This window comes from Phodopus roborovskii, unplaced genomic scaffold (genome assembly GCF_943737965.1).
Source record: "Phodopus roborovskii unplaced genomic scaffold, PHOROB, whole genome shotgun sequence".
NCBI classification, from domain to species: Eukaryota; Metazoa; Chordata; class Mammalia; order Rodentia; family Cricetidae; genus Phodopus; species Phodopus roborovskii.
Genome location: NW_026126407.1, coordinates 20,192,487 through 20,335,444, shown reverse-complemented (window position 1 = coordinate 20,335,444; position 142,958 = coordinate 20,192,487). Strand labels below are relative to the sequence as shown.

General features: G+C 45.6%; 5 protein-coding genes across 8 annotated transcripts in view; 3 read left to right on the top strand and 2 right to left on the bottom strand.

Annotated features, from left to right (window-relative positions):
* Positions 1-34,978, bottom strand: part of Tom1l2 (target of myb1 like 2 membrane trafficking protein) — a 119,232-nt gene extending 84,254 nt beyond the window's left edge. For all 4 annotated transcript variants that reach the window (XM_051180507.1, XM_051180509.1, XM_051180510.1 and 1 more), the window contains exon 1: positions 34,810-34,978. In XM_051180507.1, the coding sequence (XP_051036464.1) occupies positions 34,810-34,861 (52 nt within the window). In that variant the 5' untranslated portion in view covers positions 34,862-34,978. The remainder of the gene's footprint in view (positions 1-34,809) is intronic.
* A 5,889-nt stretch (positions 34,979-40,867) lies between these two features.
* Positions 40,868-70,399, top strand: Drc3 (dynein regulatory complex subunit 3). The gene is made up of 12 exons (XM_051180506.1): positions 40,868-41,063; positions 44,707-44,823; positions 46,559-46,725; positions 49,130-49,276; positions 53,174-53,293; positions 53,880-53,992; positions 55,854-56,028; positions 59,519-59,650; positions 62,105-62,193; positions 62,585-62,708; positions 69,767-69,898; positions 70,198-70,399. Exons 1-12 carry the CDS (start codon positions 40,904-40,906, stop codon positions 70,312-70,314), a joined length of 1,593 nt encoding a protein of 530 aa, XP_051036463.1. The 5' UTR covers positions 40,868-40,903; the 3' UTR covers positions 70,315-70,399.
* Positions 70,400-76,577: 6,178 nt separating this feature from the next.
* Atpaf2 (ATP synthase mitochondrial F1 complex assembly factor 2) lies at positions 76,578-92,078 on the bottom strand. Its single transcript, XM_051180505.1, has 8 exons — positions 91,786-92,078; positions 84,833-84,877; positions 84,512-84,657; positions 82,693-82,790; positions 81,143-81,223; positions 79,792-79,904; positions 79,257-79,372; positions 76,578-77,077 (listed from the first exon to the last, which is right to left on the bottom strand). Exons 1-8 carry the CDS (start codon positions 91,943-91,945, stop codon positions 76,940-76,942), a joined length of 897 nt encoding a protein of 298 aa, XP_051036462.1. The 5' UTR covers positions 91,946-92,078; the 3' UTR covers positions 76,578-76,939.
* Positions 92,079-92,322: 244 nt separating this feature from the next.
* On the top strand, positions 92,323-117,243 carry Gid4 (GID complex subunit 4 homolog). The gene is made up of 6 exons (XM_051180504.1): positions 92,323-92,797; positions 99,723-99,782; positions 103,907-104,014; positions 107,310-107,411; positions 109,225-109,355; positions 114,172-117,243. The coding sequence occupies exons 1-6, from the start codon at positions 92,357-92,359 to the stop codon at positions 114,233-114,235; spliced, it is 906 nt and encodes a 301-aa protein (XP_051036461.1). The 5' UTR covers positions 92,323-92,356; the 3' UTR covers positions 114,236-117,243.
* A 4,043-nt stretch (positions 117,244-121,286) lies between these two features.
* On the top strand, positions 121,287-134,666 carry Drg2 (developmentally regulated GTP binding protein 2). Its single transcript, XM_051180503.1, has 13 exons — positions 121,287-121,453; positions 123,146-123,306; positions 125,556-125,645; positions 126,183-126,243; positions 126,895-126,985; positions 127,424-127,496; positions 127,610-127,700; positions 128,258-128,355; positions 128,721-128,797; positions 130,058-130,146; positions 130,759-130,817; positions 133,631-133,684; positions 134,007-134,666. Exons 1-13 carry the CDS (start codon positions 121,390-121,392, stop codon positions 134,091-134,093), a joined length of 1,095 nt encoding a protein of 364 aa, XP_051036460.1. The 5' UTR covers positions 121,287-121,389; the 3' UTR covers positions 134,094-134,666.
* The last annotated feature ends 8,292 nt before the right edge of the window (positions 134,667-142,958 follow it).

Below are 142,958 nucleotides of genomic sequence, written 5' to 3'. Positions count from 1 at the left end.
CCACTCAGCTCCCTGTCCTGTATCCTTTGTAACACAAGTTATTGGATGGAAAGGGAGGTGGAGACTCTCTGCCCCTGGAGCCTTAAAGAATAAAGAAGAGAGCCACCTACAGAGGTACATATTTCCAGAGTAATCTGGCTACCTCAACACAAGCCATTCACATGACCTCTCTTCCAAAGCAAATCCATTTCCCTGTACAAGCACTCTACTATAATCCCACGCAGAGAACGTGGACAGTTTTACTTCTGTCTTTGGTAAGAAATAGAAACAGAAGCCCAGTACGTCAGTGTACACCCTAATGAATATACTGCTGCACTCAGTACTCCATATCTGGTCACCCTGTGCTCAGATTAGGGGAATCCGGTAAGTATGGATGGGTGCAAGTACATCCAGCCAGATGAAACAAAGGCTCTTTCCTGCTTGTCTGTGTCATTACTGGAGGAGAGTCTTTCCTGGTGATTAAGAACTCTATGTCTTAAGACTCTGAACTACCCGCTGACATTACTAGCTCTCAGCTCCCTAACAGCTATCTAAGGCTGACAAACTGCCCAGCAATGACACACAGCCCATATGTTACAGTCTCTTCCTGCAGACTGTAGGAATGAGAACGTGCTAGGATAAATGGCACTAAATAATGCAGTGTTCACATGCAGGGGCCCTAACAAAGAACATTAGCGAGAGCTATGCGGTGAGGGGCACATAGAAAGGTTGCAGAGCTCCTGCAATGGTCTCCTGCATGTCACGCCAGTTCACTTGAATGTGACACTGCTTAACAGATAATTTCTGCCATGTGTAAAACTGTCCCTGCTGCTGTCTTCACACAAAGGCAGTGCCACATGGTTGGCTAGGTTTCACTACACTGCACTTCGGCTCCAGGTACACTGTCAAGAGCACTCTCCTGTTGTCCTTCATGCTCTATGGTACAATGGAAAGAGAGCCAAGGACTGGCAAAGAGCACCAACGACTGGCAGGGTGAAATGAGAAGGAGACAGGTTTCAGATAAAATTAAGAAAGGCCTCTCTCTCTCTCTCTCTCTCTCTCTCTCTCTCTCTCTCTCTCTCTCTCTCTCTCTCTCAAGAAGAGTAGAGGATGTGCTGTGGGCAGTGAGGAGCTTCTCATCCCTGGAATACACAGAGCTGGGCTGGAAGCCACCTGGCAGAGTGCCCTAGAAGGGATGATGCTGCCCTTGGCAACCCATAGCACTTCTACCTCTGAGACACTGGGGTCTTTGATTTCACTGAAGCAGCCCAAAGCTGCATCCCTCATTAGACTGACAACAATCCTCACTCTGACTAGCATGTTCTGTGCAATAAATGACTAACAGGAGAGGCAACAAAGGAAGCTAAGAGTCATTCAACTGTGACAGGGTTCTCCAGAAGACACCATGAGACCCAGGACACTGCAGACCTCTCCAGTCCACTTCAATCCCCACACATAAACACACAGGAAAAACCCCAGAAGTATAAGTCAACATCAATGAATTCCAACTGGGTTCTTTTTTAATAAACTTTTTTTTTTTTTTTTTTTGAGGCAGAATTTCTCTGTGTAATAGCTCTGACTGTTCCGGAACTTGCTCTATAGACCAGGCTGGCCTTGAACTTACAGAGATCCACCTGCCTCTGTCTCCCAAGTGCTGGGATTAAAGTGCACCACCACTGACCAGCAAAGATCTTTATTTTTATTTATGTATATTGTATGTATCTGTGTGTATAGGCCACACATATGTCCACAGAGCTAGACTTATGTAATCTTTACCCTAAAATTAAGGTAGAAACTTTTTAGTGTCATTTTCTCACACTGAAAAAATGAGACCTAGAGAAATGACATGACATACACACACATGCACACACATGCACAAGTACATGTGTACATGCATGCACACATGTATGCATGAGTGTGCACCCTTATCTACCTGACTTCCTGGTCAGAATTCTTGGCTAACAGCTATAACACAGCTACTCAGTACAGGCTGAAAACAGTCACATTAAGGCCTTGGTTTGCAGGCAGCCTCTAAAGCATCTTTCATCTGAGCTTCCAGGACTTGCAGAGTGAGGCAACTTCTCTGATGTGAAGGTCCCTCTTTAGCAATGCTTACTTTGGGTGCTGAGGCTGACTCCAGACAAAAAGTTTGCACTCTGCTTGTACAGCTGAAGAGAATTCTCAAGCTTGAGGTCTCCTCCAACCCCTCCCTGCACAGTACCCAGGCTGCCTGACACCCTTCAGTGCTCTTCATATCAGGCAACAAGCCAAGCGACAAAATCTACAGATAAAGCTTGGACTTCTGAATAACAAAAAGGACACAGAGCTTAAGGCATGACTTCATTCCTCTTCCAGGGAGAACCATTTCACAGTAACCAATCAGTGAACAAGTCTATTGAAGGACAAGCATTCTCTAGTTATTGTTTGAGACTTGTTGTACTTGCCCTTTGTAGCCCTTTGTATTATTATTGTTATTATTACTAATATTATTTTGTGCTGTGTGGGATGGAATCTGGGGCCTGGCATGCTAGACAGTACTCTACCTCTAACCTCTAAGACATACTTCCAGTCCAATTATTCATTATTACCAATACTTACTGAGACTTTCTGGTGCCTAGCCCTGTGATAGGCATCATGAGAAACATGCCCTCAAAATAATTAAGTTCCATTTAGAAACTCTGGTTGTTTGAAAGAGAATGGCCCCCATGGGCTCATATGTTTGAATGTTTGGTTCCCAGCTGATGAACTGTTTGGGAGGGACTGAGAGGTGTGGTTGAAGGAGGTGTATCATTGGAGATGGGCTTTGAGGTTTCAAAAGTCCACTCCAGGCCCAGTGTCTCTTTCTCTCTGCCTGCTGACTGCAGATCAGGATGCAAAAGCTCTAAGCTGCTACTTTAGCACTACACCAGCCTGCCACTATGCTCCCTGCCATGATGATAAAGGACGAACACTATGAAACTGTAAGTAAGCCCTCAATTAAATGCTTTTTCTCATAAGTTACCTTTGGTCATGGTCTCTTCGCAACAACAGAACAGTAGGTAACTAAGACGGAAGCCATTTTACAATCCCTATCAAATGAGAGTAAATAGTCACTGACCACTAATCGCTGGCTGCTGACACTTCAAACAGAAAGACAACTCAATATTAAGAGCCTCTTGAAAGAAAGTTATTCAATCTCTGCAATAGGTTTGTTAAAAACTGAACCCCAAACCAGGTCTGGTAGCTTACACCTGTGATTCTAGTACTTACAAAGCGAAGGCAAGCAGATCAGGAGTTCAAGGCCACCCTTAATTCAGGCCAGTCTAGGTTACATGAGACCCTGTTTCCACCAAACAAAATGTCTGAATCTGAATCTGATCAGTATGTATATTAAACTTCCAAGTTACACAAAATATGGGGGACAGAGGGAAATGTAAACATGTTAAATGATACCATGGAGATACTATCAGCTAAGTCCAGACTATGATTCAGTTTGTTAAAAAAAAAAAAAAAACAAAAACTGAGTTGGCTCAGTTGTAGAGGGGTAAAACACTCGCCCCCCCAGCCTGACAGCTTGAATTTGATCCCTGAGCCCAAGTAAAGGGAAAGAGAGATATATCCACAAACTCATCTCGTGTCCTCCATATATGTGTGCCACCAAGAGGCAGATATAATAAAAATCTAGACTGTGGGAAATGCTATAGGACAAATGTCCTAGTTTCTTAAGCATGAAACTATTTGGATGAAGAGCCCATAAATCAAAAGAGCCATAAGTCTCATCAATAAACTAATATTGTACATCCCAGTCAAACAAACAAAATCTTAAAATATGACATTATATGGCAACTAGAATTCTATCCTAACTGAATATACAATACTAGAAAATGTGCATTGAACTTTTAATTTTTGTTTGTTTGCTTTTCAGACAGGGTGTCTCTCTATATGGCTCTGGCTGTCCTGGAACTTGCTCTGTAAACCAGGGTGATCTCAAACTTAGATCCTCCTGTCCCTGCCTCCTGAGTGCTGGGATTAAAGGTGTGTTCCAAGACTGATATAGCCAAAATTCTTGAAAGAAAGTTTAAGTAAATCTTATGAGACACAGAGCTGGGTATGAGCCAACATTCAGAGGGCTAGGAAGGAGGGCAGTGAATTTGAGACAAGCTGGAGGTAAGGAAAATACAGTATAAGAAACAAAGACTTTGGCTAGAGAGAAGGCTCAGCAGCTAAGAGCACATACTCCTCACAGATGGCTGGGGCCCAATTCCCAGCATCTATCTGCAACTACAGTTCCAGGGGACCCAACACCCTCTTCTGATCTCCAAGGGTACCAAGAATGCATATGGTACATACACATACATTCAGGGAAAACACATATACATAAAAATTTAAAAATTAAAAACAATTTTTTAAACCAAGGAATTTCACTTGGGGCAGCTGTTACTTAGATGAGCTTATACGTGTTAAACAGACAGAGTAGTTGGCATACAGCAAAGTCTCTCAACAAACAGAAGCTTTGACTCCACTCCGTAAATAGTAGATGCATTTTATAAATGAGGAGACAAGATTCAGGACAAAGAGGTAACTTCTCCAAAAATCCACATTCCTAATAAGTGATGGAGCTTGGATTTCAGACCAGTCCCCACATTCAGGGCAGAGGAGAACTCTGATTGCAGAACTAGGAAGAGGGTTCCATGAAGAGAAATGAACCATGACTCTGAACAAGGACCAAGAATAAGGTAAGGCTGCAAGAACTGCAGGAGAAAGGCACCCAAGATGCGGGGGAATGGCATTCTTGTGAAGTTCAAGGCAACTTCTAATTACAGACTGGTCTCCATGGCTGTCATTGGCATAACCTCACTAATTCAAATATATAGCCAGAGGGTTTCAGAGGGAACAATTTTAACTGTTTTCCATAATGATTTTGGATCACAGCCCAACGTGTTCGCTAGTTAAATGTGGGGGTCATCTCAAATTGTTTACTTGGCTGGATCCCAAGAAAACCAGGCTGTCATCTTGCAGTGGGGTACCGGTTTTGTGTTTCTACCCAAAAGGGAGACTCTGCCATGGAACTTTTAAGTCACACTTGTAAGAGCTGCACTCTGGGATTTGCAGTCTTTTGGCTTAAATTTGTTCCCCTGCCTTATTTGTGGAAAGCTATACTACTGGAGGTGGCTGTCCAGGCTGACATCAAAGGCACTCCACATCCACAGAGGAGGCCATCTCTGCAGTAAACAGTCAGATAAAAGCCATTTTAGAAGCAAGGCTTCCTGTGCCTGGGTACCTTGGGGAGAGTCCCAGCCCCATTCCAGCTTGGCAGTTCTGTTCTTCACTTGATGGACAGGATGCCGAGAGCAAAGTTCCAGAAGCTTCTGCAGGACACAGGAAGAGAACTGGCTACGACTCTCTTAACTGCCTAGCATCCTTATTTAGAAAACTAGGAGCCCCACAGCTCTATGAGAATGAAACACACCAAGAAAAGCCAACAAAATAATGCACAGTATTTCAGATCTTTGAGGACTAGTGTTGTAGGGCAGCAGGCCATAGCCATGGCTAGTTCTTGCACACCCCTGTGGGTCTCTAACATGCCCACTGCAGGGGCAGTGCGACAAAACAAAAAGTCCAGCATGGTGGGGAGACCTGGGCTTCAGCTGTATTATCTTCACATTTCCCATCCCTGGCAGCGTTAGTGGAAATGGGTAATCACTGTCGATTCCTCACAACCTAGACTGAACAAAAAACAAATTCCATCAACAACAAGAGTTCTGGCCTCTTTTTCTCAAAAAGAGCAACGAGCTGATGTGAAGCTTTTGCCCTTGGCTTTTCTTCCTCATTCTGCTCTCTTGACTTCTCTCCATTTCCGGTGATAACGGGTTCAACAAGCTCCTAAAATGACAGACAGAACGAAGGCAGGAGATGTGGAGGATGAGTCTTAAGGATCCCAAGCTCATCATAACACATCAGCATTGGCTTAAAACAGCAGATCCAGGCCAGGCAGGGCCAGAACACCCTGTTTGCCTGACCCAAGGTCTGCATGTTCTTTCTCACAAGACCAAGCAACAAGGTTCAATCAATAACAGCAGTACTAAAAGCCTGGGGCTTTCAGGTCAGTCGGATCTAGGCTCAAGTGCCTACTTTGCAATTTACTAGCCAAGACCTTGGGCATGTTCATTCACCTTGGTTTTAAGCCTCAGTCATTCCACATGTAAAATGTAGGTAGCAATGACTGTGCAAGGCTGATATGACACTCAGAAATGACATACAGGTATTCATAGCTCATCATATGCCAACATATATACCATTCATTGAAATCTTACCATAACACTGTGAGGGAGTGATTATGTCCCTGGGTTTAAAGACAGGTGTCCAAAAGACACAGATATTGGTTAAGTGTTGGGGTTGAAAATGGGAGTTGGCTTCATCTGCTTTGAAGGTTGTAGGTTTGGTTTGGTTTGGAGACTGGAAATGAGTCTGGCGCCTTACATACACTAGGCGCATACTCTACAACTGAGGCACCACAGTCCAAAGGATGTGCTGAGAACTGAGGCCAACAAGCTAGCCAAAAGAATCCCAGCAAAGGTGGTGCCAGCTCTGCTCACAGCACTTGGAATGCATGCTGTGCTAGTTACTTGCCTTGAAGGATACCTGACCACAGCAACTTAGAAGAAAGACTTTTGACCCACGGTTTGAGCATATCCCATCACAGCAGCTAAACGGAAGCACAGCTCTCCTGTGGCAGCAGGCACATGAGGTGACCTGTCCTGTTGCATCCACGGTCGGAAAACAGGGAGGCCTGTTGCCCTCCAATTCCTTCCTCCTTCCTCAGTCTGAGATCCCAGCCCCCAGGATGGCGCTGCCCACATTCAGGGTGCACCGTCCTCCTCAATTAACACTCCTTAGAAATGCTCTCAAAGACAAGCACAGCGGTGTCTCCTGGGCAATTCCAAATCCAGCCAAGGTGACAGTTAAGATTCAACATCATAGGTGAGAACCTGGGGCTCTGACAGAGTAAGACCTCAGACAAAAAAAAACCCCATGCTTTTAGACATGTATGTAAGCATTTGTGGGTAAAATTACAAGATGTCTGAAATGGGCCTCAAAATAATGCAGGGTGGGAGAGAGGAAGAGTGATAAGCAAGACTTGGCTGGTGACGTGAGACTGGCTGGAGCAGAGTGCACAGTCATGCCATGACCTGTCTTCCCTGCTCATGATGATGTCTGAAACTTTTCACTATAGGAGTGTAAAAAGCAGAAACAACAACAACAACAAAAAAAAATCATTTCATCTTAAGAATACAAAAAGCAAAAATGGGTCTCAAACTGGGTGTGTTCTGACCGCAACCCTAAGTCCTCTCTAAACCTCTTTGTCACTTAAATGTGCTCTTCCTTCTTTCTCGCCTAATTGTATGATCCGAAGTGTGGCTAATCTGGGCCAGGGAGTTAGGAGCACTAGGCAGTGTCCACTGGGAGCCAAACACTGGCAGAACAGCTTGATAGTAGGGTGCAGGGGGGAGGCTGAGCCCTGCTGGCTAGAGGGCCCAGAGGAGGCCTCAGGAAGGTATAAGACTTGGGAGTGGGAAGGTTGTGGGATCTAGGCAGACTGGGGCTGAGAAGACAGGGAAAAGGAAGGGGAGTATGAATGTGCAGGCAGAAGAGACGGCTCAGCAGTTAAGAGCATGGCTGCTCTTCCAGAGAACCTGGGTTCAGTTATCCAGCACCATGAGCTGTGATTCACAACCACCTGTGACTCCAGTTCCAGGGAAGCTGACACCACCTTTAGGCCTCTGTGGGTACGAGGCACACACGTATTGCACAGACACACATGCAAGCAAAACATCCATGCACATTAAAAGAAAAAAAACTGAAAATCTTCCAGAGCAGCTGGGCATAGTAGCTCCCTCCTTTAAGCCCAGAACTTGGGATGCAGAGGCAAGCAGATCTCTGAGTTCAAGGCCAGCCTGTTCTATATAGTGACTTCCAAGACAGCTAGCACTACATAGTGAAACCCTGTTTCAAAAAGAAAAAAAAAAAAAAAAAAAAAAAAAAAAAAAAACAACCTAACAAAACCTTCTAGAGCTTTCCATTTAACTCCAAATATATTTTACCCTCCTGATCTTCAGGACAATTACCTCTAACCAGCCTCATTTCTACACTGATAATCCACAAGTGAGCCTTTTTAGTATGCTCTCTTACTAACACACGCACACACCAGGCTCCTGGTAGCCTCCTTCCAGGACTGGTTCAGACCACCTTTGCGTAGGCGCCCTCCCTCCATCTACGGCAGAGCATGCCTGCTTTCTGAGCACCTCATGCTGCACTTGTGAGTCTGCCTCCTGATGAGAAAGCAGGTGCTAGGGAGAGGAGAGGCAGCAGACAAGGTGACTAACACCAGGTGGCTCTATCACTATTGAAGACATTAATAATGAGACACCCCCCACCCCACCCCGCCCCCGGGCAGGCAAAAAAAGGGTCTGTGCCTGTCATCATGGTGTCTAGAAGCAGCTGCTGGGAAAGCAGCCAGGAAACTGGACAGGTGAAGCGGCAGGGCTGAGCTGGGGCCTCCTTCTTGACCTTGGCCAAGGCAGCCTTGCTGTGGTGCCCTTCAGGTGTCCATAAAGTCTGTAGCCGCACAACTCTGATTTAGTGCTGGAAAATGCTCTAACAAGTGGGGAATGATACCCACAGCTTGCTGCTCTCCTCGTCTCTATGGCTGCAAACCTAAAGAATATTTATGATCCCTGGGATCAGAGATTCGGTGTCTGAGAAGCAAAGAAAGGTCACAAGATAAATGAATGTGGACCATCTGCTCCTGGGTGGGAAGCGGGTCCCCTGTTATTCAGAGTTATTCTCCCCAGTGCACAAAGCGCCTGCTCTCTGGTTAAAATCACCATGCCAACACAGCAATTTTTATTTAAGTTAGAAAAGACCAACGTCTACAAGGAGGGGTGAGGAGCTAAATACAAGCAAGCCGACTCACAGGGAGCTTAGAAAGACTTAGGGAAGCAGGAAGCTGACAAACAGCCCACAGTCCTCCTAGGGAAGGGGCAACTTGTACTTTCCACATTAAATCCCTAGCAACACAGCTTAATGGAGGAGAACAAACGCTCCTAGTGATGTCTGCATGGCTGCAGAAGAGGAAAACTCATGGGCTAGCGTCAGAGGAGCACTGCCTCCTTATGCTTCATAGGCCTGCTGCTCATCCAATTCCCAACACTGTGCTCTGACATTCCAGCAGATGCTGCCTGCCACCACCACACCAATCCTTCATCCTTAGGGACCAATGAGAATGCAGGATTTCCCATTAATCAGGGCCATGGACACCGAAATAGCTCATCTGACCTTTGCAAATACCAAAGGGTGGACTGAAAGCACAAACTGGCAAAGGTAACATGAAAGTCTCCAGCTTTTCTTTCTGAGATGACTTTATGTGGTCATTAGCCAGGAAACAGATTGCTCTAAGGCTCCACGAGGTTAAAAATGAGGTAGAAACAGGCAAGTTGGAAATGAGCTAAGCACGAGCAACCTTAATGAATTATTTAGCATACATTAAAAATATATATGGCTCAGGAATCTCCTGACTTTGGACTGAAAACAAGTCACGCATGGAACCAGCAATCCTCTAAATGAACACTCACGTGGATTTCAAGGCCTGGACTCCATCAAATAACAAAGAGCTGTATCACTGCACAGCACAGCTCCTCCACTGACAAGTAGACTCTCTCTTAAGAGGAATGTGCTACACTGGGCCAACCTGATTACTAGCAACACATGCATACTCGTTTCCTATTGACAACCTGTACATTTCAGTCATTTCTGTTAGTCAATTTTAAGAGCAAAAGTGATCCCTTCCTTGCTATTTCAAGTACAGTTTCTTTGCATATAAAACCATACCCTACATGATCTTAGTGAAATGTAGGACTCTGGCTTTTTCCCATTAAAATAATTAATGAAAATCTGAGGAACACAAAAAGATCTTGAGCTCGAGGCTAACTTGGACTACATAGAATACTAGGCTTTCCTGGATTATGTAGCAATACATTATATAAAGCTCTTAAAAGTAGAAATAAGCTAAATGAAAACCCAAAGAACAAAGTTCAAAAGAAGTTACTCTCACCATCACAAAGTTCAATTTTTATTGAGATATAATTCATACACTATAAAATTTACTTACTTTTTTTTTCCCCCTTTTTGAGACAGGGTTCTTCTGTTTAGTCCTAGCTGACCTGGAACTCACCCTGTAGACCAGGCTAGCCTCAAATTTATAGCGACTGGCCTGCTTCTGCTTCCCAAGTGCTGGGATTAAAGGCACGCACCACAACCCCTTGGCTAAAATTCACTCTTGTGAAGGACACAACTCTGTGAGACTTAGTGTATTGGTATACTTGTACAGCAGCTCTCCTATTAACTCCAGGATATTTCTGTTTTGTTCTGCAGTGCTAGAGATGGCACCTCAGATTCTAAGCATGTTCCACCAGGACTGTAAGAGCACTGCTAACTGAGAGACATCCCCATCTCAAACTCTGGAATGTTTCTTCATCCCAGAAAGAAGCTTGGATCCCATTAGTAGTCACGTTGCACCCATCTCTTCTCAGGCTCATACAACTCAATCCGCTTTCTCTGTATATAGATTTACCTATTATGAACATTTTATTCAAATACAATCAGACAACACATGGCCCTTTGTGTCTGGTTTCTTTCACTGAACATATTTCACCAGTCTAATTTTTTAGTTTTGTTTCTTGAGACAGACTCTCACTATGTAGCTCTGACTGTCCTGAAACTTCTGCACCTGCCTCTGTCTCTTGAGTGCTGGGATTAAAGGTTTAATTTTTAATCAACCCTTTTTCTGGTTTCTATTCTATCTTGATGAATGTAGCTCTGTGGTAATGTGTGTGCTTAGCATGTACAAGGCCCTGGGTTCGACCTGCAGTACCATAGGAAAAAACAGAAAAGAAGCACAATTCTTTGCTAAGATCAAGTCAAGCCTGGCCTTTGCTGCTGATCAATTATTGACCCTAAGCTAGAATTGTAGGAGCAGAGGCAGCAGGAGACTGGTTTTACTCTCTAAATGTCACCCTTTCATGCTGGTATAATTTTAACAGAAAGTGCTTGAAAATTAGGAAGGTGCTTAATAATAAATACTACTCCCCTCCTATACTACTACATAACTCAAAACACTAAGTACGGTCTTCAGCAGGGAATAGAAAGAACTCAACACAGACCTAGATAGGAAGAACTGCCTTCCATCCACAGAGATCTCTATCTAGCTAAAGTGAAGAGTTAGTTGTGTCCCTCCCATTTGTAAGCATAACTCTTAGCCCCCTTACCATATGGTTATACTTGAAGATAGGTTCTGTGTAGAGGGGTTTAAAAGAGCAGTTCTAATTAAATCCCAAGACTATGTGGAGACAGAGCAAGAAGAGAGGTAGGTGGCCTTCTGCCAAAGCCAGGGGGGGAGGTCCTAGAGGCAGCCTGCCCTATCTGTACGTTGGCTTTGGACTTTGAGCCCCCGCAGTCATGACAATGAATTCTGTCAAAGCCACCTGATGTGTGGTACTTCAGTGTGGCTCTTTAGCAGACATCTCATTTCATGCTACTTTAAAAGATAAACTTTTAAGTGCATGTTTGTGTGCATGCACACATCTGTGTGTGGGTATATACAAGCAAGTGTGGGTTCCCACTGAATCCAGAAGAGGACATCAGATCCCCTGTAGCTACCTGATGGGAGCTAGGAACGGAATTCTGGTCTTGTACACAAGCAGCAAGTGCTCTTAACCACTGACCCATCTCTCTAGCCTTCAACACTACTTTAAATAGTAGAATTTTCTTTTGTGAGACAGAATCTCATGGAGCCTAGTCTAGCCTTGAACTTGTGAACTAGCCAGAAGATGACCTTAAACTTCGGTCCTCCTGCCTCTACCTCCTGAATGACAGAAATACAGGCTGGTATGCTGCAGAGTTTCCACAGTGATGGGGATAGAAGCAAGGGGTTTGTGCAAGGGCAAACCTCTACCAAACTGGGCCACATCCCCCGTCCTGAAGTAGGACTTTTTCATCCCCCATTTTACAGATGAGGAATCTTAGACTCAAACAGATTAGTACAGCTAGGACTCAAAGAGGCTGGGAATAGTAGCTCAATGACAATGTATTGGCCTAGGATCTACAAGGCCATACACTGAAGGAAAAAAAAAAAATACTGTCTAATTTCAAAACTTTTCTTCTTTCTAGAAGACATGACTTATTGTACTTTACATTTCCTTTTAAATTTTTAAATTACTCTATATGCATCAGTATTCTGCCTGCATGTATGTTTGTGTATCAATCACATGCATGCCTAGTGCCCACATAGACTAGAGAAGGGTATCAGACACCCTAAAACTGGAGTTTCAGACGGTTGTGAATCACCATGTGGGTACTGGAAATCAAACCCAAGTCCTCTGTAAGAGTAGCCAGTGTTCTTAATTGCTGAGCTGTCTCTCCAGCCCTGTAATTTATCTTTCATTATTTTTGTAGCAAGAGGGTCATACTATTAGGATAAATGAAGACAACAACAACAACAAAATCTTTCAGCTGGGTGTAGCACTACATGCCTGTAATCCCAAGTCTTAGGAAATAGAGGCAGGAGAATCAGGAGTCCAAGGGCCTGGCCTCCACAGTGAGTTTGAGGCCAGCCCCAGCTGTATGAGACTCTGCCTAAAAATAAAATAAACAAACAAAAATGGGGTTGAAGGGATGGTTCACTTGATAAAGTGCCTGCCAGGCAAACATGAGATCCCCAGTATCCAAGTAAGAAGCCAGGCATGATAGTGCATCCCTGTACTGAAAATGCGGAATCAGAAGGCTCTCTGGAGCTGGCTGGTCAGCCAGTCTGGCTAAGTCAGTGAGCTACAGGTTCAGTGAGAGACCCTGTCTCAAAAAATAAGGTGGGGAGCAACTAAGCAAGACACCTAGTTAGTTTTGTCTGTTGTTTTGTATGAGAAAGCAGGCTGAGCTAGCCCTGGGGAGCGAGCCAGTGAGCAGTGTTCCTGCATAGCCTCTGCTTCAGTTCCTGCCTCCAATGTTCCTGTCCAAGCTGCTTTTGGTCATGGTGTTTTATCACAGCAACAGAAACCCTCAGATAGCACTTCATGTTGACCTCTGGCCTTCTTATGCAAAGTGAACCCATATACACTGTGTGCGCGCACACACCCATACTTCAACTTTGCTTTAAATTTAAAAGACCAATAGCATATTCAAGAATATACCTGATACAGTCTAATTTAGAATTCATTAATTTCAAAAGCACTTTTGATGTAAAAAGAAAAGAAAAACAAGCAATGAGTCAGGTATTTTATACATATTATCCAATTTGAGCTTTAAATGATCCTGAGGTGCGTATTAGTCATAACCGAGGGAAATGAAACTCCAAGACATTAAGTAACACTAATGACACTCTATTCATTTTTCATTATGTATCCCAGTCTAAGCATTTCACTTTCAAAAGATAACTGAACTAAATCCACTCATCAATCTTTTACTGAGACCTGAACTTTTCGGTGTTCTCCATGCCTAAGCGAATGTGCCTTGGTTTCTTACTTGGGATGAGTAGGGCACAGCTGATGGTTCTTCAATGCCTCTATGAGCTTCTGTGGAGCTTCTATGCAAACCAGAAAAAGTGCCCCATCTCAGAGTAGAAGTAATGTCAGGATACAGCCTGCTGTGCTACCCAGTCCTTTGCTCTGTCGTCATTTTACACCTCTGGCACTAAGAGACCACACCCAGAGAAAAGGCATGGCGAATGTACTTTTCCTTACCCACTGCCCTGTTCTCCTGCACACTTTAACTCTCCTGTGGACCAAGCAACCCACGCTCCCACGCTTTGTGGTCAAACTGATTCTGTACAGGGAAGGCATAAGGCAGGGCCATGCCTATTCATAGTGGATGGTGGACAGTGGAAAAAAAAAAAAAAAAAAAAAAAAAAAAACAAAAAGCCAGGGGAGGCCACAGGAGGAATACAGCGTGCAAATGGGAAGCAGGAGCCTAGCAGCCACAGCAAGTCAAAGGGCCAAGGACACTCTGCTTCATGTTCTCACAGACCACTGCTGTTTTATGCACACATCTCCTTCTGTCCCAGACAGATGCTCCTACTCAGGGTGCCCATCTTCCTTCTTCCCACGGCCTCAAGAGTAGGAAGCAGCAGCTTGGAGCCCTTGTCAGGAAACCAGTTTCCCAATGACCCCCTGGGCTCACACTAACCACAGCACTCCTGAGCCTCCAGCAGAACTAAACACTGGGTCAGGAAGTGCATATCCTGAGACTTCACCTGACAAGGGACTGTCCCAGCTCCTAAGCCCTCTTAACTGGGTCAGAAGAATAAACAAGGCAAAGTGGGCCTTCTAGAAGCTCAGTCTCCCCCAAAACACCCTACCCCTTCCTACCCTAATCTGATCTGTGCTAAGATAGGCTATTAAAAAAAAAAAACTGCACAGGTAGTAATTGTAGCAGGGAGGCAGGGGGACCAGAGGCTCTATGATCAAATGGCATTCCCTGTAAGAGCAGCAGCTGAGCCTTGCCTTATGGGAAGAGCAGAATCTCCTCACATGAACATCAGAGAGAAGGAGAGCCACCCTGAGCAGGAAGGAAGCAAAGACCCAGCAGATGGTGGTATGCCCCTAATGATGCATGGTTATCGGAGACTAGAAGAGGGATCCCACACAGCGGCTGCACATCTTTGGCAGGTAAGTAGCGAGGGTCAGGGTGGGAGAGATACAAACACTGGACTTATCTTTTTTCTCCTGTCCCAGCATTGGGCTGGGGCACCAAGCAGGCCACCACTTTCCCATCTCTCAGCAAGTTCTTTCTTCTAGCTGGGAATGAGCCTCAACTGGGACCTCAGGTAGCAACAGGCCCCAGCAAAATTCACACTTACTTGATTCTACTGCTTTTATTTAGAACTGTCTTTCATGAGTGGTGATAAATCAAACTTAGGGCCTTGAACTTAATAGGTAAACACTATAACACTTATCAATACCTACCTCTATGCTTTTAAATTTTTATAAACTAACATTTATTATTTGTGTGGGGGGGTGTATATACATGCCCAGGCACATGCATGCTTGGGCATGTGCTTGGGTGTTTGTCAGCACACATGTGCATGCATGTGAAGATCAGACAGTCTAGGGAATTAGTTCTCCTAACATTGGACCCTGGGGTTGAACTCAGTCACCAGGTTTGTGCAGTGAGCACCTCTGAGCCTTTTCATTATTTTAATGTTACTTTGAATTAATGCCAAATGAAGAAAATAAAAGTCCTTTATAAGTAAAATTTCCCAAGTTTAAAAAAAAAAATTCCAGCAGTGGTAATGCATGCTTTCAATCCCAGCACTTGGGAGGCAACAGCAATACTCTACAAATTCAGGGCCAGCCTGGTCACCCAGAGTTACATAGTAAGAACCTGTCTCAAAAGACAAAACAAAGAATCAGTGTAGGAAAATATGCACAGAAAGTTCATAAACAAGGGAAGCTCTGAAGATGGCCCTAAGGATGAAGGGAAACTTGCAACCAATGCCTTGGAGTACAGGGAAGGGAGAGAAAAGAAACCAGGTGAATATTCTGGGTCCTGTGGGCTGGAAGGGCCCAGTAGGAAGGAGAGGCCATTCACCTTCACTTCTGTGGAGAAAGTCCTAGAGCATGGTATGTGAGTCCAGTTCCTAACGCCAATAACATGGATGTTTCAGATTGGTTCCATTATAAGGAAGTTTATTGTAGCTCATAATCCTGGAGATCAAAGTTCAGTAGGTAGTTACATCTCTGTAACTGTAGCTCTAGCTCAGCCTTTTGTAGGCAGAGGTCCCAGGAAAGCACAAGACAATCACATGGCAAGAACAAGGAAATCGTGTGTATCAATGTACATCTCTTCTGGTCTCCCTCTCATTTCTTATAAATGCCCTAGGGTTCAGTCATGGGAGCTCCATCTTATCTAATCCTAACCACCTTCCAAACAACAACTAGAGTAAGTTTCCATCAGCTTAATAATCCGTATAGAGACTGAACATTACCCCATGAAGCCATGGGGACACATAACAATTGCATTCAAACCATAGCACATGGCGTCTCTAGATGCTGGAGCCCCAGTGAGCCAGGTACTGTCTTTAGCATGGGCCAGATGTGGGTTCAAGTCTGCTCTGCCTGTCACCTACTTTCTGAGAGCCCTCTGGCACATAACTCAAACCCATGTGTAAACCTGAAAAAAAATAATACCTTGAGGTACTGCAAATAAATGACCAGCACTCCTAAACAGCACCTTTTTCTTTTTTAATTGTCACGAAACTAAATCTTAAGTTTCAATCTCTGAGAATATTCCTCAGATTTAGAGAAACAGCATTTGCCTCTTTGTTCTGACCCTAATTAAAGGATACACAAAGCATCTGATGTCTCTTTATGTCACTGCTCAGCAATGAAGAGGAGCAACATTTACTTGGAAAGATGCTATGACTCTGAAAATGAGAGTATATGTGTCACAGTAAAGTGATGAAAACTGGAGTCTGTATATAAAAGGCTGTGACCATGGGGCAGCAACAGAAATTCAGTTTCCTCATAACTGGCACGTAGATGGCACCAAGAATTGATACCCACTTGATAAACTCCATGTGAAATCAGTGAAAACGGCAACTGAAGAGCCCTTTCTTATTGTATGTGTATGAATGTTTTGCCTGCATGTATGTCTGTGCACCGAATGTATGCCTCCAAATGTGTGCTTGTAGGGGTCAGAAAGGGGCACAGAGGTGTTACAGATGGTCTTCCATCTGTATGGCCCCAGAACCACTACCCCTCCTCAGACCAGTGGGTAAGTGCATGGCACCCACCCTGAAGAGGATATGGAATGAACAGGCATTCTGGGGTTCTGTAGGTCAGAAGTTAATTCACAACAGCTGGGTGGAGGGCAATGCAGCCACGTCTGTCATAATATAAAATGCTCCCAGAGTCCCACCCAGAATCTAAACAAGAGAAATGTTAAAAAGTACACTAAAGAACAAAGATAGCCAGACAGTGATGCCACACACCTTTAATCTCAGCACTCAGGAGACAGAGGCAGGCGGATCTCTGAATTTGAGGCCAGCCTGGTCTACAAAGTGAGTTCCACGATGGCCAGAGCTACAGAGAAACCCTGTATCAGGAAAAAAAAAAAAATGTATGAAGAAATGTAAGGTCCCAAAGCCACTGCCCAGCAAGAGAATGTCTAAATGTTTGTATAACTAACTATCTATGGATTGCCATACACAGTAGAACGAAACATGCTGCCATGATAAGATCCTGAAAACATTCAATGCAATGACAATTACAGACTATAAAATTAAGCCTACACAGGATCCTTTATATAAAAGAAACCTCAGGGTACATGACCATTTGATAAGTAGCTGCCAGGCATTCCCGCCTGGAGTTCAGTGAGGGTGGTAACAGGCTTACTCATGACAGAATATGGGCTCCTATATTGTCTAATCTTTAAAGAAACAAGAATGAGTCTACGTTGTCACACAAATTGAGTAAAAGACAAACCAAGTGCTTTGGGATGCCCAGCTGGCATAAGAGGCCACAGGCATAGCCTCTGTGTAGAAAAATGCTATGGGAAGACCTCTCCCAGCCACCCAAGACACATCACACTTCTTCTTGCCAACCCAAGAGAAAGATTGTTACTCGAACTTTCCCCCAAAGAAGCCTATGGCCACTCTGACAGTTGATGGTTTAAAGATTACACCCAACAGACCACTCCCTCCCCATGCAGCAGCCTCTGTCCAATCCCTTGATTGATGAGCCTGGGATCATATCATAACCAGCACTGTGAGTCTATCAAGACTTAAAACTGAAGACTCCTCGGAACATTCTTTCACATAAGAACCTTAATCAGTGATTTCAGTAAAAAGATGAAGGGCATTTTTTCCTCCTCCAAACTCCCTTGTCCCTCTCTGGTCAACTCCTGCTCACCCTTCAAAACCAGGTCCAGGCACTTCTGGAATGTTCTACTCTCCACACCACACTCAGTAGACTAACTGCCTTTCCTGAGCCTCCCGCTGGTCTTGTTTCTCTTCTATCACAGGGCCGCACCCTGGGTTCTGAAATAACAGGCTTCTGTGAATCTCTCAGTGCAGACTCGTAGGCTCAGCCCCAAACAAGACACTCAGGGTCCTGGGTCAAAGGCTTGTCCCTTGGTCTGTTTCCCAGGGTAGTTCCTGCTTATCTAGGTATCCAGGGCAGGGAGCTGCCCTCCCCTCCCCCCAGAATCATTAAATTACTGAAAGACAAGACAATGCTGTCAATCTGAGGAAGTGCTATGATTTCTCCTTTGTTGCATAATCACAAATGATCTCCCATATCTCTGGGTTCTATCTTGACTCTAACCCTACCACACCAGCTGGCTAAAATCTATTTCAATGAGAATTTGAAAGTTTTTTTTTTTTTTTTTTTTTGTGACAACCATATACAGTGTCACCCCAGGAATTATGAAATGCTGCAAAACAGAGTATTTACCCATGGTTCTCATGCTCTGCTCTCTTCTAGATACACATCCTTAATTTTGGTTCTGTGTAGGTGCTTCACAATATACCCCCAAAGGTATGTAAACAGCGTTCACACTCATTAACATGGCTGTTATCAACAAAACCAGAAAAAAAAAAAACGATGTCAGGGAAGGTATGGAGAAATGTGACCCCTTGTGCACTTGCTCACTCTGCACAAAAACAAAACAGAATGGCTGCTTAGGAAAACAGTATATAGGTGCCCCAATAAATTAAAAGTTGGCTGGCAAGCTGAGTATGGTGGCACATGTCTTTAATCCCAGCACTCGGGAGGCAGAGGCAGGTGGATCTCTGTGAGCTCAAGGCCAGCCTGGTCTACAGAGCACAGTGAGTTCAAGGACAGACAGGGTTATGTAGAGAAACCCTGTCTCAAAAAAAAAAAAAAGTGACTGGTTAGGGCTTGATGTATAAAATAGCTTGAGATGTTTAGTATTTGAAAAAAATCAATTCCAATTTCAAATGCACAAATCTTAAAACGTAAAATGTAAATGTGTGGTAGAATCTGGAAGGAAACGGTTAAGATTAAAGGAATAAGAATCTGTGTAAATTTTCAGATGGAAATACTTAAGATTTACTGGAGATGTGCCACTTTCACAGATCTTGACTATTTATGAACAAAGGTAATCACCAGAAACATTCACACAAAGCCTGCAGTGTACTGAGAGGTAGTACAGAAGCTGTTTTTTTTTTTTACATGTTGATCCCAGTTCCCTCTCCCTCCCTCCTTTTCTCCCTCCCTCCCTCTTACCCTCTCTGCCTCACAAGCACCCTGACCACCCTCCCCTCCTATCCCCCCACCCCAATTCCACATGTAGTGCAATGCCATCCGGGTGGGGTCATGTAAATCTGTCAAGTCTTTTGAGGTAGGGACTAGGACTTCTCTCCTGCCTCTAGGTTAAGGCAGTATCCCTCCTTGGGGGATGTGCCCGAAAGGTCCTTTTGTGCACCAGGGATACATCCTGTTTCCACTGTCTGAGGTCCCTTAGACTTCTCAGTCCTTCTAGCTGAGACCCATATTCAGGGGGTCCTGAGTCGGTCCCATGCTGGATTCCCAGCTATCAGTCTGGGGGCCCATTAGCTGTTCTTATCCTGGAACTAAAATACTCTCTGTTCTTACATGCAGACTGGAAACCCAAGTGCTTCAATGCTAAAACATTTAGCTACTTTTTCTAACTAGCAATATCATTAATATTATTCATGATATTTGCTTTTACCCTCATGCACTTAAAAACAAGTTCTATTCAGCTCTTTACTGCTCTTTTAGAAACTGCTGTCTCTTTTGTATGCGTTGTCATAAGCCATTAAGATATTTATCACCTCATGATAATATGAGGGTACCTTATCCTATTTGCCAAATGTGGTCTGTGTCTAAGATGTTCATAATTCCTTGGAAAAATAAAATGCTAATTTCTTTGTTTAAAAATAAATTACTCACACACACACATAAATTTTTTTAAATTAAAAAGAAATTAAAAGTTGGAGAAAAAAACTAAAAATCAATTTACCATATTACCCAGAAATTCTATTTCTGGCTATGTGCCTAAATGCATCAAAAGCAAGAATGGGTAGTTTTATGTCAACATGACACAAGCTAAAGTTATCTGAGAGGAGGGAACATTAATTAAGAAAATGCCTCCCTAAGATCAGGCTGTAGGCAAGCATGTAGGGCATTTTCTTAATTAGTGATTAGTGGGGGAGAGCCCAGCCAATTGTGGGTGGGGCCATCCCTGGACTAGTGGTCCTGGGTTATAGAAGAATAGAAGAAAATAGGCCAAGCAAACTAGAGGAAGCAGTCTGGTAAGCAGCACCGCCCCCTTAGCCCCCCACCCCCTCCACCTCTGGCCTCTGCATCAGCCCCTGCCTCCAGGTTCCTGCCCTGACCTCCTTCAGTGATGAACTACAATGTGGAAGTGTGAGCCAAATAAACTCTTTCCTCCCTAATTTGCTTTTGGTCATGGAGGTTTCATCACACAATAGTAACTAACCCTAACTAGGACAAAATATTTGCGCGTTCCTATTCATAAATGTATAACAGGATGTAGTCTGTCCACAAAATGGAATATTACTCAGCATTTAAAAAGAAGAAAAGCTGGGTATGGTGTGGCACATGCTTTTAATACCAGAACTCAGAGGCAGAGGATCTCTGTGAGTTTGTGGCCGGCCAGTCTGGTCTCCAAAGAGTTCCAGGCTAGCCAAGGCTACATAGTGAGACCCTGTTTCAAAAGAAAAAAGTCTGACTTTTGTCATGTAACATGGAAGAGCCCTGAAGATATAGCAAGTGAGTTAAGTCAGCTTTTAAAAGATAAATGTTGTATAGTTGCATTTCTATGAGGCTCTTAAGTGGTCAGATTCTTAGACAGATTATAGAATGGTAGTTGCTTGGGAATATGAGGGAATGGAGAGTTAGCTTTTCATTTCTGTTAGGAAATATTTTTAAAAGCTTCTGGAAATGAATGGTGGTGATGGCTGTGCACAGACATTAAATGTGAATGTACCACCGAATTCTGTATTTGAAATAGCTATGGTGGCAAATATTACATTATTTGCATATACATTTTGCCAAAATAAAACCACACGTCTGAAGAATTGCTCAAGATGCAGTTGATTTTTAACAATCTTCTCAAAAGGTACTGAAGACATGCAGTGTCCCATGTCACTTTCTCAGTCCTGACAGAACAGAGACTCACAGTCCCCATAAAACAACTGACCGCTTTCTTGGAGGGAGTCCTCAGCTTTACCTGGGTCCTGACCTGTGCTAGGCAGCATTCATATGGATGGGTCCAAACAGTGTACACCTGATCTTACTGACCTGCCCCATGCATAATTCCACAGGAAGCCAGGGGAGATGGGTGACAGCAGCAGGCTGTGCTGTGGACTTCATTGAGCTTCAGTCCTGTTGGGGTATTTGAGTCTAAGAAAGTGACGAGAGGTAAAATTACACAGCCCACATCCTTAGAACTTCCAGAGAGAAAGCTCAAAAACAAGAAACAGACTTGGTTCCAAACACGTAACATGTGACCTGGAGCCTACCACCCACTGAGCACCGCAATGAGGAAAGCCAGCTTCCTCCAACACTTCAATATCCACAGGAATAAACATAATTCTTCTCTTCCTCACACCAGTACGTTCTCAGGGTAAATCCATATTCCTCATCTCAGACATATTTTCCAGATGGAAGACAGGAAGCCTGGAAGTATGCCGACAGCTAATAACCACACTTAAATAATTATTTACCAAATACATATAAAAAGCCATGCCAAAATACATATAAAAGCCATACATACCACTGTAGACTAGGAATTTTTGGCAGCAGAAGGCCTCAAACTAGCCCGGAAAGGAGTTATGGGTCTAAACCACAAGCAAGTGAGATTGCTACACCGGGGCCATAATGAGCTGCTGCACAAGAATAGCAAAGTGCTTTCGGGGGCCAGCAAGGGAAGAGACAGGAAAGAGCCCAGCAGGTGAAGGCCTCCTATTCCAGGCTCAGCTCAAGAGTGGTTCAGGAGATGGGGAGTCCCAGGAGGTTTCTAACAGGTGTGCCCCACATATGGGACATACAATGTAGAGAGTCAAGGAGAACAAAGGAAGGACACCGGCTACTGGTCAGGCAGGTCAGGGCTAGACTAAATTAGGGAAGACAAAAACCAAGGTGAAACAAATGTTAAAGACATTATGAAACAAACAAACAAACACCAACAGCAAAATCTGCAGACAAGAGCGGCAGAGCCTCTCGGTCGGTTCAGAGGGACTCGCCAAGCTCCTCACCCCCCTTCTTTTGACATTGCTCACCCCTGGAACAATCTGTCTTATGTGTATATGAAACTGAAACGAATGCATCCCAAGGACACCTTTTTAGAAATGTGCCATTACAAGTGACATTTTCGGGTGTCAGAGTTAGTCTTGTCTGCTGGTGGATCGAATGTGCCCAGCTGACAAGTGAGAAGACTGTGACATCAACAATTATAGAAACAAACTCAACCTAGAATCTGGAAATCAAACTGTTCTTCCCATCTCTTCCAGCACCTTCAGCAGACAATATGCTGGGCCCCTGGCAGAGGGCCCTCACTTCACAACGGTAGCAGCTCAGGGAGACTGGAAGGACGCCAAACTTCATGACCTTTCAGGGTAGCAGGTGGTGAAAATACCATGCACAGGTATAGGATTTCTCAGGGCCAGAAGACAGCAGAAGACCTGTCAGAGCATCACTAGGAATAAGCACAAAACAGCCCACGCCATGTGATTCCACTTAACTGTACTCCCAGGCAGGCAACGCTTACCTACAGAGACAGACAAGATCAGTGTCTGCCTCAGCAGGTATGCTGACAGGAAGCCTGCCTGGGTAGGGGCATGGGGAAAAAAAAAAAACTTTCTTGAATGAGATTGATAGTTTTTGTCTTGGCAGGGTATAGACTACAAAATGCATGCTCTGTCAGAAATGTAATGACAAAGACTTCAACACTGCATTTCCTATTTAAAAATAAAAAATAAAAAAAAAAAAAAAAAAAAATATACCTAAGACCCTGTCTCAAAACAAAAAAAAAAAAAAAAAAAAAGGAAAACCGTATCTTAGTGGAAAACATCAGAAAACAAATATACAACATTTATTTTAAAATACACAAATAAATGTATCATATACACAGGTATAAATAAATGTATGAACTGGATTCTTAAGAATACTCCTATAGAGGAGTAAAAGTCTTAAGACAAACTAAAAACCACTTTTATCTTATAAAATTTGTTCCTTCAGTTGCAGGAATGAACCAGAAGAACCTGTTGTTCAAATACATAAACAAGTAGGACATGACCTATGCAAAGTCACACAGCTAGGCAGTAGCAGAGCACTAACCTATCCCAGACTTCCCAGGTCCTAGCCTGAGATATTTCCTGTTTGAAATGAGTGCCAGAAAAAGCCAATAAAACAGAAGCTAAAGGTGATTTTAAGGACCAGTTTCATTGAAGTCATCAAACCTGAAGCTACAAATAATAAAAAGTATCTGTCTCCATGAGAGTGAGGTAAGTGCCCCTCCACTAAATGACACCTGCTACTGCCTCACTGAGTCTCTCTACCATAACAAACAACCAAATGACTGGCAAGGAACTGTGGGTGAATAAAAGCCCTGTGGATGTCATAAAACCGACTCAGTATGGGACCTTGGGAGGGTTCCTACCATAGCAGGAGAAACATGTATTGCCTTTGTTCAGATTCCTGGTATGATCTGGAGTAATGTCTTTTGTTTTCTTTTGTTTTCTGAGACAGGGTCTCACTGTGTAGCCCTAGTTGTCTGTAATTCACTAAGTAGACCAGGCTGGTCCCTGAACTCATAGAAATCTGACTACCTGTCTTCCTACCTGGGATTAAAGGCATGTGCCTTCATGCCCAGCATCGATAAGATGACTAGGAGTTGGGGACCCGAGTTTGTTTGTATGTTTTTAAGAGATACAGACTTGATGCTACTCAGGGTTACCTCCAATTCCTGAGCTCAAATGACCCTCTCAACCCAGCCACCTAAATAACAGACTACAGTGTATACCACTGTGCCTGGTATGACTCATATTTTATTGTCTAGGGACCCTAGGCTTAGAACTGAAAAACTGTCCTCAAGGACTTGACCAGAACTCAAAAATCTGTGCCCTTAACTCCTAAACTGCATAGCTCAGGGATTATTTGTACAATCGAGTGAATGAATGTCTGAATGACTTCAATGCCTGGAAATTTAGGAATAGTTTCTTAAATCCAGATCAGTCCTTGCACCATTAATGGTCCACCTTTCCTGGTCGAATTCTGTGAGCAAGCATCCTCCTCCCAACAGGTTTTCTGATGACTGACTTGACAGTGTGCTTCTCCAACCTCCCTGAGGCCTTCCACCCAGAAGGTCTGTGGAGGTCACTCTCTGGGCTTGTCAGGGAGCTGCAGTTGTGGGTGGATGATGAGAAGGAACTTAAGCAGACACTAGATTATAAAATTGTGTCAGCTGCTGTATCAAAGGAGTCAGCTGCTGTTTTAACCATTAGTGAAGTGCAAGCTTGGTAGTCTCATAAGCATATCAAAAATTCTCTTTGGAGTTATATTTTTAAATTAACTCAAGTAGAGAACAACTCACTCTAGCCTAGACTAGTCTTGAACTCACTGTAGCTCAGGCTGACCTCCAACTAAATAATCTCCTTTCCTAAGACTCCTGAGTGCTGAGATTATATGTGTGAGCCACTACATGAAGCTTGAGAGAGAGATTTCATCTCAGAAAATTGGGCTGTGAATCTTTCAGAGCTGGCAACAAGAACAGGGACTCATGATAGGAATGCTTTTTCTTCCCCTTCTCCTCCAGGGAGAAATCATAGTTCTGGCAGATCATTAGTCAGAATAAGGGAATGTGGCTTGGGAAATTGTGTGGCTGGGGAGTTTGAAAGCTGACTTTGCTAGTGCTTCCTGAGGGATTCTTGGTTTCTTAGGTTTGCTTCTGAAATTCTTCTTTCTTAGATTTTTTTTTTATGTGTATGAGTGTTTTGCCTGTATGTATGTATGTGTGTGTATACACCACAGGCATGCCTGGAGCCTGCAGAGGTCAGATGAGGACTTTAATCCCCTGGACCTGGAGTTACAAGTAGTTGAGCCACCATGTGGGTCCTTCAAGAGCCAGTAATCTTAACCACTAGGCCACACCTCCAGCCCCAACCTCTGAAATGCCTAAACAGCAACTCAGAGAATTAGAGGGTTCCAGATAAAGAAGCCCTGGCTTCCTTTGGCCTAACCCTCTCATTTGTATAGGGGAAACAGGCCCAGAGGCAGTAGGCCTGTGCTGTTTTTACCCACACAAATACTTTCCACACCAAAATGTGGACTTTTCCCCACACCACCTGGGAATCCTCTAATTCTGTTCAGTCCTACGTTTCTGACTGCTTGGAATGGATGCAGACCCCACTGGGTTGATTCCTATACAACCATGCCCACTTCATACATCAGTGAACCTTAGCTACTACCTCTTTGCTTCTAAGTAGCCAGCTCTGAGTTAAACTCCAGCACAATTAAAAAACAAAAACATGGCACTTCTTTTGGGACAGAAGGGTACTACTGGGGAGGCTATTGGGGGTAGAAAAGTTCAAGCAGAGAAGCAGAATAGGGAGATGGAGAAAAGGGAGAAGTAGGGGAAGAGTCATCTACTAAATATATATACAAAAGCCACAAGGAAGCCTGCTAACTAAAAAATGAAGTTTGGCCGGGGCAGGCGGTGGTGGCACACACCTTTAATCCCAGCACTCGGGAAGCAGAGACAGGTGGATCTCTGTGAGTTGGAGGCCAGCCTAGACTACAGAGTGAATTCCAGGATGGGTTCCAAAGCTACACAGAGAAACCTTGTCTCAAAAAACTAAAATAAATAAATAAATAAATAAATAAATAAATAAATAAATAAATAAAATTTGAGGCCAGGAGATGGTGGCACACTCCTTTAATCCCTGTGCTCAGGAAGCAGAGGCAGGTGGATCTCTGTGAGTTTGAAACCACTCTGGTCTACAGAGTAAGTTTCAGGACAGCCAGGGCTACGCAGAGAAACCCTGTCTCAAAAAACCAAAGAGAGAAAGAGAGAGAAAAAGAGAGGGGGGAGAGAGAGGGAGGGAGGGGAGAGGGAGGGAGGGAGGGGAGAGAAACACACCAAGTGAAACAGACACAAAAGGAAAAATCCTGAATGGTTCTTCACATGAAACTCCTACAGAGTTAAGTTCATACTGTCCGACACAGAATGGCAGTTACAGGGAGAGGGCCCAGGACATGTTTTTTCAGATTTGCAAAATAAAGTGGTCAGTGATAGATGGTGGTGATGCTCCCCACAAAAATGAGCACTGGTACCACTGTACCAGGGATTTAAATGGTTAAACAGGGGCTAAGGAATACCCCAGTCATGTAAGGACCTATGCTTGACCCCTCAAACCTACATTAAAGTTCACCAGGGCCAGCAGCCAAATCTCTGAACTAGCTCCAAGCCAGCCTAGTCCACAGAGTGAGTTAGTTCTAGGCCAGTCAGAGCTACATAGTGAGACCCTGTCTTAAAAAACAGAAAAGAACACTGGAGAAGCAAAGACAGGAGGATCACTGGGTCACAGGCCAGCCAGTCTAGCATAATTGGTGAGCTTCAAACCAGTGAGAGACCCTGCCACTTCCTAAGGGTGACACCTGAGGTTGTCCTCTGGTCTCCATTCACAAACACAGGCATAAAAATAGTCAAAATGATGAATTGTATCATAGGCATTTTACTGGGGGGGAGAGACTAGGCTGGCCTTGGACTCAAAGATCCACTTGCCTCTCCTCCCAGGTGCTGGTTTAAAACATGTGCCACCCCCACCCCCCCACCAACACCCCATCCCCCCACCCTCCTACCCCCACCACCCACTCCCCACCTCCACCCCCACCCCGGCTTTAACAAAGTGATTTAAAGACAGAAAATGACTGGACACAGGTACCTTCATTGAGCAGTTAGTGCAAACAGTGCATGACAAAAACTGGGCTACACTTACACATTTTGCTTTTCTCCTGGCAAAAACAACACTGAGTTGCAAGGCCAAATCATGCCACAAACAGAAGGAAGCTCTCAGGAGGCTGCTTGAAGAAAGGGGCGTAGCAGGCTTGATACTCAGATGGAGAAAATCAAAGAGAATCTTTTATCAGGAGAAAGGAACACTAAATAGGGGCCAACTCTGAAACTAGCTTGAATAAACCCTCTTTTCTAACCACAAGGGCCAGAGAGATGGCTCAGTGCATAAAGTCACTTGCACACAGGCTTGAGGACCTAAGTTCAATTCCTGAACCCACAAGATGACTGACGAAAACTGACTCCCAATCATTGTCCTCCGACCTCCACCTGAGCACTGTGGCATGCACACAACCACACTCATACACACATACAAAAGATACATGGAAAAATGTAAACCAAGCTGGGGAGCTAGAGAGAAGGCTCAGCAGCTGAGATTGATTGAGTCTTCCTGAGAGCCTGGGTTTGCTCCCCAGCGCCCACATGGCAGCTCAAAAGCATCTGTAACCCAAGTTGCAGGGGATCTGATGACCCCTTCTGATCTCCCTGGACACTGCATGCACATGGTGCATAGACTTATACTCAGGCAAAATACCTCATGATTCACACATAAAATAATAAAAGTTTAAAAGAATAAAAGAAAGCTGGCCTAGTCCCCAAAATGTAAATGTTATTATATCCTTTCAGACTACTGGGTCAGCCAAAAAACGGATTTATCTGCCAGGCCAAGAGTAACTTCCCTCATGCTGTACTCCCCACAGAACTGTGTTTATCCCTGCCCCTCACTGACATCCCAGTTCTAAAGTCAGACAATACTAAGTACGGGAGATAATACAGGAACATGCTGAGAGTTAATTCTACAGTTAATACTGCTTTCCAAGGAATGAAAAAAGACAAGAATAAGAAAAATCTCAAGGAATCAGTAAGGAAGAAGGAAGGTTACGATGGAAATTTTATTCTCCTTTGTATTTTTCTGTATTTCCTATTTTCTCTGGTTGCCAATGTTTTTTTGTTTTGTTTTGGTTGGTTTTTTTTTTTTTTTTTTTTTTTTGAGCACAGTAATATGAGAATGTGAACTATCCCAAATAGTGCCCTGGGTGGTGACACTCCCAGAGGTCCTGCTTACATGTGTTAAACAGCGGAAGAGAAAGAGCAGCTGGCCCCTAATGTCTTTCCAATCTGGTGTTTTATAACCTATCCAGACAATAAAGGATAAATGTTCTCAGAACCCCAGACCTTGTCCCAGTACTCCAGTGACCTTTCATTTCTGAAGGAGGATCATAAGGGGTGTCCCTGTCCCTGACCTTGGAGCAAGTGTTACTGCAGCTAATTTGCTAGTAGGACCCCCCCCCTTTTCACTCTGCACAGGTGGGGCTCTGATGCTAAAAGAGGAGAATGATCTTCTTGCAACTGCAGGGCAGCCCAGTGCAACTCCTAGAGGCAGAGTACTAGGTGTAGATTCCAACTCCCTCACTACTAGCCACGGGACCCTAAGTAGGTTAATACATCTTTGTGTTGCCTTGATGGTTCCCATCTGCAAATCAGAGATAATAACAGGATCTCTTTACACCACTGCTGTGAAGACTGAATGACCGTAAGATGCAAGGAGCATTTTAGCCTCTGGTACATAGGAATTTAATACTGAACTTAAAAATAATATAAAGAAAACATTTAGCTACTCTTATTAATATCCTTCTCCTCTCCCTTATTCTCTTACTTCATCCTTCCTTAACCTGTCCCATCTTACCCAATCACTTTCTGTCTTATATGATCTAGGTACCTGTCCAAGTTCTTTGTTGATTGAATGTCCTGGCATGTACAGGTGGGCAATGTAAAGCCACTGAAGGTCTAAATAGATGAATTTGAAATAATCACCCTAAGTCCATATTTAGTGTTTAAAGAAGAGATGAAAAGAAGTCAAACATCCCATCGATAGCAATGATTCTCACAGTGTACCAGCGAGAGCAGCAGCATGGCTAGGGAGATGATTAGAAACACAAAGCTCTAGACCCTGCCTCAGAAACTTTTAGAGTGGGACACTGCAGGCCTGGGTTCTAGTGCTGATGAATTGTGCATTCTGAGTCCAAAAAGTGCCAAGTGAGCACTGGCCAGGAGTGAATGCCAAGCTTCGCTCTGCCACTGGCCTACACATGTCTCTTAGTTTTACAGAGCACGGGTTTCTTTAAGAGAAACAGAAATGACAAGATTCAAATAATCCAGTGTTCTGAGGATTCAATGATATTCTGTGCAGAGTCTGCATATTGTAAGTTCCTTTCAGTCTCCTGTGTATCATACACAGTTGCAAGGACTAAATGAAATGATAAAGCCAAAGGGTTTTGTGCAACTGTTACAACACTGAGAGGGACAACTAATTATTCTTGGTATAAATAGGCATGCTACAGTTCGTCATCTCCCATTCACAGGACACACTGGGCAGCACTTCATTGTCCAACACCACCCAGTCTCCAAACACAAACTCAGTGACTATCTGCCTCCTGTCTGTGGCTAAAGTACTTTGAAGGAAAGAGATAATTTTTGAATTGAATACCTCAAAACATTTCTAACCAACACAAGAAAAATGGCAGGCTCCTGAAGGATACCATGAACCTGACTTGGAGAACTCCTGATACAATGCATTCAACTTCATCCAACTCTGAGTAGTAGAAGGTTGAGATATCTTGAATTGGTTTAATTTTTCCCCACACTTCTTAGCTCCAAGCTGCACATTCAGCTAGCAACCACCTTCCAGAACAAAAGACAGGATCTGTACATGATATGCACAAATAGTTATGTCAGGCTGTGTTCTTAGCTGCCAGTACCACACAGGCAGACTAAGCATGGAACCAAACAGCACCACATTAGAAGTCTACAAAAATTTCTCCAGGGGCTGGAGAGATGGCTCAGTGGTTAAGAGCACTGGTTGCTCTTCCAGAAGTCCTGATCTCAATTCCCAGCAACCACACGGTGGCTCACAACTATCTGTAATGGAATCTGATTTCCTCTTTTGGTATGCTTGAAGACAAACAAGACAGGTCACCAGCCACTCCAGCCCAGGACATGTCTAGTGAGGATGTTTTCTCTCCTCACTAGATAGCTCCTTGATAGTAGCTTTTAAATATCTGCACACCACACTTGCTAGCACTCATAAGGCCCTGGGTCCAAGCACAACCCCACAAACACCTTATGCATAACCCCACAAACACCTTATTCCCAAGGCCTGGGTCCTTACAGATACTTAGAAATGGCCAAGATACTTAGGTATGAGGTATGTGCAGCTAATGACTTAATGGAAAATGAAGTCTAGAAACTAAAAGTTGAAGCTAATTAATGAAAGTCACACATAGCACTGGCTTCCAATCCTAGCTCTCTCTCTCTCTCTCTCTCTCTCTCTCTCTCTCTCTCTCTCTCTCTCTCTCTCTCTACACACACACACACACACACACACACACACACACACACACACACAAAGTTATCTTTGACATTGCCCACCCTAAGCAGAGCCTCATCTTGTCACTCGACCCTACTTACCACATTCCCCACAGCCACCTCTCTCCATTCAGTCTGGTTGTCAGATAAGCCCATGTCCTTTCCCCTCTCCCTGCTCATTCAGTTGTCCCCCCAAAGCTCACCAGATCCTTCTCTAACTCAGAGGACACACCCACTCCTGTCCTCCACCCTCTTCTGACATCTTCTAAACTCCAATGCTCATCAGCAGTCCAGGCAGCTGTGTTTTCTCCCAAAGCCCCAAACCCCAGGACCAGAATTCCTGGCTCTCTCACCGACCAGCTAAGCAGTCATTTCACTCCTCTGAGCCTCAGTTTCTTCATCTCTAAAGTGGGAAGGGCAACGTATGACAAAACAGCTGGAAGGAAAAAAATGATCCTTGTAGAATGGCCTTTAGCTACTGTCTTAAATGTTTATGTTTATGTGTATGTGCCTCCATGCATGTATGTACACCACAAGCACGCAGGAGCCCATGGAGATGAGAATAGGTTATCAGTTCCCCTGGAATTAAAGTTATAGGCAATTGTGAGCCACCATGTGGGTACTGGTATCCGATCCTGGGTCCTCCACAAGAATAATAGGTGCTCTTAACCTCTGAGCCATCTCGCTAGCCCCATAGTTGCTATTACATAATTTAGAGATTTACCTATTTATTATTTGTATGTATATGGGTAGTCTGCCTACAATATATCTGTGCATCACATACATACTTGGTGGCATCCACAGTGCCAGAAGACTCTCAGAGTTCTTGAGAAAGGAGTTACAGACAGTTGTGAGCTTCCCTGTGGGTGCTGGAAATCAAACCAGGGTCTGTGGGAAGAGCAGCCAGTGCTTTTAATTGCCGAACCACCTCTCCAGTCCCAGATGCTGTTTAAAGCAGTAACCTTGTAGTTGTATACCCTCTCCTCATCCCCAGAACATACTTATTATTGTTGCTGATGGTGTCTCTTTTTTTTTTTCAAGATTTATTTATTATGTATACAGTGTTCTGCCTGAATGTCTGCCTGAAAGCCAGAAGAAGGTACCAGATCTAATCACAGCTGGTTGTGAGCCACCATGTGATTGCTAGGCACTGAACTCAGGGTCTTTGGAAGGGCAGCCAGTGCTTTTAACCACTGAGCCATCTCTCCAGCCAGCTGATGTTGTCTTGAGATAGAGTCTCATGTAGCCACAACAGCCTCAGAATCTCTATGTACCTGAAGCTGACCTTGAACTTCTGATCCTCCTGGTTCTCCTCCTGGGATTACCAGCAAGTACCACCATTCCCAGCATATGTACATAGTTAAAGAAATCACAATGCCAAAAATCAGGTTTACTCTTTGCCACGATACTACAGAATACTACAGAATATGTCAACTTATCATTTTTCCAAGCTAAAATAACTAAGGCCTAGCTGCTGGCTATTGGCTTCCTAGCAACAGAAACCCTTCATCATCTTCATGACCAAATTTATTTTTTTATGATTTACTTATTTATTATGTGCTATGTGTGTGTTTGCCTGTATTTATGTATATATGCCACATGCATGCCACAGAGGCAAAAAAAAAAAAAAAAGGTGTCAGATCCCCTGGAACTGCAGTTGCAGATGGTCATGAACTGCCTGCTATTGGACAGTGAGAACTGAACTTGTTTCTTCTTCAAGAGCAAAATGTGCTCTTAATAAGATCCAGCCCCTCAAGCGTCTTTTATAAGCAATAACAGGGCTAAGGCTGGGGAGAGTATTTTCTTTCCCAGGTCATAAACCAGTCCCATCACATGGCCTCTTCTGATAGAAAACACAACCCTGACTTAATTATTCTGATGTGAACACAGAGATGGCCTAGTCTCTACAATGTTCCAGAAAAGATACCAATTGCTGGTAGGCATAGTCCCCTTCAAACTGCACACTCTGAACACAAGCCTCTCCCCATCCTTCCCTCCTTTCTGCTCAGCAGTCACACTAGGGCTCAGGAGGACCATATAATCTGGGGTTCTACAGCCAAGGCCATTCAACCCAGGTCACATCTAACATATTTATTTTTTTATGGCCACTCAAATACCACTATACTCCTTATTTCTCCTTTTGACATTCTACCCTTTATACCTTCCAGCTTCATTCCCCAACCCTATAAAACCCTCAAGTTCACTGGCTTGAACTCAACACTGGATTGAGATGTGAGTTTGGACAGCAGTAAAATAACACTTGAAGACAGGGGCAAAACAGGATCCTAGCACCCCTCATCAGACAGATCACAAATGCCCATAATTTTGCTCTAAGTGATTCAATGCCTTACTCCACAGGCACCCACATACACATACATGTATGTATACGTTCACACAGACACATGCATATACACATACACACAAATAAAATAGAATATTTTCAAAAAGAGAGGGGAGTCTGGAGAAATGACTGAGTGGTTAAGACCACTTGCTGCTCTTCCAGAGGACTCAGGTTTTATTCCCAGCACTCACATGGAAGCTCACAGCTGTCTTTAACTCCAGTTCCAGGGGATCCTACACCCTCTTCTGGCCTCTGTGAGCACAAGCACACAAGTGGTGTAGAGACATACATGAAGGCAAAACAAACACATAAAATTGAAAACACTAGAGCGATACTGGAGTAGGCAACAGAAAACAAAGTGTCACAGAAGTGGGAAAAGACTTTCGGGCCCCCAGTATCCATGGTCACTTACAAAAGACACTGGACCAAAGAAGAACAGAATGCCCCTAAAATGCCATGCAACCAACAGAAGAGGCCTCGGTAAGTTCACAGGCCACTCTAACGTCTGGAAAGTAGGATAAAAATTCATATGCAAAGCAGAGAATAAGCAAATCCTCACTGCCTGGACTAGTCAGACCCAAAGGACAGTACAGATCCCTGTTCATACAAGATACTGAACCAGCTTAATATTTAATTTTTAAACATTTTGTGTGTGGGTGTTTTGTTTGCCTGTATGTCTGTGCACCATTTACATGCCATGTATATAAAAGGGGCCAGAAGAGGGCAACCAATCCCCTGGAACTGAAAGTACAGCCAGTTGTGAGCCACTATGCAGGTATTGGGAATTGAGCCTGGATTAACGGCCAGTGCTCTTAACCAGTGAGCCAGTACTCTGGCTCTAAAACATAGTCTTAAAAGACACTAATCAGCATTTTTGACAGATCCCTTGGCATAAGTTCCTGCCTTGGGTGAAAAACCAAATTGCTTGTTTTTTATTATTATTATTATTATTATTATTATTATTATTATTATTATTTGCAATGCTGGAGATCAAATCTAGGATTTTCTGTGTGCTTAGTTAGCTCTACCAATGAACTATGCCCCGGTCTGCACGTAGCTTTTTCAGTAAGGAAACTTCACAGTGGCCGCTTTGCCTGTGCTTTTCCATATGTGGCATCTCTGGCTCCTTACAGTATTGACAGGTGACCTGAGTACTGTACTACCAGCAAGATTTCAGTCTTGGGGGAACAAGAGTCAATGTCAGGAACACTGAGTATCAACAAGGAAGGTTAAAAACTTGATAAATTGGAATGTCCCACCACATCTTATCCCTAAACACCTGGTATGACAGACAAGAGAACGAGGTCAAGAGGAGAATCCCGGGCAAAGTCACTACGAGAGTCCAAGTTTCCGGGTTCCAGTGCAGTGCTTATCAACAAGCAGCACGGGCGGCCTCCCTTCTTTCCTAGGAGGCTCTGCAGCCATGCCATCCCCCTGCCAAGACAGTCACCTTCCCGGAGCGCCTCCCCCATCCCAGTCCCTCCTACAGCCTGGCTGAGTTGCAGCTCAAATTAGAAGTCGTGCAGCATGGGACATTTTCTGGGAAGTTGCCCAGCCACAGAGCCACTGGTACCAATGAGTAGGGACGAGGATGGAAGAAAGAAGTGACATTCCACAAAGACTGGGAGAAAGAAGCCGTGGGAGCAGAAGCAGCGAGATGCCTGAAGAAGACAGCTCGCAGTGACATCTCCCAATACGCAAGGGTAGGCAGACCAGCATGGGCATTACTTCTAGGGAGAGACTTGAAAAGGCTGGGCCTTGATGGGTAGGGATGCAAGGGGCCTCTCAGAGTCCAAGTTGTATCTCCAGAGAGCCTCCTGGAAGGGTGAGGTGGCACCAGCGTCAGGCAGAGGCCTCGTGACAAGGATGCCCGGTCCACCTTTGAGATGACACCACTTATTGGCAGAGGCCCAACCCGCACGTGAAGTGGTATCTGTGCCGGGAGGAGGCCCCGGACCTCACCAGCCCGGCCAGCCGCTCTGTGGCTCACTCGACGCCTGCCCCACGCGCGGCCTTACCAAGACACTGCCCTACAGGGGTGCTGAACGGATTCCCCAGCAGGAACTCCATCTCTGCAGGCCTCGTTCCAGCCCGGATGCCTGTATGCCGCGGGTCTCCACTGCCCGCGCCGCGCTCTGCCCTGACTGACACTTGCCCCCGCCCCACCCTCGGGAACGCCGAGCGCCGGCCTGACCTCGCCCTCTGGGTGCATCTCTATTGGGCAGCGTCTACCTAGCCAGCCTCCGATTGGACGGCACGCCACTCTCCGTGAAGTCCCACCCACCCCGCAACGTTTGATTGGGCACGAAGCAAGCTAAGTCATTGGGGTCCCCGTCAGCCTAGCGGCACAGCCCCCCTGGACCCGCCTCCAAACGAGTGGTCCTTCATTTTGATTCATCAGCCTATTAGTCAGTCTAGAGAATCCTTACTATGATTGGATAAAAGGTATGTCAATTATCCAAATAAAGAAAGCGTAACTAGAAGTTACGGAGCATTGACGGTACTGATTGGAGAGACGTTTGTTTTCTTCAAGGCTGGTTGGTGTTAGAAGCATTTCGCCGCCCAGAAATGTGATCACGTGACACATCAACTTTCACCCAGGATATTTATTGCCTGACTTCCCCTTAGCAACAGAGTGGCGGTGCTTGGTTACCTAGCAACCAAGAGACGCGTCCACTTCAAGGCAAGTCCTTAGGAAGGTAAGAAGCAGGAGGCTAGACTACAGAACGACTCCAAGGGCAGAAATTGATTCAAGGCCGTCTCGAAACTCTTCTGTGAGAACTCCCAACCTGACCTTTCTCATTTGTAAAATGAGCGCACACGTCATTTTACACTTGTTCCGAGACTTATTAGGCCTTTGGAGAAGAAAATTACGTATAGATCCTAACGCCCACAAAAGCTAGTAGGAAGAGGATCCATCTGCCAGTTTCCTGGCCTGATCATTTTCATAGAAAGAGAGGTACCCCTTCCTCTTTATCTGCAATAAGTTACTTCATTTGGTGCTGTATGAAGTGTTTGGGAAGAGAATACAGATACTAGGGTTCCTTATCAGTCAGTAATTCACTGTATGACCTTTACGCACAAGGCTCAGTTTTCCTGTCTGGGTTAAGGCACCCTTTTTAATAGCTTCTAGAGCTGTCATGTAACTAAATAAGTTGTGTGCACTGAGAGTAAGACAAGCAGTCATGGCAAATATAGCGTTTCAGACCCAGTTGACCCAGGTTGTTGTTTCTCAGGAAAACCTGGACTTCTCCCCAGTGAAGAGGCTACCTGGTTGATTTGTAAATAAAGATTTCTAGTGCTTTTCCACATCCTACCTCTGGTCTTCAACAAGGACACCATCATCAGGCAAGTCAACCAGCCCCACTTGGATAAATTATTGATATTGTTCACATAGGGGAGGATTCTTTGGGCCTTATCCTAAGAATAACTGTTAGAAACATGAGCTGTGATCATGGTTGTCCCTACTATGCTGATTACAGTAGAATCATGATTAGGAAACTGGGTTCCGCCGTAGACAAGAGGTCATGCCTTTTGATAAATCTACATATTGATCATTCTAGAAAAGCTTTATGTTACAAAGATCCCTACTATGTGTTGTTGTTGTTTTGCTCTTTGGCTCTTTTACTCTTTGTTCTTTTGTGGGGTCGGGGCTGCCACCCAGCTCCCAAATAAATCACACACAGAGGTACTTATAAATACCGGCCTTAGCTTGGCTGGTTTCCTGCCAGCTTTTCTTAAATCATCCCGACTACCTTCTGCCTCTGGGCCCTTTTCTTTTCTTACTCCTGTATATCTTACTGTCACTCTTACTCGATGGCTGGGTGGGTGACTGGGGTGACTGGGTGACTGGCCCCTAACGTCCTCCTCTCCTTGTTCTATCTTGTGACTTCTCCCTTGTCACAGCTTTTTCCTCCTATTTATTCTCTCTGCCTGCCAACCCCTCCTATCCTTTCTTTTGCCTCAAAATTGGCCTTTCAGCTCTTTATTAGACCATTGGGTGTTTTAGACAGGCAAAAATCATGGCTTCACAGTTAAGCAAATGCATCCACTAACTTTTCATTGTTTGTAAGTAAATATTGGGATGACTTTTTAAATTCAAGTCAGAAACAAAAGACCTATCTGAGTTATTCATAGATGTTGCTGTCACCCCCCAGAAATCAGGCCACACCCCTTCAGTATCCTTTCTCAAGGTTGGTTATAGAGGGACTGTGATCTCGTAGCTCTCACAATGTTCTCTGTCTTCCCCCATACAGCTGTAAGCAAGCCCAGCCCCTGATACCTGGGCTGACACAAACTTGAATTGCAACTTTATGCTCTTGTCTAGGCCTTCCACCATGCCATGGGTCTTATAGACTAGGTCAGGCCAGATCACATGGTAGGGAACTTTAAAAAAACAAAAACAAAACACCACCATCCAAAAATGTATGAGTCAGAAACTTCCTTTGTTCTCTGAATCTGAGGGAGCTAATGGAACTGAAAGTTGTCTTTTCCTTCAGGGCTCCTCATGGCTGCCTAGACCATGATGTCATCTCCTCTAGGGCTCTCTCACTTCAGGGCTCCTCACAATGTTTGTGGCCATGAACCTTCAACTCGCCTAGCAAAGTTCTTCTGAAGAGAAGTTTATTACAGCTTCTTTCTCTATTAAACTTCCCACTACCCCACTTTCTAATGCTATTTTGAACCAATCAATCACTTAACTTGGATATAACCTTCCAAACTAGATTGTCTCAAACTAGGGATGATTAATCCTACATATAAACTAAGCTCCTAGAGATGTCCCAGACCCCCATATACTCCTTTCTCCCTTCTTCCCTCCTCCCTTCCTTCTTTGTTTGCTTGCTTGTTTTTTCTTTTTTCTTTTTTTCTTTTTTCTTTTTTTTAATTTGAGACATGGTCTCTCTCTGTGTAGCTCTAGCTGGCCTGAAACACACTATGTAGACTAGGCTGGCTTCAAACTCATAGAGATCTGCCTGCCTCTGCCTCCCAAGGGCTAGGATTAAAGGCGTGCACCACCGCTTCTAGTTAGATTCACTTCTTTTGTAATTCTTGGCACATGAGTTATAATTGTTCCGTTGCAGCCTCTGGCTGGCCCCTGCCTCCTGGAAGCCCCATTTCCTCCATCCCTTCCCTTCTCTTTCTCCCCAAACCCCGCCCACTCAGAGTCTTCGAACAAAGGGAAAATGCCCAAAAGCCCAGTTCCCACATTCTTGGTGGCTACTGCTGCTTCCTTCCCTGAAGTTGCCAGCTGACCAAATCCCTACCTAATAGCTCAGCCTTTGACCATACTTTGGCACAACCCCAGCTTGTGGTGGAAACATCATCACCTCTCACCTACAGTCTATAAAACTTTGCTGCCCTGGCTTGGGTGTGCAATTTCTCTGGGACCAGAGAACCTGCCCAGGAGGAGTTGCTTTGCTCAATATACCTGTTGTTACACTTTTTCAATCCGGCTTAATCTGGATTACTGCATTGGACGAGAAACTTACTTTTGTGGGGGAAAATGCAGAAAATCTATTAATAATAAGCTTTTTAAAATTAAACTCTGATCTATCTCTTCCTTATAAGCCCTGGGAGCTTCCTAGCCATCATAGGATAGACATGCAAGGCAGGCCCTACATCACTTCTGCCTTCTTGCTTGGGGTCTTCGCCTTGCAGTTCCCTCTTCCTATTTTCTTTTCTTTTAGTCCTTCAAGTGTGTTTTCCCTGTCCAGGCCAACTATTCCTACTAAGTGCTTTCATGGTTCCCCCTATCTACTAGCTTGTCATTGTAAGTAATCATTGGTATGATTATTTAATTCATGTATGAAACAGAAGATCTGTCTGACTTATTCAGATACACAATCAGAGCCAAAGTCCTGCCCTGGATGTGAACATTTAGCATCAATAACAGCAATCCTATACTGCATAGGACCTGCTGAGCTTGATTGAAAGCTAGCTTGACCTGTCACAGTTAATGGGCTTTAATGAAATGGAGGTCAAAGTTTTGACACCAGAATTGAGTCACTTCCCAAAGAACAACACCTGTTTTTAAATAGCTCCAAATACTTTTCAGATAACATCTGACAAATGAAACGCAATAAAATTTCCCCAGAAATAAATAAATTTTGAAGTTGGTGTTGAATTATGAGAAACTTTAAGAAAACTTGTTTAGGAAGAATAGGGAGCTTGGTGAATCAGTCAATCACCCTGAGGAGGAAGAGTCAGCCAGAGAGAGTAGGAAGACAAGGTTGAGGTTTTGAAGGATAGGGGGGCACAGATGGAGGAAAAGCAGGGAACCACGGGAGATATCTAGATCAAAGAAACCATCCCATCCAAGTATAGCTCTGTGAGCCAGTGAGCTCATTGCAGTCACTTAGAGGAGTAGTGACTCAAAAGCAGCTGCACCAATAAAAAGCCAATCCCAGCATGGGTGACAAAAATCGTGCCAGTTGTGTCCTGGAGCTCTAAGCTTAACTTACCAGCTGCTCTATCAAAGATTATCTTTTTCTTCTTCAGAAATGGTTTACTCCTTATATAAACTCTGTTGTTTGTTTGTTTGGGGTGCTATTTTGTTTTGTTTTGAGACAGGATCTTTCTTCATAGCTTTGGCTGTCCTGGAACTCACTATGTAGACTAGGCTGGCCTCAAGCTTACAGAGATCCTCCTGCCTAAGGCATGTGCCACCATTCATGGCCTCACATAAACTCTTAAGTAACCCCCTAGTATTGTAACTTTGTGAGCTTCCTGAGTCTTATGAGTCACTCTCCCTCCAGGAAGCAATGTTTTAATTCAGAGGAAATGATTACACACATGGAGTCAGGGAATGGAAGGGCAGGGCACACAAGAATTATTGATGTCAGAATCCTTGATCAGGAATAGTGAAAGAATAGAAAGTGAATATGCTTATATATGCTGCATTCAAATGGATTGGACCACAGCAAAGAGGGAGGCAATCTCAGAAGGAAGACAGATTGCCAGGGTTCCTAGTGGAGCAGTCTCAGGAGTTGCCCTGTGGTCCTGTGGAATAGAAGGCAATGGGAAGGGACACCTGGAATCAAGATGGGGAGAACCAGAGGTTCAGGGAGGGAGACCTGTGATGAAAGGTAGTCAGTAAGAAGGGAGGTGAGAAGCAAGTGGGAGCAGAGGAGAGGACGGACTAACTCTCAGAGTGTCCAGAAGGCAGAATCCCAGTGAACTGACAGGAGCTTATGGCCCTGCCTTTCTGGGGTTGGAAATGATACCAATGAGGTCTGAGCAGCTAGCCCTCCAGGGCTGTGATTCTACCCAGCCGAGCACAGCAGTCAAATACAATTAACCCAATACACAGACTGCCTTCACCAGAGTGCCTCAGCAAATCCCTCTGGGCCATTAGCAACTGAACCTGATTCAGCTGAAGTAGCAGAGAAATTAATGTGAGAAATCAAAAATTACAGAAAGGGACACTAACTTGTACAGGGCCTAGACTTAGGGAAACTAACAAGTAAACACCTGCTCTGTGTGTGTGTGTGTGTGTGTGTGTGTGTGTGTGCACGCACTTACTCTCCTCCTGGTCTCTACCAATCCATGTGCCTGGCAAACACTAGCTACATTCTTCCTCCCTAGATGAGCAACCAGCTCATAGGGTCACTCTAGCTCTGAGACTCTAAGGTCCCCATTTCTCAAGGGAGAACATGAATGGCCACCCTGGGTCAGTGGCTCCTTCTTGCATGATTGTCTGATTGTCTGCCAGGGGATGAGGTACTCCCAAAAGGGCCACTGCAGGCTGGCATTTCCAAGGATCACTGTCAGTGACTTGTACCAAGAGACCTAGGTAAAGACAGAAACAGAAGGTCCGAGACTAGCCACAGGAAACCTGAGAACCATAAGCTAAGGAGACCCATGTGGGCACCAGCCCTGTGGGCCCAGGTAGAGACCCCACTATGGTTGTGAAGTCAAGCAGTGAACCCCTATTGAGGGCTCAGGTGGCTGCTGGGAAGGAGCAGGGCATTTGCCCCAAGGTACACCAGGCAAGGGGTGGGAGTGGACAGCCTGTGGCCTCCCGGCAGGCTGTGACACTACAACTGACAGCCCAATTCTGCTCTCAAACCAAAGGCACAGGCTGTGGAAGAGGAACTCAATTTCTCAAGGAAGATGAGCCGGCCATATGACTCGATGGACCCGAAGGTGATGGATGATGACATGCTCAAGGCAGCTGTTGGGGAGCAAGGCCCCCAGGAGGAGGCTGGGCAGCTAGCCAAGCAGGAGGGCATCCTCTTCAAAGATGTCCTGTCCCTGCAGCTGGACTTCCAAAGTACGTGTCTTGGGTACCAGGAGTGTGGCCTGGGTGCAGCAGAGCCTCCCTGACTTTCTCTGCCCTCTTTCAAATCCCCAAATTTCAGAATCAGGGGTCAGTGCAGAGAGGGTGTTAGAGCCCACCAGGCACAGGAATGGGGGAGGGGTGCTGCATCAATTTTATCCAGTAGCTCCATAATTTGTCCACAATACTCCTGATTCTGAATAAGAACAGGAAAAATAAAGATGGAATTGCCCTGCTCCAAATCTAAGTGAGCCCCCAGAGACCATGCTTTTCTCCATCCTATGACTCACACTGACTTGGAATGGAGTCCTCGGAATGGAGGGATCCATGCTGGACAGAACCAAGGAGACCCCACATTGCTGGAACCAGGGTAGGAGTGCAGGGAGAAAGAGGTGAAGCCAGCCCCTGAAGGAGTGCTTCAGGGGAAGGGTGTGAGTGACAGGGCAGCCCAGTGGAAAGGCTCAAAACAGGCAGACTTACTGTTTGTCTCAGTGTGAAGCAGGAAGTAGCTCCTGTCTCAAGCTCTGGCTGGAAGGATAAGTGAGACAACATGTATGTAGTACCCGGGTCGTGCTGGAAAGCCAGTGTGACCCAGTGAGCCAGGACAGGGGAGGGAGGAGAGAACTTAGCTTGGTACATTTCTCAGTACTAAAGAGGGAGAGGTTTGACCTCCCACTCAAGGCCAGACCAGGCTACATAGCAAGATCCTATCTCAAAAACATAAGGGATAAATACAGGGTGGCTGGCTCAGTGGTTAAGAGTACAGGCTGTTCTTCTGGAGGACCCAGGTTCAATTCCCAGTACCCACATGGGAGCTCCCACCTGTCTGTAACTCCAGTCTCAGGAATCCAATGCTCTCTTCTAGTCTTCACAGGCATTGTATACAGGTAGTACACAGACATATATACAGTCCAAACACCTATGCATATAAAATAAAAACAAAGGAATATATATGTGTATAATATACATACATACATACATACATACATATATATATATATATATATGAATGAACTGAGAAAATAGATCAGTGGTAGAGAGCTTATGGTACATAAAATACCAATACTGCCAAAAAAGAGGAGCAGGAGAAAGAAGGAGATAGGCCAGGATCCTAAGCCCTGTTTTCTGAGTAGGTGAGGTCTCAGAAAGTGACCTGATATCTTGGGCCCCAGCTGTCTAGGCATTTGGTCAACAGCAAAGATGCAGGCTTCCATGCCCAACACTAGAGACAGCCACACGCAAGCAGGCCTGGCCTTGTATAAGTCCACAGGCCTCGTCGGTGTGGCCTCCAAGGATGACCCAGAGCTGCACCTTCCCTGAGAGGAGTGAATGAGAAGCAGCCACTTCCTTCCCACCTCCCCCACCCAATGGGCATTCTGCCAGGCCTGAGCAAGTGCCTAAGAGGTGCCAGATGCTGTTCCAGGTGTTCAGATTCAGCACTGCCCAAAATACAAAGAACCCTACCTTTATGGAGTTGGTGTGAGGGAGACAAATAAGACAAGGATATTGGAGTGTTACAGGCAGCATGTGCCATGGGGAAAATAGAGCAAGAGGGAGAAACAGGAAATCAGAGTTGGGTGCAGTGTTTTCTACAGTGGCCAAAGTCTTGCCAAGGTGAGAGCTGAATAAATACTTAAAGGAAATGAGGACAGGAACCATTTGGAGAGCTACATACGGTGGGGTGGGGTGGGGGGAGGAAGTATGTGAGATACAGTGACCAACCAGTGAAAGGCCCAAGAGGTAGGCCAGAGCCAGCCTGAGAAGGCCAGCTGAGGAAGCTAGACAGGCCAGGGAGGTCATATCGTCAGCGGTGCTTGACTTGGACAGTGAAATGTATTTGGCTTTTATAATGAGTTGGGATTCCTAAGTATCCTGGGTAGAAACAGGATAGGGTGGGACTTGAGTTCTCACAGAACCCTGCTGGCTCCATTCAGGGGCGGCGGCGGCGGCGGTGGTGGTGGAAACAGGAGTCTAGTGAAATGGCTACTGCTGTGACGCAGGGAACAATGGTGATGGCCTTGCCAAGGTGGTGGTCACAGAAGTGGCTTTGGTGGCTGTTTGAAAGATGAAAGCAGCTTTCAGGTGGGAAGTTCATTTGGAGCTAACTGTCAGATATATCCTTGTTCGCTGGGAGATTTTGGCCTTTCCACTCCAAAGCCACCTACCTAAAGTGGCCCATCTGGAAGCCACCATAGCAAAGGTTGAATCAGGGCTGGATTTTGGCCTGTGAGACAGCAGGGCCATAGTAGGCACCAGGAAAATCCAGACCAGAACTAGGAGGTGGCTGGGAGCCTTGGGCTGAACTGTGCACCACCTCCAGAAACACGTAGAGGCAGAAACAAGGTCAGTTTGGAAAATCTGGCAGCAAACACAGACCTAAACAACTGATTCTTATGTCACCTGGCCCTGAAGACATGGCAGAAGTAGAAGGTAGCACTCCAGCCCCCAGGGGAAAGCAATGGATAGGTCAGAGGAGCCTGCATCTCCAAGACCTGTGAAGGGGGTCAAAGCACCCTCACACACTGATCTCAGAACCTCACCAACAGGCCCCATCTCTTGCAAGAATGTGAGCTGTCAGTAGAATTTTGTTTTGTACTGGGGATTGAAGCTAGGGTCTTGAACATGCTACCCAGGTGTTCTACCACTGAGCTATATCTCCAAGTTTGTGCCACATTTGTGTCTGGTGCCTGCAGAGGTCAGAAGGTGGTATTGGATCTCCTAGAAGTGGTATTACAGGTGGTTATAAACCACATGTGGGGACCGGGAACCAAACGTGGGTCATCTGCAAGAGCAAACAGATGCTCTTAACCACTGAGACATCTCTCCCCCCCCCCCGGGCCACATTTACCCCAAGTTCTCTCTCTGTGTCTCTCTCTCCCTGTATCTCTCTCGCTCTCATTTTGAAACAGGCTCCCACTGAGCTGACCGGCACTGAACTTGTTAGCCTCCTGAAAGTTTGGATTATAGCCTATAGCACTAGTCTCAGCTGGCTCTCACTATATGTCCCAGCCTGGACTTGTCCTCCTGATATAGGTGAAGCCAGCCTAGTCTATCTATATAGTGAGTTCCAGGACAGTCGGGATTACATAGTGAGACCCTTACTCACAAAAGAAAAAGAAAGGAAGAAAAGAAGAAAGAAAGAAGAAAGGAAGAAGAAGGGGAAGGAAGGGAATTATAGGTCAAAAGATACAGATAGTAAATATCCTAATAAATGTTACAAAATGACCTTCCAAAAGTAAAACACCAGTTGAGTGACCCTCCTACCATGTGAGCCCCTGCTTGTAACCTGTGTTCCAAGGTAGACCTGTTTCCTTGGGAGCCCCACCCCAGTCCCTGAGGCAGTATGAGTGATTCTCCTGCTCTGAGCAGGCCCAGCTCACCTCCTCACAGACACCTGCCTAACACACACACACACACACACACACACACACACACACACACACCAGTCACATCAGACTCGTTGATCCTTCCCAGTGGCCCTGGGTAACAATTCTGGTCCTACACTCACATCCTCCTCCCTCAGGGAACTCTACAGAAGGCAGAGAGCTGTAGAGCCCTGTATGAGAACATTCATTCTGTCAGGGCCCTGGCTCACAGCCCCAGCCTTAATCAAATCTGGGCACTCTGGTTGTTTCAGACATCCTCCGCATAGATAACCTTTGGCAGTTTGAGAACCTGCAGAAGCTGCAGCTGAACAACAACATCATCGAGAGAATCGAGGGCCTGGAAAACCTCACACACCTGGTCTGGCTGGGTAAGGCTTGGCTCTGCATCTGCCTTTGTTAAAGGTGGCCCACTGCCAAAGACATCCATCGCTGCCATGCAGAATAATCGCCGTGACACTGGGCTGCCTGCCTGTTGTTAGCCCAGGCGCAGCAGAAATACTCTGTCTGTTAGGAGTAAGAAAGTGACAGTCTGTTAAAAGCCTGGGGCTTATGCTGGGCAAAGCATGACAAAGACATGCTGCTGCATACCAGACAGAATATCCCATCCCACCTGCCAGCCTGTGGGTTGGTGGGCACAGGGGCAGCCCTGGACTGGCATTTTACATAGGCACAGGTGGACAGCTGGCTGTTACAATGAGCATAGGGCATAGCCGTGTACTGATTGTGGCCTGCTCATGCTTCATGTGAGTTTTCTTTTTCACACACCATCCCCATCATTACAATAGAATAAACTAAGGTGACAAGTTAAATGAGGGTCACAGGCTCCCTTGTCAATCTCTGTCTGATTCTAGAACTTTTGGCTTCACTACCAAGGTCACTGGGACCTTGGCCTCTTAGATGCTTCCCCTCTAGTGAGGGGCAGGGGAACATCTAAAGGACAAAAGAGGACAAGCTGAAAGCTCCTTAGAAATATCTTACTTAGCCTCCACAATAGTCCTAGGAGATGCCTAATGGCTATTATTATCCAATTCAATGGAAAGGGAGATAAAGCTCAGAGAAGCATGGCCAAGCAGCGGCAGCGCTAGGCTAACTCAACTCCTGCCTCATCTCAAGGCACACGTTCCTCCATCGAGCCAGTCTTCCAGGGATCATGAATGCAGCTCTCAGCCTGCAAAGCATGCTCAGCTGTGTTTGTGCTGGCACTAGGAGCCACAGCAACCCCACTAATGGGCTTAAGGGGTCACGTCACAGATGTAGCCCCTCAGGTTACAAGAGGATGACTAGCCAGAGAGAGTTTTGTGCTCCAGATGGCAGAAGCAGACAGAGCTGATTCTTCTGGCTGTGGGGCCCACGTCTCCTGTTAGACACCTTTGCTGTACCCTAGTACTCATTAGCACTGGTTCCTGGTGTCTGGGGTCCATCTGCATGGCTAGGAGTCATCTGTCTCTACAGGAGGTGAAATCAGTACCTCAACAGTGGGACAGGTGCCCACGCCAACCCCGGTTCTAAGCAATACCTGCTACCCAGAAGCCAGCAGGCCAGCCTGTCTGGGAGTAAAGCCATGGATCCTACAAGGGCACCTGGTTGCCCATTCACCCAGAGGGAGATTTGAATACTAGCCACACTACCCTCCTGACCCAAAGCTTCTACTTCCTGACTGATCAAAGAGAAAGATTCCAAACCACCACCTGGAGGTGTCAGAGAACATGCATATGAACATGTGGTAGATGGAAATGCTAAGCACACGGAAAGCAGTCTTGCTAGTCCTTTATGCAAATGTAAAGGAAAGGCCATCTCCCAACTCTGCCCCTGTCCCCCAAGTGTACCAACTTAGGTCCACTACAGGGTGTTCTCATTCCAGAGCTGACAGGGCTGAGCAGACTTCCCAGTCAGAGGGGAGCTAGCAGAACTGGGTAGATGACAGTCAGAAAGCTGCAGGGAACTGTCCATCTGATACTCCCAGAATCCCCGAACAGTGGGTCAGCTCTTCAGCTCTGAGTCATTCCTGAGCTCTAAGCTGTCTGATAGTTTTGTTTCAGGACCATCCCTTGTCTAATCCAAGCAGTATATCCTTAGATCCCTCAGAGTCCTCCTCCTTTTCAGACTTGTCCTTCAACAACATCGAGGCCATTGAGGGGCTAGATTCCCTGGTCAACCTGGAGGATCTGAGCTTGTCCAATAACCGGATCTCCAAGATAGACTCTCTGGATGCCCTGGTGAAGCTGCAGGTGCTGTCACTAGGCAACAACCAGATCAGCAACATGATGAATGTAAGTACCAGACCTGGGACCCATGCCACAAATACCACAGGGCCTTGGGCTGTGCCAGAACAAAGGTTTGTGGTGATAGACACACAGTATGCCCTTTTCCTAGAAAGATCAAATATCCAAAGTATTGCACAAGTGATTTAAAAACATGGAAAGACCATGCTTAATCTGACAAAAGCTTCTCTGGGTACCAGGATGTACGGTCTCAGCTGTGGTCCTATTCCTGCCAAGTCTCATGCTCATGTGACAAACCTTTGCTGAAGTGAAAGACCTACCGGATGTGGAGCATTTGTTCTATGCTTAGGAAGACAGAGATGGCAATGTTTGGTCCTTTTGGGGGTAAGCAGTCATACCTGCATCCTCTAGACAGAAGTGACAGGAAGTTAGTGTCTCAAATAACAGTGAAGCTAATCCTGATGGTAAGGGGGCAATCTACATACTGAATGTGTCTATATGACATTGTTGGGAGGTAGGCTTCTCCCAGTACACATCACAGTGGGCTCCCAGTAGGGAGATACAGCTGAGACTCTGGTAACACCTGCTGAGTGCTATGTCAGAGGTGACCCCATCGCTTCTCCAGCTTAGCCATCAGCTCAGGACTGTCTAATCCCTTTCAAGACTCAATTGCCACAGTTATCAATCAGTCGGCCTGGCTTCAGTCCCAACCATGCACCCAAATGGCTCACATGAACAGAAAGAGTGAGCCAAGGCACCAAGTTCTTGCCCACACTTAACTTGGTTCCTTGGCTATTCATCAAAGCCAAACCAGAGAGGCAGCATAGTCTTCACTTTGCACGTCAGGCATGAAGATCTAAGCCTGAGTGAGGTGCAAGCTTGCTGTGTCTCAGTTTTCACACCTGTCAAATAGAGGGTGACAGTAACCCACCAGGTGAGGTGATAAGCAAAAGTACATGGTGCTGGAAGAGGTTATACTCTCTCCCTCTCCCTCCCCCTTCTCTCTTGTCTGTGTACTCCAGTGTCAGCCATAAAGTCATATCCTTCCAGCCTCAGCCACCCGAGTGCTGGATTACAGGTGTGCACTCAGCTTTGGAGCAGGTTAACACACAGAGGCCTGTTGTGGCTGACATCTTTGCCGAGAGAAGGTCAGGGATGAGAGTCAATCTGATTCCAGTTCCTTAAAATATATGAGAATCAGGGTGTGGTGGTGCATGCTCTAAATCCTAGCACTCTGGGTCAGAAGCAAGTGGATCTCTGTGTTTGGGAGTCTGGTCTACATAGTATCCATAACAACCAGGACTATGTAATGACACTCTGTCTGAAAAAAAGAAAAGATGAGAGTCTTCCGTCTAGCCAAAAGAGGAAAAGGCAAGTAAGCAGCAGCTAAAAAGGCACCTAGGAAAGTCTGCCTGTGGTCAAGGGTGTGCAGGCAACCTTGGAGCTGAGATCTTATTGCAGACAGCCGCCTCTAGAGAAGTTTCAGCGTAGAAGCATATCCAGCGCAGGGCTATGTACAGGAAGGAAACCCCCCACTGTCAGCATAGACTTGAGAGGGCCATGTGAATAGTTAATTGAACATAGTACCACCTAAAAGGGTAGTGCCCAAAAGAAAGAAAAGCTGGTCTCCAGCAAACTGGAAGCGAAGCTCAGGCAGGGACTTGGGTGTAGGTGGTTTGCCTGGGAGGTGACTTCTGGAAGCCATAGTGGGCTGATGGGGATAGGGAAAGCCAGCATTGGCTGTTGCTGAGATGGCTGCCATGGGTGATGGGGACCTGATTCTACCTCCACATCGCAGTCTATCACCAAAGGAACTCAAGGCAGGAGGAATCTGGAGGCTTGAGCTGATACAGGGGTCATGAGAAGCCTTACCTGTCTGGTGCACAGTGCAGCATCTGTCTGTCTTCTTTCCTTCCTTCTTTCCTTCCTTCCTTCCTTCCTTCTTTCCTTCCTTTTTCTTTCATCTTCTTTTTTTTTAATTTTTACGTATTTATTTTATGTATGGGTGCTCTATCTGCATATACAACTTTATGCCAGAAGAGGGCATCAGATCCCACTATAGATGGTTGTGAGCCACCATGTGGTAGCTGGGAATAGAACTCAGAACCTCTGGAAGAGCATCCAGTGCTCTTAACCGCTGAGCCTGAACCTTCTCTCCAGCGTGTCTGTTTCAGTGTTGCTGTCCTGCAAGCACCAGCCATGCGGTTGATCTCCCTATTTTACTAAAGCCAAAGCTTAGGGAGAGTAAACAGCACCAAGTGGAATGCTCTTCTTGCTGTTGTCTAGTGAATAAAAGGTGAGCCAGAAACCCAGCTCCATTTAGTGTAGGAGACTTGGGACCTTCGTGAGGCTTTACTATCTAAAAGGTCGCCCTGTTATAAGTGGTCACTGTCGGTAGTTTGTTATTCCAGCTCTGTGTCGGGCCTCTGCTCCTCTGCTTCCCCCTTCCCAGGTCATCTACCTGCGCCGGTTCACATGCCTGCGAACACTCACCCTCTCTGGAAACCCCATTGCTGAGGCAGAGGAGTACAAGGTGTTCATCCACGCCTATCTTCCTGACCTCGTGTACCTGGACTTCCGGCGCATTGATGAGCAGGCTGTAAGTGTCTCGACTCTGTCCCCAGTCCTGCTATACAGTCTTTAGGGCCCAAGGTTTCACAAGACAGTGAGGACCTCACCCCATTCATGGTTAAGAGAAGATGGTTCCTGGCTGAGCCCTCTCCCCACCTATGCACAGCCATCCGGCCGTGGCTTCTCAGTGGCTTCCTACAGGCCCAGGCTCCTTCTACCTATCACCCAGGGTTACCAGGCAGCCATTGTCCTGGTAAAGGAAGGGGACAGTAAATTGTCATGATCATGAGCTGGTGGCAAGGTCGGACTTACCCCAAGCTTGAGCCTGACAGCAATCCACAGGGATCCCCTGAGTGTTGTCACTCCAGGCTGTGAGTGTCCTGCTCTCATTCCCATCATTCTAGAAGCACACATAAACTGGCACACAAGGGAAACGACTAACCCACAATCTTCCAGTCACTTAGGGTTAATCTAGAAGTTGGCTCCAGGAAGTTGGTATTTCAGCCGTATGCTGGGCCAGTTATAGTGTGTGTGTGTGTGTGTGTGTGTGTGTGTGTGTGTGTGTGTGATTTCCCCTCTCTCTACTGCCTGCCTCTGTCCCCTCTCCCTTACCATGAGTGAGTGTGTCTCTCCTGCTGCTCCTGTTGTAAGTGTGGTTCAGTGTATGAGGCCTTTAGTAGCAAGACTATGGAGTCTCTCTACATCAGGTGCTGGAAACCCAAAGGCTGCTGCCCTACTTGGTTTTTCCTATAGGAAGTTGTGTGCCTTTGTTGAGAAAGAGGAACCTATATTTGGCACACTGAGGGATTCAGGGGATATGCAAGAAAGGCTTTCAGGACAGAGAGGAGGCCTAGCCTGAGTGTCTACCCTGATTGTCTAGCTCTGAGGTACAAGCTAGCTTCAAAGCCAAGTCTCATGCTGTTCACAGCACTAAGAGGAGTCAATGAGCTCTTCCCCTGCCCCCGCTGACAGTGGGCTTCCCTGTGACAATGTGAACCTGAGTATTTCTCGTGTTCTTTGGTTTTGTTTGTGTTTTTGAGACCACTGTCTCATGAAATCCAGGCTGATCTTGAATTCACTACATAACCAAGAATAACCTAACTCCTGATCCTTCTGCCTCAGTTTCCCGAGTGCTGAGATTACAGGTATGCAATGCCTGGCTCTGAGATTTTTTAATTTGGAGATGTTTTTAAATTTTTAATTTTTTTTATTTTATGTGCATTGGTGTCTTGCCTCCATGTATGTGTGTTTGAGGGTGACAGATACCCTGGTGCTGGATTTACACACAGGTGTGAGCTGCCATGTGGGTGCTGGGAATTGAACACGGATCCTCTAGAGCTAGTGCTTTTAACCACTGAGCCATCTCTCCAGCCCCAATTCTGAGATTTTGTGTGTATGTGTGATACATGTGTGTTTCAAGACAGGGTTTCTCTGTGTAGCTTTGGCTATCCTGGAACATACTCTATGTACTGGGCTGGCCTTGAACTCACAGAGATCCTCTGCCTCCCAAGTGCTAGGTTTATAGGTGTATGCCACCACACCTGGCCAGTTCTAAGATTCTTAAATTCAGTGGATAAGTTGGCACACTCCTCTAACCTTAGCACACAAGCAACTGAGGCAGGAGAGTCAATAGTTTGAGGCAAGCTGGGCTAGATTCAGGCCATCCTCAGCTCTTCCTACTTTGTCTCAAAAATCTAAAAACCAAGTAAGCAAGCACGCACTGCCTTTAAGCTTTGGTCTCATCTCCAGAGCAGGGTTCTTACACTGTTTTCTTCTTGTAGACCCTTCTTGCCTGAGAAAACTTACATGATGTAGATAAATAGGTATGCAAATCAAAGTTAATAATAAATCATAAGGAATTTTATTTTAAAACAGTTTTTTGGGACACATAGAATTTTGCCATTTATTAAAGGTGATAGCTTGGCTAGCAAAGTGCTTGCCACACATTTGATCTCCAGAAACCACATACAAAAGCCAAGTGTGAGGGACCGGAGAGATGGCCCAGTGGTTAAGAGCTCTGCTGCTCTTGCAGAGGACCGACCGACCTGGGTTCAGTTCCCAGCACCACATGGCAGCTCACAGCCATCTACAACTGGATCCTCTCCAGTTCCAGGGGATCAGACATCCCTTCTAACATCCACAGGCACCAGATATACATATGGTGCATATGAGTGCATATAGGCAAAATATTCACGTAACAATAAATGAAATCTTTGAAAAAATGGTGTTCAGGTATGGTGGCACACAGCTTAATCCCAGCACTTAGGAGGCAGAGGCAGGCAGATTTCCGTGAGTTTGAGGCCAGCCTGGTCTGTCTAGTGAGAATCAACTCAGCCATAGATACACAGAGAGACTCTGTCTTAAACAAACATTAAATCTTGACTAGTATACAAACTGCAATATGAAGAGGCTTGATTGGTTTTAAGAGTTGACCAATATTTTGATTTTTTAGTTCTAAATAATAAGAACTGCTTTGCATAAATACATAGAAAATATGTTTAGGGCCATTTCAAAAATTGTAGAGGGGTCATAAAATGGTTTATTGGGCTAAAGGTGATTGCTATATAGGTCTGGAAACTTGAGTTCAAGCCCCAGAACCTATATAAGGCTGGAAAGAGAGAAATAAATGTTGTCCTCTGATGTATACTTGCCCCTTGGACATGCTCCCACACACACATATACAACATATATACACAATATTAATAAAATCTTAAAAGAAAAATTTTGGGAATTCTGTTCTAATCCCAAGTAAAAATTCATTTAATGAAACTTGTCAGCAGCTCAAACAGCATTTTTAAAAACCAAACATCCTAACATAATGCAGTCAAAAAGTATAATAATGATAGTTGCATGCCAAAGAATGATGATAGGAAAAATTTAAAAATCATTATTTTCTACAGTTAAACAATAATGTTTCTATAACAGCAGGAAACTTTGTACAGAAAACAACACTGTCTCAAGTTGGGGGTGCAGGTGGCGGGTTCAGGAAGCATGGCAGAGGACATTCATGTGCACACAGGGTGTGCATGTTTTCTACTCAGAACCAAATGTAGCATGGTCAAACAAGGCCAGAAACATGTGGGGTTCATTATGCACTTATTTTAAATTAAATTTTGGTCATTGTATTTTCAGAAAACTTTTATTGTCGCCCATCTGTGTGTGTGTGTGTGTGTGTGTGTGAGAGAGAGAGAGAGAGAGAAAGAGAGAGAGAGAGAGAGAGAGAGATTGACTTTCACATCCAGTTCTCCATCCAATACATATAGCAACCCTCAGCCTTAAGAAGCCGATTCAGAAAAAAAAAAAAAAAAAAAAGAAGCCCATTCAGGTGTTAATTTGAAACACACCATTGACCCAAAAGCTTTTGGTATTAAGCCCTTTAAAAAGCACAGGACAGGGGCTAGGGGTGTAGTTCCAAAGTCTAGCATTCACCCTAGCATTTATGAGGTCTTGCATTATATTCCCAGCCCTGAATAAAAATCACAGGTTAGCCCTGCATCTGTAGTACCAAGGCCTGTGCTCAAGCATGCTCTCCTGGATACACAGAAGTCCCCATCCAGGGCAGATGCACATGTGGCCTGAATGTCCTTCCATTATTCAAAATGAATAATGAGTAAAAGTTCATAAAAGCAGAACTCCAACCTGGATGCCTGATCTCACACTGGTGCCGTAGAACTCAGAAAGGGGCTGGGGACATGTCAGGTTGTTTCAGGGCAGGTTCTTGGGGACCTCCAGTTCTGCGATTCCCTGAGACTTAAGTGTCCTGGAAAGATAGGCATTCTAATCTCCAAGGCCTCATGTCTTTCCCAGCCTTTACCAAAGAAAGCATCCAACACACTGGCCATGCTCACAAGGCCCGAGGATGTGTGGCTGGGGCAGGGGGACCAGATATCCTTTGGTAACGGTGCCATTTCTGTTCCTGGGTCAGAAAGAGATGGCGAAGATAAAGCATCAGTATAGCATTGACGAGCTGAAGCACCGGGAGGCACAGATGCAGGCCCGGCTGGAGGATGAGAAGGTGCTGCGGGAGAAGCTGGCAGCACACAAGGTACCACACAGACAGATGGCCTGGGTAAAGAAGGACCATGAGAGTGCTGGGCATACTGCAGCCACAGCACCTGACACCTACTCCTTGCCTTGAGCAGCCCCTAATCACCCACCATCTCTGGAGGCAGCTCAGCCCAGTCCCCATCCCCATCCCCACCCCCAAGCCCAAAGAGATTGTCCCAAAAATACTTGGTTCCAGTGATTCCTTTACTGAAGACCCTCAAGCTGTTTCCCATCCCAAGCAGTTATAGTTTGGTCTTCAGCTCTGTGTCTCTGAATTTGTGGCTATGCCCTGCTGGCTTCCCTATGACCACTCCCAGCCCCCTATGAACCTAGGCAGAGCGGTAGGCCACTTCTTGGAAATAGCCTGCCACTATATCTTCTACACCTCTGCACAAACCCTCCCTGTTCCTGGAACACCACACACACACACACACACACACACACACACACACACACACACACACACGTCTTCCTGGGAGGGAGGTTGCAACTCAGGTGTGATGTCCCCCTCAGGAACCCTTGGCTGCCTCAACCTTCCCAGGAGCCTGGCCCTGGGTCACATGTCTGGGCATTTGCATCCACAGCAGGCGTTCATTGAGCACTTGGATGGCTCCTACCTGTTCAACAGCATGTATTCTGAGGATGTGGAGGGCAACAAGCTGTCCTACTTGCCTGGTGTTGGTGAGCTGCTTGAGGCATATCCTTTTGAGGTCACTGCTGCCTTTTTTTTTTTTTTTTTTTTTTTTTTTTTGGGTGCGGGCCTGGCCCAAGTACCACTAGCTTGTCTTGAGCAAGTTCATTTTACTCTGTACCTCAGTTTCCACATCATTTCATGTGAGACCCTGGTAGTTAAATCTCTGCTGGCTACATGTATGCAAAAGGCCATTCCAGTCAGACCAGTGAGCTTTGTGGGGCAGTGGTGTCTAGATTTCTGCAGGCACACTGAGTGACAGCTGCTGGCTGGGTGGGCCATGCCTGGCAAGCTGGGTTTTCTGAGGTAGGAGTAGGGAATGTGTTCTTACATCAAGAATCTCCACTGGCTACTTTACTACTCTTGATCCACATCCCTATAAGTACCCCACTAGGTGGCTGCCATTAGTAACTCCCAGAGGTTAAGTAGCTTGTACAGGATCACTCATCTGTGGGGCCTAAGAGCTTGCATTTGTCACCTAGTTGGTCGGAGTCCAGGATATAATCAGCACTCCCCATGCATAGTGGCAGTGATCATGAGAGCTTCAGTGGTAAGCAAGAGATGGAGGGGACCTCCAGGACATGAGACATTCAGGAGCTGAGGGCTCTGGGTTGAGACAGCCAGTCCCAGATAAGTCTGAGGGGTCACCAACACTGGTGTGAACCTCCAGGAAAAACTACAGAGATGAATCTCTGATAAAGGAGGTGCTATATGGGAATAAGATGTGAAACTAGAATTGCAATTTGGGAAAGGTCGGGATTCCCCAGGAATAAAGCAACTGCACTGTGAGATGTCATGGTGCCAGCAGTGGTCATGGGGTACGGCTGGTCCTTTTCCTGGGTTGAGGATGCCGAAGTATTAAGCTGGCTGACCCTGTCCATGGCCCCTATGTGACAGCCTCCATCCATGGCCCTCTCAGCTTTGGTGAGCTCCTAAAGGCAGAGACTAGACATCAGTGTCTGCACTGAACCTGACAACTTTTTCAGGAGCTATCTACCCAGAACCACAACATTATGAAGAGAGTGAGTGGAAAAGGATGTTTACCTTGCTGGCCATCCTCTTCCTCAGGGGCCCATGCTCTTGGCTTAAGTGCTGGGATTTGTGGAAAGGCATCCATCCATCTGATCTCCTGAGCACATCCCCCACAGCATCCCCAAGACTCTGTGGGTTTGCCTGCCCCAGCCCCAGGACTCTGCCAAGGATGCTGTTTTTAGTTAGTTTGTTTTGTTTTGTGACAATATAGCCCTAGCTGGCTTGGAACTCACTCACAGAAATCCCCTGCCTTTGCCTCCACCCAATTCTGGAATTCAAGGTGTATACCACTATGCCCAGCCTCCAAAGAACTCTTTGTGGTGGCTTCCTCCATGCCGTTAGCTGAGGTAAGGATATTGAGTCCCAGAGAGGTAACTTGCTAGCGTGGGTCCTAGAAAGAGCATTAGAGCCATGACTTGGACCTAAACTACCTAGATCCTCTCTCAGCTCAAATGAGGCACAGGGCAGGCCCTTCCCAGAAGATTTTTTTAAAAAAAAAAAAAATCTTAATTTAACCAGAGATTTTTAAAAAGGGACTCCACCTCATTCTCCTAGCCAGGCTTCTTCTAGCTCTCACCCGGACCCCCAGTCCTCTGGAAGTTTCTTCTAAGGCCTTTAGTCATGTTCCTGAGTTCCTTAGGTACAGATAGAGGTACTACAACCAAATTGCAAGTCCCAACTCCCTGGTTCCTCTGCCTCTCCTTCTGTCAAAAGGAGGAGTACCTGCAGCCTCCATAGTGCTCAGCCTGGCAGGTCCAGTAAAGAATTGTCAACATTTTTGTCATAATCCTAGTGGCCTGCTCTTGAGCCCCAAGCTTCCTTGACAGCCGCTTACCTACAAGGACAAGTTTGTCATCATCTGCCTGAACATTTTCGAGTACGGCCTGAAGCAGCAGGAGAAGCGAAAGATGGAGTTAGACACTTTCAATGAGTGCATACAGGAGGCCATCCTGGAAAACCAGGACCAGGGCAAGCTCAAGGTTGCCAAGTTTGAGGAGAAGCATCTGCTGGTAAGTCTCCTCCTGTGCCAGGCTGCCAGGACTCCCCTCACTACGGAGGGGCTGCAATGTCCATGTCCTTTGGTGGTTCTAAGGCCCCTAGTCTCTGTCCATGTACCAGGGATCAAGGTTTCACTAAACGGCACCACACACAGCTGCACTAGCCAACACAGAGGCTCCCCCTCACATCAGATCCTAGGATTCAAGCTCCCCTCCCCACAAACTCATCGTCATTAGTGCTAGCCGCATTATCTGTACCACTACTCTAATGATGGTGGTGATAATACCCATGCTTTCTTCTGTTTGTTCGTTCGTTCATTCATTCATTCATTCATTCATTCATTCATTCATTCAGCAGGCATTTATTTTCCAAGCCTCACTGTGCCTGGCCCTGTCATGCTAGGATTCTGATGCACATGCTCCCTGTCCTTGGCAGTTCCCACCTTGTAAGGCCCTGGGCCCTGGGCCAAAGCCTTTCTTACCTGAGTGACAGAGTGGTCAGGGTTGTCCTAGAGCTATGGAAAGGCTCAGTTCCAGAGGTCCAGGAACTTGGGAGGTTCCTGGGGCCCCTCTGCCAGCTGTGCCAGCGGAGGATCAGGTCGCCATGCCTTGGGGTTTTAGTGGCGTGTCTGCTGCTTTGCACCAGCTGAGTCCGCTCCGATCTCAGCCTGCCTGCTCCCCACAAGCCTCTCACTTTAGCCTGTCTCTGGTTTTGCTTGTGTAGTTCACAGCCAATCTGTCATTTTCTCTTTCCCTTCCCTATACGTTTTAAGTTATTACTCTATTATGGCTCTTTATAGGTTGAGGTAGCATCCCTGCGTCTTCGAAGTAACTTGAGAGTACTCCAAGTTTGCTATGTATCATGACATTTGTCTATAGTGCTTTTGTTATGTAGTATCAGTTTGTCTAGTCAGGCAGTCTACTGAGCCATTATACCCACTGCGTATATAATTTTTGTTTTGTTTTGTTGTTGTTTGTTTTTCGAGATGGGTTTCTCTGTGTAGCTTTTGCCTGTCCTGGCACTAGCTCTGTAGATCAGGATGACCTTGAACTCACAGAGCTCTGCCTGCCTCTGCCTCCCAAGTGCTGGGATTTAAGGCATGCACCACTGCTGGCATAAATTTTCAATAGAATAAAATTTACCAGTCTTCCGGTTGCCCCTTGGAAAGTATTTCTCCATTCTGAGAGTCTCCGCTAAAGGCCGTTTTTGTTGGACTGAGGGTGTAGTTCAATTGGTACAATGATGGTGCAGCACAAAACTCTGCCTTCTATCTTGAGCCCCACATAAATTCAAGTGTAGGGATACATTCCTGGAAGGTAGAGGCAGGGGAATTAGCTTCAGCTACCTAGCAAGTTTTGAGACCAACCAGAGCTATGTGAGACAACGCCTGAAAGAAAAAAAAAATCTCCTTATTTTCTTCTTGCTTTTTTTACAGTTGTTTTTGCATTGGAACCTTCACTTGTCTTCAAGTAAGGGTTGTGGTAAGCATGAGCAGGGTCCTTCCCAGGCAGGACAGTATCACACATGTCCTTCACCCCCTTAAACAGTGTCATTACTCCTTTCTGCTTCAGGGCTCATACTGTTAGTGACAAAAAAAGGCTGCATTGCACTGGTGCTGCTCACGTTACTGGGACCCTTGCTGATGAACAGGTTGCTCATCATCCCACAAAAAGATCTCGTTCAAATGTTCAGCCTGTTTTCCATGGATGTCCACTTGTTCCCTGGGGATCTAAGGGGGTCTGTCTGGTTCGCTCAAAAATTGGAACTGTTTTTGCTATGGTGTGGATATAGCATACCGGTAAGAAGTGATTGGGGATGTGGGGTGAGGGATGGCTCAGGAGGTAAAGACATTTGCTGTGCGAGACTGGAGACCTCAGTTCAATTCCTGGAAGACATGTAAAGGTAAAAAGAGAGCACCAATCCCACAAAGTAGTCCTCTGATCTCCACATGCATGCATACCCAATAACTTTTCATATTTTAAAAGAAATGAATTGGTTGATAGAAAGGGCTGATGCTTTTCCCTGTGTGGGACTGGGTTGCTGACCTCTTAGAGGTGGGTGCTATAAAGCAAGCTCTGCTTCGCCAGCCCTCTCTTGTACGTCTTCTCCTCCCACGTGACCCTTTGAACACCTGCCACCAGACACTGGAGCATGCTCTCCAATGTAATGCCATCTGCTGTTGTGATGCAGCTAAAAGGCCCTCAAGAGAATCCAAACAGATGAGGCTCACCAGACTTGTACTTTCAACCTCCCAAACTGTCCTAAGTAAACCGATTTCTTTTGGTAGTGTGGAGACCAACCCACAGCCTTGCCACTTAGGCAAGTGCTTCTGCGGAGCCAAATACTCAGCCCACTAATTTTATTTCCTAAGTTGACCTGTATATGGGTACGGTACATAAAGCAGGCATAGTAATGCAAGCCTGTGCTCCTAGCACTTGGGAGGTAGAGGCAAGAGGGCCAGAGTTGAAGGTCATCTTCAACTACAAAGCAAGTTCTAGGCCAGTCTTGAATACTGGAGGCCCCCATCTCAAAAGAAAAACAACAACAAAAAGCAGGGCTAACGGCTTACTGGGTGGTTATTCATTGATTTAATGGTGATAAGTTCTGAGATATGTCATTATGCAACCGGCACTGTGGGAACACCAAGCTGTTACTAGATGGAACTTTTTACCTTCATTGGCTTATGAAGCCACTGTCAGGCATGCAATATTGTGTGGTACATGACCCGATTAGGCTGGACAACACTTATTAAGTTGTGAAAACAAGGCTGATGTTAGTAGAGGAGCTGGTAAGGTTAATTTATTTTGTTTCTTTTGTCTCTGACTGTCCTGGAACTCTTCTGTAGACCAGGCTGGCCTCTTCCTCTGGAGTACTGGGATTAAAGTTGTGCACCACCATGCCTGACTGTTTTGTTTCTTTCTGAGTTTCTTGTTTGTTTTCATTTGTTTTGTTTCTGGGTTTTGATTTTGGATTTTTGACACAAATGAGGGAGGCCAAAAGAGAGCATCAGAGCCTCATGAATGGTGAGCTGCCATGTGGGTGCTGGGAACTGACTCTGGGGAATTGGACCTGGGTCCTCTGGAAGAGCAGCCAGGGCTCTTAACACCTGATCCATCTCTTCAGCCACAGGAGTTAGTTTTAAAAGCTTGATTTGCACAGGTTTTCCTCAGTTGTGGCTCCCATCTCTGATGATAAGAATGTCTTCCCCTTCTCCCTGCACAGGCAAAGAACCTTGCCCATGGGAATTTCATCTTCCATTTTTCAAGGAGGAAAGGGTAGATATAAATGTTCTTTTGCACCTGCCATTTTCAAGTGCATTTATATACAATACTCCAGAGCAGCAGGTGGCTTCCCCCAAAGGTCACAGCTAGCAAATTTCGAGCTAATGCTTGAACTTGGGCACTTCAACCCAAGACTCCAAGTTTTTACTCATGTTACTAAGTAACATGTTTAACTACTGATTCCTGAAACACAGGCTTTTTGTTTTGTTTTTGCTTATAGAATTTAAACGCCATGCGAGAAGAGAGTGAACTGCCCAACATCGAGAAGAAGCTAACAGAGTGCAATGATGACATCGCTGATCTGTTCAACACGCTCATGACACTGGAGATGCAGCTGGTGGAGCAGCTGGAGGTACAGCCAGACTGGCATATATGCAGGGGACCCAGCATGCATCTGCAGAACCTTGCAAGCATGCCCTCCACAGGCTCCCCTGTGTGTCCAGTGTAACCCAGTGGACATGCAGGAGAAGACTGGACAGGTAGAGATAGGTGGGTCTCTAGGGATCATTGGCCAAATAATTTAGCAAACATGATGAGTTCCAGACCAGTGAGAGGAAAAATAGGCAAGTGGTGCCTGAGATTGCCCTTTGCCTCCATCCAATATGCACACAGCCCCCTAACACACATGTGCAAACCACCACATATGAACATGAGCATTTACATGTGTATACATACACAGACACACACACACACACACACACACACTCCCTTCCTTCCAGAATTATTAAAACACATTAAAGGCAGGGGCTGGAAGTGTACCTCAGTGCTTGCTTGCTTGCCACGGAAGCCCTGGGTTCTATCCTCAGCAATGCCAAAAAAGAAAGGAAGGAAGGAAGGAAAGAAAGGCATACACTGCTATCTTTGCTTCCTGGGAAAGCATTCTTCAGGAAACTGAGAGGTGAAATTATTCCTCTAAAAATCTCTCCCCCATCCTAGAAGAGCCCAGAGTATGAACAGAGTGCAGATCTCTTACTAGACCCAAGGGGAAGTTGGGGAGCTTATGAGACAAGGTGGACCTCTACTCAGGAACCAAACGAAGGCTCATCAGTGATGCAGCTTGTGTTTGCTCCCTCCGGGTAGGCCACGTGAGGAGCCTGTCACTTGGCATTGACGATGGGAAATGAAAAGCACGGCTGTCTCAAATGCATTTGTAGCCCGGGTGACTTGTGTGTTTGCAGGCAGCTAGGCTGGGAGTTGGAAGTCGTGTGATGAATTGGACCTCATCAGATGTTGCCATGGCTGGGCCAAGAGACAGTGCCTAATCAATTCCTCACACGTCAAGTGACACTTCCTACGCAGGATAGATTCGCTGTCACACAGCACAGCAGCCACTCATTTCCCACTGGGAATTGCTCTGCTCAAGTACTGCAGAGACAATGCATGCAGGGAGGGCTGCTGCTGGCTCCCAGGCCTTTCAAGCACCGAGATTGTTGTCAGTATCCAAACGTTCCCAGATCCATGCTCTAGTCCTGGCCCACTTGTTTGTGCTTTTCCAATGACCTTACTTTTATTCACCCAAATGGTGCTCACACACATGTGAGAATGAACTCATTTTCACAGCCTGCAGGTAGGCCTTGGGCTCCTGTGGATGCTTTGCATTTGAAGTGCTGGAGGTTTGCAGAAGGTCCTGGAAAGGGTCTTCCAGGGGAGTGGGCTTCATAATCACATTCTTCTACCACTTTTCTCAACAACACTGAGATCTGCTTAATCCTCAAGTGCTCTGCTAAGCACTGGGAACAGCAGCCAGAGACTGGGAGTCTGGGGTAACAGCCACCACTTACCCAAGGTACTGACTCTCCCAGATACTTGGTAAATAATTTGGGTGATTTAGCTAATTTACCCCACTAACTACCATGGTACTACACAGAAAACCTGTCTTACATATGAGGAGGCCCAGAGAGATTAAATAATATCCCTGGAGTAGAACTGGCTCTTGAGATCTCCCTCTACTGCTTTTGTGGACAGATCCTGCTTGAGAGGCCTAAAAGGAAGAAGTCCATTCAGGGAGGATGGGAGTGGGACCAGGCTATGTGCTCCTGGCAGAGGCAGCTACCTAGGCAAAAGACCTGGTGACAGGGCTGCAGGATGCTCTTGCTTAGTGGGTAAAGGCTCTAACCACTAAGCCTGATGACCTGAGTTTGATCCCTGGGATCCACATGATAGAAGGAGAGACCTGATTCCTGCAAATTGTACTCTGACCTCCACATGCTCACACACATAGCCACATACATATAAATGTAATATAAAAAAAATGTACATCCCAGTGGCAGTAGCTGGTAAGATGGCTCATTGGTTAAAAGCACTCTTGTTGCTGTTGCAGAGGACCTAGATTTGGATCACAGACCCCACGTGGCAGCTCTCAACTGTAACTCCAGTTCTAGGGGATCCCATGCTGCCTCCTGACTTCTGCAGGCACCAGTCACGCACACCGTGCACATACATACATGTAGGCAACATACTCATATACATACAATAAGGAAATCTTTTTTAAAAAAAAGTATTGACAGCATAAACATTCAGGGAGAGCAAGTTGACACCGGAGAGCAGCAGAGCTCTGGAAAGCAGCGGTGTGTGTATGTGAGTGTGTGTGAGTATGAGTGTGTGTGAGTGTGTGTATGGGTGTGTGTGAATGTGTGTGTGTGAGTGTGTGTGTGTGTGTGAGAGAGAGAGAGAGAGAAAGAGAAAGAATCCTTAGCCATCTGCCCTACAGAGTCAAGGGGGTGGTCTTTGCCTCTAAGGGTCTGTGACTTGAGCTATTGCCAATGCTGTCAATACACACATTGACTATCTTCTCCATCATTTCCAGGAGACTATAAACATATTTGAAAGAAACATCACTGACTTGGTGGGACTATTTATTGAAAATGTCCAGAGTCTATATCCTTTCTGTGATGAGTCCTACCTCACCCCATGGGAAGGCACCTGGGCTTTGATGCATGTTGGTGACAACGTAATAGCCATGATGCCTCTTAATACCTCAAAGCAGATTTTGAACCCTTACAGCAGTGGTAACATCAGATAATCCTGTACGTTAGATATCCTGCATATCAGATATTTGTATTATGACTCATAACAGTTATGTAGTAGCAACAAAATATTTTTTGGTTGGGGGTCACCATAAAATGAGGAACTGTAGTAAAGGGTCGCAGCACTAGGAAGGTTCAGAACTACTGCCTTAGAAACTGGTCTCTCTAGTGGAGACCTCATGGCCTTGTTTAGCAGAAGCCCAGCCACAGGTGAGAGACACCTGGCTTGCTCTGGCCCTGGCTTTAACTCACAACTGCAGGATGGCTCAGTGCCGGGACTTGGAGAACCACCACCATGAGAAGCTCCTGGAGATTGCCATCAACACCCTGGAGAAGATCCTCAAGGGCGAGATGGATGAGGACTTGCCTGATGATGTGCGGGCAGTGAGTATGGGCAGGAGGAGGATTGGGGCACGTGGTCATTGTTGGGGCCAGAAAGTAGACAGGTGAAGTGCAGCCAACTCACAGCTTTGCCTAAGCACGACAAGCTCCTGGAGCCTCTGTTTCTTCACCTGAAGGAGATAGCAGCCTGCTTTGCAGGAATATCAGCTGATTAAACAGGCTAACAAGGTGCCTACCAGTTCAGGATGGTTGGATGGTTACAAGCTCCTTTCTGTGGGGTCATCTGACACTTTTTAAGGAAGCAGTTGTACACAGAGGATAAGGCTAGAGATCTCCCTCAGGTGTCTTAACCATACAGTGTCTATAAGGAGAACTGCAACATTGTATACCCGCAAGCCTCACCTCTGGTCCAGCACCACTCTATCCCAGTTTCCACCAGGATAGGTAGTGATGAATACTGGGGACCCATCGTTGGGTCTACACCTAACGAGGCATCTCTGAGTCCACCCTGAGCTCCAGCAGCAGCATGTGGATGCCTTCAGGAAAGGGCCCCAGGCAAGGATGAATGAGCACAGGTTCAGACACTTCCCCTCAGGGGCCAGCTTTTGTTCCTGAGCTGCTCTCCATCACTATGCTATCACCAGGCCTTGTTCCAATCACCCTTTGCTTGCCTGTTGGCTCCTTGCTGCCCTCTTATAGACTGTTCTCCATAGGCAGACAGGTGGGTCCACTGGAAACCCAGACCACACAGTCCTCACCCCTCCCAGCTTGCCATGATCTTAAAGAGAGTTCATTCTCATAGGTCTCAGACATTCCAGACTAGGCCTGCCTCCCTTGGCAGCCCCCACCCCAGATTCTGATGCTCAGTAACCAGCCTTCTGATAGGCTTGCTCCTTTCAACTGACATTCTGTCTTAGTTAGGGTTTCTCTTGCTGTGATGAGACAGAATTACCAAGGCAACTTGGAGAGGAAAGGGTTTATTTCATCATATAGCTCTCAGGTTATAACCTAGTTCTGAGGGAAGTCAAGGCAGGGACTCAGGCAGGGCAGGGACCTATAGGCAGGAGCTGATGCAAAGACCATGGGAAAGTGCTGCTTACTGGCTTGCTTGTTCAACTATCAGTCAGGTCACAGTTTTAAACTCTGGTTCATGTTGATTTGTTTCCACAATTATTCATACTTTACATAAACCCCTGAGGGAGGACAGAAATGACCTTCTCATCACCAAGGACCAGCTGTGCCAGCAGGAGCATCCAGCATGGCAGCTGGGAATGGTCTTAGAGCTGAGTGGATGAAAATGTGTATTCACTAAATCTTTACTGCATCGGGAGCTGGGCTGAGCTGTGCAGATAAAAGGCCAGCAGCCTTGACCCCATAGGCTATGTTCTGAGGCTGGGACAGACACCCAACACAGCAGCATGGTGCAGGGCCACAGTCACACTAACCCTATCCACAAGCCACTTACAGAGCTCATTGTTGACCAGACAGGAGAACACTACCCTGCCTTAACCAAGAAGCAAGTCTCCTCTGAGACATTCTGGAAGTCTCCCACAGGACTCATGCGGTGGTTGAGTTCCTAGGCCTGTGACACCCAGTGAACAACATTGCCGAACCATGCTCACTCCCTAGTGGCTATAGCACAGTGAAAGTGAAATATGGACCCCAGAGACCATCAGCGGAGAGGCAGGTCAGCTTGCCCTCTCACCAAGGTGCCACTGCCACAGTAGTGTCTGGCAACACAGTTTCTTCATTAGAGGATTACCACCGTCCAGCCTGTTGGTCGTATGTGACCTCATCTCCTCACCAAAGTAGCACCATTACCACTTGAGGTTATTTATGAATGAGGACATTGGGCAAGACAGGCTCATGAATGTGTGGTGAGAACCATTCAACCAGTGAGGACAAGAGTCTGAACTCTGACTCAAATCTGGTAGACAGTGCTGGATTTGTAACTGTAGTCAGCACTGTGCCCTTCCCTATTCACCACAGCTGAAAGGCATTTTGGGGGGTGCCCATGGTAGCAGGCCATGGGACTCTGCCTCTCTGCTAAGGGATTCTTAGATTCACTAGCAAGACTGGAGTAAATTACTGCCTTCAAAGCCTCATGGGGGGCCGGGCAGTGGTGGGTCATGCCTTTAATCCCAGCATAAGCAAATGGACCTCTGAGTTCCAGGACAGCCTGGGCTACACAGAGAAACTCTGTCTCAAAACAAAACCTCCTGGGAGAGAGCCAGTGAAAGCCCCTCCTTAAGAACATTCACAGTCATAGATAAGAAATCCTTGGAAACCCACAGTTGTCTTTTGCAAAAGCAATGAAATGGCCTGTTTTCTCAAGAGAAAAACATTGGCTATGAGAAAGTATGACCACACCAATAGCTCATGTATGCTGTAGCCTCTAAGAGCCAGCCTGCCAAGAAGGCTGGGCACAAAACAGCCCCTTCAATCTCCAGGTAGACATGGAAAGTAGGCACCCCTGGGTTTCCATACAGATGAGGAAAGTGAAGCACAGAGACTATAGCATGGGAGCTGTGATTTGGACCCAGGCAGCTTGGCTCAACAAAATGTTTCCTGGGCCTATAGCCAGAATGGTCCAGAAGAGGAAGAGGGCTGAGGATGAAAGCAATTCTAGCTTCTGCTGCCCAGAGGTCATTGCACAGATCATGATCACAAAGTCACATGACTTAGGATGTTTCTAAAGCCAAATACTGTTGGCCATGCCACACTCCTGGCCCAGCTTTCCTGCATTTGTGTCCCCCAACCTGGGCAGAAAATTCAAGACTTCAAGCTGAAGAGAGAGAGCTCAGAGCCAACAGAAAGGAGGGATGTCACCTGCAACTCTTAGGAACTCTGGGCATCCACACAGGAGCGCAGTTGCCAGAGCTGGGTCAGTGCTCAGGTCTGGTCCATGGGAGGAGCTACAAATTCCCAAAAGCTGCTAAGAAATACTGGAGTTGATGTTGTGACTGTTCCTATTTCTGAAGTTCAGGGCAGTGAGTGGTCTGCACTCCCATGGGAGAATTCCTCTTCTGTGTCACTTTCAGATGGGAAGGTGCTCCTTTCTTGACAGATAATATTGGAGAACGACCGTGGAGAAAGGGGATGAGTTCTGCAGGACCCTTTCCATATCATCCCAGGTGCCTGCTGATTAACAGTCAAGGATTTAGAAAGAAAGCATTGAGGACGAAGGAAATGTGAATCCAAGTCATTGTTCTCAGTATGAAGCCAAAGAATATAAACATGAGTGCAAATGGGCTCATCAGGGGCCCTTGCAAAGCCAGCAGGCACAGGGACCGTGCTCTGGCAGAACTGGGGATGCACCTACAAGTGCAGGGAGGGAGTCTAATCTAAAACTCTTGGAAGAAATTTAGTGTGGCACCTGCACAATGGGTGGAAAGGCCTGGAATTTTGTTGCGGTTAGAACACTGAGTGGATTCAGGAATTCAGACTCAGTTTCAAATGGACTCTTGTGTGAAGGGCAGAAGAGTAAGTTCTCTGCAGGCAGAACTCCTTCCTGCTTTTTCGTTAAAGAAGCCCATGGATGGGCAACTGATCATGGGCTATCCTCTTGCCCTCCTAACATCATGACCACAGATTCAATTTAGCTGCACTTAAAAGGAACAAGAAGTAGCTGGGCAGTGGTGGCTCACACCTTTAATCCCAGCACTCAGGAGGCAGAGGCAGGTGGATCTCTGTGTTTGAAGCCAGCCTGGTCTACAGATTGAGTTCCAGGGCAGCCAGGGCTACACAGAGAAACTGTCTCAAAAAGCAAAAAAGGAAGGAAGGTAAGAAGGGAGAGAAGGAGGAAAGGAAGGGAGGAAGAGAAAGAAAGGAAAAGAAAGAAAGAAAGGAAGGAAGGAAGGAAGGAAGGAAGGAAGGAAGAAAAGAGAGAATGAATTGGCATTTAGGACACAGTAGTTGCTGTGGTTGTAAATCATGAAGGGAATGTTGCTGCCTTTGTCTCCAGTGGCAGCTTGGCCATGAAACATCCAAGCCAGGTAGAGGTGAACAGGCTGCTCTTTCTGGATGTGGCTGCTGAGTTGAAAATACTGGAGTTCATGACTCCTCCTCCACAACTCTGAGTACCTCAGGAATGGAGAGCATCTTGTGTGCATCCCATTGGCTGAAGAATGTTCCCACACTTGAAAAGCTGAATATGCTCATCGAGCTGTGTTGGAGACTTCAAAACAAGTTTGTCACCATCCATCAACAGTGAAGATTGGCTGCAAGTACACCACAGAGTGATGGTTCTCTAGACACTCCCAGTGGAATTTCTGTGGAGCCACACCATGGAGGATATATGCCAGGACAGGAAAGCTAAAACACACATTTCAAAACTCCTTTCTGGGACTGTGGCAGGACAGTCAGTATTTGAAGATAGGGTTTGCTGCTTGGGGACCCCAGTGAGCGGAACTCCAAGCTGAGTACGAAGTGTCTGAGAGACATTTCAGAACCTGAAACTGGGTGTTTTGCCTTCCTTGTTCTCTAATCCCTATTGCAACTTGGGGCACTAGTTGGGACATAAATGCTGCTCTATCTAATGCTGGGTGGCACTCAAGTCTTGGATGGCGAGCTGGAGCATATATGGGTATGTACAAATGTCCAGTGTCTGTGCTTGCTTCTCCCTGATGGGATATGATCTCAGGTGTAACCTATGACCTGGAAAAATCAAGTCATCTTTATAAAATGTGTTTGTTTTTTTAAAAAATTATTTTCAAGTAAAACCTAAAGTTGCAGGAAACTTTCACTTCATTGAGGGACCAGCTGTGGTTGATACAATGTGTAAAGAGTGAATCTGCTTGTTTAAATGACTTGACCTTGATTGTGGTCCAGTTAGTAACTCTGTTTTATTGTTTAGTCTTAAGTGTATGGGTTCTCATCCTTACACATGGCATTCACCCTTTAACAAAAGAATGGGTTCAGTCATTTGGAGTAGGGACTAGGCCCTACCTCCTGCCTTTAGGTTAAGGGAGTATCGCCCCATGGAGAATGTGCTCCCAAAGTCCTTTCGTGCACCAGGGATACATCCTGGTTCCACTGTCAGAGGTCCCTTAGACTGCCCAGGCCTTCTAACTGAGACCCATGTTCAGGGGGTATGAGTCAGCCCAATGCTGATTTCCCCAATATCAGTTGGAGTAGGGGGGGGAATGGAATGGGAGGGTGGTCAGGGGGCATGGGAGGGAGGGAGGGAGAGGGAACTGGGATCTATATGTAAAATAAAAAAATAATAATAAAATTAAAAAAACCATGTACATATATAACAAAAGGAAAATCAAGCAGGAAAATAAAGTTCATACAAGCAGCAAAAACAAAACAAAACCAAAAGAATGGGTTTAGTGAAACAATCTAGCAGAGACTTAAGGTCAGAACCTTTTTAGTGATAGTCTTTTGTTGTTGTTTTGTTTTTGTTTTTCAAGACAGGGTTTCTTTGTGAAACAGTCCTGGAACTAGCTCTGTAGACCAGGCTGGCCTTGAACTCACAGAAATCTACCTGCCTCTGCTTCCCAAGTGCTGGGACTAAAGGTGTGTGCCACCACTGCCCAGCTTTAAAATGATACTCTTAATTTCCTGAGCTATTTGAAGCTTAAATGATGTTCAATTACTCAAAGTTTTAATTTGTGTATAATGGGATGATATGCACAATGTAACACTGTAATCCCAAAGCAGGGTTTATGGGGAAAATTCATATTATGTTTGTTTCTTGTTTAAATATACGTTTAAGATAAAGTACAAAAACAAAACAAAGGAAGCCTATTACGAGGTTACTTACTCCTGAGCCCTCAGTGTGGATGGGTAGGTGTTCATCTTCTGATCCTGCCCAGAGCCTGGCCTGCTGCCTGAGTAGGGAAGGAACTGAATGACTTCCTGTCATTCTTATGGTGTGACTGTACTGATCCATTGTCCCACATCAGATAATCTGGCTTTTCTTACATGGGATTCTGGAGTGAGCTAGCGTCCCACTGTTCTGAAACAAAGTCTCTGGCCAGTAAGTCCAAGAGAGAAAAGGCAGGAAAGTCAAGCAGGTTGTTGCCTGTACGACTCTGAACAGCATTCAGGACATTTTGCACCTCCCAAATTTACCTTTGAGAGCTTGGAGGTGTTGAATCCCCCAAATATTTGAACAAAAAACACTTCCTTTTGTAGAGACACTAAAATTTCAAGATCAGCAAACTATTTTTGGAGTGTATTAGGCTGATACTCCAGAAAATGAGGCAGAACAAAGTACTACTGAGTATCTCTGACCCAAAAATCCAAACAGATTTTGATGCATGTGGGCTTTTAGATTCCCTGGTTGCAGGGGTGTTACAAAGACTATGCAGATATTCCAAAGTCACACCCTGCAAAACCTGAAGCCCCATGCACTGCAGATAACTAGTGCTCCCTAGTGCTCCCTAGTGCTCCCCTGTGTGTGCTGTAGCTGCAGTTCCTCAACAGAGGACACCCAGGGCCTTTGCTATTCTTGTGTTCCCTGGTACCTTGGGCTCAGAGTGACACACTGCTTCCTCGGAGCTTCAGCAAGCTCCCCTGGCCCCTGACTGGGATGCATTTCCCCCATTGCCACCAGAGTCTGCTTCTAGAGCCAGCCAGGCGCACTAGAAGGTAAGCAGTTGTACCAGCTTTCTGTAAGGACCATACAGTGCCAGGAACAAGCCAAGCCAAGCAGACCGCAGGGGACTGCAAAGCTTGATTCTGTTGACAGAGGCAAACAGGAGGTGGACACCTATCAGCTGACAGAGCCCAGGGCTGGAACAGCCTGGAGACCCAGCCAGACCTGACTAGCAGAGGTTTAGGGCTACCTAGAAAGAGGCCCTGTGAGAACTGATATGTCTAGTGAGGCTGCCTTGGCTAGCCACCTGCCATCTCCCAGGAGAAAACATGCTTTTGATGGGAACCACAGCATGACAGCTGCCATGGCTCAGATTGGGAGCAGGCTGTTGTCCAGGGATGAGCTGGCACACAGTGACTGATACAGTATGGGCTCTCCCCTAGGTGTGCCACACAGCCTGGGGACTCCCAGGGGCCTGTTTTCTATTCAACTCCTTCACTTTGTGCTTGGGGCATAATGACACACATGATCTCATTTGGACCTTCTTGCTTTCCAGCTTTTTGTTGACAAAGACACAATTGTTAATGCTGTCGGGGCATCACATGACATTCACCTCCTGAAGATTGACAACCGAGAAGACGAGCTGGTAACTGGAATCAACTCTTGGTGTGCACATCTATTAGACAAGGTAACGAATGCCGAGCAACCCAGCAGGCTGAGCTTTCTAGCTACCAGAGTATGCTATTTTCCATCAGAAACAAAGTACAGAAAAGAATTAAAGACTGTAGAATTATGCAATGAATATAGTGTGGCTCAGTCACACTCTTGAACCCATATACTTCATTGTATCTCTAACTCCTGCCTCAGAGAGACCAGCAGTGCATGTTGTGGGTGGGACTCCAAGGAAAACATGTTCCTTCTCTCTCCAGCCTCAGTAAATGGTGTTAGCTCTCATATACACTGAGCACCTGGCATTTCCTTCCCCAGATTCACAAAGATGAGATCATAAGGAACCGTAAGCGAGTGAAGGAGATCAATCAGTACATCGACCACATGCAGAGTGAGCTGGACAACCTGGAATGTGGTGACATTATAGACATTTAGGGGATTGACCTAGCCCAAGTTATGGGAATACCTTAGTTCGCACCTACCCCAACACCCTTGGTAAGAATTCTCGATATAAAGAAAAATAAAGGCCTGGTGTCAGTATTCTCTCATAGGGAGATCATGGCAATGTATGGGCGGATCCTGAGCCGCCTACAAATGTCTCTGGGGTGGCTGGCAGTCAGCTGGAGGTGTGGTTATGGCAGAACACTCCCCTATGCTGGTGCTGGTGCTCTTCACTTGGCATGGCCAGGGTAGGCTGCAGGCAACATCTCTCCCTACTCTGGATGCTGATGACCAGAGAAGTGAGAAGCTGAAGCTCCTGCCGCAGCACTGAGGCCTGGGTTTCTCTTGAAGACAGAGGCCATAGCTCCCTTTAGTTCCAAATTTGGCTGATCCTAAGTTAGGGACTCAGGCTGGCTATCCAGGTACACTGGCCTGCCACTAGGGACAGCAACGGGGAGTAGAACCTGCTGCTAAGACTGGAGGTGGCCATGTGGAGAGTACTCTCAGGACTTCCATTGGAAGGTGAATGGAGACATGGCATGTGTAAGCTTCCCATCACAGTAACAAACACCATATACCATCAACTTATGGGGATAGAAGGTTTACTTTGGATCTTAGCTGCAGAGTTCATGGCATCATCATAGCAAGCACACAGTAGAGCAAAACCATCTACCTGATGGCCAAAAAGTAAGAGTGGAAGGGGAAGGATAGGGTCTCAAGAACCCGCTTTGATAGCACATCCTCAATGACCTAAAAACCTCCCGTTAGGTTCTGCCACCCAATCGAATGACCCAGGGGCACACCTTTGACACTTGGACTTTTAGAGATAGTGAGTGACTTCTCCTGAGGAAATCATTTCTACTTACTTCAGGTAGGACAACAGACCAAAGAAGCAATCCCACCCAAGTCTAGCATAATGACGAATGAGCTTAATTAGGATTACTTACAGGAACATGGGCGATTTGCAGGGGCTCTTGCCTCCTCCCATGAGGGAGTATTATTGGGCATTCTTGTGAGGGAGGGCCTACTGCAGGTAATCACAGCTGCTCTGATTTCCAGATGGAAATGGCCAAGCCACAACTAAAGGACAGAGTTTCACAGACTCTATCCTTTCCTCTGGCTCTGGTATTCTTCCCATTGCTTCTTCTACAAGTGTTCCCTGTACCTTGGTGAGCATGACTGCTAGAGACATATGACTATTTACTTCTATTCAGGGCTGGGCACTGGCTGCTACACCTCAATACCCACTTGTTGCCACCAGTTGCTCAGTTGTGTCTCTGTAACAACCACCATTCTTTAATATGAAAAACATTGTTAATGAAGGCCAACCACAGCAAAAAATCTCTGGGCATAAGCATAGGTAGTGAAAACCAATTTGAGAATCAGATCAGGGCACACACCTGTAATCCCAGGTCACCTTCAGCCATATAATGAAGACAAGCCTGGGGTGGAGAAAAAGAAAAGGAGGGTGGGTAGGAAGCAAAAGCAAGCAAGCAAGGTGGAAGGGGCACACACAATCTGACAGTAAATCATATTCAAGACAGCAAAAGCTTCTCCATTAAAACCTATGCCCTCCTCTGCCACAGATTTTGAGTCTGGCATGGGTCCCCACTGTGGAATGGGTCTTAAATCCACATGGACCATGGCTCTTTTGTACCCATGTATCATGCCATCATTGCACCAGTGGCTGAATCTTGCACAACATGCTGATAGTGTAACGCATGAAGTTCACATCTGAGCAGGACCATTGGTAAGAATTCTCCTCATGCAGTCTGCACAGCATTCTCCCACCTACCAGCACACCAGTAGGGAAGAGCCTGCAGTTGTGGCCTGCAACCAACAGCAGTGGGAACTCTCTATACTGTGTGTACCTAAGGAACCTCCTCACCAACACCTCAGGGAGGCAGCCCCTGGCACTGGAGTTTTCCTACTCATGCAGATGGCTTCTGAGTTGACACTCATGGTTTTTGTTGTTATTTTTGCCTTTTTTGAGACTGGGTAGTAGCCCTAGCTCTGTAGACCAGGCCTCAGTGATCTGCTTGCCTGTTTTCCAAGTGCTGGGATTAAAGGCATGTACCATGCTTGCTGACACCTGTTTAAGACACTGGCTGCTGTAGGAATTTCTCAATCACTTTGTGTCTTACCTAACCACAAAATTCTTCAAGATGTTCAGTTGTAGCCTGGCCCCTGTGTGGGCTGATTTCCCATCCTTGCTCCTTTGAAGACATTTGCATGCCCTTTGGATACATTCCTAAATCTGAAGACCTCTCAGAAATTAACATTGTGTGATGGATCCTTTTTACAGAGTGGGCAGGTTCTCTGAAGGCCCACCAGCATCTGTTCCAAACAAGTGTCAACTGGACTAGGGATTCAGCAGCTAAGGACACTAAGAAATTTATTAGGTCCAAAAGAACATGAAAAGGTCTGCTGTTTATGTAAATTCCTCAAAGGAGCAAGGTTATACAGTGGTGTGGTGGGAGACACTGTGTTATTTAGCTCTCTGCCATCCAGATGCTCTCTGTAAGCCTTCATGTCTCCTCATCCTGGGCCCAACACACATCTCTCCAAACTAGTGAGCTCAGTGGGCCAAGGGAAGCGGGGCCATGCTCCTCTATTATACCAACCTCTCAATTTGGCTCCCCAGGTTAATAAGGTTTTAGCCAACACATCTGTGGCTCTCCCGCTCCTTAGCCACACCTGGATACTCAAAGGTAGGGCAAATATCTCCATATCTAATATGCTTTCTTGTAGAAAAGAAATGTATACAGCTTACTCTAGGAGTAGGAGTAGGGGGACAAGTGTAACCTTTTTTTTTTTTCTTCAAATCTCTGCTGCCCAGCCATATCTCCTGAGAGGTGTTGCTCAAGCTTTAATGTCTTTTAGAGACTTGAGAGTTTTTACTAAAAGCTCTACCTTGGAAGGAATCTTGCTGTATTTATTAATCAGATTCTCTCTCTCTCTCTCTCTCTCTATATATATATATATATATATATATATATATATATATATATATATATATATATGATTTATTAGAATGGCTTATATGCTGTGGTCCAGCTAAAACAACAATTGTTCTCTAACACTGAAAGGTCTAGGAATCCAGTACACGAGGCTGGATGTCTCAACTGTCTTCAGTATTTTCTGGAATCCCAAAGAAGTAGGTTCTAATGCCAGAGAAAGAAAGCGGGGGAGGAGGGGGTGGAGGGTGGGGGGGGAGGAGGGGAGAGAGAGGAGACAGAGACAGACTGAGAGAGAGCTTCCTTCTTCCATGTCCTTTATACAGGCTTCCAGCAGAAGGTGTGGTCTACATTAAAGGTGGATCTTCCCACCTCAAAGATCCAGATTAGAAATGGAAATTCTACCACAAATGGTGGCATACACCTTTAATCTCAGCACTCAGGAGGCAAAGGCAGGGATCACTGTGAGTTGGAGGCCAGCCTGGACTACAGAGTGAGTTCCAGGACAGCAAGGCTATACTTCAAAACTACCCCCCCAAAAAAGGGGGGAAAAAGGAAAAAGAAAAAATGCAGATGTGTGTGTTCATTTGGGTTTTAGTTATTTCCAAATATAGTCAAGCTGACAACCAAGAATAGCCATCACACTAGCAATGTTTGCTTTTGACTGAGGTGGGCAGGCCCTTGTCTGCTTTTCTTTTTCTCTCACCCTCAATGCTTGATTTACAGCCTAGTTCAAATCAGAGAGCTCTGCCAGACCCTCTCCTCATGTCCCACCATGGGGGTCAGCAAAGCAAAAGTCCCACACCAGAGACCCCAGCAGAATTAACTGCTCCCTTAACTTCTGCACACACAGCTCTCAGATCTGAGGGACTAGCTGTCAACTCACCTTTCTCACACCTAGTCTCCTCAGCTGTCCTTCAGCTCCTGGTACTCATGGGGACTGACTTCCCTTAAGTTAAGCAACCTTGCTCTCAAGGAGGGATGAACAGTTCCATTATTCAGTTTCTGTTTCCAAAGCACTCACACTGAACCCATGTGTCCCATCTCATAGCCTCATAAACCAGGCTATAAGACACTTTATAAAAAGTTTTTCCCATAACTAGAGAGATGGCTCAGTGGTTAAGAGCATTTATTTGCTCTTTCAGAGAACCAGGGTTCAATCCCTAGCATCAATATGGCAGCTCACAATTGTCTCTAAATCCATTCCAGGGGATCCAACACCCTCTTCTGGCCTTTGCATGCACTGCATGTACATGGTGCACAGACATACAGACAGAATATACATACACATAAAATTAAATTTAAAAAATTTCCCCAATTCAAGCAGTTCAAAGACAGTATTGCTAGGTATGGTGGCACATGCCTGAAATCCCAACATTTAGGAGGCTGAGGCAGGACAACTGATAAAAGTTTGAGGCCAGTCTGAGCTACATGGATCCAGACTAGCCTGGACTATAAGGTGAGACACTATCTTAAAAAACAAACACCTGGGCAGTGGTGGTGCATCCCTTTAATCCCAGCATTTGGGAGGCAGAGGCAGGAGGATTTCTGTGAGTTTGAGGCCAGCCTGGTCTATGGAGTGAGTTCCAGGAACTCAAAAGAAAAAAAAAAAATCAAAACAAAAAACCAAGTGAGCAAGCAAATAAACAAAACAAAAGCTGTTTATAAGAAAATTTAAATTCCTTGTATGTTCTGTTAGGAATTACTGTTGAAGTTTACTTCCAGAAGTATATCTTTCTCCTGATTAGTAATGCTTCTGAAAATGTCAGGGTATTATGTTTTGTGCATTTCTACACATTTAACTACTCCATCAAGTTTCATTTTTACTTTGATTTGATGCCTTTTGTTTCATTAGTTTTCATTATTCAATATAAATCTAATAAGAGTTTGGTGCATATAAATAAGTTCCGAGCTCCTTAATCTGGCATAAAGTGTCCTCAGAATCTGACCCTTGGATATCTCACTGTTTTTACTGTTTGCTACTTATAATCTGTTCTAGGGATATTGCTTTTCTGGTTAAAAAAAGTGAGAGTACCCCCTGACTGTAACAGTTCCCTGCACTGGACCACTAAGGATTTCCCGCTTCCTTTACTCTGATTGGCTGGATCTGCAGGCATCTCCAGTCACTTCTGCTTCATTCTCAGCCCTCTCTCTTCTACTTTCCCTGAGGCTGATGCAGAAGACAGTACTGGCACCTTCCTTCCCACTGTGAGTTCTTCCTTATGTAGTTAGTCAGCTCAGCCTCAGTCACATGTCTCAGTAAAAACGTGTAACTGCTATCATAGTCTGCTTAGGAGTCCTCACATAGGTACTACTTTCAGCGACTGTAATATGTTCTCAAGTCCATCAGCCATTTGAGGGCATCCCCTGTACTCTAAGATCCCACTCATGGAGGAGGCATGCCGCTGTCATCCCCTGGCCATCCTGTAATTACCCCATCACAAGGAGCCTCTACCTTCAGATGTCTCAGCCTCAGCTGAGGTCTTATCACCCAGAGTAGGGGTCACAAACTGCCACAACAGCAAGAACTATTACATACCATATAGGTGAAGTCTGCCACACAGGGACTGTTCTCCACCCTCAGATGGCTCAGGGCTCATATTTGGTTCTGTCATGGCCTTACTCAGGCACCAAGTATATGTGACTTTCAGAGGAGTCAGCCACTCACCTAGGTAATGACAAACCAAAGAAGCAATTCCACCCAGTCTAGCTTGAAGAACCAATGAGAATATTAGGGTTATTCTAGCTATTGTTAACTACTTAATTAGTAGATGAATTCTCTCATCATCCATGAGGGATAGCAATGAGCCCAATCCTGTGTGGGTATTACAGCTGCCCTGATTTTAAGAATGCAATGACCATGCCATACCCACAGGACATAATTTCACAATAGGAGAACACCCCAGACATCACAGCACTGCATGTAAGTAACCAGGACAGGACCACCTTTGTGTTCATTCCTGAAACAACTTATATTTTTAGAGTAAATCTTTTTTCTTTTTCTCTTTTTCTTTTTTTTTAGAGAATAGAACAAACAGCAACCAAGCAGCTTAGACTAAAGACTTACTTTCAAAAGATCATCCAATGAAAGGCCCGGGGGGGGGGGGGGGGTAGACGGGACAGACCGGGACACCGGGAAGGACACAAAGGCCTTCGGGCTGAGGGCTGAAGATGAAAAGGGATTGTGTGTGGTGATGTGCTTGTTTCCTGCCCCCTTCTTGCCATGAGGTTTCCAGCCATTGGTAGATGTAAAAATGGTGACAGAGCTTAGATAAAACAAGAATGGAGAAATGCTCAGACTCAGATGAAAATGAGGTTTGATATATTTCCAGAATGAAAGAATATTTAATAAAATCAGGGTCGAGACAAAGTCTCTTTGCCTCCTTCATTGCTGGCCAGGCCAAAGGCACCTGGGTCAGAAGCTGTCTGACCTCAGGATGGGCATAAATGTGTCTCTAGGGCATTACAGGGTGCTTCTGGATAAAGCCAAGCCACAAAGGCCAGGGAAGACCCAGGCACACACTGGGCACTCCACAAGTACAGCATCATAGGTAGAGGCCAACGGAGCTTCACTGGGTCCAAAGATCCAACAGCCAGGGAAGCCCAGATCAGAGATCCTGTGTCTGTGCAGTTCCTTTCAGCCGGCATTTGCAACCCAGGCCTCACTTTTGTAGGAGCTTGTGCTTGACAGTAGAGCTTTCCGAGCAGAGGTGGACAAAAAGGGTACCAGCAGCAGTGCGAGCCCGTAGCTCCTGGAGCTCATAGTCGTGGGCCCACTCAATGTTGCCCCACTTCTGGATCTAAGGAGAGGGAAAAACAAGCTTCTGGGTGAGTAGCCTTGCCTGGTAACCTGAATCACATTCCATTCCCATCCCTGGGCTAAGGGGCGTGAGCCATGATCCTACCAAACACATAAGACTCCAGGAAGCTGGAGTAAGCTCCTTTGCTGTCTGGGGCGTAGATAGTCTGTATCTCAGCAAGGGACTGCCCTCTGCCAAATAGGCAGGCACTGGAATCCCACTGTGTCTCCTCTAATGGAGCTTTACCCATGTGACCCTTTATCTCACACTTAAGACCAGGAAGCCAGCATGAAAAAAACCTGCAAACTCCCATCTTCTATGAGTTGTATCTCATTGTCTTTCAGTGCTATAAGCACTATCATGGGAGTGCAGTAAATAAATGAAGCCAGGTTACAGGCAATTTAGTTGGGACCACTGAGGAGCAGCAGAACAGACTCCATGCAGCATGCTGGAAGCCAGCTGTAGACTCTCTCAAAACTCTTAAGAGGGAGGAGCTCTGGGCACACCATGGCTATCCAGACATGAGCACCTCCAAACTGGCCAGATCACCCAAGAATACAAAATCTTTCAGGTCACACTAGCTACCTGCATTACTAGCTGCCTGGTCTTGGTTTGAACAACTGAAATACATCATCTGAGATAATTTTCACCTTCATTTCAGGTCATCCCTCATTTTGTGTGTGATCAAATCCAAACTTCAGAAGATAATCTGGCTTGGATCCCATAGCAAAAAGCAGAGTCCAAGCTAGCAACCATATTCCCTGGTCTTGTACGAGCCCCATGATCCTAACTAAGAGCTGACATCAGCCCTTTCCATGGAATGGCTGACATCAATGGATAGCTCTCCTCTGCTGTACAGAAATGATTTCCTCTGGCACTTTTCCAAGCATAAGATTAAATATCCCAAAAAAGGTTTTTAATCATATAGGAACCAACTCCTAATAGCTTTAACTTTCTGAGGTTGGAGTAATAGCAACAACCACAGGACCACAAGGAACACTAAGTTCTCAGTGTTAAAGATGCAAAGGGGCTGGGGAGACGGCTCAGTGCCTGATGCAAAAGGATGACGATCTGAGTTCAGATCCCAGCACCCACATAAAAGCCAAGTGTGTGGGGCAGCCCACCTGCAATCCTGGCTCTCCAGAGGCAGAGACAGGGATTCTCTAGAGTAAATGGTTAAGTACAGTAGCCAAACTGGTGAACCCTGGGTTCAAGCAAGAGACCCTGCCTCAACATAAAGGTAGAGAATAATTGAGGAAGATACTTCATGTCAACTTCCACCAGAATGTGCACATATGTATCCATATGCACCTACACAAATGTGAACACACACACACAGAGAGAGGGAAGAGAGAGAGAGAGAGACAGAGAGAGAGAGAGAGAGGAAGAGAGAGAGAGAAGCCAGGCACAGTGGCACACATTTGTGATTTCAGCATTCAGGAGGCAAAAACAAAAGCATCTTCCTATGTCCCAGGCCAGGCCAGGCTAGTCTACAGTTAGTTTCAGACCAGTCAGGTCTGAAGTGCCCCCCTCCAACCCCCAAAAAACAAATGTGTGTGTGAGCAGCAGCTACTCCTTAGCTCCTCTGCCAGCTAGGAGAAACATCAGGAAGTGAACTCCTATTGACTTGGGAGCACAAATGCAGGGCAGATGAGGCCCAAATACCTTACCTGTCCATGAGCCTGAGGAGGCCTTAGCCCTAGTCACCCAGACATGGGTGCAAACTCCAGTGGAACATTCTCCAGAAGTGCAATCTAGTACCCCAGTTTGTTCTTATGTAAGGCTGTCAGGTAGAGCCTCTAAGGCTTGTGTTATGGACGGACACCTGTGGCTTCTGTCTGAATATGTAGGGTTAATTTATCCCTAACCCTAACCCTGTAAGATATGGGTAAGTACAACTCCTACCCAGTCAAGCTGTTGAAGAAGACCTGGGGGCAAGGAGAGTGTTGAACGATTTTAGACCTTCCTACTCATGGGCATATGTATGTGGTGCTGATGATGGAACTTAGGGCCCAGAGCACACCAGGCTAGTGCTCTAGCACGGAACCATACCCCTAGATCCCAGCAACACTTAAACCTTTACTGTTCCTTAGTTTGATTTTTTTATGTACAAAGTAATAAAGCTCAGTGAGCCCGAGACTCAGAAAGGGGCGAGGTGGGGCTGAGATAAGAGCCTTACCTGGTACTCCTCCTCCAGGCGCGACAGAAGCACAGCCTGCTCCACAGCCAGGCGCCGGTCAATCAGGCCCAAGGTCAGCACCATGGACTTGAGCTGGGCCACTACAAACTCAATCCCTGGGGAGTGGAGGACCCAAGCCAAGTTAGTACTACAGCCACTGCCTGCAGTTTCTGTGCTCTCATGGAATGGAGGGAGGGTGCACCATCCTAGGACCCACCTGAGGCTTGGCGAACTCTACTGCAAGGATACTATCCCTTTTCTTGGGGTGACTCACCTCTCTTTTTCCTGGAAAGGCATGTGACCTGAACCTGGTCAATTATAACAGGCCCCAAGCCTTACTTAGTGATTGGTTTACAGATGGGTATATGGGCCCAAACTAATGATACACCAAGCTGAGACTTTTCCTGGATGATATATGACAGTGGAGTGCTAAGTAAAAGGGTTGGGCACCAGAGCTACCCAGCCTCCATGCTCAGAGCACTCAGCAGGGATGTGTCAATATGTACCCAACCCTCAAGGCCCACCCAATTTGTACCTTGTAGGGCCCACATGTTGTAAGAGGACAAGTGGCTGGTAAGCACCTCTCGGGTCTGGGTAGGTATGCTGGGTCCCATTATGCTGGTAGAGGAGCCGATCTCCACGCCATATCTAAAGGGAAATGGCATCAGCATGTCTTTGGCACTCTGCCTCTCAAAAGAAGTTCAGCTTTTGGCCAGAAGCAAAACAAACAAACAAACAAACAAAAAAAACAAACCCTGGATATGCATATGTGCTTTTCCTTTAAAATCCCAGGGTGGCAGTACATGGAAGTGCACACCTGTAATCATGGCACTCAGAAACCAGAGGCAGGAGGATCAGGAGCAAAAGGCCAGTGGGTTTGAGGCTACCTGGACTACAAGAGACTCTATCTCAAAAATACAAAACAAACAAACAAAAATAGCCCCATCAAGATGCCTGGATCATTGTGAGCACTTAGGAGATATGTAGCAAGTAATAATGTATGTGAAAATTGTTATGATAGAAGAAAAACCATCTAGGCATTTGTTATAAAAACCTGCAGACAAGGCAGTGCCATGGATCCATCCCTTCCACATTTCACTTGGAAAGAACTGACACCGAATTTATTTTGGCACCTTATCAGTATCTGTTCAATTCTATACTCACAAGAATCTTCTGTTAAGGAAACTGTTGAGTATCATCCATCCCTAGAAACCACACGTCTGCAAGGCAATATTCACAACATTGCAGGAAGCTATCCAGACCTTTGTTCATGTACATGTGTATCTTATACACTGACTTTTACTTAACAATAATGAGTTTTTTAAAAAAAAGAAAAGCCAGGCAGTGGTGGCATATGCCTTTAATCCCAGCACTTGGGAGGCAGAGGGCAGGCAGATCTCAGTGAGTTCCAGGACAGCCAGGGCTGTTACATATATAAACCCTGTCTTGAAAAACAAAAAGTCAAAATCTGAGTTGTTACCTCTGCTACACAGAATGCTAAACACTATGCTAGCTTATTATTCCTCCCACCAGCCTGGTTGGCAAGCAGGCAGGATTAGTCCATCTCAAGTCAAGGAAACCAACACTCAGATACCTGCTCGGGGAATAGAGGCCTGGTGCCTTTGGTGCTTCTTGGGGACACAAAGCTGCCCCTACATTTGTCAAGGTATACTATAGTAGCAGGTATTTGAGGCATGATGGCTAAAATGAATTTGAGGAATTTCCAAGGTAACCCCTACCTCTCAACACCTGAGGGAGCCCAAACTCACAGAAGGTCTGGCTCAGGAAGCTAGCCTGAGATTTCAGGTGTGCTGTGAGGCCCTGACCCCAGCACCCAGCCCAATACGTGGTCTATTCAATGTTCCATGTGGGGCTGCACATCTTACCTTTTCTCAGCCCACTCTATGATTGGATCCCATTCGTTCTTTTGAAGCTCCACTAATGTCTCTGGCTCTTCCACCCTGTAGCTAATTCATTGTAAAAACCACCTTCATTAATAAAAAAGTACAATTTCTTCATTGAGGGACAGAAAAGGAAAATGCAAAGGGTAACAGCAAAAACTTCCCACCACCAACCCTGCATCCTAAGTCTTGTCCCATAAAGCAATGGTTCTCAGAGTGCAGCCTTGGGAACCAGCAACCTAAGCTCTAGCCTCATTTGGGACACCTTCTCAGATAAATCCCACACTAATGATGAGCAGAACCTGTGGGGTGAGGCTGGCCACATGCCCTCCAGGGAATCTTGGTGTAGCTTAAGTTGCAATCCATTATCCTCTGGCTCCCAAATACTTGACTGGTCCAAATTTGTGCCATGTTAGTGCTATTCAAAAGCAGATCTGCAATACTAATGGGATCTATACCCATGGGACACAAGAGCTGTGCTAGGAGTTCATTGACAGCTCTGCTCCTGGCCAAGGACCAAATGCCTGCTGATGCTTCAGGAGCCCAGCCACCTCCAGAAATGGATCCTTTATCCAAATGCATCACCACAGAGCCAGGTGGTACAACTCATTTTGATAAAGATACAGAAAGGGAAGTTGATGGGAGCTAAGCTACTAAACCTCATGGATGAGAACCCTAAGGTACCACAGAAAGCTAGTTTTATGTAAGCAGAGGGGAGCAGAGGGGCATGGGTATGCAGAAACGCTGGGCTGCTGAGAGCAGGCCAGGAGGCCTCTCCTCCTATCCAATCCTGGACCTGAAGGGAGGAGGCAGGTAGAAGTTGGTACCTGGGTGGGAGGGTGGGGGTGGGGCAACTGCCTTTGCTTGTTAGAACCCTGCAGTTTCCAAAAAGCCGCCTTTGCCAAAGGGAAGCTGAATGTGCCCTGTTCCTTGCAAGCTGCTGTGTTCTAGCAAAAACAGAGTAGGTTTTCCTACTTCAAGCTCTAAGTGATCCTGGAGCCCACCCAATTCCAAAGCACCTATGCTAATGCCCCAAGTAATCCCTGGGGTGACTCAAAACTGAGTAATGGGGCCAACAGGCACAGTAATGCTCAGCCATTCAGCTGTTTCTCCAATGTTCCTTTGATGTCACTGACCAACAAGCAAAGAATATAGACACAAGGGGAGAATTCAGAACTAGGAGAGACCAGTCCCTAACTGGTAATTGCCACCTGTAATTACATGGATGCCAATACATGAACATTCTGAGGACCAGCTATAGGGCTAGATGCCCTGCTGGAGGCTAGCCCTTGGTCCTGTGGTTTTGGAGCTTATGAGAATGGCACACATCTCCATGCCTACTTGGCACAGTCCAAGGAATCCCTGTGCTAAGGCAGACTGAGAATCCTCCTGGGTTCAGTCATGTCAAGGGAGCTACCTTCCTGCAATGGCAAAGGTCTTACTTTTTCCTCCACTGATATGCTTTGAACAAATGAGGCAAAACAGACTAAGAGGCTCATACCACCCAAGAGGATTATTCATCTAATGTCACTTACCAAATGGTGTCAGTGTCCAGGAATTTTACAGCTGCCCGGATCATCTGATCCTTGTTTCGCTGGGTTGGATTGTCCAAGGATGTGTTGCACAATGTGGTCTGAATGGAAAGACAGAAAATCCTGTCACCCACATGTGGGTTTTGACATAATAGCAGACAGTACACCAGAGCCACCTACCAGAGCCATCGTCATAGCCATAGCAGCAGCCTATTTGCTGGGTGGATCTGAAAGTCAGGCTCCATGTTCAAACTCCACTATGCTCATGGGATTCACTGAACTCACAGTGGTCCTGGATTAGTGAACTTCTTCAAAGTTTCAGGGGCTATATTTATATATTTTTTATGTTCATGAATACTAGGTTAATCTAAACAACAATACTTCTACCTATTTGGGGTGAAATACATAAATACAGTAATGAAGGCATGAAACTCAAACTGATTGAAAAGCTTTACTAGCTTATTTTGACATGTCAGAGGACAAGGCAGCAAATCAAACTGGGATCAAGGTATTTTGTTACCTCATCAATAAGATGCTTCCAAGACTACTCTAGGCATCAGATTATGACCTCATCAACCTGATTACACTAGACAGTCAAGAAGTAGACTACACTGTCCCACCTGGGTCTGTATGTCAAAAACACAGCAGTGACCAGGATAAGAACACCTAACCCCAGAAGTGGCTGGTGCCTTCTCTGGAACCACATGAGGGCTCCATGCATGGTATCATCTGGTTGACCATGGCTCCATAAGGTGGGTAGTACAGGTGGCCCATCATGGGGCTGAGTAGTCCCATGTAAGTCCAAGTAGGCTGCAGAGGAAGGGCTTCAGGGGCCTCAGAGCACCCAACTCTGAGGGGGTGAATCTGGGGAGCACCCTCCTTTCCTCACCCGTCTGGCTGCCTGGTTCCCACACCCTACCAGTGTTTACTGAGCTCCATCGATACTTCCTGCTGAACTACTGAGTAACAAGAACATGGCCACTGCTCTTCTGTCACTCGCTGCACTATGAAAGACACAGGCAATAAACATGTAAATAGAAAACAGGCCATTACAGACTAAGTGGTGATAAAACAAGTGACTAGCTGCTAAAATAAAAAAATAAGGTTTAGCCGGGTGTTGGTGGCGCACGCCTTTAATCCTAGCACTTGGGAGGCAGAGGCAGGTGGATCTCTGTGAATCTGAAGCCAGCCTGGTCTACAGAGCGAATTCCAGGTCAGGCTCCAAAGCAATACAGAGAAACCCTGTCTCAAAAAACCAAATAAAAATAAAGGTTGAGCTTAAGTATGGCAGTACACATCTTTAATCCCAGCATCTGGGAGGCAGGGACAGGAAGCTCTTTGTGAGTCCGAGGTCAGAATGGTCTATGTAGCAAGTTCTAGGAAAGCCAGGGCTATAAAAACAGACCCTGCCTCAAAAAATAGAAAAAATAAAGATGAGCCATGTGGCTAAGACACAGCATGTTTACCCAGCATGCATAAAACATAGGATTCTATCCCCAGCTCTGCATACACAGGGCAGGCAGATACATGCCTGTAATCTCAACACTCAGGTAGTAAAGGCAGAACTTCAAGGTCATTTGCAGCTACAAATCAAGTTCAAGGACTACCTGAGACATGAGACCTGTCTCAAAAAACCAAAACCAACAGAACAATAAAAATAAAAATAGGGATGGGGTGACACTGGGAGTTAGTGGCCAAGCCAGTCTGTTCAGTGACAGTGTAACTGCAGCCAGGCAGACAAGCCTACCCCAGAGCCTTGTCATAATATGGAAGGAAATCTAAATTTTTGCCAGGTATTAGTTTGTACAAGTTTGTTTTTTACCAGGTGCATGGTGTAGAACTTGATGGTATCCTGCTGGGAGTCCCATTCAGTGGCTACTGCAATGGCCAGGGCCTCACTGGGGACGGTAAAAAGCTTGGCTTGGGGAGTCTTCAGCTTTCTGTGGTCCAGGTTTATCTCAAATCCACCTTAAAAGAACGAATGAAAAATTCTCAGGGACTGTGGATTAGAATGACCCATTCCTGTATTTTAGCAACCAAACTGGGAAACACAAGTACATCTGACAAAAATGCCACACTGGAGACAAAAAAAATGTACCCAATCAGTCACAAAAAGGCAGTCATCAAATTTTTAGGCACTCACCTTCACCCTGTGAGATGCTGACGTTCTGATAAAACCTCTTCCTTTCTGTAAGACAGATTTTTTTCCAGAGGTAATTTAAAGTAGCATCAAGAGGGCTCCAGAGGCAATACCAACTTGTATCATTATAGCTAATGTGAATTGACTGGCTTGATTTTCTTATCCTCATTCAAGGTCTGCTCTAGTCTGCAGTATAATCAACAGCTTCTGATTAAAGCTTGGGAAAAGGGAACAACCACTCTCCAGGGACAAAGGAAGAACAGGACTCACTGCTCATGCCTCTCTAGTATTCAAGCTAGGAGACAACTGATCAAGGGCCTGTGGAGCCTCTGATTGTGACCTGAAAATTTCAGACACCTGCTTTAGCAGCCAAGCACACCCACCCATGCTGACCCCAGGCTAGCATTATGTACCTGAATGTAAGCTGGTGTGTGAATGGGCTAAAACCAGAGACTCCTTCCAGGCAGATACCTCTAAGGAAAACGGTGTGCGCTTATGTTCATGTGTGTACATGTGTGATATACAAGTACAAAAAATAAAGCTATGAGAACCCATCCTCTCTAACTCATTTACGTAGTCAACCAACTTCTTTGTATATTCAACAGGAACTCCAAATACTTTCCTGTAAGAAGAGGGACAATCTGTGCTGTATATTTTTGTTGGACTATGAGAACTTAGAAAAACTTAATGTGTGTGTGGGGGGGGGGTGCTCAAAGTACAGGTAGAGAGAGGGCAATTTTGTTTCCGTATTATGTCAGTTATTTCCATTTCTCATTTGCTGTAAAGACAGGATCCCCAAAACACATTTCTATGGGTACCCTTAGGAAGCTAAAGCCCAAATTGTTTTCCCATTAAACTATTTGTATGCCAACTATGGGACACATCCCGTTCTGGGTACCTGGGATACAATAATGAATAAGACATAAAAAAAAATCTGTCTTCACACACTTTAAATTGTTTATAAAGTGATCAGATCTCCCAATTAAATGCAGTTAAGCCACAAAATAGAAGCATAAAAGTAAGAGGGGAATGTGTGTGTGTGTGTGTGTGTGTGTGTGTGTGTGTGTGTGTGTGTGTGTGTGTTGTTTTGAATGAAATTGGTCCCCCAAAGCTCACATTTTTGTATTCTTGGTTCCCAGCTGGAGGACTGTTAGGAAGCATTAGGAGGTGTGGCCTTGTTGGAGGCAGTAAGCTTTGAGGTTTAAAAGGTCATGCCAGGCCTAGTGTGTCTCTCTCTTTCTACCTGCTTCCTACAGATCAAGATGTAACTCTCAGCTACTTCTCCAGAACCATGCCTGCCACCATGTTTCCCACCATGATGATAATGGACTAAACCTCTGAAACTGTAAGCAAAACCCCAACTAAATACCTTCTTTTATAAGAGTTGCTTTGGTCATGATGTCTCTTCCTAGCAATAGAATACTAAGACAATATATAATTGTATTTTTGTACAGAATTGTGAAAGAATAAATAAATTTAAAAATGATCAGATCTGGCTACTAAAATAATGACACAATTGACAAAATCATGTGAAACCATAACACTAATTCTAGCACACACTCTACACCAAAACTGGGAAGTTTCTGCCACTGTAGAGCTCTTAAATGTCCCTACTTTCCCTGTCGTCACCTTGGTGGGTTGGCTACAGGCCTCTTTTCCTATCTCTGATAGAAGTTCTATTCTGGGTCCATTGTGCTTTCTGGTCCCTAGACAGGGCAACATGTAAAAGCCTGGCCAGACAGAAGTCAGTGAGCACAATGCCTGACACAAGCCTGAGAAACGGGCTAAAGAGACAAGGGCAGAGAAAGGGCAGAAACTGACTCCTCCAAAGCTACCAGGACAGCTGTGTTTCCTACAAGCCCCATCTGGCACACTCTGCTGGCCAGAGCTACCCTCTATATCTAAATATGAATGTTAAAAGTATGGATAGCAGGATGACTAAAGAGAACATCAAATCAAAACTGCTCAAAATGGGATAAAGACATGCAGAAAATAAGGCAACAGATGGCAAAAAGAACCCAAGAGACAATGGCCTCAGATTCAAAGGTGGTGGGCTTTAGACAGGGTTCTTCTGCCTAAAGTCTGACACAGGGCAAACATCATCAGTCTTTCTACTTCAGAGAATACTGCTCACATTCAAGGATCAGCCTTGGGGATGAGAGGGTCACCAAGATGGCTCAGCAGGTGAAAGTGCTTGTCATGCAAGCCCAATGACCTAAATTCAATTCCCCAGAACCCACATGAAGATTGAAGAAGAGAACTGACACCACAAAGATGTTCTTTGTCCTCCACATGCATGCATGGCACATATATCCACACATGTACACATACATATACACAAACTGAAAAACAAAAACAAAACAAAACGAGCAAACAAAAAAACAAAGAGGCAACCATAAGAAAACAAGAGAAAAACAACAGAGAACAACCGTAAAAAAACTGCTTATAAGGGGCTAGAGAGATGGCTCAATAAGAGAACAGACTGCTCTTCCAGAGGATTCAGGTTCAATTCCTAGAACCAACATGGCAGCTCACAACTGTCTGTAACTCCAGTTTCAGGGATCTGACATCCATGGCAAACACCAATGCACAAAAAATAATAAATTTGAAAAAACTGCTCATAGGGAGAGTGCTGACTAGTAACCTTCTATAAAATAGAAGATCTCTCTTTCCTGTGACATTGCTTAAGCCCATATAAAGAAACGAGTAGTTTTCAGTGTCATTCCTTTTTAAAGCCCTCTTGTCTAGTGTGTGGTTATTTTACCAGTCACAATTTAGGGAGCTGACTTTTTTTTTTTTTTTTTTTTTTTTTTTTAAGAACAACCAAAAACCACAGGACTACAATTTCCAGAGTACACCAAGAAACAATGCTAGTCATGCAATCACAGTACTTTTACCTTTTAAAACAGCGCCATCTGGTGGATGTTGACCCTTAAAGCTAAATTCAAAACTTATACTTCTGGGGCAGCTCTAACCAATGCTTTTCAGATTTAAAAAAATTTATATATAAACATATATAAAGAAAAGCCTCTAACTAAGACTTGGCATAGTGTTGAATGCCTTTAATCCTTGCTCTCAGGAGCCCTCAGGTTTGAGGCCAACCAGGTCTACATAAAAATCTAGGCCATCCAGGACTACACAGATCATCTCAATAAATAGTAATAACAACAAATCCACAATGAGATACCTCACAATCTTTAAGCTGACTATAACCAAGAAGTCAGACAATAACAAGTTTTGGTGAGGATATAAAGAAATTTAGAAACTTCATGTACTACTAGAAATTTAAAACGATTCATCCATCTTAAAAATAAAAAAATCTTACTATTCCTTAAAAAGCTAGTTTCCATTTGACCCAGCAATTTTAAGCTTAGGAAATATAGCCAGCACAAAAGTAAAACCAAAGCCCACGTAAAAACTTGTACAAATGTCTGCATCAGCATTATTCATAAGAACTAGAGTAGAAACAACTTTTGTGTCCATAAATGAACAAGTAAAATGTGGTCTTCATTTATTCAGCAATAAAAAGACTGGAATATGAATATATGATACAACATAGACAAACCTGAAAAATATCATACTATTGAATGAGGCCCCCATAGTCTAATTATATGAAGTGTCCAAAGCAGGGAAATCTTTAAAGGAAGAAAGTAGTGGTTGCCTAGGCCTGGAGAAATGGCTAGGCAGAAAGATGATAACTAAAGAGCAAATGACTGCCTGTTTTAAAATGTGTTAAGGTATTTTGCTTGCATGTATGTATGTCCCCAATGTGCATGCCTGGTGCCCAAGGCCAGAAAGAGTATTTAATCCTCTGGACTGGAGCCACCATGTAGGTGCTGGGAACTGAACATGGATACTCTGGAAGAGCAACTAATGCTCTTAACCCCTCGGCCAGTTCTCCAGCCCCTACTGCTTTTTATCATAACATAAAACTGATTGTGATGACAGACTCTCAAACTACTGAATTTACATTATCAAATGTACTGATAGTATGTGAATGATATCTTTAATTTTTTTATATTTATTACTTTTATCTAATGTGTAAGTGTTTTGCCTTCAAGTACGTATGTGCACCATGTATGTGTTTAATGCTCACAGAGATCAGAAGAGGGCATCTGATCCCCTGGAACTGGAGTTACCGATAGTTGTCGGTCACCCTGTGGATACTGGGAACTGAACCCAGCCCCTCTGTAAGAGCAACAAGTGATCTTAATCTCTAAGCCATCTCTCTAGCTCCAAAATGAATTATATCTTTTGTTGTTGTTGTTGTGTTGTTGTTGTTTTTAGAGACAGGGTTTCTCTGTGTAGCCCTGGCTCTCCTGGATCTCAAGAGATCGACCTGCCTCTGTCTCCCAAGTGCTGGAATTAAAAATTCTGCAAAGCCAAAGGTGCTTATTTGCAAGTCTCTCAGTTCAATCCCCAAACCCATATAAAGGTGAAAGGAGAGAAACTCTCAAAAGTTGTTCTCTGAACCTCCACATGTAAACAGTGGCACACATATACCCAAATACATACATATACAAGTAAAGAAATGTAATAATAACAAATTCTTGCAGCCAAAAATATAAATGTACTATTTTCCAAATTGTTCTCCATCTGGAGCTGAGGTCAATACTCTAGGCTGTTCTGACCATTATAATGAAAGCAGCCATAGGCAATATGTATGAGTATATGACTGTGTTTCAATAAAACTTTATTTCAAAAACAGTGGCAGACTGGTCCCCTCAAATGATACTCTTATGAGGATGGCAAGGCCAGTAAGCCTCTGAAGTGGCAGAGACTTTGAGGAGCTGCCTTGTACAGGAGGTAATTTATAAATGGTAGAGACAGGACTTCTAGTTTGACTTCTCCGTATTCAGCCTCATATGCTGCTTTCTCCAAATCACTTCCCCTCTGGGCAGCTAAAAGAACAGGAGGGTTGCTGCACTACACTATTCCTCCTCCAACCCACGCTACCCGCAGCCCTTCAAAAGCCCCTCCTCTCCAGACAACCTTCTATGGTGTCACTGTTCCTAAGAGATTGCCAGTCAGTTTGGCAACCAGAGTGTTTACCAAGAAGTATCCAATTGGGCATAATTTACACTACTTCAAAGATACACAAAAAGCTCACAATTGGTGAGGACAAGGAGAGCAGAGCATATCCTAGGGAAGCACAGCATACAAAAAGGAACATATTCAGGAGTTCTCTAAATAAGTAAAGGGTTAATTTTGCTTTCTGTTATGGAGGAACTTGATCTGCCATCTTTTCTCCTATATTAAAGACTTACCAGCTGGCTCTTAGAATTATCTAGCACATATTAGGTAGTCAAATATGAAACAAAATAGGAATGTATAAATAAATGAGTGAATGAGGCACAGTTGAAAGTGAGATATATGTAAGTCAAGCTTTGTTCTCCCCCCACCCCCCAGTGATGAGGTCTTGCTATTGTAGCCCAGCCTAACCTCAAACTCTTGGACTCAAGTGATTCTCCTATCTCAACCTTCCAAGCAGTTAGCACACAAACGTATGCAACACCACATTCAGCTTCCTCCTTCCTCTTTACTGTCTCTTCCTGGTCCACTTCTATGCCATCATTTGGGTCTTGATAAGTGAAAACTCAGCTCCCTGTTGCATCCAATCTCCTCCCCCATTTATATAAGATTATGAACTTTGAACCATTGAAATGACTCACCATGTAAAAGTGCTTGCCACTAAACCCAACATCCTCAGTTCAATCCCTGAAATCCACATGATGGAAACAAGTCCTGTTAGCTGTCCTCTGACCTCCTTGAGCATGGCAAGTGTGAATGTGAGTACACACACACACACACTAAATAAAATGAAGTACTTTAAAGAATCTTTAAAGGCAATCATATGCTTCAGATCACTAAAGAAAGCAACATCGTACATGCCTGAGACCACAATACCTCAAAAGTTTAGCAACAACAGATCCCAGTGCTAAACTGCCTATGGAATTCTTAACGTGGGTAGTGTTGCAGCAAGATCCCTAACACCCTGTTTTCACCCTTGGACATGTTACACTCTTTCTTTTTTTCACCAAGCCCTTCATTCATCTGTCAAGTTCCAGTTTATGTACCCTTTCAATCGTGCTCAAGAAAGGAGGGAATTCTTTGTGCGCTCTCAGATCCTTTGTACTTCTCATATCACCCATATTAAGACTATTGTTTAGTATGCGTAACGTTCCTGCATTTGACAGTGAATATCATTCAGGTGAGACCACATCCCCTTGCAACATAAAACTCACGGGATGAAAGGAGGCTGTCACTACTCTTCATTCACTGAAGTGAACCTCACTCATAAGCTTTCTCTCTAGCAAAAATGAAAATAACCTTCTTTCAGGATTATTACAGTCCTTAGTAGGTAAAAGCAGCATGGCCTGAACTTGCACTTAGAGAAGGATTCAGGGGAATGCAGGGGTTGTAGCTCTCTGCACTAGGACAGAGGCCCTGCAAACCCTCAAGGAAAGTGTGTGGGGGTGGAAGACTTCAGGCCTGCCTGTTCTGTGCCAAGACTTATGCTGGGTGCTGGAGGCACAAGGCTGTCAGATCTCTCTTTGCCTTTCACTTTGACCTTCGAAGTCCTGATCGAAAGCCTAGATTTTCCTTTCTGAAATCAAAGACACCTGCACGCCTTTAATCCTAGCACAGAGGCAGGAGGATCTTTGAATTTGAGGCCAGTCTGGTCTACAGAGTGAGTTCCAAGACCCTGTCTCGAAAAACAAACAAACAAAGAAAAAGAAAGTTTAGAAAAGCCACACGAGCCAAATATTTCGCTGTCCCTCTAAGGTCACCCCCGCACTGGTTTAGATGACATTTCGACCTAAAACAACTTCATTGCTCTAAATATCATGGGCCTGAACCCTGCCTCAGTCACCTCCCATTGCATGACAGAAATCCTCCACCAGGTGAGCTAGACTTGGCTCCTGATCAAAAGGTAGCATATGTCCGGGCCTCACCTGCCGGTGGTACATAGGCTCTGGCCGGAGGCCGTAGGGTTGGCCTCGGGCACATTGAGCCGGTGGGGTCACTGGAAGGCCGGTTCGAGAGCCCGCGCCCCCAACCCCTCAGCCGGGGGCAGATCCGCCACATCACGCCCAAGGGCCTGGGTGAACGCATACATCAAAACAGAGAAGACGAATAGAGCGAAGAGACTGTACGGAAGCCTCTCACCACGGGCTCGAAGCCCTCAGCTTCCTCTGCACGCCGCCATCTTCCTCATGACACCTACGGCACGCCGTCGCCACTGCGCGCCCCCTGCGTACCACCCCCCGCCCCGTCAATCAGCATCACAAGCGTGCTCGCCCCGCCTACTCCATGCCGCGCTAAGGAAAACTACAAGTCCCAGAGAGTTGTTCGCACAACACGCCACGTGCTCTCTCCGCCGGCCAATAGACAGAAGCGCCGCGCGCGCTTGCTCCCGCCTCTCCGGCACTCCCGCGCCAATCGGGAGCCGCAGTGTGTGTGTGTTTGTGTGTATGTGTGTGTGAATGTGTGTGTGAGTGTGTGAATGTGTGTGTGAGTGTGTGAATGTGTGTGTGTGCGTGTGTGTGCGCGCGAGGGCAAGTGGGGAGGAGGACGCAGCTCAGGACAACCCAGCTAGCAGGTCCCGGGGTCCAGGTGGAGACACGAGCCCTCGATCGGCCGGCAGCGGGCGGGTGGTTCCCCGAGCCCCTCCCCCGCGCGTGCGCGCCCGGGCCCGCCCTCCCCGCAGCCTCTACTCCCGCGCGGCGGCGGCGGTTCCTTCCCCCTCCCCCAGCCCTGGCTCCGGGGGACCCCGCGATGCCGGTCCGCACCGAGTGTCCCCCGCCGGCGGGTGCCTCAGCCACATCCGCGGCCTCACTCATCCCGCCGCCACCCATCAACACCCAGCAGCCCGGCGTGGCCACCAGCCTGCTCTACAGCGGCTCCAAGTTCCGCGGCCACCAGAAGAGCAAGGGGAACTCGTACGACGTAGAGGTGGTGCTGCAGGTGAGCGCCGGGCGGCCAGGCCGAGCCCGAGGGCCTCCTCGCGGCGCTCACGGGCCAGGCCTGCCCTGGGCTCCGCGAGCCCTCAGCCGCGGACCAGGCCCTCGCTGCCGGGGCCTCCTGCACCCGGCGCCTCCCACCGGGACCTACCCAGCTGATGTCACACTCTCGAACCCTAGCCCTAACCCACCCCTAGACCCAGAGCCTGTAGTGGTCAGCTTCAGACAGTCCCCGAAGGCTGTCCCACACTTGGAGCCTTTGATCCTCCCGCTTGGGATCCGGAAGCACCCCTATGACTAGCTGTCCTTTAACCTGGGTCGGTTCTTCCCCAAGTCCTGTCTTCCTACACCAGCCTGCCCTCTCATCAGTCCCTGTCGGACCCTGAAGAACTCCCCATTGGCTCCCCCAGACTCAGTACCCTCCCGGTGGCGACCAGTGTCAGATTCTCCCAGAATGAAGCTTGTCCCCTTACCACCACTCCATCCTGAGAGCCAGGGACCTTGTTCCTTTGGAAAACTCAACCAGCCCACCGTCCTCGGCGCAGTGGGGCCCGGTGGACAACCTCCCTCTATTGGCTGAGACAACCCAAGGCATTTCTCAGCCCTTGGCTTCCCCAAAGACCAGGTACTCACACCCAGGTATCTCCAGTTGCACCACTTACAGGACCTTGCCTCCTGAGGCCTTCCAGTACCAAAACCCTGCTTCAGTCAGTTCATAGCCCAGTCAGCTACCCCCACTGTAGGCTTCCACCCAGGCTTCTTACTCTACCCTGCTCCCTGGCCACTTCCCATCCCAGGCAGTCCCCCTGACCTCACCCCAGACCTAGCACCTTGGTCTAGCTGGTTGCTATTGCTGGCTTCAGTGTTGCTGATTTTTATCTGCACAGCTCCAGAGTTTACTCCCAGCCTCAGATGTACTGGGAAATCTAACCCAGTTTTGTTTTGTGTCCACGTACCTCCCCCTATTTGACCTGGATATCTGAGTACTGGCTGCCGGCTGCCAGTCCCTGAACAACTTTGAAACTTCAGCTTCATCTGCTCTGGGCCTTTCTTTTCCAGCGCTTCACTTCCTTCTCTCTCCCTTGAAGCTTTTCCCAGGCAAAGAAGATTGGTGGAGGTGGATATTTTCTTTGCTTTCCTCTATCCTTAGTAGTGTTGTTTCTGGGTATTAAACTGCCTGCCTGAAGACCTAGTCCCTCTCCCATCTTGTGTGCATTCTCCTAATGCTCCCACCTAGGCTGTTCCCCAGATCTTGTTCAGAGGTGCATGCTGCCTTAGGGCCCCAGTGAGGTGTACAGTGTACTCTACACCCTCCACCACCTTTTGCTCTTTCTATTTCCTATCTTGGTTTCTTTTGAGCAAGTAGAGGCACTCCAAAGACATGAGGGTATCTCCTCTCTAACTGTAGCATACACTCATAAGCCCCTTTTGTTCCTACCATTTGTGGGAATAGTTTTTTTTGGGGGGGGGGTTGATTGGGAAAACTATGCTCTTATTAATTGTAATTTGTTCCATAGAGTTCTATCATGAACATGATATTTATTGTAATTGGAAAACTGGCTGAGCAGTTTCAATCCTCATTACCTACTGTGGTAAAAATTTTTTTTCTCCTTAAAATGTGATCATACAGTATGAAAAAATCGGGGTTTTTGTTTTTAATTCATTCAACTAATCATGAAATTCTGGAAGTGAGATCCCTGCATGGATCATGTTTGGATCCTGAATTTAAGCCATTTGCTGGTTTATGGTATAATTGATAACTGCTGGGTTAGAGCAACTGTGTATCAAGGAAAGGCTGTGTCTATCATTTGTTTCTTCCTACTTTGTAGTTGCCAGTGCCAGTGTAAACCAGTGAAAATAGTGATTGAGTTTGGGGCATAGTTGATAGGTGTCAGGTAACCCAAAACCTTAAGGAATGGCTAGTGTGGGGGCAGTCGGTGGTCATGCGGAGGAATGCTCCCTCACATCTAAGGTCAGTGAGCTTGTTTGTTCTTTTGGCCAGGTGGAGGCACAGGAATTGTTACCTGGTCTTCCTGCCAAGGCCACTTCTTTAGACTCAGCCTTCTGAGAAAAGTTGTTTTTCATAATTCAGCTTCTTTCCTGCTTTTCTTGTTTGCTTAGTTTAAAATATTTTTAGGAAGCAGAATAATGTGATAGTTAAAGGCATGGACTCAATGAAAAATATACCTGCTTGTTCTTTTCAAGTAATTTTGTTGAGATATAATCCCCATATCATACTGCTTACCTATCCAAGGGGTACACTTAATGGCTTTTAGGATGTTCACAAAGTTGTACAACTATCACCTGATTTTAGAACATTTTTATTGCCCCCAAAAGAAATTCCATACCCCCTTAGCCATCACACACACATGCACACACCCTGTGAACATACCTAAGCTAATCTTTTTTTTTTTTTTTTTTTTTTTTTTTTTTTCTTCAGATATACCTATTCTAAGATCAGGTTTGGTAGTATTTACCTATAATTCCTAAACTCAGACTCTGAGGCCAGAGGATGCTATCTTGATCTATAGAATGTACCCTTTCTCAAAAGCAAACAAAGATCCTAGATTCAAGTTTTGACTATTGTGGAAATGTATAAATAGAGTCACACAGTTATTTTTCCTTTTGTGACTGGCATCTTTAACATTGCATATTTTCAGGGCTCATCTGTATCTCCACACATGTCACTTCATTACTTTCTGTTGTTGCCCATTGTAAAACATTACCTACATTTTGTTTAGCCATTGATCAGTTGATAGACTTAGGTTATTTCTACTTTGGGGCTGTTATCACTACAGCTATTATGAACATCCATATTACAGGGTTTTTTTTTGTTTGTTTGTTTTGTTTTGTTTTTGTTTTATCATTTTTGAGGTGTGGGTCTCTATTGCTTAGGTTAGCTTTGAACCCCTAAAGTGATCTTCCCACTTTATCTGTTCCAAGTACTGAGACTATAGGTATGTACCGCCAGCCCAACTGGGTACAGGTTTTTATGTGTACATATGTTTTTATTTTTCTTGAGTAGATATAGAGATACCTAGAGGTAGAAATACTGGGGTTTATAGTATCTCTAGTTTTAATATTTTAGCAAACTACCAGTAGTTTTAAAGTGATTATACTGTTTGAGATTTCCACTGGCAGCATATGAGGGTTCCAACTTCTTCACATCTTTACAGACTCCTTTGATTACAATTGTCCCATAGGGGGTGGAATGGTATCTCATGGTCTTACTATCAATGTTCCAAATGATGTTAATATCTTTTCCTGTGCTTTCAGAGCAATGAGGTGTGAACATGTACCTGTGAGTGCATGTATGCATGTGTGCTTGTGCACCTGGAGATCAGAGATTTCTATCAGGGGCCTTCCTCTATTAATAACTTTTCACCTTATTTTGTGAGACTCTCACTGAACCTGAACTCACTGATTGGCTAGACTAACCGCCAGGGACTGGGGGATTAATTTGTCTCAGCCTCCCCAGCACTGGGATTCCAGGGGTGCCTCATCTCACCTGGCTATTATGTGTACTAGGAATCCAAATTCAGATTCTCATACTTGAATAACAAGTACTTACCAAGTCATCTTCCCTAGAGCAGTAGTTCTCAACCCTTCTAATGCTGTGACCCTTTAATACAGTTTCTCATGGTATAGTGATGACCCCCAACCATAAAATTATTTTTGTTGCTACTTTATAACTGTAAGTTATGAATTGTAACTATCTGATATGCTAATATGCTACTCCTGTGGGTTGTGACCCACAGAGTGAGAACTGCTGTCCTAAAACATCTTTTATTTTGAAACTCTAGTATAACAGAGTTCCTGAAAATATATGCAGGGTTCTAACAAGATCTTTCCCTTAGGTCTTACTGTGACTGTTCCCTCTATGCTGTCCCCTTAGTCACCAGTAGTATGAAGCCCAGGTCTCAGTGAAAGGAGTTTTTAAAAAGAGCAGCTGTTGGACATGGTTGTACTGAGAGGCCTACTTGCTAAACATTTGCCTTGTTATCTTTCACACTGAAATGCTGACCGCTTGGTTGGTGAGAATGTGTACAAATGGGGTAATTTTAGTTCACCCATCATCACACAGAATCAGTTTGGGCAGAATGGGAAAGATGTGGTTCAACAGAAGCCAAATAGAAATTCTGATTGTTGAGCATGCAAATGTGAAGCAATTTACACTGCAGTTTTAATCTTATTAGCAAGCATTGCTTCCATCTGATAGCCTTTAGCTCTGAAAAACCACAAATTGTGTTGAGTTCTATAAGAATTAAAGTAAGATTTAAGGCCTCAGGCTCAGAGTGTCCTTTAATAATTTTTTTTTTTTCCTGAACCAGCTGTGTTACCTAGTCCCAATGATGCTGAAATACTTCAACAGTTTTTGCATGAATTACTTTTTGATTCCAGCACCAAGATATTACAGCCCTTTGGGCTTCATTGGGACCTCATTGCTTTGGTGTTGACATCGTCTGGCTGACTAGGTTCATTACAGTTCCTAAGGACTGCCTTAATATTTGGTTTGTGTTAGAGATAGAAGTAAATACCCAAGCCTGAGAGGTGGGGCTGGAGAGATGGCTCAACAGCTAAGGGCACATACTGCTCTTGTAGAGGACCCAAGCTTAATTCCCAGTGTCCATTCATGCAGCTCTCAACTTCTTGTAACTACAGCTCCAGGAGGCTGTGACACCTCTGACCTGTGTCATGTGCCCATACTCATATATAGACACATAGATATAATTAAAAATAATAAAATCAATACTTTCTTAAAAACTTTTCTATTTTTTGAAGTGAGATTGTACTTAACATAAAAATCTCCATGTACCCCCAGTACATCTGTACTTTGTTTTGCTTTAATTCAGAAGCTAATGGGCAACTTCAGAGTTAATCACAATTAGAGTAATTTTAAGTCATGAACTCTGAGTCTTTGCTTGTTGGGACAATTGTGTGTGGATTGAGGTGAGATTCACAAGTTGGTGTGTTTCCAGCTCCAATATTTATAGATTGCATTACAAATTAGCATTCACAGGGGGATGATGTAGCCCAGCTGATAAAATACACAGTCCCATGTTTGACCACATAAACCAAGCATGATGGTCCACACACGTAATTCCAGCACTCAGGAAGATCATGTTCATGTCTTCCTCTACTGCATAGTGAGTTTGAGACCATCCTGAGCTACGTTAGACCCTGTCTCACCCATTGTTTGGCTCCAGGCCCTATGATGGGTTGGTTCTGTCTATCTTTCTGGACTGCCATCCTCAGCATTTCCTGATCTTTCTCTTTCTGGTCTCTTGGTAGCTGCCCTGAGACTGAATAGTGCTTGTCATTGTTCCCACCATGAGGAAAAGGAAGAGATATTTGTTTCTCATATGCTCATTCAAATGTTAGCACTCCTTCCTAAGCACTCAGAAGACTTATATTCTTATTGGCCAGAACTAAGTTACTCATCTCTACACCAGTGTCTCACAGGTGATGGGGGTCCATACATGGTTTAGATTCACTAATAATAGCCAGGTCTCATAAACAAGGTAGGTTCCAGAATAAAATCCAGGCCCTGCTAGCATGTTTTTTTAAAAAAAAAAAAATATTGGTTGTTGAGTAGATGTCTGGCAGTATCTAAGCAACAAATGACCTGTGGCCACCAAACCTTAAAAATCTCTTGGGCTCCTGACTCTATTACAAAACACAAGTCCAGGGACTACAGAGACAGCTCAGTTAAAATCATCATCTGTAACTCCAATTTCAGGAAGCCAACATCCTCTTTTAGGCCTCCTCAGGCATCAGGCTTGCATATGGTATAGAGACATACATGTGGGGGAAAAAACACACATAAAAAAGAAAGACAAATCTAAGACACATTCCTTTAATTCCCGGCACTCGGGAGACAGAGGCAGGTAAATTTCTGTGAGTTTGAGGCCATCCTGGTCTACAGAGTGAGTTCCAGGATAGCCAGGGCTACACAGATACACAGAGAAACCCTGTCTCGGGAAGAAGAAGAAGAAAAAAAGAATGTTTATGAAGTAGGCCAAGCTGAGATTCATAATATGTTGGGTGGCATTTTGGTTCATAATTAAAATTTATTCCTTCTAACTCTTTATAAGATGCTATTCTCAAATTCTCATTTCGTAGGGAAATAATTCAAGATGATGCTTAGGGTCAATAACAGCAGGAATAGCTCTCCCAAGCTGAATAGCAGAGAAGTGGAAATGGTCAAGTAAGACATTAAAGGTTAGAGTAGAGTGGGCCCTTGTATCTACCAATGCACAGAGACTGCAGATGAGTGAGATATGTACAGGAAGTAAATGAGTGGGCTGGCTGTTCCTGAAAGCACATCATTCTTGAAATATTTGGCCAAAGTGAGTCAGACAAACCTAGGATAATTTTTTATGGTTTATTTGTTTTTATTTTATATGAGTTGGTGTTTTTCTTGTGAGGGTATTGGATCCCCTAGAGCTGGAGTTATAGTTGTGAGCTGCAATGTTGGTGCTGGGAATTGAACCCAGGTCCTCCAGAAGACCAGCCAGTGCCCTTAACCATTGAGCCATCTCTCCAGCTCACCAGAGATAATCTTTTAAGGTTTATTTTTAATTATGTGTTGTATGCCCACATATGAATATGTGCACATGAGTGTAGGTACCAACGGAGGCTGAAAGGTGATGGGCCCCCTAGAACTAGAGGTACAGGTAGTCGTGAGTTACCTGATGTGGGTACTGGCAACACTCAGATTCTTTGGAAGAGCAGCAAATGCTCTTAACAACTGAGCCATTTCTCTAGTCGCTGAGGTAATTGTCATTATCCGTCAGAATTGAAGGTACCAGAGGCAACTGAGGCTTGTCTTGTGCCAGGCACATGCAGACCTCTAGGCCTCCCTGATCTTGCAGGATTTCTGAAGCACCCCAGGGGCTCATTTATAACACACTGTCCTTTCTTTGCAGCACGTGGACACAGGTAACTCTTACCTTTGTGGGTACCTGAAGATTAAAGGCCTTACAGAGGTAAGTGCTTATTGCCAGATATGGGATTGGAACACAGTGGCTTGCTCAGCATCTTAGAGAGTCTAGAACAGCAGTTCCATGTTGAAACTCCTTGTCTTTGCAGACCATAATACTGCAATTTGACTGTCCATTTTCAAATATACACAATCACAGTTTTCCCCTTTGGTCCTGGGTATGAAACTTGGATGAAATGAAGGTTTAGCATGCACTCAACCACTGAGCTTCACCTATATCCCTCACAGATCACAGCATGATTGATTAGTCTTTTTTTTTTGAGACAGAATAGCTCAGGTTGGACTCAAATTTGAGTTACCCTGTCTCAGCCTCTAAAATTCTAAGAGCCAGAGAGATAGTTAAATTTGAGATTATTTGCCACATATTCACTAACAAAGCACAGCTTTACTCTTTGGGTGCTATTTTTGTTTGTTTGTTTGTTTGTTTTTTGTTTTTGTTTTGTTTTGTTTTAGTATTTGGAGACAGGGTTTCTCTGTTTAGCTTTGTAGCCTGTCCTGGAATAGCTTATATAGTTGGTCTCAAACTCAGAGATCCACCTGTCTCTACCTCCTGAGTGCTGGGATTAAAGGTGTGCGCTACCACCACCCAGCTTTTTGGGTGCTATTTTGAATTGGAAGCATCAGACTTGTAAAGCACAGGTATACATTTTGGTATATTTGCATTTCTGAGCTAGCCACCAATAGGGCAAAGAATGTTTCTCAAAGATCCCAACGGAACCCAACTTTGAAGGGGAGATGGTGGTAAGGCCTTGCTCTCACCCTTAATTTAATTTGGGAGGTCAGGCTATGGTTGGAAGCAGGGATACAGACCACACTAGCCAAATCCTAAGACCAGGCAAAAGGATATCTGTCCAGTGTTCTGTCTGCATGCATGCTGCAGGCCAGAAGAGGGCATCAGACCCCGTTATAGATGGTTGTGAGTTGCCACGTGTTTGCTGGGAATTGAACTCAGGTCCATTGGAAGAGCAGCCAGTGCTTTTAACCACTGAGCGATCTCTAGCCCATCTGTTCACTCTTAACTGAAGTATTTGTTGACCTATGGTGGCTACACCTTGCACCTGTCTGGTCTTCCTCCCTGAAGACTCTTTCAAATAACCTTTCTGGTGTTATGTTTTTGGTTTGTAAGTGAGTGTGTGTGTGTGTGTGTGTGTGTGTGTGTGGTGTGTTTTGTATCTCTAAATTGTCCTAAATTTCACTATATAGTCAAGTGCTCAGGCTTCCTGTGCCTTCCTCAATAAATAATGAATCTTTTTCGTAACTTCTGACCATGATGGATCTAATTCATTGTCATTTATTGTATTTGGGGGAGTGCATTATAGTTACCTTCACATGCTGCCTAAAGGTTTAAGAAGTCGGCACATAATCATTCCCTAGTAAACTAGCCATTTAAACCATAACTATTTCAATGCTATTAGGACCCTTTTGCCATTTTGCTCTTCTGTCCTGTAGATGGTATGGTGGTTTGAATGAAAATGGCCCCCATAGGCTCATATGTTTGTTATGAGTGGTTCTCAGTTAGTGGAACTGTTTGAGATTGGGAAGTGTGGCCTTGTTGCAGGAGGAGTGTCAGTGGGGTAGGCTTTGAAATTTCAAAAATCCATACCAGGCCTAGTCAGTCAGTCTGTCTCTCTGTCTCTGTTTCTCTCACACACTCTCTCTCTCCCTGCCGCCCTCTGTCTATATCTCTCTCGTCTATCTACCTATCTACCTATCTGTATCTCTGCCTGCTGCCTGCAGATCAGCATGTAAAGCTCTCAGCTACTTTTCCATCACCATTCCTGTCTGCTTCCCTTATGACAATCATAAACCAACCCTCTAAAACTGTAAGCAAGCCTCCAGTTAAATGTTTTCTTTTATAACAGTCGCCTTGGTCATGGTGTCTCTTCCCAGCAATGGGATAGTAACTAAGACAGGTGGAAATTCTGAAAAGATATTAAAACTCAGAAATAACATAAGCATAATTTCCTGTTTAAAATATATGGAGGCTATCTGTGTGTCACACACCTTTAACTCAACCCCCAAGAGGCAGAGACAGGCAGATCTCTGAGTTCAATGCCAGTCTGGTATACATAGTGAGTTCCAGGCCAGCTAGGGCTACCCAATAAGACTGTCTCAAAAAACAAAAAACAAAAAAAAAAAAAAAAAAGGAGGATGCTAGAGAGATTGTTCAGTAGTTAAGAACACTGGCTGCTCTTCCAGAGAACTGGGGTTTGGTTCCTAGCATCCACATGGCGGGTGCTATCTGTACCTCCACTTCCAGAGGATCCAGCACCCTATTCTGGCCTCCACAGGCACCAAGCACACACATAGTGCACAGACATATGCAGGCGAAACACCCATACACATAAAATAAACATAAATAAGTCTTAAGAGGTATGTAACCTTTAAAATAAAATGTCTTACTGACTTCCTGGCTTATATAGTCCTTTCCAAAGATGGATTAATGAAGTTTTTTTTTTTAATGATTAGATTTCCATTTAAGAAAATCTCCCATCTCATTTCTTTAGTCTGTACATACAGATCTGTAAGAGAAACCCAGCCCAGCACTGTTTGTGCAGGAGTTTGTAGGGAGGATGTTAGATTTGTGTATTTTAAAGTTCACTGTTAAGAAATGGAATGAGAGCCAGGTAGTGGTGGCTAATCACAGCACTCGGGAGGCAGAGGCAGGTGAATCTCTTGAATTTGAGACCAGCCTGTTCTACAGCCTGATCCAGCAAGTTCCAGGACAGCTAGAAATAACATACACAGAGAAACCCTGTCTTGAAAATACAAAAAGAAGAGGAAAAAACGGAACAGGATGAAGGTGGAATTGGGTAGATGGTTCTGTTGGCAAAACACTTGCTGAGGACCTGAGTTCAGATCCCCAGCACCCATGACCAAAAAACAAACAGCAGTCATGGCCATGCATGTTTGTAACTCTAGTGCAGCCTGGATGGAAATTAACAGATCCTGGAACTTGCTGGCCAGTCATTCTAGCCAGTGGTGAGCACCAGATTCAGTGAACCATGTTTCAAAAGATAAAGTCTAGACCAGAAAGGAAGACACCAAATGTCAATCTCTAGCCTCCATACCCATGCACTCACACAAAAAAAAAGAAAAGAAAAACAGAATCTGGGGTTGTCGCTTATTGGTAGAACACTTGTCTCTTGTGCATGAGGCCCTTGAGTCCACTCAGGACTGCAAATTAATAATAAACACACAATGTTGGTAGTGGTGTCACAGTAGGCCTCGTTAATGACCTTGAGTTTGGAGAAATGTTTCTTGGTATCCCAAGTCAACCGGAGCTACATAATGAGACACTGCCTCAAAAAAAGAAAAAAAAAAAAAAAAAATCAAAAGAAAAAAACAGGTATAAATGAGGAACAAGGGAACTTGAGGGTGCATGAAGAGGTGGCCCAGGGTCAAAGCAGTCTCAGCTCTGGAGCTTTTCGTGGTGGTGCATCCTAGAAAACAGCATGATAAGCTATGCTCTGCTTTGACTGTAGGGTATTCAGAGTTTACTTGTGGTGAGCAACATCCATATTCTTTTCTAAGAGGCCAGAACATAGCAAGTGAGGCCAAAATGGAGTTCTTTGCTCTGGCAAAGTCTCCAAAGTCCCAGAGCCCTTTCACTGTCTAGGCGGCTGAATTCAGGTTTATTTCTATAGCCTGTTGGATCACTGGATCTAACAGTGGTTTGGTTTGTTAGCAAAGTATTAGAAAAGTATTAGAAAGCCATCTTGTCAAAGTATTAGAAAGAAGTTATAGACAGGTTTTGGTGGCACATGCCTTTAATCTCAGCACTCCAGAGGCAGAGGCAGGGGGATCTCTGTGAGTTCTAGACCAGCCTGGTCTACAGAGTAAGTTCCAGGAAAGCCAGGGACACTCAGAGAAACCCCCGTCTTGAAAAAGAAAGAAAAAGAAAAAAAAAAAAAAAAAGATTGGTTATCTCTGAACAGTGAAATAGATAGGAGGCTATCTTGGATAGCCTGAGATCCTAGGTCCCATCAGCAGGACCAAGGAAAAGTGCTCATTCAGTGTCTGAGTGTGTGGATTCCTGGGTTTAGATCTCTGTATACTACAAACAAAAACAACCAGAAATTCACACTTAATATCTTGCTTTTACTGTAGGAATATCCAACCCTTACAACCTTCTTTGAAGGAGAAATAATAAGCAAAAAACACCCTTTCTTAACTCGCAAGTGGGACGCAGATGAAGACGTCGATCGGAAACACTGGGTGAGTAAGGCTGAACTGGGTGAGTAAGGCTGTGTTCTGCCTTGGGCAGCTGAAGACATCTAGAGAATGGCAGGCCTAGACTTGGGGCCCTGTTTCCCAGCAGGAGTCACGATGCAGTTGCTCCAGGTCTGCCAAACCTCCTCTTAAATACCAGGTGATAAGAACAGTCCTTCAGCTTAGTGCACAGCTCTACGAGGCTATTAGAACCTGGGCAATGTCCCTGTTCTGCCATCTTTTCTCTATTGTTCCTTTCTAGTCATGACTGTATGGTGAAATCCCATGAGACAGGTAGCAGTTGTCTCTCGTGTACTGGATGGCCTTTAGTGGGGATGTTGTTCACAAAGCCCAGCAAGGGCAGAATGCATTGCTTTTTTCTGGTCTTCCTAATAGACTTAACCTACATATCAGCCAATCACGCTTGAGAAATTCAGATTCCCTGTCCTTAACAGGCATATGTGCAATGAAATGCCCTTATTCTCCAGTGGTGAGCATGTCAGCAGAACTTAAGAGTTACTGCCCTGGGGTCTTTTCCCGTTTGGGTCTTTACCAATCTTATATCTTCAAAAGTTTGTTTTTTGTTCTATCACACCAGCCTTTTCTTGTCGACCATTGTGGAGAGGCATGTTTGTTTTGAGATAGGATCTTCTTCTGTAACCCAGGCTGGCTTGAAAAATCTCAGCTATCTTCTTGCTCAGTCTCCCAAGTGCTGCAATAACTGGTGTATGCCACCATGCCCAGCTGGTTTTTGTTTTTTTGAGATAAGGTCTTGCTCTCTGTGTTTACTTTGAGTTTGCAGTGTGGGATAAACTGCCTGTGCTACCACTTTCCTATTGTAGTCTAGAATCAGACATGCTGTTGCACCCTCGGATTTACCTGTTAGCAACACCTAAAGCTAGAGCCATGGTCAGGATTCCATATGCTTCATATCTTCATGACAACATTTATGACTTAACATGTCAAACTGTATTAAAGGCTTTGAGTCCTGTGTATATATTAAACTTTCACTGTTGACCTTTTATTTCAGATTTTTTTTCCTATAAAGTACATGCTTATTTGAAAATATTGAAAAAACGAACTAGGAAGGGAAAATCTATAATGCTTAGCACTAAGACAGATATTGTCTTGACCCTCTTCTGGGTCCTTTTGTATCCTTGAGTTTCAACTTCCTGTATTCAACTGACTGTAGACTGAAAATGTTTGGAGTCAGTAACTCATTGATTTTCTGGTGCAATACAAGGAAATGTTAGTAAAAAATATTCTGTCTCAGACCTGAGGGGATGGCTCAGTTAAGGGCACTTAAGCTCTTCCAAAGGATTCATTCAGCTTCTGTTCCCAGAACCATGTGACAGCTTACAACTATCTGTAACTCCAGTTCCAGGGCCTATGACACCCTCTTCTGACCTCCTTGGCATACACATACATGCAGGTAAAACACCCACACAAATAAAATAAAAATAAAACTTAAATATTGCCAGGCATGGTGACATATGCCTTTAATCTCAATACTCTGGAAGCAGAACCAAGCAGACCAATGTGAGTTTGAGGCCAGCCTGGTCTATATAGTGAATTCCAAGACCAGACAGGCTGTACTGTAAAACCCTTAAAAAAAAAAAAAAAAAAGCCAAATGGTAGTGGCACACGCCTTTAATCCCAACACTCGGGAGCCAGACGCAGGCGGAGCTCTGTGAGTTGAAGCCAGCCTGGTCTACGGAGCAAGTTCCAGGACAGCTAAGGCTACACAGAGAAACCCTGTCTCAAAACAAAAAAAGGAGAAAAACATTTGTCTTTACTCAACATACACAAGCTTTTTTATTTCCACCTTTTTCCTGCAAAGTACAGTATAGCTGTCTACAAATGTCCACATGGTATTCCAGCTTCCTAGAGACAATTAAGTGTATAGAGGGATAATGTATGCAGCTCACATACAGATCAAGTCATATTACTGAGGGACTTGAGTGTCTCTGGATTTTGGTGTCTGTACAGGATCCTAGAATCCATCCCCTGCAGGTACCAAGAGATGACTACATATGTATATATTACCTCTTTTCAGACAAACCCAGTGTCATAAGAACTGACTTTCCTATACCCACTCTTCTCTGATTGGACAGGCACTCACACTTTCAATTTATTGTGTAGAAAGGCCTTAAACTTGGAATACTTTTGTCTCACCCTCCCAGTTATATATGTTGCAATTATTTATGTCCATTACCATACCTAGCTCTGACATGCTGTTAGAAAGTGGCTCAATTGACTCTTTGGTTTTTGTTTTTAGATTTGTTACTCTATGTGTATGGGTGTTTTGGCTACATGCATATGAGTGTGCTGGGAACCAGCAACAAGTGCCCTTAACTAACCACTGAGCAAACTCATCAGTCCTATTCTTTGTTTTTTGCTTTATTTTTATTGTCTGTACAGATAAAAAATTAACTGTCTTGATGTGTGTGTGGGAGGGTATGCATGTACCCTTAGCCAGAGTCAACACAAGGTATGTTCCTGTATAGTTCTGAACATTTTTTAGGCAGAACTCACTGAGAGCAGCTCTAGCATTCTAGGTGTGGGTGATAGGGGTCTAAACTCAGGTCCTCTTGATTGCACAGCAGGTACTTCACTGTCTTCTTGTTTGCCTTTTGTTTGGGTGAGATAGGGTCTCCGTGTGCAACCCTGGGTAGTCTGGCACTTGCAGTGTAGATCAGGCTAACATCGAACTTGGAGATCCTCCAGACTCTTGTCTGGGATTAAAAGTGCACACTACCATGTCCAGCACCATTTTGGTTTTTTAAGATAGTCTTATGTAGTCTAGCCTGGCTTTAACCTCCCTGTAGAGTTGAAGAGAACCTTGAATTCTTGATGCTGCAGCCTCCTTAGTGCTGGGACTCACTGTGACTCTCCTTGCCCCTCCATATGTTCTTTGTTTTTCTTTTCATTTTTTGAGACAGAGTCTTATTACATAGTCCTGGCTGTCCTGGAACTCACTATTAAGACCAAGCTGGCCTCAAACTCAGAGATCCACCTGCTTCCTATGTTTTGGGATTAAGGTTGTGAGCCACCATGCCCAGCACTACTCTGTTTCTTTGTTGAAATCTCACTGATCCATCTTACCTTAAGTGTTCTGATAGGAGGGTGTTCTAGAACTGTGCTCACTCCCACCTTTGACCTTTTTCTCTGGCTGTGTCCACTGGGCACACAGTCTAGTAGTGCCTTGTCCACTTAGCTATCCTTTCCAGGTGTCATGAGCTCAGGCACCCACCTTTGCTCATGTGGATGGATCACTGAGATTCTTTTGTTTTGTTTTTAGGGCAAGTTTCTGGCTTTTTATCAGTATGCAAAATCATTTAATTCAGATGACTTCGATTATGAAGAACTGAAAAATGGGGATTATGTCTTCATGAGGTGGAAGGTAAGGTTCTGCATAAGCTGTCTCCCCAAACTCCCATATGCCAGGTCCTAGAGCACCCACACATACTTCCTCTTGGCTGATTATGCCTTCCCACAGGGGCCCTTCATACCATTTGCTTATCACATGATAGGGTCCCTACATTTCAGTTGTGTGATGGCTCCAGATTTCATTTTCCTACCCAAGAATCCTGTGAACCTCCAGGATGAGTCATCCAGTTTCCGGGGATTCAGCGCCATTTTCCTTGAATCTAGTCAAAACTGCACCTATTCCTACCACAAGCTTAAATGTCATCAGAGTGTCTTGCTCTCCAGCCACATCCTCTACCCAGTGCTCAGGAAATGAGGGGCCAGGAGTGAAGCAGAAGTTCTCCTCTCCCTGGCCCCTGGCTCCCCCTAGTCCTTGAGTGGATTGGCCTTTGCCTGAGAGTCCTATGCTTCTCTACTATGGTAGTGTGCTATCTACAACCACATGGATGCAAAGCCATGAAACAAGTTTGTGAGAAATTTGGGAACACCTGTCCACCTCAAGTCCCCATTGCCTGCTCTGTGAGGAGAAAGAAAGCTACTTGAGGGGGCTTGAGATAGCTTTGTGGTTAAGAGCACTGGCTGCTCTTCCAGAGGACCCATGTTCAATTCCCAGCACCCATATAACAGCTCACAACTGTTTGTAACTCCAGTTCTAGGGGATCTGACACCCTCACACAGACATACAAGCAGATAAAACACCAATGCACGTAAAATAAATACGTCATTTTAAAAAAAGAAAGCTACTTGAATATGGTATAGTTTCATAAAGACTAGACATCTAAAGGGTTACTTGCCATCTGTGCTTTGTGTGGCTGACCATTTGGGAAGTGGGATAGGGTTTCCTCACTCGACAGTTGCAGTAGAACACACAGTGAGCTTCCCTCTCTAGCCTACACTAGCACATTCTGAACCTCCCTCCCCAGCCTGCCGTACAGTGGGAAATATGCCAACGAATCCTTTAAAGAACTTGTACTGATGATTAGATTGGTTTTATCCAGTGCTGAGGATTTGCACATACTAGGCAAGTGTTCTACCACTGAACTAGACCTTAGACCTAAGTTAAACTTAAAATGGTATTTTGAAGTTTGAATAAGGCAGAAAAAAGAATCCATTTAAAAAAAAAAAAAAAAAAAAAGCTGGAAGAGGTTTGGGAATATAGTTTATGGTAGAGCATTTGTCTAGCAAACACAAAGTCCTGGGTTTCATTCCAGCATTGGAAAGTAAATGAAAACAGTATGTTAAAGCAGTGGAGTTGTCTCCAAACAATTTCTCTTAGTGTTACTCACATGGATTCTGGTTTCCCTGAAGCCCTGGGGCTTCTGACCCCATCTCATGGAGAGCAGGAGCCTTTCACAGATGGCAGGTTGCCTGTCTCTGTAGTGTGCTCTTGTGACTTGGACCAGAGTAGAGCTTTGGTGAGGTGTCACAAGGACTCTCACCTCAGGATGAACATAGGCTGCAATTAATGTGACTCAGAGGTAATCAGAACCCAGTGACAGTTCCTGGAAACCAGACTGAATTGATTCCTAAGTTATTCTGTCAAGTGGTCTCCAAGAGGTAAATAAATAGGCAGGAAAGTTGTATTGTTTGGTCTGTTAGATCTCCAGTAATGATCCTTCTTCTGAGTTGCTGGTCCTGTGGGCTCAGAGAGGTAGGTAGGATACTGTAATAACATATATGAGCACCACCCCAAAAGCAGGCAGATACCTTTTTTCTTAGCTGTCTTTAAAACTCTCTAGTATCTCATTGAAAGGGAAGGTATTGACTGATCCCATATCTGTGTGCAGGAGCAGTTCCTGGTCCCGGACCACACAATCAAAGACATCAGTGGTGCTTCCTTTGCTGGCTTCTATTACATCTGCTTTCAGAAGTCAGCAGCCTCCATAGAGGGCTACTACTACCATCGGAGTTCAGAGTGGTAAGGATCTCAAGGATGGTACTGCAGCAAAAGACACCATCAACTCCAGCTATCACATCTAAAAGAGATTCAGTCTACCTCTGTCCAAATTCCATACTCTGTGTGTTGTACTGAGGCCATTTAAATGACCTCACATAGAACAGGGACTCTTTCTTACCTATAGAGTGAAGTAATGAAATGAAAGTGAGTATATAATTTCTAAATACTGTTAAATTTTTAAGCCTTTTATTTAATGCATATGAATGTTTTTCCTGCATACATAGATAGATAGATAGATAGATAGATAGATAGATAGATGATAGATAGATAGATAATGTATAGCACATGTGTACCTGGTACCTGCAGAGATCAGAAGAGGGTATTGGATCCTCAGGAACTAGAGGTATGATTGGTTGTGAGCCACTATGTGGATGCTAAAAACCAATCTTGGATCTTCTGCAAGGCCAACAAGAACTCTTAACCACTAAACCATCTTTCTAGTCTATTTCTAAATGTACCTGTATAAGAGAGACAGAGACAGACACTAGAGATACAACATTATGTGTGTTATGTGGGATGGAACCTAGGATCTTGTACATGGTAGGTAAGGGTTCTACCACTAAGCAGCACCCAGTATATACTTTTAGACAGTCTATCATTTTCAGGAATGCTTACCTCAATCCTGGTTATTTCATATTTATTCCTCGTGAATTTAGCAATAACTCTAATGTAATCTTTTATAGACAGTGTGACCTTCAGAGTTAACAGCTGGCATTGCCTCTCATGCACTTGATCTTGATCTGATAAGCTAGGGGCCATGAGAGTTCACCTCCCTGCCTTATGTTCCTCCATATGGTGAGACAGCCACCACAAGTGATGGCTTTTGCCATCTTTTAGGGGACTCTTGTGCCTTCTTGCTATACAGTGAGGGTCAGCTATACCAGGGAGCACCTTATTTCTTCTCTGAAAGTGGAACACTTGGGCTAAAGAAATGACTCAGCAGTTAGGAGTACTTCATGCTCTTCCAGGGGACCCAGATTCAGATTCCAGCACTTTTTTCTTCCAAATACCTTCACATATATAGTGCACATAGATTCATACACATAAATAAAAAGTTAACTAGAATTTAAAAAGGTAAAATGGGGTGATGGTGCATGCCTTTTATCCCAGCACTTGAGAGGCAAAGACAAGAGGATCTCTGAGTTCAAAGCCAGCCTGGTCTACAGAGTGAGTTCCAGGACAGGCTCCAAAGCTACAGAGAAACTCTGTCTCAAAAAACCTAAATAAAATGAGGCACAATTTCCTTTCAGATTTTTTTTTTTTTCCTGGCTGTGAGTGATCCTAGTCTAGATTGATTCAAATTCTTTGTTGGTGGCTTTCAATAATTGTCCTATTTTCAGGTGAGTTTTTAAAAAACTTTCTAAACCTGCAATACCTGGCCTTTGTGTCTGACATCTCACTTAGCAAAATGCTTTGAGGAATCACTCCTCTCACAGCATGTGTGGGAATTTCTTTGGTTGAGACAGGGTTTCACTATACAATACAGTCCAGGCTTATACTTAGAATTTATGTATATCTCCCACATCTGCCTCCTGGGTACTGAGTCAGAAATGTGCACCATGTCTTAAGAGGGTTGGTTTCTATTGCTGTGATGGCTATGACCAAAAACAATTTTGGGAGGAAAGGGTTTATTTCACTTATACTTCCATATCACATTTCATCATCAGAGGCGGTCAGGGCAAGAATCTGGATGCAGAAGCTGATGCATCAGCCGTGGAGGAGTATAGCTTCCTGGCTTGCTCAGCCTGCTTTTTTATGGAATCCAGAACCATTAGCCCAAGTGTGGCACCACCTACAATGGACTGGGCCCTCCCACATTAATCACTAATGAAGAATGTGTCCCTATAAAACTATACAGCACAATCACTGTTGCTAGGCTAGCACTTTTATTTATTACCAAATTCTCCATTGCATGTCTTTGCAGTATTTGTGTGTCCATCCTTCTTTGAATGAAGGAACTCTTGAGTTGCTTTCACCTTTGGCTGATCAAAGTAGTGCTGTTGTGAATATAGGTGTCTGTTTCTGAGTTCCTGTTTTCTTCTACTTTGGGCATATACATACAAATAAAAGTGCTGGATTAGATGCTACGTCTGTATTTACCATCTAAGGAACTGCCAGACTTCTACAGAGGCAGTGCCATTTGATAGTCTTACCAGCAAGATTTGAGAGCTTCAGTTTTTTTCATGTCATCCCCCAACATGTTAGCATGCCTTTATAGTTGCCCAAGATGGCAAAAAAAAAGTGCCTCATTGTAATCTTAGTGCTGTATATTCCTAACATCTAGTACATAGTCCTTCCAGGGTTTTTTGTCATTTCTTTAAAGATTTGTTTTTATCTTTTGTTGTTTTGTACACCTTTGCATATGAGTGAAGATGTCCACAAAAGGCCAAAAAGTTGGCTCCCCTGGAACCAGAATGACAGGCTGTTGGCAGCAGGCCAACGTGGGTACTGGAAGTAGAACTTTGTTCCTCAGTAAAAGCAATATATGTTTGTAACCACTGAGCCATCTTTCCAGCACCGCATTCATTTCTGTTGTGTGGTGTGGGGGTGATAGGTGTATGCATTGTGTGGTAGCATATATGCCACTACAGAAAATGGTGGCTTTCTCCTTCCATCATGTGGGTCCCAAGAATCAAATTCAGTTTTCAGTCTTGGCACCAGATTCACACTGAGCCATCTTGCTGCCTTTTTAAATTAAAAATGTTTATTTTGTGTATCTGGCTGTTTGCCTACATATGTATATATACACCACTTGCATGTCCACAGAGGCCAGAAAAGAGCATTGGTTCTCCTGGAACTGGTTGTGAGCTGTCATGTGGGTGCAAGGAACCAAACCCCAGTACTCTTATCTGTTGGGCCATCTTTCCAGTTCTTGTCAGCCTTTCTTTAAAAAAAAGTATTATTGTGTGTATGTACATGATACACATGTACATGTGTACATGTGCATGCATGTATCATGGCGTTCGTGTGGAGGTTAGAGGACAACTTTGTAGACTGGGTTCTCTCTTTTCACCTCTATGTGGGTTCAGACTCAGGTGTCCAAGCTTACGTGGTAAGCACCATTACACAGAGGCATCTCATTGGCCTCATAGCCCTGTCGTGATTTTTCTCTTTCTTTTTGTAGTGCTTGAGTGTAACCCCAGGCCCCTGCATGCTGGGCAAACTCTCCACTACTAAGCCACATCCTCAGCCCATATTTTAAAATATATATTAGAAATAAACTGCTTTTCCTGTGTTCTTCACTGTTATATGTTGCAAATAAGGGAGAGCTAACCTCCAGACATTAAATGGACCTAGGAGTTATCCCTACATGGGGACTGTCCGCTTCTTTCTTGATCCTCTGAGAATACTTACTGATGGGAGAAACAGATACCTCCAGTTCCATTGGCATCCTACTTTATAGCCACATTTCAGGAAGTGAAAAGCAATGGGAAGTGGGGAAATACTCATGGCAAGCTGTGAGGTTCTTCTCTCCAGGGTCTCTTTGGGTACTATGAGAATTGGAATATTCTTTGTTATGTGTGAAGTATTTCCTATAACATCACAAATACAGAATTACAAGTAGGAAAGAGGTGGTGAACTTCATCTCTTCCTGGAGCTAATTGGGGTCCTGGTTCTTATTCTTTAGTTTTTTGGGGAGGGGTTTGTTTGTTTGTTTTTTGCTTCTGTTATGTGAGCCTAGAACCTGAGCTACATTGTTTGTTTGTTTGTTTTTATAGACATTAGTGTACTTGGTGACGATGAACTGAGGTGGTCAGGAACTTGTGATTCTCCTTCCTCAGGCTCCGTGGTAGCTAGGATTACAGACCTGCACTTCCAGGCCCAACTCAGGGTTGTTGTTTCAGATAGGTTCTCACTCTGTGTCCCTAGCTGTCCTGGAGCTCGTGGAGGTCAACCTGCTCTGCTCTCACATGCTCTCACCACGCCTGACCTTAGGGTCCTGTTTGTGTGAGCTGTTGCCTAAAAACAATTCTTATGCATGGTACTAGTGGAGCAACAGAAAGGAACAAAGGAACACACTAGCTAGGTGCAACTTGGCATTCATAAAATGAGTTAACAAAGCCAGATGTACTGGTATACACTTGTATTCTCAGCTACTTGAAGGCTGAGGCAGGTAGATTGCTGGGTTGATTAGTGACACTTCATTTTAAAAATATAACAAAATGGGGGATATAGAGAGATGGCTCAGCTGTTACGAGAACTTGCTGCTCTTCCAGATGACTTAGGTTGAATTCCCAGCACCACGTGGTGGCTCATAACCATCTTTAATTCTAGACCCAGGGTATTTTATGCCCTCTTCTATGCTTCACAGGCACCAGACACGCACATAATATATACACGCGCACACACACTGAAAAGAAAACAAAAATATAACAAAATTGAGGCATGTGTTTCCCAGGACTCATGAGGCAGAAGCAGACGGATTATTGTGAGTCAGCTTGGTCTACATGGGTAGTTCCAAGCCAGCTAGAGCTATGACGTAGTGAGGCCCTATATTTTTTTCTGGGTGGGAGGGGTCAAAAAAACAGATTCCTCTGGCTGTCCTGAAACTCACAGAGATCCTCCTGCCTCTGCCTCCCGAGTGCTGGGATTAAAGGTGTGCACCACCACTGCTGGTGAGACCCTACATTTATATACATAACTAAAAATGGTTTAGCACCTCCATCTAGGTATATTTTTGGCAGGGGCTGTGGGTGAAGTTCTCCAGCCTCCTCTGTTCAGGGTACTCAAAAAAAAAAAAAAAAAACGCTTTTGTCCTGTCTCTGGTCTATTGCAGGTATCAGTCCCTCAACCTGACCCATGTTCCCGAACACAGCGCACCCATCTATGAGTTCCGATGACAGTGGTTCAGAACAGCGGCCAAATAAAACTGAACTTGGCAACAAAGAGCTTTGCCAAGGAAATTATGTACCTGCCAGAACCAGGAGAGGTGTGTTCCTGTTTCTTCATGAGCAGATTTCATCAGAAAGCATGAATGTTAACATACAGGACCCAAGGCACATGGCCTACCTGCAGGCAGGCAGAGGGAGCTGTCCACCTCTTACCCTCCTTCCTCTCTGCGGCATTGTGGTCACCATCTGTTTCTGAGCAACCTTAAATGCACTTTCCTTCCTGCACAGCTAACTTCTGCATCACAGAAATGCCATCTGTCCTCAGCCTGCCTCTAGCCGAGTGGAAGGTCAGCTCCTGGGTCACCTCAGCCTTGGTGCTCAGTGGTCCCCACCCAGACCCTATTCCTTCCCCAGTTGCTTGTTTGGTAGCCCAAGGAAAGGCAGAGCCTAGCAGCTTGTGCCCCAGAGCTCTGTGTGAGGAGATGGCTGGGCCCAGCATCTACCACCAATGAAATAGGAGGGGACCCTGGTGGGCCTCATCAGCATTTGATTCCAGTTTGAATGTTTTGTGGGGCTCTCCTGAGCCCTGTACTATTAACAGTGCAAGACTCACACATGGCTGTCGAGTTTCCTGGGCCTGCTGTCGGGGATCACTAAATTTAAGGCTTCCAGATCCCTGGTGGGAGTAGATTCCAAACTGCTTTCTTAGTATGTTTGCTCCAAACTTCTGAACTTGAGGGCAATACTAAAATAAAAGAGTTTTTTATTACAAAATTATTATTTTTATGGTACCTTTAACAAGGACCCTATGGCAAATGCACAATTATTCCGAATTACATTTTATCGTTTTCACATTGAAAACAACAAATGTTGACTTAGTAATTTTTATATCTATGTCTATATGTATATTTAATCAACCAGCAGTTTTAAAACAAGTCATCTGGTACAAAAGTTTCTCAGCATTGCATAAATTACAGTGCTAAACACAAGAACTGTTTCCGGGGCCAGTTGAGCATTTGTGCCTCCTCCTTTTGCTACTCAGAACATCAGTGTGTCATGACAACTTTTTCCAAAGGCAGAAGGGTCTCCATTCTCTGGAAAGGATGACTGAAATGTTAAGATGGGGCGGGCAGGAAAGATAAATGCGCTCAAATAACTCCAGGCTCATGTGCCAAAGTGTGGGGGAGGGGAGTGTTTTGGTTTGGTTTGGTTTGGTTTGGTTTTTCTAAATGTTTAAAAAGCTTGATAGGTTGGCATCAGTTGTAGTCCACAGATATGGTCAGGGCTTTGGGGGGATTCTGGTGGTTTACAGGTTCAAACACAAGGGGAAAAAGCTTTAAAATAAATACAGCACTAGGGCCGAGAGTACAGCTGATAGAGTATTAGCTTGTCACATATGAGGACCTCACTTCCATTCCCAGTGCTGGGAGAGGAACAGCAGGAGTAGCAGGGTGACTGTACTTGTTCTGTGCTGTATGTTATTAATACTGACTTAGGGGAGCCTTAAAAGAGCAGAAGTGGGGAACAGAACCAGCAAATACTATGATATCTGTAGTCCTAAGACTGAGCAGAGTACAATCTACCCATTCAGTAAAGTCAGGGCTCACAAACCATAAAAGTAAATCCAAGGCTTAGGTAGAGAAAATAATTCACATTCATTGCTAATGCTGAATCACATGGTTCCTGACCTTTGAAAAGTAAGCTGGATGTGGTGATGCACCAGCTACTCAAAAACTGATTCCAGGAGGTAGGGTCAGTCTCAGGTGAACCTAGACTTCATCTCCAAACAAAAGACATCAAAATTCAGCTGTGCATCAAATGGCTGGCTCTGCTGAGAAACACCCGACTGACACTCATGGGACACCATCAGTTAAGTGAGGGGCAACACTTAAGAATGAAGGAGGCTGAGGGACTATGCCCCTTTTGGGCTCTTTGAAGTCAGGTTCTCACTGTAACTCTGGTTGGCCTGGAACTCACCACGTAGACCAGGCTGACCTTGAACTCACAGAGATCCACCTGACTGCTTGGAATACTAGGGTTAAAGGTGTGCACCACCACACCCTGCTCCTTTTCCTTTCTTAGCTAGGGAAGTGCTCCAGTTGTACTTAGAAAAACGAGGGAAGGATGCCTTTAGCAGCCTTCAGACCCACCTGAAGACCTGCTGCTTAAAAATCTGCCCTGTGAATTGGGCAGGAATAAATGTTTCACTCAGCAACGTCTACCTGATGGATAGTGACTTCCTTTTCTGTCCCTGAAGAACCTCTGGAGACTTGTCTCTATCTGTAGCTCTTTCCCAGGCTGTCTTGGTGGTTTACATGCCTCTGATACCGTGTGCAATATCTTTGACTGACACTTGTATCTTAACATGAGAAATAAGTGCAGACTGCAAATTTCCTACTGTTCTCCAACAAGCCAGCCCCAGGCAGGGACTAGAGGTCTGGCCTTACCCTCCACACAGAAGGCTCCAGTGCTGCGGCCAGCCTTGGCCCTCCATTCCCTGCTTTACCCTTCTACCCATCCATCCCTAAAGATTGTCTAGCATTTCAGCTGCAGTCCAAAAGTAAGTAGACAATGCCTAATATTAAGTAGGAAGCCAGTCAGTGTGCTGGCTCTGTTAGCAGTGTTGAAATCAGACTCCAGAGGAACAAAGGGGTTTGTTTCTCAATGTCTTTTGCTTTCAGAAGCAGGGAATTTATATTCTCTTAAGGCCTTGAATGGATTTTTTTTTCCTCATAAAATAGTCACTGATAAGCTAATTTTTAAAAAGAAATGCCATTAAGTATGTTACATTGTGGTTTAAAATTACTAACAAGTTCTGGGAAAGAAAAATACTTGATTTTGAATCTTAAATGTTTTTTAAAAATTAGATTTGAATGGGCGCAAAGTGTGAATATTTTGTTTCTTTATGGAAGACCTGTGGAAAGGGTTTGAAAATTTGCAATGGGAGAAGTATTTTACAGAGCTATCAATGTCTAAATAATTTTTAAAAAAAATAATAAAGGTATTTAAGCAGTGTGTGTCCAATTTCTAAGTCAAAACAATTCCATTAGAAGAAACTGGCCATGTAGCTACAGAGGCAGGCTAGAAACCTGTGTAGGCCACTATCATGAGTGTGCTATGCCATACACGTAGATGAACACATGTATCTTTGCAGTGTCAGGATTAACTGACAATAAATCCATAACGTTTAGTAGTTCAAATGACAGTAATTTGTCACAAATCCACCTACCTCAATTGCTGACCCAGGAGAAGTCAGGTTCTTTTTTTGTTTGTTTTTGTTTTGGGGGGGTTGTTTTGGTTTTTGTTTGTTTGTTTGGTTTGGTTTTGGAGACAGAGTTTTTCTGTGGCTTTGGAGGCTGTCCTGGAACTTGTATAGATGAGGCTTGTCTCGAACTCAGAAATCCTCCTACCTCTGCCTCCTGAGTGCTGGGATTAAAGGCGTGCCCACCACTGCCCAGCTAATTCAGGCTCTTTATTTATTCCACTCTTTATTGCTAATGTAAACTGACATCATATAGTAGATATATCTATATGTGTATACATGGACCACTGATGGAGCCTAATGTTGTCTTCAAATGTTGCAAAGGAACAACAGCCCTAAAGCATGCGTACTTAGGCCGCTAGAAGGAAGCTAGGTGTTGGCAGTAGGCTCTGGGCCTCCATTTCTGTACCATGCCTGAATCCATTAACTCAACACTCAGTCCAGAAATTTTGAGATTCTGAAAAGTCTCAAATGTTGAAGAGACTTAAATTTTAAAATGGAATGCCAAGGAAATTTATGTTGATGGTCACTCTTGTGGCTCAACAAAGCAAGTTCCCCATCTTAAACCAGGCAGTAGTGGCACACACCTTTAATTGCAACACTTAAAGGCAGAGGCAGGTGGATCTCTGATTAAAGGCCTGTGCCACCACTGCCTGGCTTCAGATCTTAATATCCAAATTTTAACCTTTTGTCTGCCCTGGTTTGAGGCCTCTATAGGAACAATAGAATGTGTGCAAATTCTGCTACGTGTAAATCCAGCTGCAAAATAGGACAGACAGACAATGGCAAGCATGAGCTCTGTCTGACCTGACCCAAGCACACCTGAGAAGGAAGGCATAGGTGTTGCTCAGGAGTGAATTGGGCAACTAGGACACAAGTTTAAGGCCCAACATTGCATCTCCAGTGCCTCCAAACCAAAACAAAAGGAGCTGGAGATGTGTCTCAGCAGTTAAGAGCACTGGTTGTTCTTCCAGAGGTCCTGGATCACAACCAACACTTAAAACTCCAGTTCCAGATCCAACACCCTCTTCTGGTCTCTGCAGGTACCAGCCAAATATGCACATAAAATAACAGTTCAAAGCAAAACATAAAATTAAAAAGGCAATTGGCCTTGATGCCAGAAGCAAAGGGTCTGGGACTGAGTGCTGTTGAGCAGCTTTCTGTCCAAACTTCCTTCAAAAACATTTCAAGGTTGAAACTCCCGTATTTGTACATAACAGGGGAACATAAAAAGCTTCCCATTTGTAGAAAAGTATCTGCTAAATTCAAGTTTACTATTGCCGTTTTCCCTTCTGGTTTCTCAGCTTGCTTCATTCCTCCACAGCTTCTCTAGTTGGCATGATGAAGCAATACCACTCAGACCGGACTACACTCCACCCTGGAGTTCATTTTAAATCCTTTTATTGATCTGTGTGCAGGTGTGTGCATCCGGAGCCCTAGCTATTGGGGATGCTGAGGCAGGAGGATCATGAGCCTACAAGTTTCAGACCAGCTTAGTCATCATGAGACCTTGTCTTCTCAAGATTAAATTTTCAAATCCAACATCCCTGGGCTGAGCAGAATGCAACCTGTTGGTTGGTGTTACTGAAATTCCCACCATAACTCTGACATGCAACAAAGTTTTTGAATGATAGTATAAGTCCCACTGAAAATGAGAAAGGCTCTAGGGCAAGAGTTCTCAACCTGTGGGTCTCCACCCCTTTGGGGGTTCATGACCCTTTCAGTGAGGTCACACATCAGACATCCTGCATATCAGATATTTACATCACGATTAATGACTAACAAAATTATAATTATGAAGTAGCAATGAAAATAATTTTATTGTTGGGGTCATCACAATATGAGGAACTGTATTAAAGGGTCCCAGCATGAGGAAAAGTTGAGAACCACTGCTCTCGGGCTTATGGTGTTAAAGTATTAAATGCAGACTTGTGGGTAAAAATCATACAGGCTTTCGGTAGTGAAACCTCAGAATAGCACTGGGGCACAGGGGACTAGGGAGATAGATATCTCTGTCAGTAAAGTACTTGGTGCAGGAGCATGATGACCTGAGTTTAGATTCCCCACATAAAACCAGCATGCACCAGTAATCCAGCACTGGGTAGGTGGAGACAGGAGGGTCTCTGACCGTCAAGTCTTTGTCGTCATCATCATCTTCTCCCCTGCCCCCGCCCCCCTTCGTGACTCTGTAGGCCTCAAACTCAGAGATCCACCTGCCTCTGCCATCCCAATGCTGGAATTAAAGGTGTGTGCTCCACTGCCTAGCACAGCAAGATCCAGTTTCAATGAGAAACCTTTTCTCAGGAACTAAGGTGGAGAACCATGGAGATGGGTGAGTTAGGGAGCTTGTGCTAAACCTGACCACCTGAGTTGGATCTCCAGAACCTACGTGATAACTTAGCTAACTCCCACAAGTTGTCCTTTGACCTCCACACATCACACTCCACCACAAAATAAAAGATAATCAAATTTTTTTTTTTTTTTTAAGGCAGAGAGTGAGAAAGACACCTGGTGTCAGCCTCTGGTCCCTACAGATGCTCGTGTGCACATGTGCACACACATGCAGACCCACACACATGTAAACACATTCATCCCTAGTACAGAAAAGAGTAGCACTTGGCAACACCAGCCTGGCACAGAAAGTGTGCACTCATCGGAAGTGGAAGCTCTAGAAGGAATACCAGGTCCTGTCCTAAAGGCTCTCTTGGTTTTGGTTCTTCTGAGCACTGAACACATGGCAACCACTGCTTTACCATCAGTCTGAATCAGTGACTCAGCAGAATGGTCTGCAGCACACATGCAGAACAATAGTCATAATAAGGGAGACCATCACGTGAGGCATTAGAGGACAGGAAAAGGCAGGAAAAAAAATCGGTGATATCAGCTGGAGCAAGGTGTGGATGCAATTTTTAAGGATGTGGTCAGTCTGAGCTTTATTAAGCAAGTGTTGTTTAAACGGTCTTTGAACAAAAACCTGGAACAAAGAGACTGCGCCAGGCTGATGTATGGTAAGAGCATTCCAGAGGAAGCAACCCACGCAAGGGTCATGAGGCAGGAGTGAGTGTGCTGTATTAAGAGCAACAGTCAGGGCAAAGGTCCTGAGATGGGAACCCGTGGGTTAGTAGTGGAGGTAAGGGCAGAGGTGATGCTACTGTTAAAGTGTAGGTGTTTTCATGTCACATTCTAAATATCTTGCTTGTTGCTACATTAAGGACTGACTGACCTTGGCTTCTACTCCATGATGGAAGCCATTAGAGGGCACTTAGAGCAAGGGAGCCACATGATCTGCTCTAAGTTTAAAGGATCCTGCTGGTTGCTTAGTGGCACAGAGGACAAGCAGAGGGACCCACCAGGAGGCTTTCGAAGCCCCCGGGGAGATGTGATGGAGGGAGCAGTAAGATAAGTGGCAAGCCGGGCAGTGGTGGCACATGCTTTTAGTCCCAGCACTCGGGAAGCAGAGGCAGGCGGATCTCTGTGAGTTCGAGGCCAGCCTGGTCTACAAGAGCTAGTTCCAGGACAGCCTCCAAAGCCACAGAGAAACCCTGTCTCAAAAAAAAACAAAAAATAAATAAATAAATAAATAAATAAATAAATGAAAAAGAAAAAAATATTTAAGTGTGGCACTGTGCACATCCATATGCTCTGAAGACGGAGCTGAAAGGGTTTGCCGACCCACTAGACCTGGTTGCGTCCTGGTTCATCGCACCTCCACAAGAGAGGAACGGATGGTATCTGCTCTCCACTTGGTCTGCCCGGACTCCGAATCTCGCAGCACCAGACGCTCTGGAGGACTCCGTTCTCGGTGCGCTTCCTGGTTCTGTCTGCTTTGCCTCCGGCGTCAGACCTGAGTTCCCAGCGCTGTAAGCTGTAGGCAGCGTGAATCTCCGCCGAAGCTGCAACTATGGGGATCTTGGAGAAAATCTCGGAGATCGAGAAGGAGATCGCTCGGACGCAGAAGAACAAGGGTGAGGGCGGGATCGGAGGGGTTTCCCTTTCTACCCTCCTCGTTTTTCTTGTCTGTAAAATGAGGGAGCAACTGGAGACACTTCGGAGGCCGGAGAAACGCCAGAAAAGTGCCTAGGCGTGCTTGAGGCGGGAGTGAGGCTATGCCGCAATGTGGTTTCAGGTTCTTGACAGACGTACCTGGTCAGTGCTGGACTGAGTAGGGAAATCTCAGCGCACACAATGAGACCGACCCAGAAAGGCAATGCTGGGGATTTTGCCCTAGGCTCCTAGCAGCTGGGCCTTCATGCAGAGAAGGGCAAGAAAACCTCCCACTAAACAACTTACCCAGGCAGACAGGCAGGCGCCAGCGAGGTAATGTCGAGGAACTAGGCACTAGAGAGTTTGTCCACCACGTACTTGCTATGAAACCTTTTAAAGTCATGTCATCAAAATTTCAGAGACCCGATGTCCTAATCTCTAGATGGGGATCACCCTCTGCTCTTTAATATTTAAAATAAACAATCCCAATTAGACAGCATTAAGGAAGCATCAAATCTGAACCTCAAAACTCTAAGGGTTGGAGATCAGTGGAGAGAGGGAGGTGGGATTGCAGTGTTCTTGGGTGCTTTTCTGAGTCTTTGCAGAAATATGATAAGGGAATTAGTACTGCTGTTATTCCTGTTTTGCAGATAATAAACTGATGCACAAGACTAAGTGTGACTTTGCCAGCCAGTAATGGCAGGGTGGAATTGATCTGATTGAGATTCAGGCAACAACAGGTTCATAGGTCCTGAGGCAAGGACGAGCAGTTTGTTCAGTTCTGTAATGTACTGGGGAGCACTAGATGGTCAGAGATGGGTGGAAGAAGGCAGGCAGAACAGGTGAGGTCTTAGCTCTCAGTCTCAGTCATATCCCCTTTGTTATGAAGCTTTTGTAGCACCTGAAATAGAATTCCTTCTCAGTAATGTGACCCATTTCCCTCCAGAATTTGAAAACAATATGGGACCCTAATAATCCTACAAAGGAGGAAGAAAAGGAGAGGCATTTACAGTGAAAAAAAAAATATGTTTTCCTATCATGAATGCTGGGTGCTGGCAGGAAGTCAGAACAAGGCACACGATAGCCACATTCTGCCTGGAGATACAGAGATGGACACACTAATCCAGGAGGCTGTGTGGCCTCCTGGATCCTCTCCGAGGTGCATCTCAGCACAGTGAATTTGTGTATGCTACAGTATCCCTTTCCTGCACACAGTGATGCATCCATGGAATTCTAGCACCACAGAAAATGTCCAGTGTCCATAGGGAGCAGGGTGGGTCTGAGGCCTTCAAGCCTGAGCTAGGTTTTCTCTGGGGTCTTTGGGATGTGACAAGTAATGGAGGGGCCAGGAACTTCCTGGCTGCTCTGAATTGGCTCATAATCTTTTGGGCAGCTGCCAATAAAAACTAAAGCATCAGAGTAAGCAGGAAACAGCCCTATAACCTCTCTTTTGCCCCAGCTACCATTAGTGCTACCCACCCATGATCTTTACCCACTGTCATGAGTGCTGAGATCCCCGTGAGAGATACCAAGGGGGCCTTTGAAGCAGAGGGTGGCTCTTCTGGTCTCCTTGAGGTGACTGTTGTTTGGTCTTAATGTTGTCAGTTACCACTTGGCCCTATGTGAGTCCACATCCCTAACTTCTTATTTCTACTTTGCTTTATATCCTCCAGCCACTGAGTATCACCTGGGCCTCCTGAAAGCAAAACTGGCCAAGTATCGGGCCCAGCTCCTGGAACCATCCAAATCTGCCTCATCTAAAGGAGAGGGCTTTGATGTCATGAAGTCAGGTGATGCCCGAGTGGCACTGATTGGCTTTCCCTCTGTGGGTAAGGTCAGTGATGGTCCACATGGACCTTGGGGAGAACAATAGAGGGTCACCTACCCCCATGACCATCCTCATCTCCCCTCAATGCCTCACCTCACTGTCACCCTGACTTAGAGGCCACTCTTCCCACCCCTTAGCAAGAGTAAGTAGTTGGCCTTCCAACTCAGCCAGTGACACACAGGAAGTGTGTGGAGTTTTCTAGAAAGTTTCTTCTGGAAAGTGGCTTAGTTTAATGTCGTGTCCATGTTGACTTACATTTTATGTGGGAAGTAAGATTAAAAGCATCATTGCCTGGGGTAAATAAGGTTTTAGTACATTTTAAGGTTTATTGGGGTAGGGAGAGAACACAAGCCACATTGGAGGTGGGAGCAGCTTAAAAGTCCATACTCTCCATCCACCACATCCTTGGTGTCCTTATGGTAGAACTTAGGTTGTCAGGCTTGGTGGCAGGTACTTTTTAATCTGCTAAGCCATTTCACCAGCCAGTATGTTTTTAATATTAGAATGATCTTGGATTTTTAATGATCTTGAATTTTTTGTTGCAGAGAGTGCCCACGGTCAGTAGAACTGGTTTCTTTATTGGTAACATTGTTGCATAAGGACAGCACCCTTGTTACAACTCATGTATCAGTATGTCCACACTGTGATTGGGGCTCCTTAATTTCTCCCTACTAAGCTGGGTTCCACCATCACAGTCACTTGTCAAGTCTCCCTAATTTTAGGCAGCTTCATTTTCTCACTATGTAACCCTGGCTGTCCTGAAACTGTCTCTGTAGACCAGACTGGACTCAAACTCACAGAGATCCTCCTGCCTCTGCCTCCCAAGTTGTGCCCCACCATATCTGGTCCTGGTTTTTAGTTTTATTTTATACATGTTGATGTGTGCTTAGGTACATGTGCATGAGGGTGTTTGTGCACACATGTATGTTTGTACATGTGGAGGTTTGTACATGTCAGATGTCATTTCTCGGGTTTCCCACCTTGTTTTTTAAGACAGGACCTCTCACTGGCCTGGACCTTGCCAAGTAGGTTAGGCTTCCTGACCCAACCCCAGGGATTCCCTACCTCCACCCCCCCCACCCCCTAGTGCTAAGGTTATAGGACCACACCTGACTTCTTTACATGGGTGCTGGGGATCAAACTCAGGTTTGCCACACCTTTATTGATTCAACTAATTCCCTAGCCTTTTTTTTTTTTTTTTAAACCCCCTTCAGTGCTGGAGATAGCAGCCACCTGTCACTGAGCCATAGTGCCAGACCAGTTCAGTGATCTTGATATTTTGGTGAAGTGCTGCTTAGTTGTTTTGCATGAAGTCTTAGCTTTGGAACTATTTGCTTCAGCATGCTTCCACAGTTGTGTGGCTCCAACCCAGCCTGGCTCCAGAGGCTTGTCTGATCTAATCTGCATCCTGCCCTAGTCTAAGATCTGCCATTTCTCCAAGGAGGCCTGCTTCCTTTTTTGGAAAAATAGTTATAGAAACCAAAATCAAGGTGCTGACTTACTTTTTAGCAGGACTACTGGCATACAGATAATAAAGCAAAACAAAGATGGACACAGGAGGCTGTTCAAAAACAGGCCTGCAGGCACTATCTTGGTCTGGACTAGGGACCCCAGCTCCTAAATTTATCACAAACAGTGCACTGAAGAAGGGAATAAGCAACAGCCACTGTTCCCTTGAATGCTGGCTATGGACCAGGCATAATTTGTTTGTTTAGTTTTTTTCCCCATTTTTAATTAGTGTATCTATGAAAGAAAGCCATGTCCCTAGTGAGTCCTGTGGCAGATACCACCTGCCTTGTAAGGTGGCACATCTGATCCAGGATCAATTACGTACCCAGAGTTAGCCTCCAGTGTCTTTGCTAGGTGTGGTAGCAGCCACTGCTCTCAGAACAGCTGCTCTGCCCATGTGAACTCCCTTTACACACCCAGAGCAGCAGCAAGCTCAGAATTGTGGCTTGATTAGGCAGTAGGGCCAGAGAAAGGTGGCTGGTACAAGTGAAGAGATCTTAAATCCAGGACTCTCACCTGGGAAGGTGTGAGACCACCAAAGAGCATGGCCTCTGGTGTCAGTCCATGTTTGTAGGCTACAGACCATGCTGTCCTCTAAGCAGCTTTTCCTCCACACTCACTCAAGTCCTGGGGCTAAGGTCAAGGAAGCTCTTTCCCTGTCTACCCAGGCAGCTCTCATCCCACAGGGACTTGCCCAGGAGTCTGAATTAAGACAAGTTAGGGTAGCAGCCTTCTTTTTCTCCTAGTCCACCTTCTTGAGTCTGATGACCTCTACAGCCAGCGAAGCTGCATCCTATGAGTTCACCACCCTGACGTGCATCCCAGGGGTCATTGAAGTAAGTGGAGTGTGCTGGGCCCTAGCTAAAAGAGGTGTGCTTGTCTTTGCATTTGTGAAGTGCTCATTGTGTAAGCATCTGAGGGAGCTGCCCTGTGTGGGGACACCCTGCAGTACTGGCCCTTCTTGGGACCTGAGAAGTTCCTGGCTGGCCTAGAAGTCTAGCTTGTCCCAGTAGATTCGGCCTGTATATGCCAGCTCTGTCTGGTGCTTTTCTGTTCTCCCCCCCCCCCCCACATGTCCAGCTCTGGTCCCTGATTGCTGGCTGGTTGGTTCAGCCTTCAGGCTGTGCTTGCATGGGTAGCAAATGTTGGAGCCTTGTGTCTTCACATAATTTATTGATTACTCAGCACTGTGTTCATTGGCTATCCCAGGCAGCTCCAGCTCTTAGGTGGTGGTCTATGCCAGGCTGAGGTGATGAGGCCCAGACTTGGCCACAGTTGACACCAGCTGTGGGCCCATTGTAGGTGCCTAGGTCCAGGCAGGCTCCTAGCCACAGTGGCCCAGGCTTGTCTCACCCTTCTCTTCTGCTTCCTAGTACAAAGGTGCCAACATCCAGCTCTTGGACCTTCCTGGAATCATTGAAGGAGCCGCGCAAGGTGGGAGCAGGGCAGGCGGCCGGGAGTCGGGTTGGAGTTCTGTCACTGAGTGTTGAAATGGAGGGGTGTCATGGAGATCACCTTTGGATCCCTAGTCTTGATACCCTTGCTTTCCAGAAATGACAGGCTACAATTCAGATGCTGGTGCTGTATTCACTTTATGATCTTGGTCAAGTGGTTGAATGTATGCAAGCCAAGCTATAGTCTCCTTATCTTTACAATGGGCATAGTCATACCAAATTCACAGCTGTGCTAAGGAGTAAATGAACAAGTGTTCATAAGCCTGGCTGGGACTACTGCAGGAAGTGGAGGAAGGTCATTATCATCCTGTCATTCCACACAAGGGCTAAGGTGGTACACACCTGTATTCCTGGCACTTAGGTGGCTGAGGCATGAAGATGATGGTTTCAAGACCAGACTAGGCTACATAAGTGAATCCTGTCTCAAAGAACATAAATAAATAAAACCAGCCTCTGTGAATAAACAGCTCATGGATTCTCCCCAAATGCCAGGAAAATCATAGCACAGGGTGGTCTGTAACGGGAATGATGAAGGTCTGGGGGGACTGGAGTCTTAAGGTATTGCAGGCTGCACAATCATGTTGTCTACCTCTTCCCTTATTGAGGCATACCCTTCCCTCTACCTGTCCAGGGCGAGGCCGTGGCCGGCAGGTGATTGCTGTAGCACGTACAGCTGATGTCGTCGTCATGATGCTAGATGCCACCAAGGGAGATGTACAGAGGTCTGTGCACCAGGGCAGGGGAACCCACAGGGCCAGTGATAGCCCCATGTGTCACTGGCTCAAGTGTTCTGTATCTAATGTAACACTACCAGACCTAGATGTCCTCTCTGGTGTCCACCTATGACTGGGGATCTTAGGCTCGGGTACAAGGGACACAGCCTAGCCTTGGTTATTGTCCACTCATGCTGTCAAGAGGGACACACCAGCCTGCCTCTAGCAGTAGACCCCTGGGGGTTCTGCTCCTTCTTTCAGGCACCCATGAAGGCAAAGTCTAGCCTCTACTTTAGAAGCTACACCACAAGTTTGGGCTGTTGGGTTGCTAGGAAAGGGGCTAGGGGAGGGAGCTGGCTTCTTTCTATGCAAGCGGTGCTGCCTGAACCTTGGGGAAGCTGTGTGGTTTGCTTGGAAACAGCCTCTGAAGGCTCAGGCTTTGCCTAGGTCCCTGCTGGAGAAGGAACTGGAGTCTGTGGGCATTCGCCTCAACAAGCACAAGCCCAACATCTACTTCAAGGTATACCCACACTCCCTAGGGGCAGCTTGGGGCATGCCTGGCCCTCAGCAAGGGATGGGCAGTGACATTGCTGCTCTTTTATCAGCGCCTTTCCCTGTCTCTCTCTTATTCAGCCCAAGAAAGGTGGTGGCATCTCCTTTAACTCCACAGTCACATTGACACAGTGCTCAGAGAAGTTGGTACAGCTCATCCTGCATGAGTACAGTATCCTTCCAGGGGAGGCCTCCTAGCCTGGCTGGCGGCAGTGGTCAGGACTCAGGCCCAGCCACACACTTGGCAGCTGGCTTCCTACTCCTCATTGGATGTTCAAGTGACCAGGTGACATCTAGAAGAAAGACAGAGTGTTCTGGGAAACTGTCCTGAGAATTAGGGGGTCTCTGGGTTGGAGAAGAAGCAGGGATTAGGTGTGCACCTGTTAGAGGGTGCTAGAAAGTGGGCCAGCTCCCCTGAGGCAAGAGATACCAATGAGTCAGGCCAAGCAGGGGCCAGATGGTACTACTAGCTTTCCCATGGTACTCCTGGACAATAGCGTGGGCTTCCAGGGACTATTTCACTAATGGGCAGCCAGAGCTGAAGTCAACTGTTGATATGCTTTTCATATTTTGTAGTTTAGGGAATGGAAATGAGAGGTTTCAGAGTTTGTAGAACTTCACAAGCAGATTGTGACCAGGTCCTTTTGGCCAGTACATTTTACTGCGTGGTCACCACTAAAAGACACGGGAATGCCAGTACACAGATTGTCCTTAATCTGAGCTACTCAGAGATCTTCAATGCCGAAGTACTCTTCCGAGAAGACTGCTCTCCTGATGAATTCATTGATGTGATTGTGGGCAACCGGGTGTATATGCCCTGCCTGTATGTAAGTGGTGTGGTGGCCCAGGCTACCTATGAGGAAGGGACACCCTGGTCCGGCCACATGGCTTCTTCTCTGAGGGCATCTCTTACACTACAGTGACCCAGATAGTTACTTACCACTGCTCTCAGCCACCTCACACCTCAATAGTCTGCCTCAGTGGCTATTGGAATCTTAGAGGCATGGAGAGCTTGAAAACAGGGTTCCAGCTTACCTAGCCCTTCCCTTTGATGGGGCGGGGGTGAGAGTGGGGGTGAGGCGGGGTCTCTTCTAACCAGAGGCATTGAGGAGAGTAGGCCCGTGGCAGGTGTTCGCATTTGAAGCCCTGTCCCTGGCCTCACTGTCCCTCCACTGCCTACCTCCAATCTCAGGTGTATAACAAAATTGACCAGATCTCCATGGAAGAAGTAGACCGTCTAGCCCGAAAGCCCAACAGTGTAGTTATCAGGTAAGGACATGGCTCTGCCACTCTTTTCTCCTTTCTTGAGTGTTGGTTGCTAGTTTGTCTTGAAACAGTCTCTGTGTAGCCCTGAATGTCTTGGAGCTCACTGTGTAGACCAGGCTGGTCTTAAACTCACAGAGGTCTTCCTGCCTCTGCCTCCCTGGTGCAGAGATTGAAGGCGTGCACCACATGTCCGTTCTTTCTGAGTGTTCTAGTCACTGAAGAGAGGCCCGCTGACTGGCCACCTCAGCTCAGAAGAGAGCTATATATACCCTCTAGCTTGTGTGAGTTCACATAACCTAGCATCCCCTCTCCAGGGAGAGTTCAAAGCCTAGGAATTGCAGGTAGGGCTCCCGTCATAGCTGGAGACAGTGTTCTGTCATGTTTGGCAGGCTCTGCTTGAAAAACAATACCAAAACTAATGGGTTATAAAGCTTTGTAGTGAGTACAGTTCCCAGAAAGCTGGGCATGACCACCTGTGTAGGCACCTTGGGAGATGTGTGCTGTCAGGATGGGTGAAGTCCACCTTAGCCACCACTCCCTGCCCTCCTTTATTGAGTGGGTGTGGGCCACAGATGATTCTGGCTAACAGTCACTGGCTCATTTCCCAATGCCACCATGTAGGGGGCTCCTTTTCAAGGGAGTTATACTAAGTCTTCTGCTGTTTTTTCCTTCCTTGATCAAACCAAGTATTCTGATGGCTCCCCAATGGCCTGACCTGTGGGAGCAGGTGACGGCTGAGGGTCGCCTCCTAGACCCTGCAGGTACTTCAAAGGGCAGCATCTCTCCTATTGCACCCTAGATACTTTGGCTGCCTAGGACATACTCATCCTTGGTATGGGAGGTGGACACCTCTCCCTGCTTATATTTAGCATAGCACTCGAGGCTACCTAGGCCTGGCTGTCCCAAAACCTGGGTTCTCCCCTCAGTATTCTGAAATGCCTATGAGCGGTCCTGGGCCTTTAGCAACCCATCTGTTTTCTTTAGGGAAGGGTGAGCATGCCCACAGTCTCAATGCAGCCCCTCTGTCCCTATAACAGATACCATGGATTCCCTATAACACGAAGATGGGTGGGGGTGGCGCGGGATACTAAGCTCTGTTATTCATGATGCAGGGTAACCAAAGGCACAGCTGCCATCGTGATAGCCTGCTTGTTCTTAGTGGTGATGGTAGGGTCACACTGGCCTTGGCAGTGCTCTCCAGCAGTTGAGACTGTGACCACTGAGCCTCAGGGCCCTGCCTGTCTGACACTATCTTCCCTGCAGCTGCGGCATGAAGCTGAACCTGGACTACCTGCTGGAAATGCTTTGGGAGTACCTGGCCCTCACCTGCATTTACACCAAGAAGAGAGGACGTGAGTTGAGGATGGCAGCTCAGAAACGGCTGAGCCTCCCCGAACTTTCCCAGGGCTACCATCCTGCTTGTGCCACCCAGAGATCTCCATGACAGTTTGTTAGAGCAAGCCCTGTCTCTCCACGCAGAGGAGCTTGGCCTAAGCCCATGTGGCAGAGATGCTAGCTGTGGGGCAGCTGGTCTGGAAGCTGCGCCAGGTCTCCACTGGACACAGCAGCAGTCTTGTTGTCTTGCTTCCCCTCCACAGTAGCAGGCTTCCTTTCTCTGCCTTCATCCCTGGTACACATGTGCTCACATGGCCTGGGTTACCTGAACTTGGGGCACTTTGTGGTGACCCTGCCCTTGTAAGCTAGGAAGAGCTGTAGCTTCCCACCTATACTCACTCCCTACCCATTCAGCCATCCCGCCTATTCCGATGGCTCCTCTCTGGGTTCTGTAATGGGTGACAGACAGAGTATATAGCACAAGGTTCCATGCTGAAGGTGTGTCAAATAGCGAGGAGCAAGGCTAGGGCTTGGGAGTTGGAAAGGGTCTCTGTAGCCAGTGCCCCATTGTAAAGAAGCCTCGTCCAGCACAGGCAAAGACTGGTTGACATGTCTCCATCTCCCTACAGAGAGACCAGATTTTACAGATGCCATCATTCTCCGGAAAGGGGCCTCTGTTGAACACGTGGTAAGTTGAAGCCTACCTGAATGGACAGAATAATGAGGCCTCTGAGCTGTCTGTTCCAGCCAGGGTAGGGAGAGAATGGGTAAGGCTGGTTTGCCTTGCTTTGCCTTGTTACTGGACACTGAGATAGGTTCCTCCAATAAGATGGGCCGTGGGGGTGGGGTCTCATTTCCTGTCCTATAAGGTGGGGTAACAACTGCATGGTGGCTAAGGTCACATAAGGCTCAGCTGGCCTGGAAGGGGCCATTGTCTCTGCATCTGATGCTACAGGGTGTTTTGGTTGTCAGTGGAGAGTTTGTCACCCTTTACCCTTGCTGTTCATATTCCAGTTTCCTCAGTATATATGGAGCTTAGCCTGAGAAAGGCTTTTCAACCAGTTTCTTCCCTCGCACCTGGTAGCCCAGCCATTGCTCAGAGCTGCCACCCCCTGGGGCCTAGCTATTCTGCCTTGTTCCCTTGTTCCCCAACTGCCTAAGTCCAGGATGGCCTTGGCTGCTTCCTGCCATAGCATGCATTCATTGAACATCAAAGATGGTAGCCCTGGTCTTACCAGAAATGAGCAGATGTCAGACCCCTGTCCCCAGAGCTCAGCAGTTGTGTATGGTCTGTGGCATGCTCACATGTAGTTCAGGAAGAATTTTGGAGGGCATAGGCTGAGTTGCCCTGGAGTCCAAACTAAGACTGAGTACAATCTTGAAAGGAACATCACAGGTTCTAGGTTTAGGTGCCTTTCCTATTGGAATTGCTGCCTGACACACCCTAAGTAGCTTCAGCCACGCAACCATGTTCCTGAGTTCTTTTCTTTGGTTTTATTTTCCTCTAGCCCTATTATTTCTCTGGATCTGGTCTCTGGAGACCAGGAACCAGCCATTCCTTCATTCCATCAGAAAGACAGTGTTAGACAGGCCTGCATCCACTCTCATACAGCCTTTCATTTGGCAAGTCTAGCCTGAGCCAGCAGGGTACCAGCCTTGTGGCACTTGGACACACAGCCAGGCTAGTCACCTCTTCTTCTAGGCCCAGGTTTCATAGTCATGGGCTGAGGAGGGATGAGAGCACTTACTCCAGTCTCTCCTGAAGCCATGACTGTAGTGCTGAGAGCTCAAGACACAGATGCTGGCCCTTCTGGAAGAGCATGCTCTGCTCTCACCATATATGGTAGGAGGGGCAGCCAGCAAGAGAAGGGTGTGGTGTCTATCGGGAAAAGCAGATGTGAAGGCCCAGGATCAAATGCACAGGCCTCAGGCACTCAAAGGAGAAAAGGGCCATTGGGGTGGGAGAAACCTTTGCTCAGAGCCTGAACTTTGTCCCAAAAAAAGTCTTCCTTGTGAGGAAGAAGCCTGTCCCTACCCTGAGGCATGCATTACAGCTTGGGTGCTGGCTGAGACCAGAAGAGTCAGCCAAACCTTCAGCACTCCCAACTCTTTATCTTGTGCCTCTTCTGGGGATGACAGACCCCTAGAGCCTTTGTGATACACCTGCCCTGGCCCTGTGGGTGAGCTGTGGTGGCCCTGTCCGTGAGAGGCAAGGATCCCCGGAGCAGAAGACTATGAGGCATGTCTTTCCCATTTCTGGCACACTTGTTTTGTTTTTGCTTTTTCCAGACAGGGTTTCTCTGTGTGGCTCGGCTGCCCTAGAACTCACTCTGTAGACCAGGTTGGCCTCCAAGTCACAGAGATCCTCCTGCCTCTGCCTCCAGAGTGCTGGAATTAAAGGCGTGAGCCACAACTGGCCAGCCACACATTTTTCTTAGGGATTACAGGGAAGTGCCGGTCTCATGAAAAAGGCCCCTGGTGACCCTGTGGTGAATGGGCCTGCTAGAAGTGTCCTTTCTGTCAGATACAGCATAGCAGTGCTTGTGACAAATGACAGAGGAGGAGCACTGGCTGTCCTGCCAGGGTTCCAGTGCATATGAGGGGTGATAGAACTATGCTTTTACAGTGCTGATGGCGGGATGATAGAACTATGCTTTTACAGTGCTGATGGCGGGGTGATAGAACTATGCTTTTACAGTGCTGATGGCATTCTTTGTTTTGTTTTTGTTTTTTGATGATGAGCAGACCAAATTGAGCTTAAAACCCATTTGTAGGTCAGAGCTGACCTCTGTGCCCTCAGTGTTCACGCTCTGTCCTTGAGATAGGGGAGTTAGAATTGGTTATGTTTGTTACTAACAGTCACCCCCTCAGTCGGTTGACTTACCACATCTGTTCAGGAAATGCTCTTGCAGGCCTGGGGCTATAAGATTTATGAGCTTATGGGGAGAGGGATGACACTGCATAGTCCATTCACAGCCACCTCCACTATCGCCTCCCCATGGCAACCAGGGGTCCATATTCTGGAGCAACTGCCAGTGCCTCTCAGGGTCTTCCTGTGGCCTTCATCCCACCCCACAGCACTTGAGGGATCTAGGCTGGGCCCAGGAGAGGAATGGGATGTGGTATGCAAGATGCTCTTAGGCCATAGCTGGAGTCAGGGGGCTTGAAAGTCAGTGGCCAAGCAGTTAGGACTCAGATCCTCAATGTATTCTGAAACCCTTCCTGACCTTTTCTAAGGGAGCATTTGTCTAGTTGTCCAGGAAAGATGGGCAAAGGGCAGAAGTGTCCCTGGGTATGATTTCAAATCTACTTAGAGCTGGGCAAGGGTGGGGTGGAGCAAGGGCTCCTGCTTGTGGGGCCTATGGTCTGCCTTTACTCATGGCCTGGGCTGTCAAAGCGCCTCATGTGGGATGGTCGCTCACCATAAGCCCCAGCTTTTGTGTACAGCCAAGCTCTGGCCCAGTCACAGGACCTCATCTCCCTGACTTTCCTGTCTCCTAGTGCCATCGCATCCACCGGTCCCTGGCCAGCCAGTTCAAGTATGCCTTGGTGTGGGTGAGTCTGGGCAGGAGCTGGATGGGAGGTTGGACCCAGTAGCCCCAGGGTTAGGCTCAGCACAGCATCCTTGACAACATCCCTGCCTTTCTGCATGGGAACCCTCAAGTGTATCTGTCCTACCCCATGAGTAACCTGAGTTGGAAGTAGGTCTCTCCACCTCCAAGACTAAATGGGATTCTTCACGGTGGAGGCCCACAGGGTTTGTGCTGCAGGAGCCTCTAATTTCCCTGGCATTCACCTCCTCCCCACACACCCTGCTCTCTTCCCGCCGCCCTGGTCATCCAGAGGCTGACATGTCCCCTCTGCACTCTTCCATCAGGGTACCAGCACCAAGTACAGCCCACAGCGGGTAGGCCTGACTCACACCATGGAGCATGAGGATGTCATCCAGATTGTGAAGAAATAGTCACACCACCAGCCTGCTTGCTTGGCTCCTAGGGACCTGGACCCCCGGGGACACACAAACCGGAAAAGTATATACTCCAGGAATGGACTCTTGAGTCAGCTGTTTCATAAGCTTCCTCAGTAAGCAGTGTTGGGACAGGCAAGGCTGTGGACCAGGGCTTTGCTGAGGACATATCCTATAAGCCTATTGTGATAAGCTTCCTAGGGAGCCTACAGCCTGTGTCCGTGTCCTGTGCCCATGTGAGCTCTTGAGGAGCTAGTTACCCACATCCTCCCAGCCAGACCTCAAGCTGAGCCAGGCTCCGGGTAGGCCTGCCTGGGTCCCTGAGGCTGAGAGTCCTGACAGCAGCTCTAGCACTTAGCAGCCTCAGGATGAAACCTCCCACAGGTCCTCCCAACACAGGCTGTGCCTCGTGGAAGCCAGGGCCCAGCCAAAGTGTCGTAAAGTGCCTCCCGCTTAGAGCCCCTCCCAGAGTAGCCCTGCCTGCCTAGATGGGGCCTGTGAGTCTGGCTCTGTTTCCTTCTGAGCCCCCTATCTCTGCCCTCCTTTCTGAAATAAAAGAATGGGAAGTGATTCCTGCCCAGACCAGGGCAGCTTGTATTTCTGTTGCTTGGCCCAGTGAGGGTGGGGTAGTAGTGAACCTGGCCGTGAGTGGGAAGTGGGTATAGCTTGGGCCTATGAGGAACTGGCCTGGGCTGGGTGATCAGGGGAAGGCAGACTCTACCCAGCCCAGGAAGGGTTCCCAGAGGCTGTGGGTGCCCCCCCCCAGCCCCCATGACTCCCCTAGATGCCAGGCTTGGCTGCAAGTAGATAGCATCCTTAGGAAGCCCGTGAGATTTGGAATAGCAAAAAGGCGTCTCTGAGTACAGGGAGGCTGATACTCAAGCTAGGATGGAGGATCCATTGATGCTAACGAGGTCCTGTGCCTCTTTGTGGACAGCATACAAGTGCTCTTGGCTGCCTGAGAAGAGGAGCTTTGGGGTGCGTTGCACAATTTCTGTGCAATCATCAGGAAGGGAGAGTGCTCTAAGACAGAGCCACACTAGCATGTGGAGCCGCCTGCAGCCCAGCCTGCTGCTCTCCAGGCTGTTCCTGCCCCCTTGTCAGCTGCTCATGCTTTCCAGAGACAAACCAGGAATAATAGATGTCATTAAATATACATTGGCCCCAGGCAGTCAATGTGGCAGCCTGAGCCTCTACCCAGCCCTGTGGAGACAGACATAGGACCCCCAATGAACAGCATGCTGGTTGGGAGCCAGCCACAGGACCCCAGGTAAGGGACTCTGGGTCTTTGGGGTTCTGCCACTGGCCCCTGACATTGCAGAGAAGGGGTGACAAAAGGGCTGCCTTGGCCTTGACTCCCTGGCTACCCTGAGCTTCACTGTCTTCTGTGAGATGGGCATGGTGCCTGTGTGACTCCTTGGCAACAGCGGCACACCAGGACAGGTAAAAATGTAGCTGTTTGCTTGTCTCCTTTCTCCAAGGGTCCAAGGGCAGTGGTGTTCCCTACTCAACTGTGGGAAAGCCTCCATCCTAGGAGAGGATGCTCAGGCCATGATCTTACTGGGCAGTAACCACGTCCAGGACTGTTCTTTTCTTCCAGCATGGGTGTGGGAAAGGCAGGAAGCTGGGTCGAGGACAGTTCTGACTTAAATCTGGCTTGATTCCTGGACTAGCTATATGCTTATGTGCTAGATGTTCTCCCTCTCTATCTTCCCTGTCCTGGGCTGTGGTGCTCAAGCCATTCTGGTCCTACAGCCTAAGCCTCCAAGTGTAAGGAATGCCCACCTATGTACACCTAGAATAAGGTGACATGGCAGTTCATTGTGCCTTTGGGGTGGGACCAACTACCCTGATCCCTTTAGCTGTCATTCCAGCCATCCTTCAACAGAAAACCCAGGCTCATATGATCATCTAAGGAATGAGATATCCTCTCACTGCCCTGGTCCTCACTCCTTTTCTCTCTTGCCTCAGTCCCAATTTGAAATACCTCCCTAATAGCCCACATCTACCTGCACCCCCTCCTAGAGCAGCATGAGAGGGGCTGCTTTCCTCAGGCCTCCCCTAGCTTCCAAAGGCTCCTGTTGGCTGTGTTCCCAAGTGTCCTTTACCCTGTGTCCCTTCAACTAGAAGTGCCCAAGCTATCTTTGTCCACCTCTTTTCTGTGACTTACTTTCCCAGGCACGGGTCTCTCACCCATCAGTGTCTTCACCAAACATCTCCTGGTGCCACATGGTGCAAAACAATCACCTGTTCAATCCATGCTTTCTTGGCCTTCCCCCGCTCAACACAGCTGGTTGAGCCTCCACCTCCTCTCCTGTCTTTCCTCCCTCATTGTTCTCAGGAAATCGGGGTCCCTTTTGCAGGTATGCAGCCTCACAAATAAAAGTAATTTAAAATGGGTCAGGTGGTGAGTTTGAGGTCAGCCTGGTCTCCAGAGCAAGTTCCAGGACAGCCAGGGCTATATAGAAAAATCCTGTCTTGAAAAGATAAGATAAAACAGACTCAGGAGAAAGTTTGAGGACCATTTGATTGGAGTTTGCGAGTAAGCGCTGGGCCCCTGCAACTGCTGGGAGTGTGGGTAAGACAAAGTCACTGTTTGAGTTACAAGTAAAGCAGGTGTGCTTTACAGCAAAGTCTGCAAGCAGCTGCATGAATGGGTAGCTTTTAGAAAGAACGGATGAGGCTAGGCATGGTAGTGCACGTCTTGAATCCCAGCACTTGGGAAGCAGAGGCAGGTACATCTCTGTGGGTTCAAGACCAGCTTAGTCAACACAGCCAGTTCCAGGACAGCCTGGGCTACATAGAGAGATCCTATCTCAAAAACAAACAAAGAAAAAATGAAAGAGAGAGAATGCAGGCTTAAGAGTTTGGTTGGTACCCAAATAGATAAAAGGAAAAGCTACACTTTTGTGTATGCATGTGCACACAGTATATTTCTACCCATGCATGTGGATCTCAGAGGTTGATGTGGGAGTCTTCTATCACTATCTATTTCTTGAGACAGGGTCCTTTACTGAGCCTGGAACTCACTCTTTCATTGAGAATGGCTGGCCATCAGGCTGCAGGAATAGCCCACCTATCTCTGTTCCCGAATCCCACAACTTGGTTTAGACATATGCCACTGTGCCCTGCTTCTATGTGGGTGCTGAGGATCCCAACTTAGGTCCTTATGCTTACACAGCCATCTCCCTTGCCCCAAAAGTTAAACATTTTAAAAAAACAAAAAACTTTTTAGTCAGGTGGCACAAGCTTTTAATCTCAGCACTTTGGAGGCAGAGAGAGACTGGCTGATCTCCTGAGTTGGAGGCCAGCCTGGTCTACAGAGGGAGTTTCAGAAGCCAGGGCTGTTACACAGAGAAACCCTGCCTTGAAAAACAAAAAACAAACAAACAAAAAAAAAACTTTTTTTTTTAATAGTATTTATGTGTATGAGTAAAGCTACCCACAGAAGCCAAACGTGTCATATTCCCCCTGGAGCTGGAGTTACTGGCAGCTGTCATGTAGGGGCTTGAGACCGTAGGTCCTCTGCAAGATCTATATGCACTTTTAACCACTGAGCCATCTCTCCAGCCCTAAATTGACCCTTTTAAGCAGGGAGACTTAGAAGTAAGGATCTAGGGCCAGCAAGATGGCTCACAGGTAAAGCACCTGTGCCAAGTCTAATAGCCTACATCTATCCTCAGGTCCCCCATGGTGAAAGGAAAAAAAAAACTTCAGTTGAAACTGTCTTCTAACCTCCACATGCACACACAATAAATAAAAGAATAAAGATTTAAAATGATTCTGTAACAATTCTATCACAGAAGGGCTTCTGGGGTATACATGTATCAAGAGGTAATCAATGTCCCATCTCCTTAACGTGTCTTTAGGGAGATCACCTTTCCTGAGAGATGGTCTCCTGTCAATGCTTGACAATCTCATTTGCATGACTATTAAGGGAAGGGTCAACAATATGTGTAGAGGGCCATTTAGATTGCTATGGGGTTTTTTGGAGGGAGGGTAGAGGGAGAAGGTCTCATACAGCCCAGGATGACCTCATATTTACTGTGTCGCTAAGGATGACCTTAAGCATCTAGTCCATCTCCCTGTTACAGTGAATACTGCGGTCCAGTGGGTGGCTGCTGGGATTTCCAGTTCTTGTGTCCTATAACAAGAAACTGGATGGTGACATGAGGACAGTGGTAGAAGAATTGGTCCATCAGAAAGCACTTGCCAGGGAAGAAATGGGCTAGAGCGGGGTGGGGGTGGGGGTGGGGGGTCAGCCACTCAGTGGTGCCTGCACCCCACAGGCTGGAACCTTTGTAAGATCTGATACTTTTTTTTTACTTTATTAAAATACATTTTTCTTTTTTCCTTTATTTTACATACTAACCACAGCCTCCCCTCCCCCTCCTTTCTTCCCATTCCCTCCCCCAACTCCCATTTACGCCCCCCCTCCCCAGTTTCCATTCAGAAAGAGGCAGGCCTCTCTTGGGCTGGAACAAGGTAGGGCACATCAAGTTGAAATAGAATGGAGCTCCTCCCCCTGCAAAAAGGCTGGGCGAGGTAATCAAGCATGGGGAAGGGGTTCCCAAAAGCCTGCTAGGTGCCAGGGACAGGTCCTGATCTCTCTGCCTTACAAACAGACCAAACTACACAACTGTCACACACATACAGAAGGCCTAGGTCGGTCCCATGCAGGCTCCCTAACTGTTGGTTCAGAGTCCATGTGCTTCCACAAGCTCAGGACAGCAGTCTCTGTGGGTTCCTTCATCATGATCCTCCTGGCTTGTGCAAACCCTCCTCCCTTTCTTCAGGAGGACTCCTGTAGCTCGGCCCAATACTTAGCTGTGGATCTCTGAATTTGCTTCCATCAGTTACTGGATAAAGGCTCTCTGATGACAATTAGTTTAGTCAGTAAGCTTTTTGCACATGTGACACATGTTTGCCTTGACAGGGAGTGTTTCCAGTTCTGGCATCTTTTTTATTTGTTTGTTTGTTTGTTTTGTTTTCCGAGACAGGGTTTCTCTGTGTAACAGCCCTGGCTGTCCTGGAACTCCCTCTGTAGACCAGGCTGTCCTCAAACTCACAGAGATCTGCCTGCCTCTGCCTCCCAAATGCTGGGGTTAAAGATGTGCGCCACCACCACCTGGCAGTGCTAAATGATAATGATCTGTGTGTGTGTGTGTGTGAGAGAGAGAGAGAGAGAGAGAGAGAGAGAGAGAGAGAGAGAGAAATTTTTTAAAATTTATGTACATAAATGTTTTGCCTGTGTATATGCATTTGCATTTCTGCATTTCTGGTGCCTGAAGAGGCCAGAAGAGGGGATCAGATTATCTGGAATTGGAGTTACAAATGGTTGTGAGTGGTAGATGCTAGGAAGGAAATCCAGGTCCTTTGCTACAAGTGCTTCTAACTGTTGAGTCTCCTCCCCAGCCTCTGTTTTCTATAGGTCCTCCATGCTGATGAGGGGCACAGTCCCTGCCTAGGAGGGACCCTGAGACTCCCTGTTACAGGAATGCTTTGGATCCCATGTAGTAGAAATTGGCTGGAATCCTTGCATCACACAGAGTTTAGTTAGGAACTTGAATACTCGAAAACACAAATTTTACTAGGTCTACTAGGAATACTAGGTCTAAACAAAAATAGCAATTCTGCCAACCCAGTGATGCCAGAAAAGACAAGAGCCCAGGAAAGCAATGACCATGGTTTCCCCAGGTCAGTGCCATCACTGTGTAACTTGCTCCTGATGATGAGATCCTTGGACTCTTTATTATTTTATCTGATTATTTACATGTTTGGTACCCACAGAGGTCAGAAGAGAGCATCACACCCCAAGAACTGGAGTTACAGATAGTTGTGAGCTACCATGTGGGTGCTGGGAATCGAACCCAGATCCACTGGAAGAGCAGCCAGTGATCATAATGGCTAAGCCACCTCTTCAGTTCCAAGGACTATTTAAAAAAAAAAAAAAAACGAAGAAAGAATCCAGTGGTAGAATAGATTAAAAGCAAAATAGTATGATGACATAGTCATTGAGTACATATTAAACCAGCTATGCCTAAAGAAAAATAATGATGAAGGCCAACATATAAAGTTATAGCTGCTGGTGGGTTTATAAATAGGACTTATCCTTTTATTTAAAAAGTCTAGACATCCTTTTGTCCTTCGTTTAAAGAGAACAGTTAAGTCTTTTGTCAATTCACAGATGTAAGTGGCCTTGTTCTTAAAATGTCCTTGAAGCTGTAGAGGCTTAGGTCTTATTTTAGGGAATAACTCAAGAGTTCTTTTAGTCTGGGTGGAATTGGCTTCTATTTACCTTGAGAAGCCATCAGCAAACATCAGAAGGTCTTTTGACAATGAAGCATTTGAGTAAAATCTGATTGTCTACCATTATCGCCATAGCCACTGAAGTTTACAGGTATCCTAGCTTACAGGTTTCTAGCACACTACAGAATTTGCCTGGAGAGGGAAGCTGTGGGTCTAGCTCTGACTTTTAGGTGAGGACTCCCAGTGTCATGCCTTTTTGCTGGGCAATGGGTAGGGGGCCAGTTTTCAAGGCAGAGACAGACAACAACAGCTCCTTTGGCTAACTAGCATCCCCACTAATACTGGTTACCACACAAGTTCATGTGTGCTGTCTACATTTGCTCCCATACATCTCATGATTTATTTCCACCTACTACAATATGAATTTTCCTTTTTTATACTTCTGTTTTATTTCATGTGTTTGGGCATCTGCCTGCATATAGATCTGTGCACCACTTATGTGCCTGGTGCATGTGGAGGCTGGAAGAGGGTGTTGGGTCCCCTTAAACTGGAGTTACAGATGATTTGAGCTGCCATGTGGATGCAGGGCATCAAACCCAGGTCCTCCGGAAGAGCAGTCAGTGCTAATTTTGTTTGTTTGTGTCTGTTTTTGTTTTTCTGAGACAAGCTTCCTCTATATAACAGTCCTGGCTGTCCTAGAACTCACTCTGTGGACCAGGCTGGCCTGGAACTCAAAGAGCTCTGTCTGCTGCTAAGTGCTGGGATTAAAGGTGTTGCCACCCCTGCCCAGCCAGTCAGTGCTCTTAACTGCTGAGCCATCACAACAGTACACTACCACTTTAGAACAATATTGGAGAATCTTAAAAGGTTTTCCTTAACTTTTTTACCAAAGCCATATTTAGTGCCAATAACTTTGTTTTTCTTTTAGACAAGGTCTCAATATATTGTCCTGGCCAGCTTAGAACTTACTGAGTAGACCACGCTAGTCTCAAACTCACAGTTTGCCTGCCTGCCTCTGCCTCCTGGTTGCTGGAATTAATGACCTACACTAACAGCCTATGCTTGGCTTCCCAATGATTTTTTGGCTGTCCTGGAACTCATTATGTAGACTACACTGACCTCAAACTCACAGATCCACCTGCCTCTGCTTCTCAAGTGCTGGGATTAAAGGTGGCTAATAAGTCTCTTCATTTATTTAATGGTTTCCCTTTTTCCTTTTTGTTATTGAAAATATTATTTTCATGCAATATATTCTGGTCAGTTTCCCGTCTCCTCCCACCTCTCCACTCATCAAGAGCCACACCTTCTTCCTCTTCAGAAAACAAGCACAAAATAACAAACAAACAAAAAAAAAAGAGCACAGGAAACACACAAAAACACATAATCAGAAACCATAATATGCAAGCAAAATACCAGTAATATTTAAAAAAAATACCCAAACAAAGAAAAATGAGACTAAAACTCTGCAAGCATACTATTGACTTCATTTTGCCTTTCCATCTACCACTAGGTGTGGGCCTGCCCTTAAGGATGGTTCATATACCCAGTGAGACTCTATTGGAGAAAACCAAGTTTCCTTTGCAAGTTGTTGTCAAGCAAATAGCTTCTTGGTTAGGGATGGGAGCTGGTGTCTACTTTCCCTCTCAGTGCTGGGGCCCTGTCTGGCTTTGTGTCTGTCCATGCTGACAGTCTTTGTTGTGTCTGGAAGTCACTGTTTCCTTGGTGTCTTCCATCTCCACTCTTAGAACCTTTCTGCTTCCTCTTCTGCAGAAATACTTAATGCTTTCTTTTCGTCTTATCTTTAGGGGAAAAATTTTTTTTTCTTAACACTACAACTGTATTTCAAAGAAAACACCTGAAGCTTTAGTAGAAGCAGATCTAAAGCAGACAGAGAGAAACTGCAGGACAGGGGACAGCCCAGATAGCCTTAATTTGGTTTTTTGTTTGTTTGTTTGTTTTGTTGGTTTGGTTTGGTTTGTCTTTGAGACAGGCTCTTTTTATATAGCCACGTCTGTCCTGGAATTAGCTATATAGACAAGGCTGGCTTAAAACTCTTGGAGGTTCCCCTGCCTCTGCTTCCCAAGTGCTGAGTGCTGGGATTAAAAGCAAGTGCCACCAGGCCTGACCTTGTTTTTGTTTGTTTGTTTTGGCCTTGCTTACCCTGTTTTTCTTTAGAAGCAAACTTATTCTGATCCTTGAGGATGTCCCCCAGTAGGGAAAGAAACAAAAAGCAAACTAGCCAAATGATACACACACACATACACACTGTGGTACGTGATAAGACACAGAGGAGGGGGTAAGTGATAAGACACGACTCAGCAGTGTAAAACACTTTTGCTTTTACAGAAGACCAGGGTTTAATTCCAAGAACCCCCATGGTGACTCGCTACTGTCTGTAACTCTTAATTCCAGGGGACCTGATGCCCTCTTCTGGCACCCAAGCGTGCATGTGGTATGCTGACATACCCGCAGGCAAAACATTCATACATATAAAATGAATCTTTAAAAAATATATACAGAAGAAAAGAGGAGAGAAACAGTCGAGATTCAGTACATTACTGCTTCTGCCATATCTCAGTCATGCATATCACACACACCCCGGGTGGAATGTAC

Excerpts from the sequence above, each read along its gene's own strand:
- Drc3 (XM_051180506.1), top strand. The coding sequence starts at position 40,904 with ATGAGCCGGCCATATGACTCGATGGACCCGAAGGTGATGGATGATGAC. Across the intron at positions 41,064-44,706 it reads CCTGCAGCTGGACTTCCAAA|ACATCCTCCGCATAGATAAC; the intron begins GTACGTGTCTTG and ends TGGTTGTTTCAG. Across the intron at positions 53,294-53,879 it reads AGAAGCTGGCAGCACACAAG|CAGGCGTTCATTGAGCACTT; the intron begins GTACCACACAGA and ends TTGCATCCACAG.
- Drg2 (XM_051180503.1), top strand. The coding sequence starts at position 121,390 with ATGGGGATCTTGGAGAAAATCTCGGAGATCGAGAAGGAGATCGCTCGG. Across the intron at positions 125,646-126,182 it reads GCATCCCAGGGGTCATTGAA|TACAAAGGTGCCAACATCCA; the intron begins GTAAGTGGAGTG and ends TCTGCTTCCTAG. Across the intron at positions 126,244-126,894 it reads CATTGAAGGAGCCGCGCAAG|GGCGAGGCCGTGGCCGGCAG; the intron begins GTGGGAGCAGGG and ends CTACCTGTCCAG.
- Gid4 (XM_051180504.1), top strand. The coding sequence starts at position 92,357 with ATGTGTGTGTGTGCGTGTGTGTGCGCGCGAGGGCAAGTGGGGAGGAGG. Across the intron at positions 99,783-103,906 it reads AGATTAAAGGCCTTACAGAG|GAATATCCAACCCTTACAAC; the intron begins GTAAGTGCTTAT and ends CTTTTACTGTAG. Across the intron at positions 104,015-107,309 it reads ACGTCGATCGGAAACACTGG|GGCAAGTTTCTGGCTTTTTA; the intron begins GTGAGTAAGGCT and ends TTTTGTTTTTAG.
- Atpaf2 (XM_051180505.1), bottom strand. The coding sequence starts at position 91,945 with ATGCGTTCACCCAGGCCCTTGGGCGTGATGTGGCGGATCTGCCCCCGG. Across the intron at positions 79,905-81,142 it reads ATAGAGTGGGCTGAGAAAAG|ATATGGCGTGGAGATCGGCT; the intron begins GTAAGATGTGCA and ends ATTTCCCTTTAG. Across the intron at positions 77,078-79,256 it reads GCCTGGAGGAGGAGTACCAG|ATCCAGAAGTGGGGCAACAT; the intron begins GTAAGGCTCTTA and ends CCCTCTCCTTAG.